Here is a 124,955-nt window from a genome sequence, read left to right on the forward strand (position 1 = left end):
TCCATCATCTGTGAAATAACTTATGTACCTGGGGATAGTAGTACCTGAGGTGACAGGTGGTAGTGTCCACCATGACAGTACCAGTGGTATCTAAGCAAGCTGTAGGAGTGATGTAACTTGTTCTGATTCCAAATTTCCCTGCCTGTTTGGTAAGCCTGATTCTCCAACTTCCCTGTCTCTTTGATATGCCACTTGATGGTCTTCAAATACATTTCTCTCCTGATTAAAGTAATCAAAAATCATTTTAGTGTTTGCCACCAAGAGCTTTGATACAACACTTCTGGGGGGTGATTCATTAACTGAGTCATTAATTGAGTCAATGAAAAGTGATCACAAGTATATTTATAAAACCTTTGTCTTAGAGAAGTTTAATATGTTTTGTAGTCTTACTTGATTTTTTTAAAGATTCAATCTCAATAATAACCAAAAAATACAAATTTTTTGCAGGATAGACTCCTTCCCCCTCATAGTTATAAATACATTGATTACTGGTTAAGGTGCAATGAATTGCACCTTATCCAGTGAATTACCCAGTGCAATTATCTAAAGGTGCCATTTTGATATATTGCTTGGAAAGGAATTTTTCAGTATGTAAAATATGTACACCCATCTCCACCAGTAATTCTACTTCTAAGAAGCAACTGGTTCAGAGAAAATCTGAAATGAGGAATAAGATTTTCTAATTGAAATATTCATCACCAACCTTGGGAATTCAAATGTTTAAGGTAAGTTTTTAAAGACACTGAAACTATTTATGATACAATATTAACCAAAAAGGACATAAAGTTAATATCCATATAATCTTATAAAAACAAAAGCAAAGCTCTGGAAGAATTTTTTAAAATTTCCTCTTAGAGATTCATTGGAGATTACACCTACCTCTTTTATTTATAATTTAAACCTTTTATAAAGAACATGCTTTCCTTTTATTTAGGAAGAAGAAATATTTAATAATTAAACAGAACCCAAGGTGGTAGCACACGCCTGTAATCCCAACGGCTTGGGGAGGCTGAGGCAGGAGGTTCACAAGTTCAAAGCCAACCTCAGCAAAAGTGAGGCACTAAGCAACTCAGTGAGACCCTGTCTCTAAATAAAATACAAAATAGGGCTGGGGATGTGGTTCAGTGGTCAAGTGCCCCTGAGTTCAATTCCTGGTACCCAAATAAATAAATAAACTGAATTGGCAATCAACTAAAGATGAAGTTGTGTCTATCAAAGTGCCTCACTTTTAATAGGGGCATTATAAATATTTGAGAGAAGCCCAGAGGTGGGAATAAAGAAAGGAGAAAGAGAAGGCACATAATTTCACAAAAGAATAGTGATGAATTAAAGAATTGTGATTTCCCTTCCATTTGCTTTTCGATGGCATTTGTAGAAATAGGGCATTGCGTTCTAAAGTGCTTCAATAAGTAATGCCATATTTAAATATGTCCCAACTGAAGATAAGTGAGAAAACATTAATGTCTTTCTCACAGGATGATGAGTAATCTGGAACCAGGACTCAGATTTCTTTCATGTCCCACAACATCAAAGATAGATCTATTCTAAAAAGTTGGAATACCCTCAGTGTGTTGGTATTCAAGACAAAAATTTTCCTTCTTGCCTCTGGTTGGTCATAACATGGAGGTTTACCACTCTCTTTGGGGCACTCCAAAGCCAAGAACTTGGGATAGTCTCTAATTTCTCATCTATGGACATCCTAGTTGGATCTTATTTCTCAGAAGTGATAGTACAAACAGAAAGTATGTAGGACTGAATTTGCATTCATCCAGAAGTTAAAACTATGTCCATGTACTCCTCTGAGTGTTTGGCGTATGTTCACAGAGTGGTGGACAGATAAAGCCCTGTCACTGGGCATTCTTGCTGACCGCAAGGGGCTGGAACCCTTGTTCTTTCAGATTTAGTATTTCCTGTTTCTGGATTGTTTCTAAAGTCAAAGTCTCTAGGAAAAGACAAATACAAAAATACCCAACCGATTCAATTTGAAGAAATATTTGTCTCATCAATTATTGTGTTCTTAAAAGTATATGCCTCAGAAATAGTCATATTCTTAAAACATATGTTCTTAAAACCCTTGTTTTGCTATGATTTTTACCAGTAGTTCTGGAAGTATAGTGTAAGGATTCTTGACATCCTTTCAGACAGTGTACAAGGTCAATATCACTTTCATAAAAACACGAGTGCATTATTTTACTTTTTCACTGCCATTCTCTCATGGATTTGCAATGGAGAGTCCCAGAGCTCTATATGTGATCTCCCTACAACTCAAAAGCAGGTGCAGATAGGAGAGTTCTGTCATCTACCACGCCAGACAGGAAAATTTTATAAAGAGAAAAAACAGGACTGGGGACGTAGTTCAGTGGTAAAGTATTTACCTAGTTTGCACCCTGGGTTTAATCCCCCAAGAGAAAAGAAAAGAAATGTAAATAAATTTGAGCTTAAAATTTTGAGAAGCACTGATCTATGCTGTTAAAGAGCTAATAAATTCCAGATAAGCTATTTTTCACTTAAAGAGTTAAATCATAACCATGGGAATTTAACCTGTGTCACTAAATTCAGGAAGACAGTAATTAAAAAATAGAAACTTCAGGCACACTTGTTTTTTTTTTTTTCCATTTCTGTACTTTATTTTGTGTTCTTTGCCTGTGACATTAGACTTAGACAATTTTATATCTGTTATGTCCTTCTATTCTGTAAGCTGCATGAGGATTGGGAACATCTGGAACCTTCTCCAAGGCTGCTATTTACAAACTGTCCCGGACCTCATGTACATTAGCTTAAGTGTTCCTATTGGAAACCTAAGAATGATGGCTTTAGATAGCTCTTAAGGTAGATATGAAGCTAACAAATATGCAAACATTCTGAAAACTATAATGTGCTTTGTAGATAGTAAGCTTCCTACTATTAAATGTTTCAATATGCAGGCAGATATTTAATGAAAAATGTAAATTCTCTGATACTATTTGATCCCTTGGATTTAATAAGACATTAACAAAAGACAAAATATCAATAGTGCTTGAGGTGTTAAAGTTTTAAGACATTTTTGCAGACTGATTTACAGATGCAAAGCAAGTATATGGAAGTACAGAAAGGTGGAGGGAGTCAGGAGTGTGTTGGGGATGGGACAGCATCTCTCCCTCACCTTCAAACATACCCTATAACAGTCACATCTCCTGCATAATAGGAATTCTTTCATTATAGGCTTTTGCTATTATTTAACAGCTATTCAGGTGGTTTGAACAGCTTCCTTTAAAAAGAAAACATGCTGGATACACAGATGGCATTGTACTGCTTATTTAAATTTAAACTTTGTCAGGGAGAAACAATATCTTCCCCTTATTAAAAACATGAGACCACTACAAATTTTACTGGAGTGAAAAGTACTACCTTAAAACACAACTCTTCAAGTTATCGATGGCTATAAAAGCAAAGACATGCTATTTTCCAAGAGAGATGCTAAAAATCACAGTTCTATAAATACATATGTAGGCATGTGCTTCTGGGTCTAATACTTATGCTCATAATGTTGATGATTCTTACATCTTAATCTTCTCAGGATGGCATAGAATAACACACACACGGTGTGTTTTGAACAACAGAAGTTAATCTTTCACCCTTCTGGAGACTGTGGAGTCCAAGGTCAGGGGGTCAGATAATTTAGCCCTGGTAAGGGTCTTCCTCCTAGCTTGCAGCCTACTGCCTTCTCAGTGTCCTTACATGGTGGGTGTGTGGGGGGGATGGGGAGGCATAAAACCAATCTCATTGGACCAGAACATAACCTGGATGACCTCATTTAACCTTGTTTTGTTTGTTTGTTTGTGCTGGGGAGTGAACCCAGGGCTTTGCACATGCTATGCCAGTGCTCTACTGTGAGATACATCTTCAGCCCTGACTCCATGTAATCTTAATAACTTCCTAAAAGTCATATCTCTAAATGTTATCCTGTTGGGATTAGAGACTCCACATATGAATTTTGAGAGGATATAATTCAGTACATAGCAACCTATTTGCCGTTTGAAACTTAAATACTGAATATACCTCGAATTAAACTGTATGATGTCTACCAGTCTCTTAGAAACTTTGTTCTCCAAGAGACAACAGCATCATGAATCTTTTTATACAGTGACTTGAATTCAGTTTCTCTGATGAAATGTCTAACTTTGCCATAATAATTTACTATGCCACAATGCTACTCATGTTTTCTGAGATTTCAGTAAACACAAAGAACATTATTCCCCCTCCAAACTAAAAAAGAAGGGGGAATTCTAAAAGGTTATTGAGATTGCCTTTCTTTTAATTAATATTTTTATCAGAAAAATCTTTACTTTTCCTTGAATTATAAAATGGGATGTTTTATTTTCATTTTTCCAGCAGTGTATATTTTATTCAATTTAATATACTGGTCTATTTTCTCATGGATGCCTGTAATTCTATAAATTTCACATTTTTTCATCGTTTGTACTATAGAAATACCTATGTGGTGAAAAAAGATTTAAGATTAAGGTTTTTTAAAAAAATTCCTAGTACTACCTATGTCTTCACTATCCCTTCTCAGCTTTCCAAAGTTATATTGACAAACAGTTTTTGCATTTATTAGGCATCTATTGTATACAAAGCATCATACTAGGTGCTGCAGGAATATGACACTATAGCAACAGATGTTAGTTGTTACCCTGTTCTCCCTGAAAAGCACAGTACAGTGTTGTGGTCACTGCAGTTCAACCTCTTTAGATTCTAGAAGCTTATTCACATGGATGATTTCCTTTAAATGAATGTCATTATATTCTTTGAACTAGTTTGAATTGGGAAGCACCAACAATTTACTTGCATGAAACCTAAATGCACCTAAATCCCTACTTTGACAGAAACTCATGCTTCCGTTTATAGTCTATTATCTATTTCTTATTCATCTCCTTGTGTTTATTGTGAACTGCAATTGTAAATAAACAATATTGAATATTATTGCCTTTTATTAAACACAAGGAAATGGATAAGAAATAGATAATAGGATGCTTTTTATTTTTTATTTATTTATTTGTTTATTTATTTTGCAGTGCTGGGGATCAAACTCAGAGCCTTGTACTTGCAAGGTAAGCACTCTACCAACTGAGCTATCTCCCCAGTCCAATAGGATGCTTTTTAAACCAACAGAATATTCAAGTTTTAGGATCAGAACTCATGGGAGATATCATCTACTAAAACTTCGTTACTCTAAGGAAACTGAGATCTTGAACATGGAGACAACTTGCCCAGGTCATTGAAAACAGCACTATAGTCTAGTCTTATGCCTGTTCCATTATGGTCAGAAAATTTAATTAGTTTGCCACTCACTAGTTTTATTTGATTTTACCTTTACTAATTGTACATAACTGCCCATGCATCATATTAATTGGCTCCCTTAGCTATTCTGTGAGATAGTAGGACATAAATTAGGTCAAAGGATAAAAGATTGTTTTTCTAGAAGTGGTTCACAGAAAAAAATGTGAGAAACCTGCAATCTGTAAAACAGGACACAATATTGGTCAGAATTAAAGTGGCACTCAAAGGCCAGGTAGAAGCAATTCCATATCTTCAAGAAATAAGGGAATCTGTGAAAGCTGGATATTAAATGGGCAGAGTACAAGAGGTGGATGCTTTTGTTTGGAAGGACTATACCTCAAGAGTAAATGGATTTATTTCTCTAAGTTTCAGTTTCTTGATAAGTAAATACAATAGAACTTTATGACAATTAAATGAAATCACATCTATAAAGCATCTAGCACTTTGTGTCTGAAATAGGACAGAGTCCACAGACAGGGCTTGAGCCTGGACTCCAAAAGGAGTGGTGTTATCATTGCTTGAAATGTAAAGAATAAAATAAAATCAAACAAAAGTATAGGCTTTAGTCAGACAGTGCTATACTTGGGAAAAATGCAGAAGAAACGCTGAAAGTCCTAAGATGTTAACTTCGTGATGTAGATTTAGGGAACATCTGCCATGTAGTGGCAGAAAACTCAGATAAGGGACAGAGACCTCAAGGAGAGTGAATGGAGTAGGCCTGTGCATCAGGGATTAAATCTTAACAAATGTCCACCTGTGCTGGGCAATGCAAGGAAGAGGGGCAGGAAAGGATGATGTTCATGATGACTCAGGCATTAGAGAGTGAGTAACATTACTGATAGCTGCTAATTTTAGTGACCTTTATCCATGCCAGGTGCTGCGCTAAGCGATTGACCTATGACATAGGTCATGTTAGCACCGTCCTCATTTTACAGGTAGAAACACAGATGGTGCAGCCATGATGGGAGTTGGTGCCCTGAGCCATGGGAAGAGTCTCAAGAGGGAGGAATGATGAGCAGGGCCATATACTGCAGAGGCTGTAAGAACAAGTTGAAATTTTAAGTCCCCAGGTGGTATCTTCAGAGACTTAAGGTTGAGTGAGTGACCTTTCTATAATATCTTTTACAGTCCAAAATATTTCTATTTGGATCCTTAGAATCAAGAACATGAACCATGTTGGTATAAAATGAGGCTATTTACTCCAATAATTAAGACAAGATGCTCCAAAGTCAGACAAACTTAGGTTTGAATCTTAGTGTTTCCACTTTGCAATGGTATGAAGTTTGGACAAGTAAATTAACCTTTCTGAATTTTCATTTCCTCATCTGTACAACAGGGACAATAGCACTATTTCAAAGGGAGTTTGTAAATACTCACTGAACTGGTGTACTGAAGTGCTTACTTAGCACAGTGATCAGCATCCTATGGGCTCCTGGTAAATAATTATCATCACTGTTCTGAGTAAAAGAATTCTCAATTAGCAAGTAATAGTCAAGGCTGAGACATAGGAGACATCCCTGAGCTCTCCTACAAATTCAATTGTTCATGTAGTAATAAGAATATGTGTGGAGGAAGGGAAGACACAGTCTAAGTATTTACAGTCCATTTAGCTTGCTTTCCTGGACAATGGTGCACTTTACTTGTAAGCATTTAATTACTTTTTTAGCCCCAGTATCAGAACCAAAAAGAGATGTTTGCAATGCAGGCTAGACAAAGGAGACATAATGCATCTATCAGCAGATATTTTGTTAAGCTATGGAAATACCTTGATTAAAATCTACATTGATCTAGCCAAAGGAAACTGTTGCAATAGAAATATCTTAATTCTATCATTGTCTTAGACCTTGGGGAATGATTTGAATTCCAGGAGCTCTTGGATCATGGGAGATAGTATTGTGTGATCTTTAGTTTCTTCTTTTTTCTCTATTTTTCTACTAACATTCTTTTTTCATTTTTTTAATCTTCCTGCAAAGAAGATATATTACTTGTATAATACTAATATTTTTAAATTGTGAAGGAAATACACCTTCTCTCTTACTAACAAAACAACGTGAAAAGCCATTATGCAAGGGGCATTAGGCCACTGTGTTCAAGATGATGTAGAGAGAGAGGGTCTGCACACTATTTCAGGTAAAGGAAAACATTTCCTTTGCCCTTTGGGAGTCTATAATATTGTGAAATAAACAGACAGAGGCACGTTAACAGGAAAAAAGATGTACAAATTTATTATGTGCATGGGAGCATCATATGGATGAAAAGTGAGTACCCCCAAATCCTGAGCTCTGGAAGTTTATATACCCTCTTCAATGGGGAAAGGGGCTTGACAATTGAGTTCCATTTGGAGGACATGTCCTTAAGCAGGTAAGAAAGTTGAGAAAAAGTCTCTGTTTCACCTTCTGTTCCACAAGTGCCCTCAGTTTGAAGTAAGCAGCAAACAAAACCACATACTTTGGGGTAGCATTTCCTGCTTTAAACTAATTTGCTTTCCCACAGTAGGTCTAAGCTGAGGCTCTGAAAAATAGTTGGTATCCATATCTGCTACTGCACACGATGCTCTTTTTTGATGAGACAAACATTTCTCTCCTTTTACCCTGGACTTTGTTGAATGCCATTTAAACAACTACCCAATCAAACTTTTGAGGCAAATAGCTGACTATTTCTTTCTTATATAAAGCTAGAATATTTCTTTCTTATTATTATTATTATTTTTATTGTAAACAAATGAGTTACATGTTGTTTCTCTGTACATGGAGTAAAGGCATACCATTTGTGTAATCATAAATTTACATAGGGTAATGTTGTTTGATTCATTCTGTTATTTTTCCCTTCCTCCCACCCCTCCCACCCCTCTTTTCCCTCTATACAGTCCTTCCTTCCTCCATTCTTGCCTCCCTCCCTAACCCTAACTCTAACCATAACCCTAACCCCTCCCACCCCCCATTATGTGTCATTATCCACTTATTAGCGATATCATTCGTCCTTTGGTTTTTTGAGATTGGCTTATCTCACTTAGCATGATATTCTCCAATTTCATCCATTTGGCTGCAAATGCCGTAATTTTATCATTCTTTATGGCTGAGTAATATTCCATTGTATATATATACCACGGTTTCTTTATCCATTCATCAATTGAAGGGCATCGAGGTTGGTTCCACAATCTGGCTATTGTGAATTGAGCAGTTATGAACATTGATGTGGCTGTATCTCTGTATTATGCTGATTTTAAGTCCTTTGGGTATAGGCCAAGGAGTGGGATAGCTGGGTCAAATGGTGGTTCCATTCCAAGTTTTCTAAGGAATCTCCACACTGCTTTCCAGAGTGGCTGCACTAATTTGCAGCCCCACCAGCAATGTATGAGTGTACCTTTCTCCCCACATCCTCGCCAACACCTGTTGTTGCTTGTATTCTTGATAATCACCATTCTAATTGGGGTGAGATGGAATCTTAGGGTGGTTTTGATTTGCATTTCTCTTATTACTAGAGATGTTGAACATTATTTCATATGTTTGTTGATTGCTTGTAGATCTTCTTCTGTGAAGTGTCTATTCATTTCCGCAGCCCATTTGTCGATTGGGTTATTTGCATTCTTGGTGTAGAGTTTTTTGAGTTCTTTATAGATTCTGGAGATTAGTGCTCTATCTGAAGTATGATTGGTAAAGATTTTCTCCCACTCTGTAGGCTCTTTCTTCGCATTTAAAGCTAGAATATTTCTAAAGAAGAGAACCAAGATATGAGCAAGTCTAGAGTTTAAATGTACAACATGAGATCTATTGGTGATAAAATTGAACTCTATGTAAGACTCATTCTAAATTAGTAGATTTTACATGTTTGTTTTGGTTTTTCTTGGTTTTGTTTGTTTTTTGTTTTTGTTTTTGTTTTTTTTGGTTTTGGTACCAATGAACCAGGAGGGGTTCATTGAGCTTAACCATTGAGCCACATCCCCAGCCCTTTTTATATTTTATTTTGAGGTACAGTCTCACTAATTTGCTTAGGACCTCACTAAACTGCTGAGGCTAGCTTTGAACTCAAGATCCTCCTGTCTCAGCCTCCCAAGTCACTGGGATTCTAGGTGTGCAGAACCATGCCTGGGTGCAAGTTCTTGCCTCATAAACAACAAAAGTGGGGCTAGGGGTGTAACTCAAAGGAAAAGTACTTGTCTACCATGTGTGAGGTCCAGTGTTCAATTACCGCACACACACACACACACACACTTAACTGTGTAATCGTGGATATAGTAATGTATCCCATAACAACATTTTGTATAATCTTAAGTACACACACAAAAATTGTTCATTTGTATATTTTTAATGTTAAGGATTGAACCTAGGGTCTCTCATATGCTAAGCATATGCTCTACCACTGAGCTATAACCCCAGTCCACAACATTTTTTTTAAAAGAATAAAAAATTCATCTGTGATCTTACTTGCCAAAAAGAAACAACACCTTGGCCTACTCATTCTTGGATACTTCTATACACACACACATACACATACACACACACTCCACATACCAGTCTATTTTTTGCAGTGCTGGGGATGGAACCCAGTATTTTGCACATGCCAAGCAAGTGCTCTACCACTGAGCTACATCCTCAGCCCCAATGCATATTTATTTTATCAAATTAGTATTAAAATGTATATGTTCTTTAATAACCTTTTTCTCTTAATGTAAGGTGAACATTTTCCTACATCTTTAAATATATTCTTAAAATATAATTTCTACATCCAATTACATCAGCTCAGCAAATTGTTGCTGGATGATTTCTAAACCCTCAGCATTGAGAGCAGTGCTACAAGAGTCCTGGTTCTTCTATTCCAAGTTCTTTACCCTTTAATAAGTTACTGAATTTCCAGACCTCTAAAATAATACTACTTCAATGCGTATGTGATAATTCAATAATACATTTAAAGTACTAATCAAGAAAGTTTCTAGCATATAGTAAATAATATTAGTAATAATACTATTAAGGTTGTCTTTACCATGCCTTTTGATGACATCTGTCATCTTGACCTAGCAAGACTATTCCATTTTCCAGTAGGAATCCCCATATTCTTTTTTCTTCTTCATGAGTTATATAGTTCCAGGGCACATTAGCAACTAACTATGTTGTCCTGGAAATAACCACCCAGTCTTCATGTCCCTCAATTAAGACACATAAAGTCCAATTTTACATTTTATCATAATCACATTCCCTCAGTGCCCTCCCATCCCAGCCAAATCCACAGAGGTCCTCCAATTCAAACTTACTTTTAGGAAGGGAAAATTTTAACTATAGGCTATGCATCAGAAAAATGAAACAATAAACTGGAAAACAATATCTTATAATTCCTTCATAAAACTGTTACCTTTCCCCACAGTTTTTAGAAGCAGTGACACTTAAAAAGAAAAGTGAATCTGAAGCTTTCTGGAAATATAATCAAGATATAGATGAAATATACATTTTATTTTATTTTATTTTATTTTATTTTATTTTATTTTTTGAAATATACATTTTAATCTAAAGCATTGGGAAATGTGCAGAGAGAAATGGAATGGAAAATCACATATAAATATTGATAATGAACCCTCTTTGTATGACTTTAAAAAATCATCTTTATTTTCTAGTTGTTAAAAAAAATAAGCAATTGTTGCTTGTGTGCTTTAAATAAAATTAAACAAATGGTATGTTTTTAAAAGAAACATTGAGTACTGTACTTTGTAGCATCTGGGTGTCCCTCTTGCTTTTTAAATTGAATACTAAGCCACAGATAAGATGAAAAACCCATTCTCCAACAGTTTGATTCTTCAAATTGAAAGCGCATTGTGATGTTTAACTTACATAAAATGCAGAAGTAGGAACATAATGCAAGAAGCTCATTTAAGAGAGAAGAGGATGCAATATATACAATTCACCATGGGAAATTATTGGAAAAAGTTTACAAACAAAACAAAATATTTTTAGATGAAAATCAATATTAAATTTTGACCTTAAGAGGCATCGCTGCAAGTTGATTTTTAAGATTCTCAGCATTAAAATGTGTGCTAACCAAGAAGTATTAAAATGGAGATTACTATCCAATTCATATACAAATTTTTAAACAAATCAATGAACACAAATTATGTCTTACAGGAACAGAAAAATACTATTCTAGGAGGCATTGTTGCAGAATGAGCAATCAACAAACGGTTAAATTCATCAATTGTCATCTGGAAGCTGAGTTTCTTTAGATAGATTTAGATAAAATCTCCAAGCTTTTAGAAACTTGCCGGTTGGGAATTCAGCATCTTCAGGAGCTGTATTATCTGAAGATAATACACCTCAGATAAAATGTCCTTGAAGTTTGTATATCTGATATTTGGAAAGTTAATACTGGATGATACAAGTACAGATGCAGGCTCTCTGGATGATATAGGTACCAACTTTCTTTTAAGATGAAACCCAGGGGAGAACTTACACACCTGACCTTTATTAATGGGAAGGCAATTGATTTATCCATCTAACCAAAATAAAAGGCAAGAAATGGGTATGTTTAGGAGTTTTTCATCAAGAAGTGGTTTCTTTAGTGTATGAATCAGGAGCCAAGCAGAAAATATTGGCTAGAGTTCGCAAACTCCACATGGGTTTAAGAATCAGGTTTGAAGATAATGCAGCTATAGCCAACACTGGAATTATGGAGCAGAACTGGTCCAATAGCAATACCCTGGCATCACTGACAGATTGAGTCACTGTATTAGTGCCTCCAATTTTACCAACACTGGTAAGCCTGTCTTAAGAAATAATTTTCCATTGGTGTCTTGCATTTCTGCACATCTTTCAAATAGAAGCACTATTGCCTTTGTTCCAGATTATCTGTTCAAGGATGTTTATATAGTAAAAGCCTTAGAAAGTGGAGGCAATGTTTTCCTACCTAACAGGGTAGGCATGTCTACTGCCCATTATAAAAGATCCAGGTTCCTGTCCTATAACACACCCACCACACATTTAGATATCTTCCAGATCTAGTCACATTACTCCCATGCAAACTGGGGTCAAGGGGAATAGGTGTATGCACTGAGGTCTGCCTAGTTTAATATACCATGAGCAATAGAGTCTTTCTGTCTTTGACCTAAGGGTCTTATGCCTTCTAACAGCATTTCTAACTGGCTACATCTTAGCTTCCTAGTAGCATAAAATCTCAAAACTTTCAGAATCCTTGCACCTTTCTGCTAAAACTATTGCCATTATTACTTTTAGAAACTGGAGGTAGACACCAGAATGGAATCACAGAGCCTCCACTTCTTTTCCTCTGGGTTTTCAATGTTGATCCCAAGTGTCAGGTGCTTCTAATTGTTATAAAATAACAGACAAAGTCCACTGCATTAGTAGTCACCCTCTGTTTCTTAAATTGACATAGTAGCAATTCTTAGGACTCTGTCAAAGATTAGCTCCAAAGAAAGGAATCTGTAATATACCACAGAGAAAGGCTTTAAGTTTCAGGCTCTTAGCAGAGTTGTTTATGGCATTTGGCAAACACACAGCAGATGGCACTCTTGGCATTAATTATACTTCTGCTTTCTTCTAACTGAATTGAATGAAGTATTTGTTTCTTTGTTTTTTCTTCGTGGCTTGTCCCTGGGAGGGAAAATCAGCACACATCAGAATCCCCCTAGGAAACAAGAAGGGATCTAGTCAGACTCCAGTTTTTACTATCATGCTTTTAAAATAAGATGGCTTCCTATGATGCTGGGGATGATTCAGAGCTGGGATGAGGTCCAGCTAAATGTGTCCGAGTCACCATAAGAAGGATCCAGTCATCACCACCTGGGAAAACAAGAGGAGGGCAAGATCTAGGATGGAAACTTTGAGACAGTGATGAGTTAGTGGGAATGGAGAAAGAACACTTAGGGGAGAAGGTCCTAGAGGTCACATTTGTTGGGAACTAATTGTGTGTTTAAGTCCACTTGCCCTATAGAAGACTTGACCTGTGTATGGGAACATGTACAGATCATAAATTCAATTATGTGTTCTCTAAAGTGAACACATCTGTGAAATCTAACCCAGATCAAGATATACAATTGATCAAAAATATATGAAAAAATGTTCATCATCTCTAGCAATTAGAGAAATGCAAATCAAAACTACTCTAAGATTTCATCTCACTCCAATCAGGATGGCAATTATCCATAATATAAGCAACAATGTTGGTGAGGATGTGGGGAAAAAGATACATTGCTCATACATTGCTGGTGGGACTGCAAACTGTTTGGACTGTTATGGAAAGCAGTATGGAGTTTCCTCAGAAAACTTGGAATGGAACCACCATTTGACCGTGTTATCCCATTCCTTGATTTATACCCAAAGGAATTAAAATCAACACACTACAGTGACACAGCCACATCAATGTTTATAGCAGCTCAATTCACAATAGCTAAACTATGGAACCAACCTCGATGCCCTTCAACAGATGAATGGATAAAGAAAATGTGGGATATATATATATATATATATATATATATATATGATGGAATATTATTCAACTTTAAAGAAGAATGAAATTCTGGCATTTGCTGGTAAATGGATGGAGTTAGAGAATATCATCCTAAGTGAAGTAAGCCAAACCTCCAAAATCAAAGACCAAATGTTTTCTCTGATGTGCAGAAGCTAATTCACAATAAGGGTCAAGGTGGTGGTGGTGGATAGGGAAGAATAGAGTTACTTTATATTAGGTAGAGGGGAGTGAAGGGAGGGGTAGGGGTATGGGGAAAGGAATGATAAGAGAATGAAACAGACATTATTACTTCATGTACATGTGATCCTACCATATGTATAATTAGAAAAATGAGAGATTGTACTCTATTTATGTATGATCTACCAAATGTATAAATGCATTCTACTGTCATGTACAACTAATTAGAACAAATTTAAAAAATAAAAAAAAAAAACAGAATATTTCCAGTACCCCAGAAATTTTTCTCCCAAGTGCTTCCTCTTTATTCCTCAAAGGTAACTTCTAGAGTCACCATTACAGTCGTTCTAGTATCATGTACTAGTTTGCCATTTCTTAAATTTATTCTTTAAGGGAGCTAAGAACTGGGCACAGGGAATGCACCTATAATCCCAACTACTCAGGAGGCTGAGGCAGGAAGACCTAGAGTTCAAGACCAGCCTGAGCAATATAGGGAGACTCCATCTCAAAGGAAAAAAAAAAAAAAAAAAAAACGGAGTGGCTAGGAATATAGCTCAGTGATAGAGTACTTGCCTAGGATGTGTGAAGCCCTGGGTTCCACTACCAGAAGGGAGAAAGCAAATAAAATCTTCCCTAAATCCCTTCTTGGGAGCTTTATGACCCTGAAGGAATTAGAAAGATCACTGATACTGTTAGAGACAAATATCTTCACATACATTATCTCTTGTTTGGTCTCCTGAAAACCCATTTATCTTTCCAAAATGTTGTTTCCTATGAATGCTTTTCTCTCTTCACCTATTAAAATGATATATAAACCCTGAATTCCAACTCTCTTGGAGTTACTATTACTGAGGTTTATCGTGTATGTGTTGTTGAACAGTAAAGAAACTTTTTTTTTTCTTCTGTTCATCTGTCTTTTGAAGTTTAATTCACAGGCCCTGGTGACAGAACATAAGAGGATAGAGGAATAGAAGAAATATTTTTTCTCTTCCCTTAATTACTGTATTTCTCTCTGTGCCTGCATTCATAAGGATGAAACTTTTCCCCCCTTAAGAACCAATTTCACTTCCTGAGGGAGCAATGTCACCCCCACTGAGAATGTCTGAGTTAAGTAAAATAAGAAAAAAAAAAATATTGATGGGTAAGGATTTAAATTGCAGAGTTTAGAAAATTTAGTAAGTCAAAATCCTAGAATCAACAACTCAGATATATGCCTGATTCTGCTCTTATTTCAAGGATTCCTTATCATAAGGGATCTTTTAGATTTCGTGCCCAGAATCCAAGTAAATAGATGACCCTGGCCCCAAACACATCCATCAGAAAATGAATGTAGCTGTTGAAAGAGTAGGAGTAAAAAGGTAAAGGATATTATTCCTTCTACAGCTTCATTCAATTTATGTGAAAATTTTTCAGAATCTCAAATTCAAACACATTTAAATATAAGTGCAAAACTGTATTTGAAGACAGATAAAATGTTAAATTTGTCATTGTGCTACTTCTTTTCCAGGCTTTTGTGTGGGAAAGATAAAAATATCACCTTTACACAAAGTGGCCCTGGACCCCCAGCTTTAGAATCATCTGGAAAGCTTAATACACAAAGATCCTCAGGTCCTCACCTAGAGACTCTAACTCACTGCCTCTAATGTGGATGTGGGAATTTACATTTAAGCAGGCTCCCAAGTTATTCTCAGTCACATTGCATAAAGATAAATGTGATACTAACAGCAATGAGAGAAAATGAGAGAAAGTGCCAGACACTAAGAGCTCATGCATATCCCAAGGAAGGGGAAATCAACCAATACAAATTTCTTCAAAGTCTTTTGTTTCTTAGTACTAGGAATTAAACCCAAGTGTACTTAACCACTGAGTCACATCCCCAGCCCTTTTAATTTTTTTTTTTTTTATTTAATTTTGAGGCAGGGTCTCACTAAGCTGCTTAGGACCTCACTAAGTTGCTAAGGCTGCTTTGAATTTGTGATCCTTCTACCTCACTCGGTTTCCCAAGCCACTGAGATTACATGTGTGCACCACCATGCCTGGCTTCAAAGTCTTGAAAAGTAAGGCTCAGATTACTTACAATTTGATTTAAAAACAATAGAGTGAGAGCGTGAATTTTTGTATATATTTTAAAACTTATGCAGAATTTCTATATTTCACAGCTTCATTCGCCTCTTTAAACAATGCATCATATATCTGGCTTGAGTCATAACTGTGCGAAATATATAATAGGGGAGGGAGAAAAGACTAAGAACATCGAAATCAACTTCTGCAAGTTAGTATGCGAGTGTCTTTGTAAAGTGGTAGGTAAAGGATGAAGGGTAGGTTTCTGGCATTTAAATCTTATATGCTGCAGTTCTTAGTGCTTTGAAAGCAATTTTAAAGTCAACATGATAGGATATATTATTTCAGGTTGGTGACTAGTTCTGTTCACTTGCTGTGATGGGCTTGTGATTGACAGAGGAAGGAAAGAGTGCTTTGATTTGATGGAGAGGTACACGATACGACTTCTTATTCACAGATAAATGCTTGACTGGAAAGACCTGGGCATTGCCAAGAACTTGTGAAGTAGGTCAGCTTCTAAGAGGAAGGACAGAAATTTGACCAACTAAAGGCTGACAGATGTGATCTTAACAACAATTTAATTGGAAAGAAAAAAAAAAAGAAAAAAGTATGTGCAAGGACTTGGGTTCAATCCCAGGACTATTAAAAAAAAAAAAAAAAAAAAAAACCAAAATAATAAAATGAAATTTAAAAAGCAAATGCCCTTCCCCATTCCCCAAACAATTCTTTATTATAATGTAGATCAAAACAAATGACAAAACTCTGTCAAAACTTGTCAATATAATACAATAAATGGTAAGGCTCTACTAGAGAATTGACATACATGATCTCTTTTTTCAGTCTTAAAAGGCACCAGGAGTAAAAGAACATTGTTGTGCAAAGTTTAAAGTAGACACCTCTCCATCCTAGGTCACACCCTGAACACCTTGGTTTGTCTCATACTGTGAAACTGGCTTTACTACAAAATAGGAAGAGGCTTGCAATTAAAGTCATCTAGCAGATTCCTGAGTCACGGGAAGAATAGTGGACAGTTTGCAGAAGTAGGTGACTATTTCCAGAAATAGTCACTCAACGCAACAGGAATTATCAGTAATAGAGTTACTTCCTAGTTTTCTTTCTTCCTTTTTTTTTAAACCAAGAAATATGAATAAATTCTCTAGTTTCTGGTATGTAAGAACATTTCAAAAATTAGGGAACATAAATCATAGAATTCCAATGACCAGGGAACCTTGAGTGTGACATGTACTATTTGTGTTTCCATTAAAGCACATGATGGTAACTAATGCTGTAAGTACATAGTAGATGATGACCCAGAAATAGAGCACACCAAGGAATTAAGTGTTGCATAAGTGCCTGAGCAATTAAATGACCTATTTTACATTTAAACTTATAACACTGATATTTTCATTTTAGGAGCTGGTTGACATCAGTTACTCCTGCGTTATCAAAAACTTCTTATTTACTGGGAAATTCAAAATTTATTTCAAATTCGACAAGATATTTTTCAAATCTTGGGAATGTTAACATAACACTACATTAAAGTGAGGAACAGGCCTGAAGACTCCCTGAACAGACACAGCCAGTCACCTCGTAAGTGACCTTAACCTTGCCTGATTTGCAAACACAAGCACAACTTAACTTGGCCTCTTTCTTGTACATTCTTATACTAAAGAAAAATGAAATTTAAGGCTAGCCCAATCAGAAACTAACAAACAACTAGAGAATTTTCAGCAGAAAAGACCAAATGAGGCAAAGGCATATAACCAATCAAGTATTTTCTTTGCTTTACTTCCATGTTCACCCCTAGAAAGCCTTCGTCTTGCATTCCCTTCCAGGACCTGCCCAATTTATGGATCACTGTTGGCTTTAATGAACTATTTAAACAATTTATTGAGACTCAGTTTACCTTTGAAAAAGAGTAAAGTTTCTGTATTAGTGTAAAGGAACAACTGTCATTGCAATCTGGTCTTTGAATTCTGTGTTTAATTTCAGTTAATGAAATAAAAAGCATTCACAAACAGGAGAATTATGGAAGAAGTGGCAGGGAATCCGAAGTATAAAAGTTCAGAAATATAAATATTCTAATTAGCAAGAGAACATATTAGATTAGATAATGACTGTCAACATTTAAAAGTATTAAAATGAAAAGAAAAAGTCCTTGTGCTATTTAAAGAAGAAATAACCTTATACAACCAAGGACTTCCTATCTGATATAGAGGAGGGAAAAAACAAAGACTGATCAGGTATGTAACTGCTCCATTTCTTACACTGAGGATTTTAATTTATAATTAATGCCTAAAAATTGTAATCTCAAGTGTAATTTCTCCTCTAAAATCCCAGAATCAAATAACAAGCTTCCTATTGGAATTTCCACTTACATAGGTCCTTTAAACAAAATTTGCAAACCTGAACTGGTCACCTCTTTCCAGGCCTTCCCTGAACTTGCTCTTTAGTATTTTTCATTTCTGTGAAACATATCAAAATCTATCGAATTTCCCAGTCAGAAATATGCAAACAATTCTTGTTCTTCTCCTTCCTGTCTTTTTTTTTTTGGAGGGGATTTGATGATCCAACACATGGTATTCAAGCACACTACCACTGAGATACATCCCCAGCCCTCTCATGTGTCCTATATTAGATGCATAATTCCTATTATTTTTAGTTTCCTAAACATCTCCAGTGTACTGGTCAGTTAGGGTTCAGCATAAAAAAGCATACTAATAATTGAAAAAGAATGAATTTAATATAAGGAATTGGTCAGTAGATATCAGAGGAGTGAAAAACACAGAGAGAGCCCCAGGGTAACACAGAGGTAGAATTGTAGTAGCAGCTACCACCCCTGGGGCCTGGGGATCAAAGAGCAGGGACTGGAGTTATCAGAACCAAGAAAAGGGCCCTGAAATTCTAGGACTCAAGCTTTGACATTCTGGCTGGCTGTTCAAACCTCAGAATCTTCCAGGGAGGAGTTGCATAAAGTCAGGTTGAGTGAGTGACAGCTAGCGATGCCCCCTCTGAAGGCTATGGGCAGGCTGGTTCTGGGTGGCAAAAAAATGGACCCATTCCTATTTCTAAGATGAAGGGTCACTGTCAGGATAATGCCGACAGGATAAGCAAACACGTAGGAATGAGCAGGTGTCTCTTTCTCCTTAGCCTTATAATTTCTAGGGGTAGGAATCAGAAGGCACTGGTGTTTTCAGAGCACCAAAGTCAGTACAACAAAAAGAAGATTACAGAAAAGTATATTTGATGGGAGAAGATAATAGCCCAATAACTCATTGTCAATGAAGTCTGTTATTTCTACCTTCCAAACTCTAGGGCTTATCCTGTTCTCTCAATCCTTGTGGTTGCTCTCCAGGTTTGGGTTACTAAGACCACTCAGTTGGCCTAACACATTCATCTTCTAATTGATCTGGGTGTTTCTTCTCTTGCCTACCTTAAATCCACCCTCCACACAACAGCCAGATTGATCTTTGTTCTATAAATAAAATTCCGATCATGACAATCCCTTAGTTAAATCCCTCCAAAGAGAGCCATTAAATCACATCGGAGGGTCGAGATTTCAGGGTAAAGCACTAAGTTTCTGTGTAGCCCACTCAGCTTCATAGGCTCTACTGAACTCTTCTTGGAGGAAGTTTTTGGGATAGACACTCCAGGAATCTCTCATTCTTCATTGGGAATTGGACACTGGTCAGTTGATGTTGGCTGCATCTATAGCCAAGATCAAATGAATGCTTCTAATTTTAAGACCTCAGTGCCTGACTCAGACATTACTTCTTGATGGAAGACATTCATGTGTGAAAGTATTTCCTAGAAGTTCTTTTTCTTCATCTGCTTTGTAATTACAGGCTCAAGTTGCTAGAGAGTGAATCCTGAATGCTTCTTTAAAAATGATTTGTTTAACCGGGCACAGTGGCACATGCCTGTAATCCCGGTGACTTGGGAGGCTGAGACAGGAGGACTGCCAGTTCAAAGCCAGACCCATCAACTTAGCAAGGCCTTAAATAACTCAGAGAGACCCTGTCTTTAGGTAAATATAAAAAAGTGCTGGGGATATGGCTCAGTGATTAAATGACCCTGGGTTCCAACTTCAGTACAAAAAAACCAAAACACAACACAACAAAAACTCCCAAAACTTATTTATCAGAATTTTTTTCTGAAATATTTCACTATACTCCATTCTAACATTCTATAATTGATCAAGCACTCTGCCTTCAGTTCTAATTCACCTGTTGGCTTAGACCAGGGTTTCTCTACCTTTATACTACTTTGCAATGGACAATTCTTTGCTGTGAGAAGTCATCCTATGTACTGTAGGATGTTGAACAGTATCCCTAAACCTTTACCACTGAGATGCCAGTAGGAAACATCCATGCCTAGGTGTGACCACCAAAAATGTCTCCAGACATTTCCAAAGTCTGGAGTTTCATTTAAAAAACACATACTTTTTTTTTTTTTTTTTTAAGTATAGCTATGTCCCATTCAGTATTTCAGAAATGTATCCAAAATTCCAGTATAACTGAACATTTTATATTTTTCTTTGCTACAGTCCAGCAGTCCACTTGGGGGCAAGATCACCCCTGGCTGAGACTCACTGGTTTAAAGTAGATGCAGTAGTTTTATCAATTGCAATGAGAAAATCACCCTTTTTTGGTTTGTTTTTAAAGTTAATCCTACATTGAAACCCTTGATCTTTTGTCATTATAATGAGTATTGTTCCCTTAGAACTAGATGACATTAAGGAAGGCTTGCTGAATCCAATCAGACTTGTGATCCTGATAGAAAACTAAAGAAATCTTCAGCTCAGTGTTCACACAGGAAGGAAGGAGCATGGAGAAGCAGCTGTCAGCAATCTTAGCAAAGAGGCTGTGAGAGTGAAGAATTCTGTCCACACAAGTTAGTTCAAAGAGGCCACAGGTGCTTCGTTTTATGCAAAAGGTTTGCATAAGAGAGTGAAGTACCCAGGAAGAACAAGGTTTTTCTAAGTCCACTGGGAGACACTTAAATGTGTTAGGAAATTAAGGAAATGCAGGAGCAAGCCAAGCCAAAGAGGAAATGGCTGCAATGTTGGTGGGTATTGCAGGCTTCCATTTCCTCCAACAGACAAATTGCTAATTCTTAAACTCCTGAGAGGTGGCCTCAATGGCAACTCCACAGCAGAGTGTACAATTCCTGTTTAACAATTATAAAAATAACTCACTGTGTCCATCAGCAGAATAGGAAGAATTTCTATGAACAGGTATAGGTACACACCTCAGATTTGACCCTAATCTCTCACCGCTAAGGAACCTTATTTGACTGGGAAAATCAAACAATTTGCTTGGGATGGTTGAACTCTTTCTTTCATGGGAACGTGCATGTGTGTGGGGTGTGTGTTTTATTTTCAGGAAAGTTCAAAGTAGTTTGATATGATTGTTTTAAGTAAAAAGAGAATGTATGAATAATTGGGATTATGTGTAGTATATAAAATATTTACAGAATTTAAGAAATTTGGCATATTAGCATGTTTAACCAAATAAATTGATGATTCAATTTAAATGTATGATAACTGACTTTAGTTGCAAGGAGAACAGCGATCCTTAGAAGCCAGGAAGGATGTGGGTGGGGCAGGATAAAGAAGGTTGAATAATGGTTCCTAAACAGTTAAATAGGAGGAATAAATTCTAGCATTCTACAACTAGAGATGAAGATGCTACTTACTCTTGGTTAGATGATTATGAATTGTATATGTGTATTGAATTATCACACCATAACCCATAAATGTGTATAATTATCATATATCAATTTAAAAATGTAAATGAAAAGTAAATTTAATTTATTATTTTATAAGACTGTTTAAATAGCTGGGGAAGTGATATTTGCAAGTAATAACTTTTGAGGAATTTAAGTATTATTTGTCAAACCCTTTACAGGCACGTATAACTTTCCTGAGTGAATTTGTTAGAGTATAGCTTTTCCCAATGACCACTGAAAACTAGATTCCAATAAGAAAATGTCCTACATACATACCTTATTTTGAACCCTGAGTCCTTTCTGCCAATTAAAAAACCCCGCCCCCACTTCACCCCAACTTTGCTTCCTTCTTTCCTGTACATTACCACTGGTAGAGTAAATATGACTCAGAAACCGGCTTCTCAGGTTCTAACATGAAATGATACACCGCTTATTTTATTACACGGTAAACCAATGCCTTTTTTTTTTGTTAGGCTGATCTCTCTAGGTGTGTTACCGCCTGCATTGCTGGGAAAAAAACCCTCACAGGTGTGGAAAGGGCAGGCTTGCCACAGGTTTTGGCTTCTAGGGACCTTTCTCTTCAGGAAGGATTTTAATATTAATCAGAAATATCTCCAGAAAACTCAAGAAGCTGTAGAGGTGAAGTAAGCCTGTGAAAGACCAGAATGGGAATCCTGTACTCGGAGGTATGTTATGTTTTTGCACATAAAATTTCAAAAGTGTTAAAAAAGGCTCATGTTTTTAAAATATAATTTCATATCCTTAGTAGTATGTCTTCCTGTTTTCTTTTTATCTTTCTGTGTGAATATTAAATTAAAAAAAAATCCTGTGTGATAATATTTTTGATATTTAAATATTTTAGCATAAGTTGTTCTGTAATACTAAAATGTTAGCTTGATCTAAGCTGAAAGCCATATGACACACATTTCATGATATCCCAATGTTTATTGGGATGATTTGGACCTTGCAAAGTTGAGTTTGAATGGGCTTTTCTCACGCTAAACATCACAATGGAAAGTAAAATTGTACTCAGCTGGATTTTATAAACATCAAAAACAAAAGATTGACTGATTCATCTATGGAACCACATGAATAGAGTAAAACCTTTCACCTTGATATTTGAAAGAATTATCTTTAGCAATTATTCATAAAGACTACCACTATATAGAACAGAGATGAAAAGCAGTATATTTTTGATGTTTTGAGTATCTTTTTCATATCTACTGGATACAAAATACTCTTTTCCTGTATTGAAAGTGACTTACTGGAATCAAATAAATCTCTAATGATGTTTCAAGGAGTACGGAGAGCCATGTTTAAACAAGAGTACAGGAGGCGTAATGACGTTACTATTCATGATTTACTTCCTCCCCTCTCTGACACACTTAACCAGTCAGTCTGCATTCCATTCCAAATGCTCTTGGCTTGATTTTGATCTTCCAGCATTAAAGGAAGTTTATTTGCACTTATTTCTAATGCCATTTGTGTGTGTGTGCGTGCATGTGGGTATGTGTGTGTATGTGATTGTGTTTATAGTAAATGTACAGTTCGATAGGTTTATCATTCTAGGTATATCTTGTTCAGTGATTTTCGTCTTATGAAGATATCACATATATGAAAATGACAAAACATATAATGTTCTAAAATGCTACTCTGGCAATTCTAAACTTTAGATGCCTAATTGTCAGGGAGAGGAGCTTGTTTGATATGTAGTTTTAAGGGCACCCACCTCGTAGAGTTATGCAGCCTGTGGAAGGGTCCAGAATACTACTCCTTAAGTGAACCTTGCAGGTGATTCTGATGTGGGTGATCAGCTTATCACCATCCTGAGAGAGATAAATACTCCTCTAGGCTAGTGCTTTTCAAGTTTTAATGCACATCTAAATAACCTGAAGGTTTTGCTCAAATGCAGATTCTTATTCTGTAGGTCTGGGTGAGACCTAAGATGTTGTATTTCAGTTTCCTGTTGCTTATGCTGCTGGTCTGTGGACCACACTGAGTGGCCAGGCTCTATCTAGCTTCAGCCTTAGGAACAACTGTATTTAAAAAAAAAAAAAAAAAGTCTCTACTACAAAAGCAGTGTGATTGTTACTTGCATGTTGATTTGGCAAGTGGGTGAGTCAAGGCAAGGCAAGGCAGGACATGCTCAATTACTTTTTAAGTATCAGTGAGAATATCCTCAGAAATGGCATAAATATTTTACTTTTCAGAAATATTGAGGGCAAAGAAAATTGGAATTTTCTAATAAATTGAAAAATAAATACAACACACCCACACCCACACACCTTAGAAAATACCATCTTATTCAAAGCTCATGGTTAATAATGAATCACTAATAGCGTAAGGTATTGTTGAAATAAATGCTACTGCCATGCAACTCAATACCATAAGTGGAAGCAGATTTCAGGCCCCATCTGTGTTATTCTGCTCACTTGGCCATTTGCTCTGGCTTTGGCAATATGAAATGCATGAATCACCTGGGAAGTCTTAGTCATTTAGAAAGAAGATGTTTTTCCTTTTGGCAAATAATTTCCTACTTTTCAGAATTTCACCTTGATGTCAAATTTGAATACCTAAACTGATACTGTGCTATGAAATGCCCAGGATCAGAACAGTCTGACTTGAGCTATGGATGAAGATATTGACAAGAAGTGGGTTCTCTTAGATTGCAAGGAAGATTTGGTTGCTTTTTGTGTTTGCATGTCTCATTCTCGGGTATTCTGATGCTGAAAGTCTGTGGTGGGACTCTTGCAATGTAGTTTTGAAAAGATTGAGAGACTCTGGAGTAATTTCTCAAATGCTTAAACATAATCTCCTCATTTTTTATGTACTGGTTACTCTGTTTCCCGGGTAAAAGCTGTGAGTCATCCATTAAGGAGAAGAGAAAAATCTGCTTTATCCCTAGACATATGCTGCTTTGAAGCAGCTATTTTTTAAAGCATTTTAAGTGAAATTCTATTTCTCACTTTGAGTGCAGGAAGCTCCTCTGGGTTGAGAACACAGACATCATTTTCCCTTAAAGCTTGCATTACTAATAATTTTGCAAAATATTTAATTAATTAATTAGTACTGAGAATTGAGCTCAGTGGTGCTCTACCACTTTATTACATCCCCAGTCCTTCATTGTTTAATTTGCAACTGGGTCCTGCTAAGTTGCTGAGGTTGGCCTCCAACTTGAAATCTTCCTGTCTTGGTCTCCTGAGTTCCTGAGATTACAGGCCTGGCTCATGCAAAATACATTTGTAAGAAAGAAGTAGAAAATGAGAGAGCAACTCAGAGTGGGTCCTAAAATCTGTATTGGAGGATGATACATTTAGAGTTCAGTGAAAGGAGTGAGCTTTGGAATAATTAACTAATTATTTAAGCTGGACTTTATTTTTAAAAATTATTTTTAATTGTTAATGGACCTTTATTTTATTTATTTATATGCAGTGCTGAGAATTGAACGCAGTGCCTCACACATACTAGGCAAGTGCTCTGAGTCACAACCCCAGCCATGTAAACTGGACTTTGAACAAGACTGATTCATTTAAACCCTTATCAAACATATTTACAAACATGATATTTACAATAATCACAAACATTAATTTAGAGCTTGCAACATATCAGGTTTTGTTCCCAAACACTTGGTACATATTAAATTATATTATACAAGAATGTTATGAGAGTCAATATTATTATCTTTATTTTTCAAATGAAGAAATGAAGCAAATGTAGTATCTTGTCCCCACATATGTAGCTAAAAAGGATCTATTAGCCAGAGGTCAGGGATTAGGGTATGAAACCTGTGTTTATCCATTCAGGAAAATAGTTCTTGTATCACTCTTCAACAATTAAATTCTTTTACTATTTTCTATCTCAATAGAGATGCCATGCTCCATAAGGTGTCAGTTTTTGTTTTTGTTTTTTGGTGCCAAGGATGGAAACCAGGGCCTTACACATGCTAGGCAGGCAACTCTACCCGTGAGTTACATCTGCAGTCCCGTGACGGTTGGTCTTAACCACTATACTGTCCTGCCAGGGCTCTTCCTCGTTAAGGTACTGCCCTTTTCCCTTAATGAAACTAAACCAAGGTTCTAGTTAGGTACAATCTATTCCCACCTTGCAGAAGACGGCTGTACTACAAAATATTACAAAAGTTGGAAAGAAGGAAGATGTTTGGGAACTTGGTGAGCTCAGGAGTGTGTGCTTAGCAGATCTACATATCTTTCATAGACTGTTGGCCTTGTAAGTTGTGGACATGGGCCCTAAAACTTGAATATTGTTACATACTGATATATCCCTTTAAATTTGGGGAAGGTTAGCTATGAGCAGAAAAATGCATGGCTGGGCAGGCGTATACACACACACACACACACACACCCTTAACATTAATTCTTTAGGAGTAGATCTATTTTTCCAAAGAAGCTCATATTACTACAGAAAAAAGAGAATACATTTCAAAGAAGAGAAGGATTGTTTTGACATGTCCCCTTTCCAGAGAGAACAATTCAGGCTGAGATGTGCTTATTAGCAAAGTTTATTGATGCAAATGAGGAGCAGAACCCAGGGGAGAAAAGAATAAGGACATAACTAAAGGGACTGTATGTCAATAACACCTAGTATTTAGTCTTGATTGTGCCAGGAATTCTGTAAGATGGGAAGGAAGTCATTTAAACTCTGGGGCACAGTTTTTATATTTATAAAAAAACTGAAAATTAAAAAAAAGAAGAAGCATGGGATTCAATTCTGCACTTAACATTATGCCATTCTGTGATATGGGGAAAGGCAAGATAAAGGCAATGGAAAAAAATTGCCTCCCTCTATCTTCAAGCACTCTCTATCTGCCTATTTATATATTGAGTCTGTAGCAAGTTTTTGGCATTCTATATACAAAGGGAGTGTAGGTTTTCCATCTCATTGGTTCTATAATTCTTTCCTTGTATACTATAAATAATTTTGCAAATTATAATATTGTGATAAATCACATTTCAGAAAGGAAATGAAGACTTTAATGTTTGAAGAGAAATCAGGATGGAAAATTTACACATTTATGCATTTTTTCACCCATCCATTTATTAAACTCTTGTTTATTAAGCACATACTATATTCCAGGCATATGCTAATTCCTGTTAGTGATAAGTAAAAGTGGTCCTTCACAATTTGGAGCCAATAATGTAAACAAACAAACAAACAAACAATTCCCCCCCAAAACGACGAGCCTACACTTGAAAAAAATAACTAAATAGTGAAAAAGAAGAAGCAAGGAAACAAGAAGGTAATGAGAGTATACAAGAGACTCAAGAAGAGGTGTCTATGTCTAATTAAATTTCACCTGAAAATTCCTTTTAGTGACATTTGAGCTGAGTTTTGAGAAGAATCTAGTCCTGGGAATTTTAGGGAAAGTGTCCCAGACTGAAGGAGCGTTTATGTGGAGACTCTAAAGCACGAATTAATCAGAACTGCTTGGAATAATCGAGAAGTGTGCAAAGGAAGTGCTGGGGGAGCAGTCCCTCTACATGAAGGCAATGAGGATGCATCCTTCATGTTGAATTTGAACCCTAATAAAATTGACTAAAAGTTGATTTACTTCTTACGATCACCATGCTCCAGTGATTCTAAACAATGCCAGTTTAGAACATCAGTTTAAACAGCACTATCCTTTCCTAGGGAACCCACTGTTTAGTTTCCAGAGGTCCTGTGAGTGCCAGAAACTGAAGTTAGAGAGGTCTTCAGGGCCAGATTATGCAGGTCTTGAGGCCCATGATGGATGATTTTGACTTTATTCTAAACAGAATGGAAAGCAATAAAAGGATTTTAAGAAGGGAAATAACATGATCCCATTAGTGTTTATAAAGCACCCTCTGGTGGCAGTGGGAGAATAAATTGAAAAGATGCAAGAGGAGGTATGGGAACCTGGAAGGAAGCTGTTGTGGTAGCTGGTGTGGGAGTGGTAGAGGTGGTGGTAAACATCAGTGTAGAAGACTGTGGACAAATTTTTGGCTTGTTTGGAGATGGGGAGTGAATGCAAGTTATTAATTAAAGTTGATACCCAGGATTCTGTCCAGACTAGCCAGGGGATGGTGGTTCTAATGAGAGGGACAGAGGGACAAATGAGTTTCAGAGGACATGCTGCATCCCCCCAAAATCTTGCTTATTAAGAAGGAGGAAAATCACTTTATTTGAAAATACATTCTACAAGATAAACTAATACTTCATTTCATAACTGTTTGCATATGTATATTAGAATAATAATTTTCAACTAAACAAATTCAAAATTTTCTTTTAATCAACTGAAGAAATTCCACTTGGCTCTTAAAATGACAATCAAGACTATTTGAGATGCATTAAGATGTTACAGAAGTTTTTTACTTTTAACAATAAAGATTCCATCGAGTCTGTCCAAATAATAATTATTTTAATTGAAAGTCTGTACTGTTTACTTACTTGTATAAATAGTTATTAGTGCATAGCTCCCCTCATCTTAAAGATATTAAGTTTAGAGACTCATTTTCTTGGAAAACCTCTGAAAAAGAGTTGAGTGGGGAGTGTTTACTATTTGGTAACTGAGAAAGTACTGTAACAAAATGATTTGAATGCTAACTAACTGGGAAGTCTCAAAACTAAATTTCTAAACTTAAAGTAACTCATGTCAAAACTTCACTACAAAAACATATTAAAAAGTGCACCACATTCAAGTGGGGTTCATCTCAGGGATGCAAGTTTGGTTCAACATACAGAAATCAATAAATGTAATTCATCACATCAATAGACTTAAAGATTAGTTTCCTATCTATCTCAATAGATGCAGAAAAAACACTTGAAAAAATATAGCACCCCTTCATGTTCAAAACACTAGAAAAACAAGGGATAGTGGGAACATACCTCTATGCTAAGCCCATGACCAACATCATTCTAAATGAAGAAAAATTGAAAGCATTCTTTCTAAATACTGGAACAAGACAAGGATGCCCTCTATCACCACTTCTATTCAACATCATCCTTGAAATCCTAGCAAGAGCAATTAGGAGGAAAAAATTAAATGGATACAAATAGGAAAAGAAGAACTCAAACTATCACTTGTTTGCTGACAACATGATTCTATATTTAGAAAATCCAAAAAATTCCACCAGAAAACTTCTAGAACTAATAAATGAATTCAGTAAAGTAGCAGGATATAAAATCCTGTATTCCTGTACATCAATGATGAATGTACTGCAAGAGAAATTAGAAAAACTACCCCATTCAGAACCTCAAAAAAAAAAAATCCTTAGGAATCAATCTAACAAAAGAAGTGAAAGATCTCTACAACAAAAACTACAGAACACTAAAGGAAGAAATTGAAGAAGTTCGCAAAAAATGGAAAGACCTCCTATGCTCCTTGATAGGTGGAATTTGTATTGTCAAAATGACCATACTACCAAAAGTGTAAAACAGATTTAGCACAATTGCTTTTAAAATCCCAATGACCCAATGGCATTCTTCATGGAAATAGAGAAAGCCATCATGAAATTCATTCAGAAAAATAAGAGACCCAAAATAGCCAAAGCAGACCTTAGCAAGAAGAGTGAAGCAGGAGGCATCACAATACCAGAACTTGAACTATACTACAGAGCCATAGTAACTAAAACGGCTTGGTATTGGCACTAAAACAGACATGTAGACTAGTAGTACAGAATAGAAGACACAGAGACAAACCCATATAAATACAGGTATCTCATAATAGACAAAGGCACCAGAAACACTCACTAGAGAAAAGATAACCTATTCAACAATAGTGCTGGGAAAATTAGAAATTCATATGAAACAAAATGAAATTAAACCCCTATCTCTCACCATGCATGGAACTCAGGTCAAAGTGGATGAAAGAACAGAGACCCTGAATCTTATAGAAGAAAAAGTAGGTCCAAATCTTCATTATGTCACCTTAGGATCTTAATTCCTTAATAAGACTCCTGAAGCACAAGAAGTAAAATCAAGAATCAATAAATGGGATGGATTCAAACTAAAAATCTTCTTCTCAGCAAAGAAAACAACAACATGGAAAACCTACAGAATGGGAGAAAATCTTTACCACATGCATCTCAGAGCATTAATCTCCAGGATATATAAAGAAATAAAAAAAGAATCAAATATCCCAATCAACAAATAGGCTAAGGAACTGAACAGACACTTCACAGAAGAAATACAATCGATCAACAAATATATGAAAACATGTTCAACAGCTCTTGCAATTAGAAAAAAAAAATTAAAACTATTCTAAGATTTCATTTTACTCCAGTCAGAATGACAATTATGAAGAATACTAGCAACAATAAATGTTATCAAGGATGTGGGGCAAAAGGTACACTCATATATTGCTGGTGGGATTATAAATTGGTGCAACCATTATGGAAAGTGGTATGGAGATTTCTCTTATGCTTTTCTTCATTGAATTATCAAGTATCCTAATTTTAATTTTTTCTGGTTTGTTAGGTAAACCTTGATTTATTTGGAGGTCATAGCTATTATGATTTTTATGATTTCTAGTTTGGTGGTTCTATTGATAAAGGGATATTGACAGCTTCACTGATTTATATATCAATTTAATAAACATGCCTCTACCTTGTAGAGAATATAAGTGGATTATGTAAAAGTTACAAGAATGTGAAAACTAAAATACTTGTTTCTTTCCAAAGAATTTACCTACCTCATAAAGCCATACACAAAATTCTTCCAATCAATCACCCTTAGGGGAAATTCTTGAATATAGGTAATTCCTAATTTACAACAACTCAGTTTTCATGCTTTTGTGGCCTAAATTATTCTAAATAGACTTCAAGATAATAACCAAAACTCATTGTGACACCAAAATAACCCAACTAATCCTAGTACCAAAGTCAATACCCTTTTCTGGTTCATTGATATCACTAAAACTAAAAATGTTTCATTGCCTCCATGCATGGTCAGACTATATGAATCTTCAGAGTCAAGCAAGCATTTCCTCAAGGGCAATGTTTGTTTCCAACATACTTAAGATCAGGTACAGGAAGGACCCTACAGGTGAGGGGGGGTAGCTGTATTTATGAATGGTTTTGTGGCTTTACCAATATTTAATTCTTGGCAGGCATCAATAACCTATTATGATCTAAAACAAGGTAGGAAGTAGTCTGTCTAGCAACCTCAGGACTTCCACTTCTATACAGGTTAATAAGAATTATGAAAAGTATTCAAAAAACAAGGAATTGAGGGAAGAATTGATTATAGGAAAAGGAGGTAAAGTGGCAAAGGAAAGTTTTACAGAGAAGCCTTCCTAGGACAGGTAAATGAATATGAGGGCAAAGGACAGAGGCTTCACAGAGGCTGATGGAAACCAAACTCTACCTGGGAAGGAGTGGTGATTTCTGGAACACAAAATCAGAAATTCATACATTTGGATGAAGGACCAGAAAGCAAGAAAAAATGTTACGCTATGTAATAATGCTGTGTAAAGTAAGAATTTACTAAGGAATTTATAAGTGGTAGTATGTGAAGAAGTCAGTCATTAGAAAGAAATGTTTGGGATTAATTGTACAAAACAAATAAAACCCAATAGGCATTCACTAGAAAATTTTTCTTTCCTTTTCTGAGAAGACATTTCATGAATGTACAAGGCTCTTGACCTGAATATTTTCACATCAAACCCCATAAATCCTCAAAAATTTTTCTTGAACATTTAAATGAGTGGAGCCTCCACATGGAATGGCTAATAAGCTATGGATCATTTCCTCTGAGCCTCTGGCAAAGTTTTTGGGAAAGCTTTGCTTTAAGAGACTTTCATAATGGTACAAGCAGTTTGCATATTTCTAGATTGTTAAAATAATATCAAGTATTTTTCCGGCTGTTATTTATTTCTATTATACGTGGAGCAAGTTAAAATATGATTATGTTAAATAATATATACAGTTAATTGTGAACATGCTATGTGGCTTTATGCTACCACAGACACTTCTTAAGTTTTCATGCCTGGAAAAGTGAGATGGGAAACATGGTTAGACTAAAGGGCACAAAAAGTTATTCCTAAAACTTCAAGCGTCCAGATTTTCTAATGCTCCTTAGTTAATATGAGTTTAAAAGTTATGTTATGGTTTTACTTCCATTGTGGGGCCTTGTTTCTTTTCCCTTTTCAGAGATTCTCAGCCCTCACTGTGCATTAGAATCACCCAAGGAACTTTCAAATACCACCGAAGCTTCACCTTATTCCTATGAATTCTGATTTAATTGGTTAGTAGTGAGGCCTAGGCAATGTTTTAAAATGCCCTACCCTTAGCCAAGGTTGATAATCAGAGAAAAAACACTGTCCCAGAAATATATCAAATGATTCATTACTGTAAAAGCTTCAACCCCTTCTCTAACCTTATTCTCAGCCAGGTCAGGTAGATCAGTATGTTAATCAATAAATAATTTTTATTCATGTTCTAGGTACTCACCCCTACAGAAGTCTAACTTCAAGATAGTTGTAATCTAGTTAGGTAGATTAAACATAATCTACTGGAAAAAGTCCAATGAGCTACTTTGTTATGGGATGCAACTTAAGAACAGACCGATCACCACTGAGAAGTCCAAATTTGAGAGTCTTTATTAAGCAGGCCAGCTGACTGTCTCACACAATGCCCAAAAAAAATGACTATTGGGAGAACAGCCTCGACCACAGAGTTGTAGGGGTTCTTATACCAAAAATCACATCAATCATAAGTGTCTGTTGCTATGATTCAAAATTACAAACTAGCATCATGAGATCATCAACAGAGGAGGAAGTGGGTCAAAATGACCCTTACCTAAGTACAAACTAAAGAATGGTTGCTAACATCCACACAATTACCGTTTACATGGTACATTGGTTAAGAGCAATAGGAATCAAAAGAGCAATTCTTTACTACATAGGAGTTGCCATTGTATATTATTCAACATGTCACACCAAGTAACTGATGATGGGCACAGAAGTGGGGTGTTCCCATGGGAGAAGCTTATTTCCTACATAACATGGAGTCTTAGAGCAAAATGAAGTCTGTTTAGTCATTTCCCTTAGAGTCTGGCCTATAACATTCTCATGGAGCCAGATCTGTCAGCCCATTACATACTTGAGGTTCCGTATACTGCTTTCTGTTGGTAGGTGACACTAAAGAGATATTTTAGAGATGAGCTGGGCCTTAAACAATAGATAGCATAGTTTGAAAGGCAGAATGGTTGCAAGCAAGTAGCCTAATAGTAGCAGTAAGGAAATTGGCTTTATCAGAGTTGTGAGATCATGTACAAGGACAATAGTTTACACACTGTTGGTCCACCAAGAGGGGCTTTGAAAACCAGGAAAATATCATGGACGCCTCCCCCTCTAGGAAATGAAGAATATGCCCAATTCCATTTATGATCAGTGCAATTTAACAAGATGATATGATAGGGAGTGCTTCGGACTGGGGATAGTCATTTTAGATTGAGTGGTCAGAGAAAACCTAAGGAGGTGACACGTGTGCTGATACTTAATCTGCCCTATTAGAAAGTCAGCAGTATAGCTCCCAAGCAAGTATAAGACCCAGAGACAAAATTGAAAGTGAAAGAGCTGGAATGCTGTGAGCCAGGGGGACAGTATAGATAAGATTGAAGAAAAAAATCAGGTTGTGAGTGGGCTGTTTTAATTCTGTGATGGTTTGCAGCTTTCATGGGTTAGCCCATGTAAACTCATGCACTCTTGGTGAACACTCCTATTCTTCAGTCTTCTCGTCACCCATTAGTCCATCTTTCTCAGTGTCTTCACTGATGGATGATCTTGGCCAAGTATCGTCATGCCTTCTCTCATTGTGGTCATTTCTGTGTACTATATGCCCACCATTGCCATTGTTTTGATTGTGGCTCAATTTCTCAATTCCTTCAACATCTTTTGCTGCTGACAATTTGTCTACCTTCCAGCTTCTGTCTACCACACTCCAGAACCCACTTCCACCTTTTTGAAGCACACTTTCCCCTTTCTTCCTGTCCCCTGGGGTCATCCTTTATGACCTTAATATTCACAAGCCTTCTCCTTTTTTGATGTCTATCTCCAAATAAACACCCATTCCCACTTCACACAGCTATATTCTTGACTTCTCATCCCTGACAATTTGATAACTTTCATCATAACTTCTTTTTTCAAGCAGAAAAAAATTTATTTCTCTAAAATTGAAAAGTATGTATCAATCTTCAAGCAAGATAACCAACATAATAATACAGTTAACAGGATATCAGTTATAAAACATACTACAGTATTAGGTCTTTTAAGCACATCCACCAAAATCAAGATGCTACCAATCAGCACGGGGTTTTTTTTTTCCCAATTCCAGATAGAAATGAAAAACCCAAGTGCAGCTATTTTTGATGTTACTGGTTTTAGTATTATCAGCTTCTAGCTCTTAGTGTTAGAGGCTCATTTTAGAGTTATTTTGCTTAATTCAAGCTAGAAATCATGAAGGGACAAGAGACATTATTTGAAGGAGGCTTTATTGGACTCAAGCAAGGGAGAACATGGGGCAGGGTCCCCAAACTGCTCGGAAAAGATGGGCTGGGCACACCTTATACTGCCAAAAAGAGGGCAGGCTCACACAGGTGCAGTCAGCTACTGCAAACAGCTCAGGAGAGCTGCACACATCTTGTCAGTTCTTTGCTCTCAGCACCAGGGTTTATGATCAACACCTCAAACTGTGCCAGCCCAGTAAGTTCATATATCAGTCAAGTTCAGGCCTATTGCTTGTGCAAGGTTAAGGGAAAACTTGGGGGAGGTCAACACCTCCTTGGTCATTGGTGTAAACATTTTTTGAAAGCAGCTTGCCTTAGGCAGGAAAACTTGATGCCCTCTCTGCTCTGTCCCAAAGATGGCCAACAAAAAAGCATTCTGACTCAAGGAAAACACACCCTTTAATTTCACAGGACAATCAATCAAAGAGACAGGTGGTCACTGGGTTAGAAAACAGACTTGAGAGGGATCACAGTGAAATGCCATTGCAACTCAATGATTTCCCCAGAGATCTGCTCATCCTTAAAAACAGAAATATGTAAAATTTTGTGGTGTAGATGACCATAGAAGTAGAAAAGCTCAATAAGCCTAAAATCCTTGGAGCTTGCATGAAGACAGAGTTTTTATTTTTCTTCCCTTTATTATTCTCTAAATTAAATACAAAGTATTTTGTTCCCCAGGGAGAATCTTCAGGGTGGGTTTTTCTTTGAAGTTTCAAACAGGAAATCTTTTATTTAACAAATGACTGTCCTAGAATAGACTAATTGTTACCAGAGGAAGGAATTCATAGGCAGGTCATGTAAGAAATTTTGTTCTTTTGGAAATGTTTTACCCTTTTTCTCTCATACAACTCCGCTACACACACATTTGATCAAATTGAGAAATACCTCTGAAGCATATAGACAATGACATTTATTCTGGCAAGAATTGTGCAAATTTCTATAAGATAAGTACGCCATTTATGAAAATTTTTAATTTTAATACATTTCCATGCAGGAGGCAGATTTTTTGTTCATAGTTGAAATATATCTCCATGGTTTCCCAACATGTAATCAGACTGGGTCAGTTAGATAGGGAAAGGAATGATAACATAGGACCAGACCACATTCTTATATTGAAGTCTCCATTACTGGGTCCTTCATCAAATAGACCAGAATGAAATTGCAGGAAGATAGAGAGGAAGCCACTCAGATTATGAACAGGACTCTACCTTCTTTATTTCCTGTCTGACAAATCATCTGTCGCAAGAAAAGACACTGCCTGTTATATGAAAGGTAGATAAATGAAATTCACTGGGTGTATATGAAGGCCTGCTGAGATCCTATAACCCAGCAGAGTATAGATGAGACACGTGCCCATTGTATACACAGTGTGCAGCTGCCACCATAATATGCTGATTGCCATTTCCAGTCTTATTACCAGAGCACCAAAGCAAAGATTCCAGGAGCAAATATGTTGTTTTACCTAGTCATGAGAATGGAGAGCACAAACCAGGGAGAGGTATTAAAAACATTCTTTGGAATATCTGGATGAATCCCTAGAGGTATATGAAAGCCTCTGTTTAAATAAATAGGAGTTTCAGCTTTAAAATATAAGAAGACCAGATAATTGAAATAATGTCTATTACGCTGGGTAATTCTTGAAGATTTGATTAGGCAATGTGTTTAATACAGTTAGCATAGAGGAACTACTTAGAGTGACTATACTTTAACACATTTGAAAATATGTGGTCTTTATGGTTTAAATAAAAATCCCCAGCAGGCTAAAACTATTCAGACAAATAACTAGAGTCAGGTTGTGATGAACTGAGTGTTATAAAAACCTTATTAATGGGCTTGCACAGGCATCTTTTTACCTAAAATTATCCTGACTCAACATTTTAAGTTGCAGGAAAACCCATAGAAATCCTCTAAGAATTCTCCCTCACCAAAGGCTAGTCATTTTTTCCCTTCCCTACCAAACAAAGGGATATGACCAGGGTGACACTCGAGCTCACTTGAGCTTGGTTGTTGGAAAGTGGCAGAGGAGTGATCCCTGGGGAAAGAAGACAACACAATTGCATGAAAAGCAGATGGTGGGAAAAAGTGGGAATCTGGCATTCAGAACCATGAAAATGTGTACTATGTATAGGACAACAGTACCATGGTCAAGGGTTGCCCTGTGTTGGGTGCTTGACTGCCATTTCTTCCCCTGCTATCACTTTCCCAAGGATTAGTTTGTCATCAAGACCTGCTTGAGCATGTGAGCCAGGAAATAATTCGCTTTGATCTCAAGGTAGAAAAGGGACTAGGGTCTGCATAGCTCCAAGAAACCCAGGCCTATGTGCAGGCAGTGTGGTTAGGGATGGCTCAATGAGATTGCCTCTTCTACTTGCCTGGGACAAGTCCAGCCTACTTCAAGGTCTTTTATTTATAGACAAGGACTGCAGGAGGAGGACCAAAAGCTCACACTTTTTTCCAGTAACTTCCTTTGCTTAAACAAAGGGTGGAAATAGGAACAGCTTCACAGTCACTTTAGTGAATTTTGATATTCTTCATATGAGGTCACAAGCAGAACTCAGAAGTGTCACTGCCCTGGGTTGTTTGGAGTATGACACAGAGAGCTGATATCCAGGAAAAAACTCAGGCTTCCCTGTGCAGAAAACCTGCACTTAAATCCTGTCTGCAGTGTTCATTGGCAGCGGGAGCACAGGCAAGATGCTTCACATCCTAGTCCCTTACCTTACTTGTTTATAAAAGAGGAACCTTGTCTATTTCATATGATGCTAGAAAGATTAATCAAAATGTTAGTAAATGTCCTAAAACTACATTTCACCTAGTAGGCCTTCAATAAATGGTATCTATCATAAGTCTGCCTCAGTGTTGGAGGATAAACACAGAAGCATTTTCAATGTGTAAGTAAGTGGAAAGCAAGTTCAATTAAGAACTGGGTAGAATCAGATCAGAATCTTAGAGATCATACAAACTATTTTCTTTGCTTTAATGTGAAGAAACTTGCATGTATGGCATTAGAAGGAAATCCAAGAAAAGATGTTCCTTTAATTTTACTTTCGTCAAAATATTTTCAAGATAACTAATTTTTACAAAATAATTTAAGGGAAAAGTAGCAAGTGTGTTGAAGAAATAGATTTTTAAGGGCAATGAGCACGAAACAAGTACCATATTTCAAGGACCTATGGAAAAGGTGTTTGTCTCTTATTGGTGTCACCTAGCAAGGGACACTCGACTACCAGGCAATCCCAGCTGTTGGGACCAAGTGACCAGATGCTGGCTTCAGTTGTGTATTTAGAGAGAGGAGGCTAGAGGAGTAGAGTGCATCCAGGGATCAGGCCATTCCCATCCCTCTCCCCCAAATTCAAAAGGCAACCATGACACTGGAACATCTGCTAAGCACAAAGGAAACTGAACAAAGAAGTTTGAAGATGTTTTCTGCTTTCAAAAAAGCACACACTTTCCTCTTTTGAATTATGCATTAATTAATACCTAAGATATAAGCTTCCAACATTTAGGTGAATATTAGGTTTCCCATTTTTTTTAAGGATTCCTCAAAAGTCTTGGGAATCTAATTTTTTTCACAATAAAAGTAGCAGTACAAACTCATGAGAGTTGGACCAACAGTTTAAAAACCCTCCGTATGGCTCAAATCCTAGTATAGTGAAGAGATTTAATACAGTCTCCCAGCTCTCAATGTATACAAAGAGGAATTCAATAGAAATAAATGCAATAACTATCTGTAGTATTTAATAGCCTAGGAAAATGAAAACAAATATAGGAAAATACAGTAAAAAAAGGAGAGGAGTTAAATTCTTTCATCTGAAGATGTCAAAAAGGAAAGATGCTATGGAGCATGGATGTCTGGAACACGGTGTTGACCCTACCAGAATAAATGAGTTGAGAACACTGTGATTGTCTACCATAGCAACAACATGGTCATTTAAAAAGAGACAGCTAGAGTTCAGATCTTACACTATTTGAAATCCAGAATGTATTTTTTTTCTTTATTGCACATATGCAGAGATACCTTAAACATTTCCGATAACCCTCATTTTGAAGGGCAGGGGAGGGCTTCCTTGTTGAACTGTGTCCCCACTTGTTTTCCTGTCAGTTTACCTTTTAAACTAGAAAAGATGCTGCAAACCATATCAGTTAGCTTCTAATCTGGACACAGCACCAGTATTACACACATACACACACATTTGAATGGATGACATTGTCTTCCTGATTCTTCCTTTGGACAGGCTTAGTGTGCTTCTTCAGACTGAATAGTTGTCTTCCTGTTTCCCCTATTCCCTCCCTCCCTTCTTTCCTTCCTTCTATGCTAAGAATTGAACTCAGGGCCTCCTAAATAATAGGCAAGCACTCTACCATTGAGCTATACCCCTAGTCCTGAATAGGTATGATCTTATGGGACAAAAGCTTGTAAACATAAGGCAGATTTTATTAGTTTCTATCCCAGAACCCTGATAGGGCATTCCTCTGGTCTTGTATAGTTCAGTGACTGGTTTTGCCATGTCCTTGTACAGTCTTAGACCACTGTCAATCACTTCAGATTTAATATCTTCCTAATAAATGATTCATCAATCCCATGCATAAGAGGTGGGCTGAAGCCCAGGTTATGTATACTTCCCCTAATAGGGATCCAATGATGGCTGAGATAATCTTTAAGTGTTTTAAATGGATCCAGGTTGAACATGCTATCCAGGGCTTCTGCCTGTACTAATATCCTCTGAAAATAATCTAGTAACCAGTGCTGACTGCTCCTGATATCTAGCCATGACATCATTCAGCATGTGATTACAAGATCTGGAATCAAAATATTTTTCTCTAGGTACTGCTTTGCCATATCACCAATTTCTGTGTTGGTCTTGAGGTTCTCCCACAATAAATGGCCCCTGGAGAGATGCTGGAGGCCAAAGTTCTGGGAGATCCTCTGGCACACAATACCCTTTCCTTAGCCAGTGACCCAAGGATGACTGTGTTCTGTGAAAGCCATGAACTTTAAGAGAAGAAAGATGACCAAATAGCACAGTGACTGGAAGCAGAATGGGAACTTAGTTTCTTGGCCTCTGCCTCTGGCACCTCTGCTTATGTGGGTCTTGGCTGTTGCCCCTCCAAGAGAAAGGAGGAACTTTACCCATCTTGGCTTTTTAACTGGCCACTTTTCCTATTAGATCACATATCTTAATCTGCTCTAATCCTATGTGTTTCTGTTTGCTTCTCTTTTTTTGTCAAGTCATTTCATCTCCATCTGGCCAATATGGTGCTCATTCAATCTGAATCCCATGGAAAATCACTGTCCTCTCACTTCCCTGACTGACAGAGGTGTTTCCTAGTCTTTGTCCTTTGCCCCTTTATGCCACCCTTCCTCAACCAAAGGTTTGGTGAAGCAAGTCACAGAAAAGCAGTATAGACTCAGCCAGCTGCAGCTTCTTACTGTGTTTCTACAACCTGATGCTTAAAGCCATTTCATATTTTTATGAAAGTAGACCCTTTTAATTATGACTGTCCCAGATCTTCCCCATTATGTTCAAGGGTCTCATCTTGTTCCAGTCACATCTTCTATGTCATTAACCATTCATCTAAGCATTAATGCTCTTTGTCTGGCTATATCTGCTAATTTATGATAAATACACATTAACAAATATCATGAAGATCAAATCTTTGACTTCCTGATCCAAAAAAAAAAAAAAAAAAAAGTTCAATCAGTAAAATTCTCTGTACTGTAAAAATCTGTCCCTTCTCCCTTGCTTTGCCCTTAGACCAGAATTGTCCTTCTAGTAATGATTGCATTTTTGCTCTCCATCACATTACTTCTTCTTTGAGTAGTTATCTACTGCTTCACAACCATCCCTGCCCATCTTCACTGGCTCCTTCTGCTTTAATAATTATAAGAGTTGTTAACTCTAATTGAGGGTTTAGGATGAATCAGACCTGAGCTAAGAGCTTCATCTACACAGTCACATTTAATTCTTTCTGTGACCTAATAAAGAAGGAATGATTATTAAATGGAGAAGGAGGTCCAGGACAAAGTGTTTAGGTAAGTGGTTCAAATAACACAGCTGTGAAGTTGTTGAGTTGAGATTGGGTCACAGAAAATTTAATTTCAGAACTTGTATTTGTAAATACACAGCAACAAACACAATTTTGACCCCAAAATGTGCAAAATGTTGACTGGACCCTATGTAATCACTAGCTTTCACTAGCAGTTTTCCTTGCCAAACTTACCACAGATTCCTTTCCAATCACAGCTTTTAATTCTTCATAGAGAAAATATATTAAGTCTCCTGTATTGTGCTTTCTTCCCTGTCACTGAATGAAAACTAGAAAACTGATCTCTGGATGGCCATTAATTTTCAAATCCAAACCTATGCTTTTCCTCGAAACTTCCCTTCTTTGCTTTTGGGTCATATCTTTTTCTGATTTCTCCTATAGCCACAACTTTTTACCTCTTGACAGATATTGCTAATTCAGATTAGTATCAAGAAAGGATCTGGATATGTAACTGAGCTCCAACAAATCAATGCTGAGGACTGATCAATATATGGAGAATGTAAGCTATAGCTTAATGTTGGGTGAGAGTCTCAAAAGCAAAGTCCTGCCACCAGAAGATAATTTTTTTCTGGTTGATTTTTAAAGCTGAAAAAATTATAGGCAAAATATATGCATTCTGCAGTCATTCCCCTTAGTTTAGTCCCTGATCCTGTGTTATTAAGGCTTAGATATTAGGTGTCCCTCAAAAGCTCATGTGTGAAACAATTCAAGAAGGTTTAGAGGAGAAATGATTAGATTATAAGAGCCTTAATCCAATCAGTGGATTAATCTGCTGATGAGGATTAACTGAGTAGTGCTGAAGAAAGGTAGGGTGTGGGTGGAGGAGGACATTGGGGCATGCCTTTGGGGAATGTATTTTGTATCTGGCAAGTACATTCTTTCTGCTTCCTTGATCATCATGTGAACTGCCTTCCTCCACCATACTCTTCTGCCATATTGTTTTGCCTCACCTTGAGCCCTGAGAAATGGAGCCAGCTGTCTATGGACTAAGACTTCTGAAACTGTGAGCTCCTAAATAAACTTTTCCTCCTCTAAGTTGTTCATGTCAGGTATTTTAGTCACAACAACAAAAAAAGATGACTGAAACACCCTGTCAGTTAGGAGTTGTGTGACTTTGGGCAAGGAAGACAATCTTAATTTAATCTGTGCAAATGGGTCTAATAATACTATTTAGGTTATTAAAAGGTTGTTGTGAGGGTTTAGTGAAATTACTGAGAACTGCAATAAATGTGTGTTTCCCTTATAATTTATGTATAATTTATGTATTCCCTATTAATTTATGTACTGTTTACTTGTCAAACACACATTAAATGCCTGCTAAATGTCAGACAGTATGCAGGATGCTGGGGAAATGATGATGAATAAGTACAGATACAATACCTGTCCTCATGTAAGCTGATAGTCTAATTGTAGAGATTGCTGTTATTAACACTGCCTTACTTAGTCCAACTGCTATGACAGAATATCACAGACTCTGTAATTTATAATGAATAGGAATACATCGGCTCTTTGTTCTGAGGCTGGGAAGTCCAAGATTGAGGCTGGCATCTGGTAAAGACTTTCTTGCTGCATCATTCCATGGTGGAAGGGCAAAAAAAAAAAGTGTAAGAGGGACACAAATGTATCCTTTTACAAGGAAGCCACTCCTGTGGTAACAAACCCATTCCTGAGATAACACATTAATCCATTCATGAGGGCAGTGTCCCCATGACTCAACACCTCCCTTTAGGTCCCACCACACAATACTACGACATTGTGGATAAAACCTCCAACATACAAACTTTGGGAGACATATTCAAACCATTGCAAACACAAATATCTTTACTTATTTGCATCAAGGATGTGGATAAGGGAGTGGTAGGTGATGCAGTTGGAAGGACATATGAGATTTTAAGCAATCGTGTGTGTCTACTTGAGAACAACATTTCCAGCCTTCAACACTTATCATTCTTTGTATTGGGAACCTTTGAACTCCTGTCTTGTAGTCTTTGTAAAATATATGACAGATTGTTGTAAACTATAATCATCCTCCTATGCTGTAGAACACTTGAATTTAATACTCCTAGGCCACCAGCACTTTTTTTTTCTGTTGGACTTCCTGTCTTCTATAAACGGTTTTCTAACATTGAGCTGCCCCCTGCTGGAAATTTAGAGTTCATAACAGCATAGAAACTTGATGTTGGTGCAACTGGAGTCAAATTATTTGCTTGTCTTAACTGAACCAGGAAGACACCTTATCTATCTATCTATCTATCTATCTATCTATCTATCTATCTATCTATCGGTGCTCGAGATTGAACACAGGGCCTTGAATATGCTAAGAAACTGCTCTATCACTAACCTAACCTCAGCCCCAATGTTGAACTTTTCAAAAACAGAAACTTTGTTATTAGAATATAGGAAGCCTAGGAAAGATTAAATATAAATTATGAATATTTTAAGTAATAGTACTTAAGTGGAATTAAAAAATCCTTCAAAGCACTTGGTGTCTCTCTCAGGATAGCTCTCCACCTTTCCCTCTTTCTCTTATTAGTTAACTCTCAGTAAAGATTTCAATGAGACCAAAGAGAGGAGTCTTGACCTTGGAGGTTGCAGGCCAGGTAGGCTACACAGATGACCGAAGTGGACAAGAAAACCCTTAAGAACTGGTTATTTAGTTCCCATGGAAATGTGAACCAAATGTTATCAAAACTATACATTTTTTTTTTTTAGCATGCAAAGGTTTTTATTTTTTATTTTTTTGGTTTATTTTGGGCTTTTATTTTTTTTTATTTTTTTTTAATTGTATACAAATGGGATACATGTTGTTTCTCTATTTGTACATAGAGTCAAGGCATACCATTTGTGTAATCATACGTTTACATAGGGCAATGATGTTTATTTTTTTTTCCCTTCCCCCCCACCCCTCCCACCCCTCTTTTCCCTCTGTACAGACCTTCTTTCCTTCATTCTTACCGCTCTCCTTATCCCTAACCCTAAACCTAACCCTAAACCTAATGCTAACCCCTCCCACCCCCCATTATATGTCCTCATCCGCTTATCAGCGAGATCATTCGTCCTTTAGTTTTTTGAGATTGGCTTATCTCACTTAGCATGATATTCTCCAATTTTGTCCATTTGACTACAAATGCCATAATTTTATCATTCTTCATTGTGGAGTAATATTCCATTGTATATATATACCACAGTTTCTTTATCCATTCATCAACTGAAGGGCATCTAGGTTGGCTCCACAATCTGGCTATGGTGAATTGAGCAGCTATGAACATTGATGTGGCTGTATCTCTGTAGTATGCTGATTTTATGTCCTTTGGGTATAGGCCAAGGAGTGGGATAGCTGGGTCAAATGGTGGTTCCATTCCAAGCTTTCTGAGGAATCTCCACACTGCTTTCCAGAGTGGCTGCACTGATTTGCAACCCCACCAGCAATGTATGAGTGTTCCTTTTTCACCACATCCTCGCCAACACCTATTGTTGCTTGTATTCTTGATAATCGCCATTCTAATTGGGGTGAGATGAAATCTTAGGGTAGTTTTGATTTGCATTTCCCTTATTACTAGGGATGTTGAACATTTTTTCATATATCTGTTGATTACTTGTACATCTTCTTCTGTGAAGTGTCTGTTCATTTCCTTAGACCATTTGTTGATTGGATTATTTGTATTCTTCGTGTAGAGTTTTTTGAGTTCTTTATAGATTCTGGAAATTAGCGCTCTATCTGAGGTATGGTTGGCAAAGATATTCTCCCACTCCGTAGGCTCTCTCTTCACATTTCTGATAGTTTCCTTTGCTGACAGAAAGCTTTTTAGTTTGAATCTATCCCAGTTGTTGATTCTTGCTTTTATTTCTTGTGCTATGGAAGTCCTGTTAAGGAAGTCTGATCCTAAGCCAGCAAGTTGAAGATTTGGACCTACTTTTTCTTCTATAAGATACAGGGTCTCTGGTCTGATTCCGAGGTCCTTGATCCATTTTGAGTTGAGTTTTGTGTAGGGTAAGAGATAGGGGTTTAATTTCATTCTATTGCATATGGTTTTCCAGTTTTGCCAGCACCATTTGTTGAAGAGGCTATTTTTCCTCCATTGCATATTTTTGGAACCTTTGTCTAGTATGAGAAAATTGTATTTATTTGGGTTTGTGTCCATGTCCTCTATTCTGTACCATTGATCTACCTGTCTATTTTGGTACCAATACCATGCCATTTTTGTTACTATCGCTTTGTAGTAGAGTTGAAGATCTGGTATTGCAATACCCCCTGCTTCGCTCTTGCTACTGAGGATTGCTTTAGCTATTCTAGGTTTTTTATTCTTCCAGATGAATTTCATAATTGCTTGCTCTATTTCTGCAAGGTACATCACTGGGATTTTAATTGGAATTGCATTGAATCTGTATAGCACTTTAGGTAGTATAGCCATTTTGACAATATTAATTCTGCCTATCCAGGAACATGGGAGATCTTTCCATCTTCTAAGGTTTTCTTTAATTTCTTTCTTTAGTGTTCTGTAGTTCTCATTGTAGAGGTCTTTCACCTCTTTTGTGAGGTTGATTCCCAAATACTTTATTTTTTTCGATGCTATTGTGAATGGGGTAGTTTTCCTAATTTCTCTTTCTGAAGATTCATCACTTATGTATAAAAATGCATTGGATTTATGATCATTGATCTTGTAACCTGCTACTTTACTGAATTCACTTATGAGTTCTAAAAGTTTTCTGGTGGAATTTCCAGGTTCCTCTAAATATATAATCATGTCATCAGCGAACAGGGATAGTTTGAGTTCTTCTTTTCCTATTCGTATTCCTTTAATTTCTTTGGTTTGTCTGATTGCTCTGGCTAGAGTCTCAAGGACGATGTTGAATAGAAGTGGTGAAAGAGGGCATCCCTGCCTTGTTCCAGTTTTTAGGGGGAACGCTTTCAGTTTTTCACCATTTAGAATGATATTAGCCATGGGCTTAGCGTAGATTGCCTTTATAATGTTAAGGAATGTTCCCACTACCCCAATTTTTTCTAGTGTTTTGAGCATGAAGGGATGCTGTATTTTATCGAATGCTTTTTCTGCATCTATTGAAATAATCATGTGATTCTTAACTTTAAGTCTGTTGATATGGTGAATGACATTTATTGATTTCCTGATGTTGAACCAACCTTTCATCCCTGGGATGAAACCCACTTGATCGTGGTGCACTATCTTTTTAATATGTTTTTGTATGCGATTTGCTAAAATTTTGTTGAGAATTTTTGCATCGATGTTCATTAAGGATATTGGTCTGAAATTTTCTTTCCTCGATGTGTCTCTGTCTGGTTTAGGTATCAGGGTGATATTGGCTTCATAGAACGAGTTTGGGAGGGTTCCCTCCTCTTCTATTTCATGGAATAGTTTGAGGAGTATTGGAATGAGCTCTTCTTTAAAGGTTTTGTAGAACTCGGCTGAGAACCCATCTGGTCCTGGACTTTTCTTTGTTGGTAGGCTTTTGATGACCTCTTCTATTTCATTGCTTGAAATTGGTTTATTTAAGTTGTGTATGTCCTCCTCGTTCAGTTTAGGTAGTTCATATGTCTCTAGAAATTTGTTGATGTCTTCAAGGTTTTCTGTTTTGTTGGAGTATAGATTTTTGAAATAGCTTCTAATTATGTTTTGTATTTCACTCGTGTCTGTTGTGATGTTTCCTTGTTCATTCCGAATTTTAGTAATTTGAGTTTTCTCCCTCTTTCTCTTTGTTAGTGTGGCTAAGGGTTTATCAATTTTATTTATTTTTTCAAAGAACCAACTATTTATTTTATTAATTTTTCCGATTGTTTCTTTTGTTTCGATTTCGTTGATTTCGGCTCTGATTTTAACTATTTCCTGTCTTCTACTACTTTTGGTATTGGTCTGCTCTTCTTTTTCTAGTGCTTTGAGCTGTAGTGTTAAGTCGTTTATTTGTTGATTTCTACTTCTTTTTTTGAATGCACCCCATGAAATAAATCTTCCTCTAAGTACTGCTTTCATAGTGTCCCAGAGATTTTGATATGATGTGTCTTTGTTCTCGTTTACTTCTAAGAATTTTTTTATTTCCCTCCTGATGTCTTCTGTTATCCATTCATCATATAATAGTGTATTATTTAATCTCCAGGTATTGGAGAAGTTTCTGTTTTTTATTCTGTCATTTATTTCTAATTTCAATCCATTATGATCTGATAGAGTACAAGGTAGTATCTCTATGTTCTTGTATTTGCTAACAGTAGTTTTGTGGCATAAAATATGGTCTATTTTAGAGAAGGATCCATGTGCTGCTGAGAAGAAAGTGTATTTGTTCTTTGTTGGATGGTATATTCTATATATGTCCATTAAGTCTAAATTGTTGATTGTGTTGTTGAGCTCTATAGTTTCTTTATTCAATTTTTGTTTGGACGATCTATCCAGTGGTGAGAGAGGTGTGTTAAAATCGCCTAGTATTATTGTGTTGTGGGTCTATTTGATTTCTGAAATTGAGAAGGATTTGTTTGACGTACGTGGATGAGCCAATGTTCGGGGCATAGATATTTATGATTGTTATGTCTTGCTGATTTATGCTTCCCTTAAGCAGCATGTAATGTCCTTCTTTATCCCTTCTGACTAGTTTTGGTTTGAAGTTCACATTATCTGAAATGAGAATGGATACTCCAGCTTTTTTGCTGTGTCCGTGTGCATGGTATGTTTTTCCCCATCCTTTCACCTTTAGTCTATGGGTGTCTCTTTCTATGAGATGAGTCTCTTGCAGGCAGCATATTGTTGGATTTTTCTTTTTAATCCAATCTGCCAGTCTGTGTCTTTTGATTGATGAATTCAGGCCATTAACATTCAGGGTTATTATTGTGATATGATTTGTATTCCCAGTCAATTGACTCATATTTGTTTTTGACATGATTTGGTTTCTCCTTTATTTGGCTATTCCTTTAGGCTAGCGCCTCCTGTTGCTGATTTGCATCGTTGTTTTTCATCTCTTCCTCATGGAATATTTTGCTGAGAATGTTCTGTAGTGCCAGCTTTCTTTTTGTCAATTCCTTTAGCTTTTGTTTATCGTGGAAGGATCTTATTTCATTGTCAAATCTGAAAGTAAATTTTGCTGGTATAAGACTGTTGGTTGGCATCCGTTTTCTTTCAGGGCTTGGTATATGTTGTTCCAGGCCCTTCTAGCTTTTAGGGTCTGGATTGAAAAATCTGCTGATATTCTTATTGGTTTCCCTCTGAATGTAATTTGATTCTTTTCTCTCGCGGCCTTTAGAATTCTGTCTTTGTTTTGTATGTTAGGTATTTTCATAATAATGTGCCTTGGTGTGGCTCTGTTGTAATTTTGTATGTTTGGAGTTCTATAAGCCTCTTGTACTTGGTTTTCCATTTCATTCTTCAGATTTGGGAAATTTTCTGTTATTATTTCATTGAATAGATTGTTCATTCCTTTGGTTTGTTTCTCTAAGCCTTCCTCAATCCCAATAATTCTTAAATTTGGCCTTTTCATGATATCCCATAATTCTTGTAGATTCTGTTCATGATTTCTTACCATCTTTTCTGTTTGGCCAACTTTGCTTTTAAGATTAAATAATTTGTCTTCAATGTCTGAGGTTCTGTCTTCCAGATGTTCTATCCTATTGGTTATGCTTTCTATGGAGTTTTTAACTTGGTTTATTGTTTCCTTCATTTCAAGTATTTCAGTTTGTTTTTTTTTCAGTATCTCTAACTCTTTATTGAAATGATCTCTTGCTTCCCGTATTTGGTCTTTTAACTGTTGATTGGTGCGATCATTTAATGCGTGCATTTGTTCTTTCATCTCCTCCTTCAATGCCTGCATTTGCTCTTTCATCTCCTCATTTGCTTCCCTGATCGTTTAATTACGTACATTCTGAACTCCCTTTCTGACATTTCTTCTGCTGTGCTGTCATTGGGTTTTATTGATGTAGTATCTAGGTTTGTTTGGGACATTTTCTTCCCTTGTTTTCTCATATTGGTCAGCTGTCAGTGGGACCCTGAGATATTGCAGTTTTCCGCTATTGGCTTATAGTGTCCCGGTAGATTTCCAGTGTATCACCTCCCAGCCTTCAGTAGCCTGATGTCTTGGAGGAATCTGATAAATCAGTGCATCCGAAGAAAACTGCCCCTAGCCCCCTACTGGTTCCACGGTTTGGAACTGGTTCTGTGTGGAAATGCTCTCACTGGGGGCCTGCACCGTGCAGCTGGCCGTGTGGGAGGAGCCCACTGCCAGATTGTGGAAGGCTACCTTGGGAAGACTCTGGCTGCCCTGCCCTGGTCTGATAAGCCACCTCTATCTGGGCCTGCCACCCGGGCCGAGCTTTACCCAGTGGGCAGACTCACCTGTGGCTCTATTTCAGTCCGAGTCTCTCAATGCCTCCCCTTCTTAACTCCTGGGTTCTGGAGCGACTGGGGGTGCAGTCACCCTCTAGGCCGCCATCTTGGATCGCCCCGTGAAGAGAGCCTGCAGCCGGAGTGGGCAGAGCCGCCTGAAGAGGTCTCTGGCTGCCCTGCCCTGATCCCAGAGGCTGCTTGGGGATCGAAGCTCTCCGTTGGTTCGGGGGCTTGTGGCTGGTTCTATGTAGAAAACCTCTCACTGGGCGGTCTGGTCTGAGAAGCTAGCCTTGAAGGGCACCTCCCAGTGCAGGGGTCCAGGCTACTTGGGGAGGTCTCTGGCTGCCCTATCCTGATCCCTGAAGCTGCTTGTGTGCCGGAGTACGCTGCGCTGCACTGGCTCCGGGACTCGGAGCTTGTTCTGGTCAGAAAGGCTCTCACTAGCGGGCCAGTTCCGTTCCGAGAACCTGGAGAAGCTGGCGGTGTGGGCGGGGCCCACCGCTGGAGTGTGCAGGGCTGCCTGTGGATGACTCTAGCTGCCCTGCCCGGCTCTGATAAGCCACCTCTATCTGGGCCTGCCACCCGGGCCGAGCTTTACCCAGTGGGCAGACTCACCTGTGGCTCTATTCAGTCCGAGTCTCTCAATGCCTCCCCTTCTTAACTCCTGGGTTCTGGAGCGACTGGGGGTGCAGTCACCCTCTAGGCCGCCATCTTGGATCGCCCCGTGAAGAGAGCCTGCGGCCGGAGTGGGCAGAGCTGCCTGAAGAGGTCTCTGGCTGCCCTGCCCTGATCCCAGAGGCTGCTTGCGGATCGAAGCTCTCCGTTGGTTCGGGGACTTGTGGCTGGTTCTATGTAGAAAACCTCTCCCTGGGCGGTCTGGTCTGAGAAGCTAGCCTTGAAAGGCACCTCCCACTGCAGGGGTCCAGGCTACTTGGGGAGGTCTCTGGCTGCCCTCAAAACTATACATTTTTAAAGAAAAACTGGAAAGACAAATTAGTAATGAAATGTTTACAAATTTGCAGAAATAAATAACTGCAAGGCCACCTGTTCTTCACTGTAGATCATTCGTTTCCTAATACCTAATTAGTAGTAATTACTACTATTACTTATAAAGCCATAATTAAATTTTTACTGGTTTATGATGAAAATTTAAAAAGGGACAGCTAGGTGTGTTGCTACATGGATGTAGTCCAAGCTTCTCAGGAGGCTGAGGTGGGAGGTTCACTTGAGCCCACGAGTTCAAGACCAGTCTTGGTAGCACAAGTGAGACACTGTCTCAGCGATAACAAAATGAAAATGAAGCGAATTTTTCTGTACAGATAAATGTATTCAATATAAAGGACTGACACCTCCCGTGATTATATCATCTCTGTATATTTTGTTGAAACATCCTTGTTCTATTTATTTATTTATTTTTCTACCATGCTGGACATTAAACCCAGGGCCTTGTGCCTGCGAGGCAAGCACTCTACCACTGAGTTATACACCCAGTTCTATTTTTATGTTTATTTTATACTGTCTTTTTTGAAATGATATTATTAGTTCTAAGGCATTTAATTGGCAAAATTAAGAGTTGTTAACTTTACATCATCTAATGTTGCATTTAGTTTTGTTTTATTTTTTATCGAAATCCAAATGACTAGACATTGTTACTGAGACCATAAAGATTTCACTGAAAGTTTTTAAGCCTATTTGTGTCAGGATAACCCTAGACTCCAGCAGTGATGTAAAAGATGTACGGATTGTGATTCAAATCCCAGAAGTCATAGAATGTGAAAACTCAAAAGAATTTTTGCCTTGTTGTTTTATTTCATATTCGCAGGCACCAAGATACACTGAAGGAAAAGAATTATCCATGGTCACCCAGGGGATTAGTAACAGAACCACAATTACATTCTATTTTCCCAATACCAAATACATGATCTTAAAATTGTTTCAGTCCTTTCTATGTCAGTCAGATAGTACTGAGACATTGACATGCCCACCTGATCACAAGCCTAGGAAAGGGAAGACTTTAGGGTAATGGAATAGGCGATTTGTATAATTGAGCACATCTGTTAAAAATGTTCAACTCATGTGTCATGCTTATTTCATTTTGGGGCACAGAAATTTGTCTCATAATTGTTATGAGTTTATTTTCCTTTAGTGTTTTTTTTCTTTTATGAGTAGGTCTTTGGGTTTAAAAGTTTATTACAGGACTGGAGGTGTCACTCAGCAGTAGTGTGCTTGCCTAGCATTTGTGAGGCTCTGGTTTCTACCCCACACACTGCAAAAAAAAAATGTATACACACACACAAACACACACACACACACACACACACACACACATATATATGTATGTATACATATGTATAAAGTAATGTTTTATAAAATATGTAAATATAATAATATATAAAGTATATATGTAAAGTAATATATGTATAATATAAATAATATTTGGCTACATTAGATACTGAGTTGATTAGCAAATACCATCCATTCAAGTTTGTCACTGATCTCTTCCAGTTTCTATACTCAACTATACTTCAAAATTATTTTCAGCAAAAGTCAAAACCCTCAAAACTGTGTTATTTATTGTGTGTGTCTGTATGTTTGTCTTATTTTCCTACTGAATGAATAGATTCCACATGGTTAACGCTTTTTATACTGTCTTTTCCCTAGCACCTTTAACTAGTACACAGCAGAGGTTTGACGTGGTTAGAAAAACAAAAAATGATTTGATAAGCAGTAATTACTTCCATAAATTGAACATTATCCCTGTGCCAGATACATAATATAGAAACAAAAAATTGATTTTCTCTTCTTTATTTTTTTTTAGTAGAAAAGAATTTCTCTGTTAAACCAGTCTAAAACTATTTTGTTTGCCTATTGCATGCCCTGTGCTATACTGAATACTGGGGATATGGTGGTGAATGGAATAATCGTAGCTCTTGTCCACCTGGGGTTTATAGCCTGAGCTTCAATGCCTTCCCTCTTTTAGTGCTGCCTCAAACCCCTCTGAGGCATGTTAGCCTAAAACACATGATTATAAATAATTAAGAGAAGACTTACAGTTATGCCAGAAGCTGTAAAGGATAAATAGCAGATTCTAGGAATCAGGAAAGACTTCTTGGATAAAGTGAAAATTAAGTTATGACACGAAGTTAGTTGAGTTAGGAGTTAGATGAAGACTGGGAGAGTGTTTGAGTCAGGGGGAGCAGGCAGGGAAGAGGCCCACAGGGAAGGAGTGAACATGGGTGATTTGAAGAACAGCAATCCAGGAAGGCTGGAGCAGAGGGGAAAGCAAGCAGGATGAGGCTAGCTTAGGACTTGCTGCCTGCAGTGTTGTGCAAAGCTCTTCATCATGTTTTTCATAAACAGCATCTAATCAATTGTAGCTAACTATATAAATTGGTATTCATATATTATTTGCCTAAAGACTGTCTTTTCCACTATGCTGTATTCCTTGAGTTCAGGTCAGGCAATTCTTGTTCTTTTTCCTAGTGTTCCCTCAACTCCTTCCTTGCCCTGTGCCTACAGGATTGTTTACTCACGATCACAATATACAATTTCCTTACTGAATTGAATTTGCAGTATTTCATTCATGTATTCAGTCCTTCATCTATTCCCTATTCGTCTAGTTCCATGTGCAAGCACTTTAGGAAAATGGAAGTGATTCCTTGTGGGCTTATGCTTATTCTAACTTAAGAACAGGCACAGCAGAGACGAAACAAAAACAAACTAATTTATTTGACAATATATTACAATTTGGAAACACTTCAAATTTAAGTGGTTGCATAATGATATTTTGTGTGTGGGGTTAATTACGCTAATATTTCAAGAACAGTTTCTGTGTTTTTCCACTCAGCCCATTTGCCAGGCAGCCTACCAGAATGACTTGGGTCAAGTGTGGCGGTGGGTAAAAGAAGATAACCATTATGTCAACATTCAAGATGGCTTCAATGGAGACACCCCCCTCATTTGTGCTTGCAGGCGAGGGCACGTGAAAATTGTCTCCTTCCTTTTAAGAAGGAATGCTAATGTCAACCTCAGAAACAAGGTGAGACTGTGACACATGGTGGGACGTACAATTGTCACCATTCTTGTCTCTTCCAGTTGATGTAAGTTGTGAATGTAGTTTTTTCATTGCTTATAGACTTTTATTAGCAATTTTTTTTTTTTTTTTTTTTGCCTTACTTTGGAGAGACCGACATATACCAAGGACATTTTATTAGGCTAAAAAAGCAAAATAAAATGTAGTTCAACCAGTAGGTATAATTCGTGATTTATTTTGTCATTGTACTTCTGAATAGAAACGGCATAGCTCACTCAGTTGTCTGGAGAGAGCTTCTTCCTTTCTTCTCTTCCTCCCCTTTCTCAATTTCCCCTCCCTGTCCTCTCTCTTCTCTCCTCTTGCTCACTCTTTTATAAAATATTTTTTCATCAATTGTTTTTTTAACTGTTTTATTTATTTATTTATTTAACGTGGTGCTGAAGATGGACCCCAGTAACTCCCACATGCTAGGCAAGCGCTTTACTGCTGAGTCACAAGCCCAGCCCCTCTTGCTCACTCTTATAGAAGCAATTGAAAAGTTTTCTGGAAAAGAAATATTTATTTTGTGATAATATTTTATTAGTTATATTTTTACCAACTATGTTAATGCACTATTCTCCAAAAGATACTTTAGTTTTCTTATAGAATGAAAGAATACTATTAATAAATTTGCTGACAACAAATAAGCTCATGAAGTGCTTTGAAGCTACTTGAAATCACACAGAAAGGCATAAAGAATGTGCTTAAAGCTGCAATGTTAGCTATCTTGGAGTCTTCAGGACCAAGGAAGAACAGCACATGTGTCTTACTGTCAGGATCCTTGCATTACTACTCCTGAACATCTAGCATCTGCATGGTAGTAAAAACAACATTTAAATTATACTGAATACATATCAACAGTCATTTTTTGCAATAATTATAAATGTCCTGTATCCTCATGTGCCTTCAATGAGAAAAGCAACTGTTAGGGACCCATTTGCCTCCTCCATATCAATTTAAAAGTCAGCCTATTGGGAGTAACAATGTGTTATCAGACTTTCTTGCTTATACTTAAGTATTTTTTTGTTTGGGTGGTTGGGTGGTTTCTCTCTCTCTCTCTCTCTCTCTCTTGATTTTGGGTACCAAATCCAGGGCCTTGGACATGGTAGGCAAGTGCTGTAGGAAAGAGTTACACTCCCAGTCCTGGGAAGGTTTAAAAGCAAGTTGTGGCTATGCTCTGTCTGATAAGCAACTGAGTTCAGTGGGACAGGATGTTCCTAGAACACAGTTGAAAGGCCAGGTACTGTGGTTAGCAGTTCCACCCAAAGTCAGATGTTTGTGAGTTTCTGTCCTCTTTCAAGAAGTGTGTGGACTGGGAAGCTGAGGAAGGGAGCTGACAGTTCTAGAATGGGCTGAGGGGGCACTCTTACCTCTGCTCTGCAAAGGAGAACCTCAGTCAGCTTGCTAGGGTCCTCTAGTATCATAAAAGTCAGGAAAAGGACTTCAGGGCATAGTTTAGACTAATAGACATTTTATCAGAAGAGTTTTGAGGTCTGTAATTTCTACTTTTTAAATGTTTCTAATGGTGTCTTAGTGTTTAATATTTTTATTTTTCCCAAATATTTTGTCTTTGTACATTAATAATTTAAACCAGTATTTTTACGTTTCTTAAATCTGTTCATAAATTATTTCCAGAAGTACTAAACAAAGATATTAGAGATTCCGAAGCAGATACCTATAGAAAACACTGATAATATGGAAAACGAATTGAATTAAATTAAAACATAATGATACTTTTTCTGCAAATTGATCAGGATTACAAAAGAAAATCAAGTATTGACCAGGAAGAAAGTTTAAATTATTATTCTTACTGGAGCACAATTTGGCAGTACACATGAAAGCAATAAATACCTTTCCTGCTAAGGATTTATTGAAAACTTATGCAAAAGACAGATTTAGTATTGTGAATGAGGATATGCAGGCAATGTTATTTATAAAATTGAGAGATTGAAATTTTGAAATATCCAATAGATAGAGGGCTTGCCTAAATCAAATAGAGTAACTCCATTCAGTAGAAAACTTTTAGCTCCTCTTCCAATAGGGGATGAATATGTAGGATACATAAAGAACTCAAATAGCTAACACCAAAAACCAAAAAGCAAAAACAACAACACTCTAATAAACCAATCAATAAATATTTAAATAGACATTGCTCAAAAGAAGAAATACAAGTGGTCAACAAATATATGAAAAAATGTTCAACGCCCTTAGTAATCAGGGAAATGCAAATCAAAACTACATTGATATTCCATCTTACACCAATGAGAATGGCTATCACCTAGAATAAAAATAACAATAATTGCTGGTGAGGCAATTATTGTAGTGGCAAGGTGCACTCATCCATTGCTGGTGGGACTGTAAATTAGTACAACCAATTTGGAAAACAGTATGGAGATCCCTCAAAAGACCGGAAATGGAACCACCACAGGACTCAGCTAGCCCATTCTTCAATATTTATCCAAAAGAAATAAATCATCATACTATAATGATACAGACACATCAATGTTTATAGCAGTGCAATTCACAATAGCCAAATTATGGAATCAGGTTAGGTGCCCATCAATAAATGAATGGATAAAGAAAATGTGATATGTATATATGTATATATAATGGAGTTCTACTCAGTCATAAATAAGAATGAACTTATATCATTTGCTGGTAAATGGATAGAACTGGAGAACATCATTTTAAGTGAAATAAGTCAGACTCAGAAACAAACCAGACTCAAGGGCTGAATGTTTTCTCTCATGTGGAAACTAAACCAAAAAAACAAAGGGATAAAAAATAAATAAATAAAAAGGGATCATGTGAAAATAGAAGGGAGATTGGTACAGAAGAGATCCAGGAGGAAGAAGAGAAGAAAGGGGGAAGAACTGGGGAATGAGATTGACCTAATTATGCTGTGTGCATGTATGTACATCCCAATGAATTCCACTTTTATCTATAAGACACCAATTAAAAAATAAATAAATAGAAGGAAGATCAATAGAGTAGAGGAAGGAGATCAGAGGGAGGAAGGACAAGGAAAGAGGAAGTACTGAGTATTGAAATGGTGCAAATAATGTTTTATGAATTTATGAATCTGTCAAAATGAGCCCCACTAATATGTCTAACCCCGATGTATCAATAAAAACATAAAAAGCCATGCAACAATTACAAACATGTACTTAAAAATATTAAAAGGCAGGAAAATGTACATATTTTAAATGTGCATCTCTAAATTGGAAAAATGCAAGATATGATTTTGAATACATAACGTGATCCTATGTTTTAAAATTCCACATATGGAATTGACAATGACCTGAAGTGAATATAGCATAATGTCAAGAATTTACTCTGGACTGTTTGATAATGGATAATTCTGAATTCTATCATTCTAATCTTCTCTACTCTCCAGATTGTTTACAGATAGCATATATACTTTGATAATTAGGAAAGCAGAGTTGTTATTTAAGAATAGTGCTTTGGCACATGCTCATAATCCCAGAGGCTCTGAAGGCTGAGACAGGAGGATCATGAGTTCAAAGTCAGCCTCAGCAAAATCAAGGCTCTAAGCAACTCTGTGAGACTCTGTCTCAAAATAAAATACAAAATAGGGCTGGGGATGTGGCTCAGAAGTTGAGTGCCCCTGAGTTCCATCCCCAGTACACCCCCCCCCCCAAAAAAAAAAACAGAATAGAAACAGAATAGTGCTTTCTCCAGGTGGAAACTCACTTCTCTTTTCTCTTTCACACTTCCTTTCCTTTTATTGATTTGAGTAGGGTTCCAATTACACCATAGCCTCTTTCACATTGTTTTTATTTGTGCATCTTTCTGGCCACCTTCGATTATGAGACCCTGAGAGTTCACGTTCCATATACCACCCCTCAAAGTTTCAGCCCACCACCTGAGGAACATTGGTATATTTGAAGAATTAAGTGCATTCTTGTAGCACTGCCTGTGTTCATGAGGGAACATGAAAAAATTGAAATGAGGTTAAGGTTTTCCTATGAACAAGCCATTAAATGAAAAATTGTCCAACATAGCTAATTAAAGGATAACTATGGCATTTCATACTAAGTTCAGTTCTATATTTGTATCTCAGTATATTTTTCCCCTCAAAAATTAAAATGAATATCAGAATCTAGCCTTCCATAATTTGAAAATGTATGTTCACCTCTGTTATTTGCCATTGATCTTTCCTTTGCTTTTCCTTTAGACTGGACTGTTCAATATTCTGGTCAATGGAAACTTGAGTTTATTAATCAGACAAGCCCCACAGAAAGAAGTGCCCTGGATACCAGAAAAATAAAAAGCATGAACTTTTTGATGTGGTAATGTGCAAATATGAAATGTGAAATGATGAGTTCTTCTCTTAATTGTAGAAAGAGAGAACCTGCTTGCATTATGCTGTGAAGAAAAGATTTACCTTCTTTGATTATCTACTCATTATCCTCTTGATGCCTGTCCTGCTTATTGGGTATTTCCTCATGGTGAGTATGCTTATTAGGGCACAGGGAAGAGGTGTAGGAGAACTATACATGACTCATCAGATTTTACTAGGCCTGTGAGATATTGTAAAGAAATAATAACAAAATGAGCTCTTGGTTTATACATGTGCTCCTTGACTTATGATAGTGTTACATCACAATAAACCTCTCAAAGATGAAAACATTGTAGGCAGAAAATACATCTAATATACCTCGCCTATCAAACATCACACTTTAACCACACAGTACTCTGTAGAGTATGGGTTGTTGGTCCCCTGGGATCATGTGGCTGAGTGGTAGCTGCATGCTGGCTGCTGTTTGCTGCCTCCGCTCAGCATTACCAGAAGGTATCGTACTGCATGTCACCAGCCCAGGAAAAGATCAAGACTCAAAATTCAAACTGTGGTTTCCTTTGAATGCCTATCACTTTCCCATAATCATAGAGTTAAAAAATCCTAAGTTGAACCCCTGTGAGTTTTGTAGAATTCATTTTCCATATACATGCAATGTTGACTATGTGAAGTGAGAAGAAAGGTAGCAAAAATAGTTGACCAATGGTAAAATAGTCTGTGCAAGGTCTATCTAGAAAAATAATTTAATCTTGACTTAGTTTAATGTTTTATCTGAAAGAAGCACAGAATTCTGAAAATATTTGGGAAAAATGTTTTCTCTCTCTCTCTCTCTCTCTCTCTCTCTCTCATTCTTTAAGTGGAGTTTATGTTTTTGTACATCTCTCTCTGAATTACTGATGTGTAAGGACCCATCCCGGTGGTGAGATAAAAGACAGATCCTAAGGAATTTGCACCAGGGAGTTGATAAACACAGAAGATATTTATGGGAAATTTTGAAACTCATCTTTCACCTTGATGAATTGAGTCATGCTTAAATGGAAATATATAGTTGGTATAGGAATGCAATCATCTTATGAGAAGAAGATGTAACTTGAGGGTGTTTTGCTTTGCCTTCCAATAGGGTAATAGGTCTGCACTGATTCCTCTGCCCCTCCACCTTTTTTTGACTTCTCTTGTAGCCAGTCCCATCTTTGAGAGATGACTCAGCAAATACATCATTTACTCCAATTAAATAACCACTCCCCCCCACCTTTCTGTAGTTAATAGACCTCAAACCTCAGTAATCCCTGTTAACAAAAGCTCCAATACAAATTCAGTCAGTTGAAATATTATTATCTCCTTAGGTACTTAAATGTTGCAGAATTTGAGGAACTGTAATTAAATATGAAAATGTTGGTTTTGATCTTTTAATTTATGGGAGAGAGAAAACTTTAATTCACTAATAAACACATTATCTGTTTATATCCTTAAAAATATTTTGAGAAATTTTCTATGTATTTAGTATACATCATTGGAATATTTGTATATGGGGGCAGGAGGAATTTGTTGTCAACTATACAACTATATGTAGCAAGGCCCATTTGGAATTTGTTGATATCAGTTCTGCTTTCTAAGAGAGTCCAATGTTTAGACACTGGAGGTCTAAGAAAAAATACAGATTTTAATGACTAACCTAGCTCCAATTGTACATATACACTATTTATTAATGGAGCCTGATTTTGTAAGTTCGTGATACATAAGGAATAAGTGATATGAAAGGCAACCGTAGGGGAAGAGACCAGAAAGAATTGAGTCCCTTCAGAGAAGGATAGGAGGAGAAAGGCTGGTGAACTGGTGACATAGGATAGAAGCACGAGGAAAGAAGACAACAGGATGACAAAGGACTGAACCCCAGGGCTATGCCTCATGAGTAGGGAGAACTTTGCTCCCTCTGTTGGGGGAAAGCTCTAACTGTTAGGTGGTCAGGACCTTAAGGGACCAGAAAGGAAAAGTGAGTTTCTGAGGAGTCTCCTTGATAGAATGCATTTGTCCTATCATTCACCCTGTATTTTCATGGATCTATTATGAGCCAGACACCATGCAAGGTTTAGTGATACCATGATGAACACAACAGGCATAGCTGTTGACCTCATGAGAGTTAGAGGATGGTGGGGAGTCATCAATCAAATGACCCAAATACACAAGAAATCACCATGAAGCAGATATTACACAGGTGATTGGTGTTGATTGCCTAGAAGAAAATGATATCTTCATCTGGTCAGATAAAGTATGGTAAGTTTGACACTGGGAAAAAGTAAAGGAAGATGGAGGCTCCAAATTCCTGGAGGAAGCTGAACTTGGGCTGAGATATGAAGGATGAATTTGCCAAGCAAAGAAGGTAGGTAGGAAGCTTCCAGGTAAAAGGAATATCTATGAAATGGTTCTCCAGAAGGAAGGAGTCTGATGGGAACGGAGGACTTAACAAAAAGCTAGTTAGTGTAGCTAAAGCAGAGTGAGCTAGGAGGTATCTCCTGAGAGAGAGGACTAGGGCCCTAAGCCCTAAGCCCTAAGTTCTAGAGGAATCATGCTGAGTAGTTTAGATTTGTCTCCAAAACAATGAGAAGTTATGAAGAGTTATGAACCAGGATGGGAAAGCTAGAAATCAGATCCCATCCTCAGCAGAAGGTCTGAGGTGAGGGCTGAGAATGTGCATTTCAAACAAGTTCCTGGGTGCTTTCAAGAGCACAACCTGATATGTCTTCAAGAATTTTAGGAAAGATAATAGATGCATAGGAGTGTTGAGATTCAAATGAAGCTAATTGATTACAGTAGTCTTAGACACAAGATGAAGGAAATGTTTGTAAAGCCACTTCTCTTCCACTTACAACAGGTATCCAAGACAAAGCAGAATGAGGTTCTTGTACGAATGCTCCTTGATGCTGGCGTCCAAATTAACGCTAGAGACTGTGTAAGTTCACATTTTTAGTCATTCCAAAATAATATTCAAAATGGCATTTGTAGAGAGTGTACTTGTTATCACTGAAGTTATTGGCTTTGTATTTCTTGACAGTTTTCCATTTAGTTTTCTTTTTTCTCACTGCCAGTCATGCAACTTTGAGGTTATTTATATTCTTCCACTGAACTTGTGAGTACAGAATCTTTATTGATTATAGAACACCTTTCAAAGAACTGGTTTTGACACTGATAAGAAGTGAAGGAAAAGGAAGACTGTGATAACAAAACACTGTCCTCAGTACTTAAGCTGGAGTCAAAATGCCAGCTTGTGAATAGGTCTGCCACATTATACTTAGGTGGGTGGCCAATTACAAATTTGTTGCCTAATAAGTGCTCACTGCATATTAAAAGCTGCTTCTTCATCCAAGAGCCCAGCCACTATTAATAGAGGCCCCTTTTATAAATGAAAGTTAGAGAAGGGCAAAGATCAAAGAAAATCCAAGTGATGTATGTTATGAACTGCAAAAACAATAGCTGCATCAGCTGGCTTCTTCCCATAAGGAAGTGTAAGGTTTTGACTTTTTACCCCTGTACCCCTGTACTCATCTTCCTCCCTTAAATGCTAATAATGGAACAGGCATTTATTTTTGTGGCATTTTATTTGCTTAAATTAATTGGATAAAATTTTAGGTTTCCAGTGTTACATTGAGAAAGGCAAGTTGAAATTTGATTACAGAAAAATAATGTCCATGTTACCATTGTTCTAGGAGAAAGAATATGTCTCTATCCCAGTTTCTATTAATGTTTGCATTGTTTTAGTTTTTGTTAAATTTGAAGAAGGCTTAAATGGAAACAATTTTTTTGTGTATGAGATGGTATAAACTTGCACTAGAAAGTACAAGACAATAAGCTGATGAGATCTGTCTTTTATTTTAAGTAGAATTTTTAAAAATTTGGATAAACTACTATTATGCATTCTGTTTCCCTAAAGAGCTTTGAAATTTATTAAAGAAAGAGATTACTAAAGGTTAAGTAAGAGATTTTTGAAACTTTTTGTCGATCTTTTCATTTGAAAGTAAAACATTTAAAATTTGTGTCTGTGGTCAAAACTTTTCTCAGATATTTTTCTAGTTATTTGTCTTTTTCTGTCTCTAGACAGAGATATTATATTCCTAAGCATACACATATCATGTACATGCACACAGACACCATCTTTTTCCACCAAACATTTTTTCAAAAACTGAATTCTTTTTTTTTTTTTTTTTTTTTGTGTGTGTGTGTGTGTGATGCTGAAGATTGAACCCAGGGCCTACTGCATGGTAGTAAGCACTCTGCTGCTGAAGCATATTCCTAGTCCTAAGACAGTGTTTTATATTTTTACTAATTAAACTCACTTTATTTCACATGGAAAATTCTAGTGTCCTCTTCCGTTCATCATGCCATCACTTAATAAAAATAAATGACTGTAACTTCATTTCCTATAATATTAGAAGAATTTCCAGGGAATAAGGTCTAGAATTAATTCTGTTGGTTTTGATAGTTCAGGATATTATGTCTTCTCTTACCAAAACTATGATTTCTTGGCAGATTTTTTTTCTCTTTTTTTTATTGTAAACAAATGGGATACATGTTGTTTCTCTGTTTGTACATGGAATAAAGGCATACCATTTGTGTAATTGTAAATTTACATAGGGTAATGTTGTTTGATTCATTCTGTTATTTTTTCCCTCCCCTCCACCCTCCCACCCCTCTTTTCCCTCTATACAGTCCTTCCTTCCTCCATTCTTACCACCCACCTTAATCCTAACCTTAAACCTAACACTAACCCCTCCCACCCCCCATTATGTGTCATCATCCACTTATCAGCGAGATCATTCATCCTTTGGTTTTTTGAGATTGCCTTATCTCACTTAGCATAATACTCTCCAATTTCATCCAGTTGCCTGCAAATGCCATAATTTTATCATTCTTTATGGTTGAGTAATATTCCATTGTATATATATACCACAGTTTCTTTATCCATTCATCAATTGAAGGGCATCGAGGTTGGTTCCACAATCTGGCTATTGTGAACTGAGCAGCTATGAACATTGATGTGGCTGTATCTCTGTAGTATGCTGATTTTAAGTCCTTTGAGTATAGGCCAAGGTGTGGAATAGCTGGGTCAAATGGTGTTTCCATTCCAAGTTTTCTGAGGAATCTCCACACTGCTTTCCAGAGTGGCTGCACTAATTTGCAACCCCACCAGCAATGTATGAGTGTACCTTTTCCCCCACATCCTCTCCAACACCTATTGTTGCTTGTATTCTTGATAATTGCCATTCTCATTGGGGTGAGATGGAATCTTAGGGTGGTTTTGATTTGCATTTCTCTTATTACTAGAGATGTTGAACATTTTTCCATATGTTTGTTGATTGTTTGTAGGTCTTCTTCTGTGAAGTGTCTGTTCATTTCCTTAGACCATTTGTCGATTGGGTTATTTGTAGTCTTGGTGTTGAGTTTTTTGAGTTCTTTATAGATTCTGGAGATTAGCGCTCTATCTGAAGTATGATTGGCAAAGATTTTCTCCCACTCTGTAGGCTCTTTCTTCACATTGCTGATAGTTTCCTTTGCTGAGAGAAAGCTTTTTAGTTTGAATCTATCCCAGTTGTTGATTCTTGCTATTATTTCTTGTGCTATGGGAGTCCTGTTGAGGAAGTCTGGTCCTAAGCCGACATGTTGAAGATCTGGACCTACTTTTTCTTCTATAAGATGCAGGGTCTCTGGTCTGATTCCGAGGTCCTTGATCCATTTTGAGTTGAGTTTTGTGCAGGGTGAGAGATAGGGGTTTAATTTCATTCTGTTGCATATGGATTTCCAGTTTTCCCAGCACCATTTGTTGAAGAGGCTATCTATTCTCCATTGCATATTTTTGACCCCTTTGTCTAATATGAGAAAATTGTATTTATTTGGGTTTGTGTCCACGTCCTCTATTCTGTACCATTGACCTACCTGTCTATTTTGGTACCAATACCATGATGTTTTTGTTACTATTGCTTTGTAGTAGAGTTGAAAAATCTGGTATTATGCTAAGGATTGCTTTAGCTATTCTGGTTTTCTTATTCTTCCAGATGAATTTCATAATTGCTTGCTCTATTTCTGTACGGTACATCATTGGAATTTTAATTGGAATTGCATTGAATCTGTATAGCACTTTTGGTAGTATGGCCATTTTGACAATATTAATTCTGCCTATCCAAGAACATGGGAGATCTTTCCATCTTCTCAGGTTTTCTTTAATTTCTTTCTTTAGTGTTCTGTAGTTCTCATTGTAGAGGTCTTTCACCTCTTTTGTGAGACTGATTCCCTAGTATTTTTTTTTTTTGAGGTTATTGTGAATGGGGTATTTTTCCTAACTTCTTTTTCTGAAGATTCATCACTTATGTATAAAAATGCATTGGACTTATGAGCATTGATCTTGTAACCTGCTACTTTACTGAATTAACTTATGAGTTCTAAAAGTTTTCTGGTGGAAATTCTGGGTTCCTTTAAATATATAATCATGTCATCAGTGAACAGGGATAGTTTGAGTTCTTCTTTCCTATTCATATCCCTTTAATTTCTTTGGTTTGTCTAATTGCTCTGGCTAGAGTTTCAAGGACGATGTTGAATAGAAGTGATGAAAGAGGGCATCCCTGCCTTGTTCCAGGTTTTAGGGGGAATGCCTTCAGATTTTCACCATTTAGAATGATATTGGTCATGGGCTTAGCGTAGATGGCCTTTACAATGTTTAGGAATGTTCCCACTATCCCAATTTTTTCTAGTGTTTTGAGCATGAAGGGATGCTGCATTTTATCGAATGCTTTTTCTGCATCTATCGAAATAAGCGATGAATCTTCAGAAAGAGAAATTAGGAAAACTACCCCATTCACAATAGCTTCGAAAAAAATAAAGTATTTGGGAATCAATCTCACAAAAGAGGTGAAAGACCTCTACAATGAGAACTACAGAACACTAAAGAAAGAAATTAAAGAAAACCTGAGAAGATGGAAAGATCTCCCATGTTCTTGGATAGGAAGAATTAATATTGTCAAAATGGCCATACTACCAAAAGTGCTATACAGATTCAATGCAATTCCAATTAAAATCCCAATGATGTACCTTACAGAAATAGAGCAAGCAATTATGAAATTCATCTGGAAGAATAAAAAACCCAGAATAGCTAAAGCAATCCTTGGCAGAAAGAGTGAAGCAGGGGGTATCGCAATATCAGATCTTCAACTCTACTACAAAGCAATAGTAACAAAAATGGCATGGTATTGGTACCAAAATAGAAAGGTGGATCAATGGTACAGAATAGAGGACACGGACACAAACCCAAATAAATACAATTTTCTCATACTAGACAAAGGGGCCAAAAATATGCAATGGAGAAAAGATAGCCTCTTCAACAAATGGTGCTGGGAGAATTGGAAATCCATATGGAACAGAATGAAACTAAACCCATATCTCTCACCATGCACGAAACTAAACTCAAAATGGATTAAGGATCTCTGAATCAGACCAGAGACCTTGCATCTTATAGAAGAAAAAAGTAGGTCCAGAGCTCCAACATGTCGGCTTAGGACCAGACTTCCTCAACAGGACTCCCATAGCACAAGAAATAAAAGCAAGAATTAATAACTGGGATAGATTCAAACTAAAAAGCTTTCTCTCAGCAAAGGAAATTATCAGCAATGTGAAGAAAGAGCCTACAGAGTGGGAGAAAATCTTTGCCAATCATACTTCAGATAGAGCGCTAATCTCCAGAATCTATAAAGAACTCAAAAAACTCTACACCAAGAATGTAAATAATCCAACTGACAAATGGGCTAAGGAAATGAATAGACACTTCACAGAAGAAGATATACAAGCAATCAACAAACATATGGAAAAATGTTCAACATCTCTAGTAATAAGAGAAATGCAAATCAAAACCACCCTAAGATTCCATCTCACCCCAATTAGAATGGCGATTATCAAGAATACAAGCAACAACAGGTGTTGGAGAGGATGTGGGGAGAAAGGTACACTCTTACATTGCTGGTGGGGCTGCAAATTAGTGCAGCCACTGTGGAAAGCAGTGTGGAGATTCCTTAGAAAACTTGGAATGGAAACACCATTTGACCCAGCTATCCCACTCCTTGGCCTATACCCAAAGGACTTAAAATCAGCATATTACAGAGATACAGCCACATCAATGTTCATAGCTGCTCAGTTCACAATAGCCAGATTGTGGAACCAACCTAGATGTCCTTCAATTGATGAATGGATAAAGAAAATGTGGTATATATATATACAATGGAATATTACACAGCCATAAAGAGTGATAAAATTATGGCATTTGCAGGCAAATGGAGGAAACTGGAGAATATCATGCTAAGTGAGATAAGCCAATCTCAAAAAAACAAAGGAAGAATGATATCGCTAATAAGTGGATGATGACACATAATGGGGGGTGGGATGGGTTAGTGTTGGGGTTGGAGTTGGGTTTAGGGAGGGGGGCAGGAATGGAGGAAGGAAGGACTGTATAGATGGAGGGGAAGGGTGGGAGGGGAGGGGGGGAAGGGAAAAAATGGCTAATGAATCAAACAACATTACCCTATGTAAATTTATGATTACACAAATGGTATGCCTTTACGCCATGTACAGACAGAGAAAAAACATGTATCCCATTTGTTTACAATAAAAAAAAATAATAATAATCATGTGATTCTTAACTTTAAGTCTGTTGATATGGTGAATGACATTTATTGATTTCCGGATGTTGAACCAACCTTGCATCCCTGGGATGAAACCCACTTGATCATGGTGCACTATCTTTTTAATATGTGTTTGTTATGCAATTTGCTAAAATTTTGTTGAGAATTTTTGCGTCGATGTTCATTAAGGATATTGGTCTGAAATTTTCTTTCCTCGATGTGTCTCTGTCTGGTTTAGATATCAGGGTGATATTGGCTTCATAGAACGAGTTTGGGAGGGTTCCCTCCTCTCCTATTTCATGGAATACTTTGAGAAGTATTGGAATGAGCTCTTCTTTAAAGGTTTTGTAGAACTGGACTGAGAACCCATCTGGTCCTAGACTTTTCTTTGTTGGTAGACTTTTGATGACCTCTTCTCTTTCATTGCTTGAAATTGATTTATTTAAATTGTGCATGTCCTCCTGGTTCAGTTTAGGTAATTCATATGTCTCTAGAAACTTGTTGATGTCTTTGAGGTTTTCTGTTTTGTTGGAGTATAGATTTTCAAAATAGCTTCTAATTATGCTTTGTATTTCACTCGTGTCTGTTGTGATATTTCCTTGTACATTCTGATTTTTAGTAATTTGAGTTTTCTCCCTCTTTCTCTTTGTTAGTGTGGCTAAGGGTTTCTCAATTTTGTTTATAATTACAAAGAACCAACTATTTATTTTGTTCATTTTTCCGATTGTTTCTTTTGTTTCAATTTCATTGATTTTGGCTCTGATTTTAACTATTTCCTGTCTTCTATTACTTTTGGTGTTTGTTCGCTCTTCTTTTTCTAGGGCTTTGAGCTGTAGTGTTAAGTTGTTTATTTGTTGATTTCTACTTCTTTTGTTGAATGAGTCCCGTGAAATAAATCTTCCTCTAAGTACTGCTTTCATAGTGTCCCAGAGATTTTGATATGATGTGTCTTTGTTCTCGTTTACTTCTAAGAATTTTTTCATTTCCCTCCTGATGTCTTCTGTTATCCATTCATCATATAATAACATATTATTTAATCTCCAGGTTTTGGAGATATTTCTGTTTTTTATTCTGTCATTTATTTCTAATTTCAATCCATTATGATCTGATAGAATGCAAGGTAGTATCTCTATCTTCTTGTATTTGTTAACAGTAGCTTTGTGGCATCAAATATGGTCTATTTTAGAGAAGGATCCATGTGCTGCTGAGAAGAAAGTGTATTCGTTCTTTGTTGGATGGTATATTCTATATATGTCTGTTAAGTCTAAATTGTTGATTGTGTTATTGAGATCTATGGTTTCTTTATTCAATTTTTGTTTTGTTGAGAGAGGTGTGTTATAAATTCGCCTAGTATTATTGTGTCGTGGTCTATTTGATTTCTGGAATTGAGAAGGATTTGTTTGACATACATGGATGAGCCAATGTTTAGGGCATAGATATTTACGATTGTTATGTCTTGCTGATTTATGCTTCCGTTAAGCAGTCCTTCTTTATCCCTTCTGATCAGTTTTGGCTTGAAGTCCACATTATCTGAAATAAGGATGGATACTCCAGCTTTTTTGCTGTGTCCATGTGCATGGTATGTTTTTTCCCATCCTTTCACTTTTAGTCTATGGGTATCTCTTTCTATGAGATGAGTCTCTTGCAGGCAGCATATTGTTCGATTTTTCTTTTTAATCCAATCTGCCAGTCTATGTCTTTTGATTGATGAGTTCAGGCCATTAACATTCAGGATTATTATTGTGATATGGTTTGTATTCCCAGTCATTTGACTCATTTTTGTTGTTTGACATCATTTGGTTTCTCCTTTATTTGGCTATTCCTTTAGGCTAGTTCCTCCCATTGCTGATTTGCATCATTGTTTTTCATCTCTTCCTCATGGAATATTTTGCTGAGAATGTTCTGTAATGCCGACTTTCTTTTTGTAAATTCTTTTAGCTTTTGTTTATCATGGAAGGATTTTGTTTCATCATCAAATCTGAAAGTAAGTTTGCTGGGTATAAGATTCTTGGTTGGCATGTGTTTTCTTTCAGGGCTTGGTAAATGTTGTTCCAGGCCCTTCTAGCTTTTATAGTCTGGATTGAAAAATCTGCTGATATTCTTATTGGTTTTCCCCGATTGTAATTTGATTCTTTCCTCTCGCAGCCTTCAAAATTCTGTCTTTATTTTGTATGTTAGGTATTTTCATAATAATGTGCCTTGGTGTGGGTCTGTTGCAATTTTGTATATTTGGAGTCCTAAAAGCCGCTTGTACCTGGTTTTCCATTTCATTCTTCAGATTTGGGAAATTTTCTGATATTATTTCATTGAATAGATTGTTCATTCCTTTGGTTTGTTTCTCTAAGCCTTCCTCAATCCCAATAATTCTTAAATTTGGCTTTATCGTGATATCCCATAATTCTTGTAGATTCTGTTCATGATTTCTTACCCTCTTCTCTGTTTCATCAATTTTGTTTTCAAGATTAAATGTTTTGTCTTCAGTGTCTGAGGTTCTGTCTTCCAGGTCTTCTATCCTATTGGTTATGCTTTTTATGGAGTTTTTAACTTGGTTTATTGTTTCCTTCATTTCAAGGATTTCTGTTTGTTTGTTTGTTTGTTTGTTTGTTTCAGTATCTCTAATTCTTTATTGAAATGATCTTTTGCTTCCGTATTTGCTCTTTTAACTGTTGATTGGTGGGATCATTTAATGCGTGCATTTGCTCTTTCATCTCCTCGTTTGCGTCCCTGATTGTTTTAATTATGTACATTCTGAACTCCCTTTCTGACATTTCTTCTTCTGTGCTGTCATTGGGTTTTATTGATATAGTATCTAGGTTTGTTTGGGACATTTTCTTCCCTTGTTTTCTCATATTGGTCAGATATCATTGGGACTCTGAGATATTGCAGATTTCCTCTTTGACTTATAGTGTCCCTGTAGATTTCCAGTGTATCACCTCCCAGCCTTCAGTAGCCTGATGTCTTGGAGGAACTTGATAATGCAGTGCTTCTGAATAAAGCTGCCCCTAGCCCACTACTGGGTCCGGGGCTCGGGCTGGTTCTGCGTGGAAATCCTCTCACTGGCGGTCCTGCTCCTAGAAGCTGGCTATAGACAGAGCCTGCCCCTGACTGAGGGAGCCAGGCTACTAGGGGAAAGCCTCTCCCTGTCCTGCCTTGGTCGCAGAAGCCGCCTGAGGGCATGGGCTCGCTGCTGGGTTCAGGGCTTGGGGTTGGCTCTGTGCAGAAAAGTTCTCACTGGGCGGGCCTGCTCCAAGAAGCTGATTGTGGACCCCGCCTGCCACCGGAGGGAGCAGGGCTGCTTGGGGAATTCTCTGGCTGCCCTGTCCTGGTCCTAGAAGCTGCCTGCTGGACAGGGCCTGCCACTGAGTCCCGGGCTTGGGGTTGGCTCTGTTGGAAAAGCTCTCACTGGGTGGTCTGCTCCAAAAAGCTGGCTGTGGATCGAGCCAGCTGCTGGAGGGAGCAGGGCTGCTTGGAGAAGTCTCTGGCTGCCCTGCCCTGGTCCCAGAAGCCAACTACGGGCTGGGGCCCACTGCTGGGTTCAGGGCTTGGTGTTGGTTCTATGCGGAAAAGCTCTCACTGGCGGGCCTCCTCCTAGTAGCTGGCTGTGGATCAAGCCTGCTGCCGGAGAAAGCAAGGCTGCTTGGGGAAGACTCTAGCTGCCCTGCCCTGCTCCAAGAAGCTGTCCCTGTCCAGGCCTGCCGCCCGGGCCAAGTTTCACCCAGTGGGAGAGACTCACCCCATGGCTCTATGTTGGTCCGAGTCTTTCAATGCCTCCCCTTGTTGAATCCTGGGTTCTGGAGCGACGGGGAGATGCAGTCACCTTCTAGTCCACCATCTTGGATCCCCCTCTTGGCAGATTTTTGAAAGGCAAAATTTTGAACACAAATTTCCCCATTATAAATTTTTTTGACCTGTAGTTAGTGTTTTAAATTAGTACCAACGGAGTATGACTGTTATATTATAGTACAAAATACAGTACAAAATATGGACTTTAGTAAACTAACTGTGGACTTCTACGTCAAACTGCTAGGATCTTGTAGGTGATCTAAATGATATGAACAGCCACCTTCTTCTGACAGAGGATTTTGATTGTAAAACATGGCAGATAGTATTTACAAAAAGGTTCATGGGGAAACTCTCTAAGGGAAAAGATAGTAAATGATCAGGGTGATGCTTGCCCAAGTATATAAAATTCCACAAAGAAATGTTGGTATAATTAAGCATAGTTAGTGTATTATTATAAATTTATCTTACATATTACCATAGTTACATTCTGTAATTTGGAATGGAAAACAAGAAGACATGGATGACTTATAGAATACTGACACATATATGGAGGCAGAGGAGAAAACTTTTCAGTACAAGATGGTTTGTAGACTGTTCTGCTTAGGCACACAATACAAATGTGAATAGTTGCTTAAGAAACTAGATGCTGAAGTCTGTAGAGAGCCTGGTTGATGAGCTGTAATGTTGGCCCTTTGTGTTTCAGTATGGCTGCACTGCATTACATTACGCCTGCAAAATGAAAAACCAGACTCTCATCCCTTTGCTCCTGGAAGCCCGTGCAGACCCCATGATAAAGGACAAGGTAAGGATTTGTGAACCAGGGTCTGAAGTTCCCCTCGCAGCATAATCTTCTAATCCAGGCCTAGCAGTGAAGGAAATCAATCTCCTTTCATGTGAATAATGGTAAAATTAACCATTCTAATGAAAGAATAAAGTTAGGCCACTACTTTCAGAACTGAATGACATTTAAAGGCCTTGCCAAGCCTTAGGGTCTGTTATATTTGCATTGACATTTGCTTCTATTGAAAATAAATAACTGAAGTTTCTTTTTCTCCTCAGAATGGTGAGAGCTCATTGGATATTGCACAGAGACTAAAATTTTCCCAGATTGAATTAATGCTAAGGAAAGCACTGTAATCCTGTAACCTCACAGATAGAGATAGCTACAAAGTTAAAGGACTGGATTCTATCTCCATCTTGGACTTCTGGTCTGAGCAGCTCCATCTGGGTGTCTCCACTTTATGCAGATAAAGATGCTGCCATAGTTAATGTTTTTGAAGAGCCTTTCATTTATAATATTTTTTACACAGCAGAACACATGATGGCCACCATTTGTCTAGGAAAACATTAAAGTTGTTGGCGTCTCCACTTCTGCCCAAAACTGATATTTCAAACTCAGTTTCTCCTGAAGAAGAGGATCTGTGTTATTTGAGATATTTTTCTCCTAGTTGTGTCAGGCTTGTAGCATCTGTTCTGTCTATCTCATGCACTAAGAGACAAATTGTTCCTCTCAGGCCCCTTTAACTACTAAGAGGAAGAATCAATGTACATTTGTATAGAACTGTGTAAATGTTTGTGTGTGGGTTCAGTGAGTCCAATGTAAACATTCCTTGGGTGAAAACAACTTCAATAAAAACACCTCTCAGTTGTCAGTGTTACGTGTTTATACCCCAGAAATTAGCCAATGCTACAAAGCAGAGTTTCCCCCAAACTGCCCCCCGCCCAGTACTGGTTTACCGGCACACCACTAGACATTTTGGTATCAGTTTACAAACAAAAACTATCTTGGTTTGAACAGTATATGGAACTGTCAAAATGTCTGTTCAAAAATATCTTCAGCGGGTGAGGGGAGGTCAGTGGAAGTGTATGCTAGCATGCATGAAGACCTGGTTTTGATCCCCACCAAAAAATAAACTAAAAATAAAATAAAATCCTCTTATAAACACAAGATGATTACTAATCTCATAAGTTTTATTTATTTTATATTTTCATGACGGTGGGGATTGAACCCAAGTCTAAACATGACCACTGCTGCACCCCCAGCTCCAGTTTTGTTCATTTTATTAATAAAATTTAAAATATTGTTGGAACTTATTTAGACAAAGAAATTTTTCACACAAAAATAGAAAAACATAATGAGGTGGTATCTGGATTGTATTTCTAAGTGAGAGACTATGAATACCAAAATATCTATTTTACTTTCTCTGTGAATGAGACAGAGTAGAAATAAATACACTTTTAAAGTATGTTTGAATTTTGAGAATCGAGACTGATTTAGGCATAGCTGTAGACTTGGACCAAACCATACTATATTTGGTAACAAGTATAGTCTAAGAATGAAAGATTTATTATCCTTGAACAGAACAAAGGTATAATAAAAAGTCAAATCCAAAAATATTTATTGAACTATGTACAAGCCCTGAGGGAAGTAATAGTGTAGACACAGATTCTGAAGAATTTAAGTGTGTTTACATAAAATATTCAAGATCCATTAGCATTGAACTGAGCTACCAGGTGACTTTGGAGACCAAAAAAAAAAAAAATTTGAATTTCACACAGTAGTACACTTTAAACAACATGCCTTCAACACACGCCAGTGTACTTCCAACAGTATACTATTGATGTACACAGTATATCTTTGATAGGTTTCAAAGGAGATTTTGCAAAATAGCACTTTTTGAAACTGTGTGAAAATTGAACAATTTTCTAAACAAACTACTCTACATTGGAATGAGTTGGGGAGACTGACAGTGACTTTGTCTTGATCAAATGATAAGATGCATAACAATTTATTTCATTATGCTTGTGACATTAAAAGATTTTCTTACTCTTTTAATTGCTGGAGGTAGAAGAATGGACCAGCAGGTCTCCTAGCAACAGACTATAAACTCTCAAATAGGCATAGACTAGAATCAAGGGGCTGATAAACACATATGTGCTATATGTGAGCATTACATTTACTGGAAAACTCATTAAATATCCTACGGAATTATCTTCTTTGAGATACAACTATAAAGCTTGGCCCTATTCTGAGGATGTTTAACATGTTTTATTCACACTATAACTTGAGGTTTTGTACTTGTTAAAGCAGCCTGACTTTCTTAGGTAGTATCCTGTTTATAGTAACAAAATGCAAATGTCATCTTATTTTTCAAAGTTAACAACAATCCAGAGATTTGTGACCTCGATGTCTGTCCAGATTTGTCATTTTACTTTACTACTTCAAAAATATGACTTACAGAAAAAATAAATATTGTAAGGAGCTTTCCCTGAATGATGTAGGGAATATAGAGATACTTTCAGGTTGTCAGGGAGAACCTACTCTTCAAGATGGTAGAAAATATAATAGCACAGAAACCTGAATTTACCAAGTTAGTTTAGTTTAGTTGGAAAAAATTAAGTATCAGTTTTAGTGCCAAATGCAAAAATATGAAGGAATGTACAATGTATCTCTGCCCTCCCTTCTATTATATAGTAAGTTACTTTTTCTAGGAATTCCCCTTAAAGTCCTCTACTCTTGGTCCTAACCCCAAGAGATTGTCCCCAAGACTTGTGAGCATCAGAAGCTTTACAATGTGGCCCTGCAGGTTCCCTGGGAAAGGTTGGTCTCCTCCTGCTTCATCAGGTGTATGATCTCATTGTACATGCGATGAGGAGCATCCAACCCCCAGATGAAATCCACATGAGCCCATTCAGGAATATTCTTATGGTAGATGAGGTTGGTCACTTCAGAGAGCAGTGTCTTCACGTCTTCTGGATTTGAAAGCCAGTCCTGACCTCCCGTCCACATGGCTGTCGGGACTGTCATATCTCGAACCTTGTATCTCATAGGTGTTGGCTAGAGAGGAAGAATAGTTTTAACTTGAAATAATATTTGAACTTCCAAACTCATAATTTTTATTTCAAATAAACACAATAAATATAGCATGTGTTGTGGTGAAAGGTACATGGGCTTTAGAGCCATGGGGAATTCCAGTAAGCATTCCTGGCTAGGGCTGTAGTTCAGTGGTAGAGCACTTGCCTAGCAGGCACAAGGGCCTGGGGTTCACTCCCCAGTACAAAAAAAAAAATTCCGTTCTAGCTTCTTACTTTAAGGTGAAATTACCTAACACATTGAACCTGTTTCTTCATCTGTGAAATGGGGATAATATCTGTAATAACTTACAAGATCAAGTGAGAGAATATTACCCTCTGTTTGTGTGTGTGTGTGGTGCTGAGAATGGAACCCAGGACCTGATGCATGCCAAGCACACACTCATTCTATCACTGAGCTACATCACCAGCCCCTATACCTTATACTTTAGACATTGAATAATGTTTATTGTTTTTTCCTAGTAAATATATTGCAAGTAAATTACCTTTAAAAATCATGTCCCTGGTAGTGTTTAAAGATAATTTTACAGATATTTAACAGGCAAGAATTAGGAATATTCTACATAGAAAGGCAAGAAATCCTAGTGGGAAGACCTCTGGATCCTCCCAGACACTAAATGATTACAGGCAGCCCTTGGCACAGAACCAGCTTGACTGCACCTCCAAACAATTGGGGAAATCACAGAATTGGCCTCTGGAACTCAGGTAATTTGATAAGGTAATGTTAAATGCTTGCTCGAACCCCCATTCCCTGATTCCGCTCAAATCATCTAAAGAAGGGTTGTAGTCTTCCTAATTCCTGGGAATTTCCCTTATTTGACCAGACTAGTAGATTTGCTTGGCAGTCTGGGTCCTTGACATTAATTGGCACCCAAAACTGAGGGAAGCCACCCATGGCCTATAAGCAAACCAAGCTTGCTTGAGCTATTAGGAAAATCTGTTCTCGGGGAACTCACAATTACGAAAAATTGTCCGAGATTACCTGAGTCACATGGTTTTTCTGCAAAGCCCTGGATGTGGGAATGACTCACTAGTGCCAAATGACTTGCTTAAGTCCACCCCCATTCTGTTTTTCACAGAAGAAGCTCGTACCAGTCCCCTTTTGATCTGTACCACTATAAATAGAGCAAGCACGGGCTCCTCCCTTGGTTAGAGCCAGGCACTTATGGATGACTCAATCAGTCATGTCTCTGCTTCTGAGATAATTCTATCTTCTATTGTTAATCCTGATAAATAAAGTTCATAGCCTTTTATTTCTCAGCCAGCCCATCCCTCCCATAGGAACCCTTTCCCTCACCCATTCAGGACATGCGGCAAGACAGAACTTTCCATAGAATTGGCTCATTTCTTTTCACAAAATTCACCATGGTATCCCAGTTCCAAACTTAGACACTCTTCTTTGTCTTTGTGGTTTCTTAAGAATTTGGAGTCATAGACTAATTTAAATATAAAATGTTGGAATATTCTATGGAGTCAGGAATGTTTTTCTCATCATGTATGTGAAAACATGGAACTGAATGTCCTGTCTAGGTCCATGTTGCCATGATTCTGACTCCGTTCTATATGGTGTATTTTCCCTTACCTTCTATTACCATTTTCTGGTGTCTACTCTGCATGAATCACTTTCTCTACAACTCAGTCCACTAAATGTTACTTAAAACTATCTCAAAACAGTAACTCTCTAAAGACGTATTTTAGGTAACAAGTGAAGAAGGATCTAAAAAGAAGTAGTTGATAGTTGTGATTGAGAGTTTGCTATCCAGGGATAACTCCATAGGATGTCCAGTTTCCTAGCATTTTATGTTTAGATGGATGTACAGCATGGATGTTAAGAATGATGTGAGCTTCTCAGAGGAAGATGAAGCTGCATCCACTCTCCTTCCTTGTTTTCTTTGTATGATCACTATTTATTTACATTCACATCTGCACTAACCAATAATCCTCAGTGAAAGTTTTATAATCAAAAGAGTCTACTTAAACAATTCTGATCCTCTGCACTCCTGTTTTTTATTTTATTCCATAACACTGGCTACATATTTGCAAGGTTAATAATATTTTTTTCATATTTTTAACTTGCAAGTCACAAATTCATTACAAATGTAATCAGAAATAATTCTTAAGGATTACTTAATCCAATAATTTTTAAAAAAATTTTTGTGGAGCCTCTGGGATCAGGGCAGGGCAGCCAGAGACCTCTTCAGGCGGCTCTGCCCACTCCAGCCGCAGGCTCTTTTCACGGGGCGATCCAAGATAGCGGCCTAGAGGGTGACTGCACCCCCAGTCGCTCCAGAACCCAGGAGTTAAGAAGGGGAGGCATTGAGAGACTCGGACTGAAATAGAGCCACAGGTGAGTCTGCCCACTGGGTAAAGCTCAGCCCAGTTGGCAGGCCCAGATAGAGGTGGCTTATCGGAGCCGGGCAGGGCAGCTAGAGTCTTCCACAGGCAGCCCTGCGCACTCCGGCGGTGGACCCCGCCCACACAGCCAGCTTCTCCAGGTTCTCGGAGCAGGCCCCCTAGTGAGAGCCTTTCTGACCAGAACAAGCTCCAAGTCCCGGAGCCAGCACAGCGCAACATACTCCGGCACGCAAGCAGCTTCAGGGACCAGGAGAGGGCAACCAGAGACTTCCCCAAGTAGCCTGGACCCCTGCGGTGGGAGGTGCCTTTCAAGGCTAGCTTCTCGGAACAGACCGCCCAGTGAGAGGCTTTCTACATAGAACCAGCCACAAGTCCCCGAACCAACGGAGAGCTTTGATCCCCAAGCAGCCTCTGGGATCAGGGCAGGGCAGCCAGAGACCACTTCAGGCGGCTCTGCCCACTCCGGCCACAGGCTCTTTTCACGGGGTGATCCAAGATGGCGGCCTAGAGGGTGACTGCACCCCCAGTTGCTCCAGAACCCAGACGTTAAGAAGGGGAGGCATTGAGAGACGCAGACTGAAATAGAGCCACAGGTGAGTCCATCCAATGGGTAAAGCTCGGCCCAGGTGGCAGGCACAGATAGGGGTGGCTTAACAGAGCAGGGCAGGGCAGCCAGAGTCTTCCCCAGGTAGCCTTCCACACTCCGGCAGTGGGCTCCTCCCACACGGCCAGCTGCACGGTGCAGGCCCCCAGTGAGAGCATTTCCGCACAGAGCCAGCTCCAAACCCTGGAACCAGTAGGGGGCTAGGGGCAGCTTTCTTTGGATGCACTGCATTATCAAATTCCTCCAAGACATCAGGTTACTGAAGGCTGGGAGGTGATACACTGGAAATCTACCGGGACACTATAAGCCAATAGCAGAAATCTGCAATATCTCAGGGTCCCACTGACAGTTGACCAATATGAGAAAACAAGGGAAGAAAATGTCCCAAACAAACCTAGATACTACATCAATAAAACCCAATGACAGCACAGCAGAAGAAATGTCAGAAAGGGAGTTCAGAATGTATGTAATTAAAACGATCAGGGAAGCTAATGAGGACATGAAAGAGCAAATGCAGGCATTGAAGGAGGAGATGAAAGAGCAAATGCAGGCATTAAATGATCGCACCAATCAACAGTTAAAAGACCAAATACGGGAAGCAAGAGATCATTTCAATAAAGAGTTAGAGATACTGAAAAAAAAAAGCAAACTGAAATACTTGAAATGAAGGAAACAATAAACCAAGTTAAAAACTCCATAGAAAGCATAACCAATAGGATAGAACACCTGGAAGACAGAACCTCAGACATTGAAGACAAATTATTTAATCTTGAAAACAAAGTTGGCAAAACAGAGAAGATGGTAAGAAATCATGAACAAAATCTACAAGAATTATGGGATATCATGAAAAGGTCAAATTTGAGAATTATTGGGATTGAGGAAGGCTTAGAGAAACAAACCAAAGGAATAAACAATCTATTCAATGAAATAATAACAGAAAATTTCCCAAATCTGAAGAATGAAATGGAAAACCAAGTACAAGAGGCTTATAGAACACCAAACATACAAAATTACAACAGACCCACACCAAGGCACATTATTATGAAAATACCTAACATATAACATAAAGACAGAATTTTAAAGGCCGCAAGAGAAAAGAATCAAATTACATTCAGAGGGAAACCAATAAGAATATCAGCAGATTTTTCAATCCAGACTATAAAAGCTAGAAGGGCCTGGAACAACATATACCAAGCCCTGAAAGAAAACGGATGCCAACCAAGAATCTTATACCCAGCAAAACTTACCTTCAAATTTGACGATGAAATAAGATCCTTCCATGATAAACAAAAGCTAAAGGAATTTACAAAAAGAAAGCCAGCATTACAGAACATTTTCAGCAAAATATTCCATGAGGAAGAGATGAAAAACAACGATGCAAATCAGCAACAGGAGGCGCTAGCCTAAAGGAATAGCCAAATAAAGGAGAAACCAAATCATGTCAAAAACAAATATGAGTCAATTGACTGGGAATACAAATCATATCACAATAATAACCCTGAATGTTAATGGCCTGAACTCATCAATCAAAAGACATAGACTGGCAGATTGGATTAAAAAGAAAAACCCAACAATATGCTGCCTGCAAGACACTCATCGCATAGAAAGAGACACCCATAGACTAAAGGTGAAAGGATGGGGAAAAACATACCATGCACATGGACACAGCAAAAAAGCTGGAGTATCCATCCTCATTTCAGATAATGTGGACTTCAAACCAAAACTAGTCAGAAGGAATAAAGAAGGACATTACATGCTGCTTAAGGGAAGCATAAATCAGCAAGACATAACAATCATAAATATCTATGCCCCAAACATTGGCTCATCCACGTATGTCAAACAAGTCCTTCTCAATTCCAGAAATCAAATAGATCACAACACAATAATACTAGGCGATTTTAACACACCTCTCTCACCACTGGATAGATCGTCCAAACAAAAATTGAATAAAGAAACTACAGATCTCAACAACACAATCAACAACTTAGACTTAACGGACATATATAGAATATACCATCCAACAAAGAATGAATATACTTTCTTCTCAGCAGCACATGGATCCTTCTCTAAAATAGACCATATTTTATGCCACAAAGCTACTGTTAGCAAATACAAGAATATAGAGATACTACCTTGTACTCTATCAGATCATAATGGATTGAAATTAGAAATAAATGACAGAATAAAAAAACAGAAACTTCTCCAATACCTGGAGATTAAATAATACACTATTATATGATGAATGGATAACAGAAGACATCAGGAGGGAAATAAAAAAATTCTTAGAAGTAAACGAGAGCAAAGATACATCATATCAAAATCTCTGGGACACTATGAAAGCAGTACTTAGAGGAAGATTTATTTCATGGGGTGCATTCAAAAAAAGAAGTAGAAATCAACAAATAAACGACTTAACACTACAGCTCAAAGCGCTAGAAAAAGAAGAGCAGACCAATACCAAAAGTAGTAGAAGACAGGAAATAGTTAAAATCTGAGCTGAAATCAATGAAATTGAAACAAAAGAAACAATCGGAAAAATTAACAAAATAAATAGTTGGTTCTTTGAAAAAATAAATAAAATTGATAAACCGGTAGCCACACTAACAAAGAGAAAGAGGGAGAAAACTCAAATTACTAAAATTCGGAATGAACAAGGAAACATCACAACAGACATGAGTGAAATACAAAACATAATTAGAAGCTATTTCGAAAATCTATACTCCAACAAAACAGAAAACCTCGAAGACTTCAACAAATTTCTAGAGACATATGAATTACCTAAACTGAACGAGGAGGACATACACAACTTAAATAAACCAATTTCAAGCAATGAAATAGAAGAGGTCATCAAAAGCCTACCAACAAAGAAAAGTCCAGGACCAGATGGGTTCTCAGCCGAGTTCTACAAAACCTTTAAAGAAGAGCTCATTCCAATGCTCCTCAAACTATTCCATGAAATAGAAGAGGAGGGAACCCTACCAAACTCGTTCTATGAAGCCAATATCACCCTGATACCTAAACCAGACAGAGACACATCAAGGAAAGAAAATTTCAGACCAATATCCTTAATGAACATCGATGCAAAAATTCTCAACAAAATTTTAGCAAATCGCATACAAATATATATTAAAAAGATAGTGCACCACGATCAAGTGGGTTTTATCCCAGGGATGCAAGGTTGGTTCAACATTCGGAAATCAATAAATGTCATTCACCATATCAACAGACTTAAAGTTAAGAATCACATGATTATCTCAATAGATGCAGAAAAAGCATTTGATAAAATACAGCATCCCTTCATGCTCAAAACACTAGAAAAAATTGGGGTAGTGGGAATATTCCTTAACATTATAAAGGCCATCTATGCTAAGCCCATGGCTAATATCATTCTAAATCGTGAAAAACTGAAAGTGTTCCCCCTAAAAACTGGAACAAGGCAGGGATGCCCTCTTTCACCACTTCTATTCAACATCATCCTTGAGACTCTAGCCAGAGCAATTAGACAAACCAAAGAAATTAAAGGAATACGAATAGGAAAGAAGAACTCAAACTATCCCTGTTCACTGACGACATGATTATATACTTAGAGGAACCAGGAAATTCCACCAGAAAACTTTTAGAACTCATAAGTTAATTCAGTAAAGTAGCAGGTTACAAGATCAATGCTCATAAATCCAATGCATTTTTATACATAAGTGATGAATCTTCAGAAAGAGAAATTAGGAAAACTACCCCATTCACAATAGCATCGAAAAAAATAAAATACTTGGGACTCAATCTCACAAAAGAGGTGAAAGACCTCTACAATGAGAACTACAGAACACTAAAGAAAGAAATTAAAGAAAACCTTAGAAGATGGAAAGATCTCCCATGTTCCTGGATAGGCAGAATTAATATTGTCAAAATGGCTATACTACCTAAAGTGCTATACAGATTCAATGCAATTCCAATTAAAATCCCAATGATGTACCTTGCAGAAATAGAGCAAGCAATTATGAAATTCATCTGGAAGAATAAAAAACCTAGAATAGCTAAAGCAATCCTCAGTAGCAAGAGCGAAGCAGGGGGTATTGCAGTACCAGATCTTCAACTCTACTACAAAGCAATAGTAACAAAAACGGCATGGTATTGGTACCAAAATAGACAGGTAGATCAATGGTACAGAATAGAGGACATGGACACAAACCCAAATAAATACAATTTTCTCATACTAGACAAAGGTTCCAAAAATATGCAATGGAGAAAAGATAGCCTCTTCAACAAATGGTGCTGGGAAAACTGGAAAACCATATGCAATAGAATGAAATTAAACCCCTATCTCTCACCCTACACAAAACTCAACTCAAAATGGATCAAGGACCTCGGAATCAGACCAGAGACCCTGCATCTTATAGAAGAAAAAGTAGGTACAAATCTTCAACTTGTTGGCTTAGGAGCAGACTTCCTTAACAGGACTTCCATAGCACAAGAAATAAAAGCAAGAATCAACAACTGGGATAGATTCAATCTAAAAAGCTTTCTCTCAGCAAAGGAAACTATCAGAAATGTGAAGAGAGAGCCTACAGAGTGGGAGAATATCTTTGCCAACCATACCTCAGATAGAGCGCTAATTTCCAGAACCTATAAAGAACTCAGAAAACTCTACACGAAGAATACAAATAATCCAATCAACAAATGGGCTAAGGAAATGAACAGACACTTCACAGAAGAAGATGTACAAGCAATCAACAGATATATGAAAAAATGTTCAACATCCCTAGTAATAAGGGAAATGCAAATCAAAACTACCCTAAGATTTCATCTCACCCCAATTAGAATGGCGATTATCAAGAATACAAGCAACAATAGGTGTTGGCGAGGATGTGGTGAAAAAGGGAACACTCATACATTGCTGGTGGGGTTGCAAATTAGTGCAGCCACTCTGGAAAGCAGTGTGGAGATTCCTCAGAAAGCTTGGAATGGAAACACCATTTGACCCAGCTATCCCACTCCTTGGCCTATACCCAAAGGACTTAAAATCAGCATACTACAGTGATACAGCCTCATCAATGTTCATTGCTGCTGAATTCACCATAGCCAGATTGTGGAACCAACCTAGATGCCCTTCAGTTGATGAATGGATAAAGAAACTGTGGTATATATATACAATGGAATATTACTCCACAATTAAGAATGATAAAATTATGGCATTTACAGGCAAATGGATGAAATTGGAGAATATCATGCTAAGTGAGATAAGCCAATCTCAAAAAACTAAAGGACGAATGATCTCGCTGATAAGCGGATGAGGACATATAATGGGGGGTGGGAGGGGTTAGCATTAGGTATAGGGTTAGGTTTAGGGTTTGGGATAAGGAGAGCGGTAAGAATGAAGGAAAGAAGGACTGTATAGAGGGGAAAGAGGGGTGGGAGGGGTGGGGGGGAAGGAAAAAAAAATAAACATCATTGCCCTATGTAAACGTATGATTACACAAATGGTATGCCTTGACTCTATGTACAAATAGAGAAACAACATGTATTCCATTTGTATACAATAATAAAAAAATAAATAAATAAAAAAAAACTAGCCATGATTTAAAAAATAAAAAAAAAAAAATTTTATGCCAGGGATTGAACCCAGGGGAATTTAACCACTGAGCTACATCCCAGCTCTTTTTATATTTTATTTAAAGACAGGGTCTTGCTAAGTTGCTTCGAGCCTCACTAAGTTGCTGAGATTGGCTTTGAACTTGTGATCCCTGTGTCAGCTTCCTGAGCCACTGGGATTACAGGTGTGTACCACCACACTCAGTTTAGGGCTTACTTTTTTTTATTTTAAAGATAAGTGAGTCCTAATGAATCAAAGCAGCTTACCCACTATCACACAAGTTTATGGAGCAGAGACAAGACTGATGCAGGAATCCTCACTTGCCATACACTGCATCATACAACAACTTCACAGCCACCATACCCATTTGTCTGCTTGTTTTGAAGAAAAGGATCCCTCTACTCTCCCTCCTAGACAATACTCATCCCTAGACTATCCTCATCCTCTTCTTGCTCCTGAGAAGGCCTGTGTCTTGCTCACAAGGCATCCTTAGAAGAAACTCTTCCTATTTCATTCTAGACTCATCAGAGAGATCTCTTGGCTAAGCTGTGAACTTTGCCATTTTCAAATGGAGTCAAATGTAAATTATCATTTTCTGCTTGAACTGTTGTATTTTATTCCCATCCCTGGACTTGCCTATCATTGTAATTTCTCTCTCATGCATTTCCAAAGGATATGTGTTCAGCAGATGCTATTTGTCTTTCTTACCTGATTGCCTTTCTCCAGATTTTTGGTCTCACTACCCCAGTCAAATGCCCGGAGTTCGCCAGAACTCACTGCCTAGAACGAGAGAAAAATTTACAAGATATGGTGGGAGAGTACAGGGAGACTTTTCCGATCAAAACAAGCAGGCAAATGGTGGTGGGGTGGTGGAAATGTGCTACCACATCGGAGATCGTGAGGGAGAGAACAAGACTCTCTGATCTGTTCTTCTTTTCTGGGATAATCTTTAGGAAAGTGCAAGGGCAAGAACCAGGCTCTCTCTGGGACAGAGAGGGACTGCAGAAACACCAGACCACCACATTAGCAACTCCAGGAAGTGCACCCCCACTGTAATCAATGTGGGTAGGTATTTGGCACAATACCAGAGTCTACAATGGGAAATTGCTACCCTGGAATTGTGTACTGTGGTAATTCTGGGAGATGATGACCAAAACCTAATTCAAGTTAGAATTTTTCTTTGATTTTGATCATACAATCTTTCTCTACACACACACACACACACCCCACATACATACAAAGAGTTTTCTCTTCTAAGATTGCAGGTGAAGTCTGCAATGCAGTGAACTCCTGTGAAAATCTCTCTAGGCCCCTAGGCCCACCTGAGTATTTTTGTTCCTACTTGACTTTGCTGCTGAAGAAGCCACAGGGAATGGGGAAACATAATTTCTTCCAGGCATGTCTTTGAAATGGCTAGAGACAAAGAAGGTTCTCACTTAGGCCATCTTACTTTTAAAAATCCTCTAGATGTCCTTAAACCACTCCTGTCTATTCCTCCCATCTCCTGATCTATATATCAAGTCCACAGTTGAAACATCAGTGACCAGAATATATCATCTTGGAATAAACACAAACCCCAGCACTGTCAAAAGGCATCCTTGGACATTCCAGACAAAATGTGCAAGGACCCTTAGAAAGACTACAAATTCAACATTCTCACCTGGCTCCAGTGTAAAATATTTTGCACCGATGTCCCAGCAGGAGTGTGGGCAACATACACATTTGCTCGACTCTGTAACAAAGTGTGTGAGATGATGTGTGAGACATGGTAAAACTGGTAAGAAATCAAGACCAAACATCCAGATTAGAAACACCATCAAATTATTATTGATTACCTATGAAACAGTAATGTACACGTGCACATAAATCAAATATCACTAAATGTATTCCCAGGCACCTACATTTTCTTCACTTGAGAATAGCTCCTCATTAGAGCTGACTTATTCATTAAAAAAAAAAATACTAGAAATTTGTAGAACAAGGACTCTGAAATTGGGTCTAATTCTGTTGCCTAATTTTTTTAGGTGAATTTGGGCAAGTAATTTAACTCACTAAATCTCAGTATACTAATCTGTAAAGTGGGGATATTGATAATATTTATTGCATAGGCTTGTTATAGGGAATAACAGCTGACACATAATGAATGTCTATCAATTGATAGCTATAAGTCAAATTATTGATTGAAAAAAATAAACTTCAGGAATTAAAGACCTGTCCTCCAGCTGCAGCAGTGCTGCTGGCTGGCAGTCTTCCACTGACAGCACTCATTGGAGTCAGCCTGGCTTCAGAGATATGCCTGTTCAATGTCTCCCTCGTTACTAGTGTGGTCTACATTAAATGAGAAATGGAGTATAAAGACCCAGTCCTTTCCTCCCAACTTGAGACAGGGCTGAAAGGTCACCTCATAATCACTAATCCCTGTAGAATCCACTGAGGCTTGTGCTGAGACTGCATCAATGTTTCACATTTTCACCCACCAAATTGTGTGTCCTTTCTTCTCTAGGTGTTATTTCAAGAGCAGATCTCAAAATCGTTCTGTACAATAATCTCCATCTCAAAGTATTTGTCCTGGGGAACCCACCCTGTGACACTCACCAATGGGTAGCTATGTCTGAGCCAAGTTGAAACTCCCAGACTTCTCATCAAAGAACTTAAACCAAAAGGACCCAACTGGAGAGAAGAGGTGGATGATGCATGGTGGTTCTCTCTGTTGACTTCCAGGTTCTATTCTTCCATCTGTAATCTAAGGTTAACCTTGCTTCAGCCCCTGCTGAAGCTTTCTAACATTTCCTAATAATTTGAAAACTGAAAATAACTGGGTGTAATCTTTTCTCTTCATTGTCTTCACTGGCAGTAGTTCACATTTCAGGAGTGAGACTAATAACTCCCAGTTTTGCTGAGGAGTCTGGGATTCTACAAGACTCCTACTTACCATGTTCATATTGTTCGTATTAAATCCTCCCAGAAGTAGTATGATATTGCTACAAATTTGGTCAAGAATCATCTGGCCACAAAGATAAATAACAAACTGTCTGAAAAATCTGGTCTGGTACAGAAATTCTTTTTTGCCAAACAATCCCTGTGAAAATATGAAGTAAAATAGGAATCATTAAACTATGGACAAGAAAAAAATTGACTATAATTTATAAGTTTATATTTTAGAAAACTAGGCTGAAAGACTCTCCTCTATACACAAGGCATTATCTGAGGTGTCACATACCCTGATCATCATATCTGGCAGCAACAAAAATTTGGTCCCAGGACTCTTTGCATATTTAACAGTGGCTATGGGTGCTAAAGCAAAATACATTTTGATTTTCTGAGCCAGCTCTGGCATCGTGGAAAATGCAATAAAGCCTGTAAGAGAGAAATATATGCCATCATGGATACAGAATATCCTAGAACCCTTAAAAAGTGTATTTTATCAAAATATTTTAGTGATTTTATGTGACTGTGTCTTAACTCTCCTTCTATAAAATTATAAGCTCCTGGTAGGGGCAACAGCAAAAGACTCATCTGTGTTCCCTATGATACCTACTATATTTGCTTTCAAGCAGTAAGTTCTCCATTAAATTGTGGAATACACAAAAATTTTGACTTTGAGAAAAAAAAATAAAATGAGAGGTAATTAAATGCTGGACACTTCACCAGGAACTTTTATGGTTTTTATTTAATTCCTAGAATTGAGTTTTATTTTTTAAAATATTTTTAGTTGTGGGTGGACACAATATCTTTATTAATTTATTTATCTTTTATATGGTGCTGAGGATCGAACCCAGTGCCTCACACATGCGAGGCAAGTGCTCTACCACTGAGCCCCAGCCTCAGCCCCTGAGTCTTATTTTTTCAAAAAGTAAAAATCCATTTTATAGTGAAAGAAACTGATAATTAGAGAAATTGCCTTGCTCTTTTATAGAGCTGTAACGATGTTCGATAACGACGAACACAGGGGTTGCAGGGTTTGGTTGGTTTTCCTTGATCCCTAACTTTCCTGGAACACAAACTGTAACATGGTCTGGTAGGCAGTTCATTGTCTAATGAACTGGATTCCAGTTCTTATTCATGCCATGAGATCTTGGTTAAACCAGTTTGTGACTCAGTTTCCATATCTGTAGAATAGAGACAAATTCCTCAAAATGCCACTGTTCAGGGAAGATCTCTACAGCGTCTAGGGGAAAAAGGAAAATCATATAAAGCCAGGACATGGTCATTATATTTGAAATATCATATATCTATTTTTAAAAAGCCTGCATATGCTCTGCCTAGGGTGGTATTTGCAGTTTGATGGATCAGGGAAGAAGGCTGGGCAGAGAATAACTAGAATCACATGACTTCAGACTAGTTTCTGGAAAGTGGGTGAGCATGAGGAAGACTGACTCTTTCTTTAATTTCCCTCCATCTGATCAAGTTTGGCAGCCACATGCAAGGAAAGGTAGGTACAGAAGTGTTGTGTTATAACCTTCTCTTCTCCCAGTCACACCATCAGCAGAAATGGGTTGAAATACACTAATTATGCCCTGGCTTAATCCTGACCAGGTTAGAAGTCCCCTCAATGACAACATCTGAGAACACTAGATAACCTCTCCTAGCAATACCCACTCTGTATGCAAAGCAAGTTCAAGTTCTCCATATTAACATCTCCATGGTTTACCACTTGAAAAACCTTATGCTTTCTTAACCCTTCTTTCCTCTCAAAATAGCAACTAGCCTCATCATCAATACCTTGTCTTCATATGAAACTGAATCCTGGTAGTGTAAAGCCTGGGTGAATTATATCATCCTCAATAGACACTGACAGCAGCATTATGATTTACACAAATAAGAGAGAATCAAATAAACGTAGTAAATTATTCTGCTATGCTTACCCTACTTTGGAATCAGATTAATCCTGTGTGCTAAACTACATGTGCTCTCTGCTTAATAAAAGTGACCAGAGGCTCTGGACATATGATTTTTAGTCTTTGCCAACCAGTTTTGCCATGAGTCTCAGCCTCCTTCCTTAGGATGTATTTGCTAGGGCAGAGCAACTTGCAAAAAAGATCCAAATAATTTGATACAGAACAGACTTTCTTAGAAAATGTTTGACTTACATGTATGTTGGATTTCCCCTTTAAATTGTGGTTCCTTTTCCCTTGAAATTTCTCAAAGCAAGTACATTAAGTCCTTTATTTTCCTTTCCTTTCCTTTCCCAAACCTGAGCAATTTCAGGGAGAGGTAAAAGGGTCACTATTGCTCAGAGACAAAGAGCCAACAGTGAACTCATGGCTTGATGATAATGCTTAATGATCATTGTGAAAGTCTGCAGAAACAAATTACCTGGCAAGTCAGCATCCACAGACAAAGTGACTGGAGAAGTCTCAGAAACATGGCTTAGGACTAATGGCATGGTATATTGTCACATCTAGGGAACAAGAAGCAGCCTTTGAGTTAACTAAAGGCTGGCTGAAATATCCTGATATTGGTTTGCATTCACAAAGCTTTCAGTATCATAATGATTTTAGAGGTCATCTATTTCTGGTTGTGGAAGAATTTGATGTAAGAATCCCCAATATCTCTGGAGGTGGCAGTAAAACTCTTACAGGAGTTAGTAATGTGTATATAATGCCCACTCAACTTATGAACCTCACTGTAAAGTGGTTATTTAGCATGAGTTTTGAGTACATGGGTATAGACCCTGACTTAGAGCTAACTGTGTAAGTACCTGTTCAAACTCTTTCAGTAAGCCATAAATTATTCATCTGTAAAATAGGGATACAAATCTTCCACATATTCTTGTGCAAGGATGTCCCAAAATGATGCATATATAATGGGTGGTAGTTAGTAAGTGCTCATAAAAGGCAATTATTATTATTATGAAGGCTGGCATGATATAAAGATGATATTAAACTACAGTAATCAAAGGGAGGCAAAAAGTTAAATTGTTTACAAAACTATATATTTTCATAATAATGAGTAAAAACCCTGTTCTGGTGACTAGACACAGTTGTCCTGGTTGAAGAATAAATATTACTTGCAGCAAGTAACTTCTCACTTTTCTCTTTAGGAATCTGTACGTTGGTCTCTATCTCAGGGTTTGGCCTCAGGAGAAAGGTAAAGAGATCGCTCTCCATGAAAGTCTTTTCCTCATGACACATGCTGTGCCTCTCAAAATCTTTCTGCCTCCTAATCTAAACCAAGCACATTTTTCCTATTGACTTTGGTCTGATATGGAGCTAAGATGACCACAATCTCCATGTCCCAAGGTAAGTGTTCTGTGGCTTTGGGTCACTTGTTAAGTCTCTCACAAATTCATCCAAAGCAAAATGATACCAGTCATAGACTCTATATACATCATCTCTTTGAGTAGTCCAACAGTTCTAACACCACTAAGAGGGAGTTATTATCCTCATTTTGTAGATAAGAAAACTGGGGCCAGAGGGGTTAGAGAATCTGCTGAAGGATACTTAGGTATAGGTTGGCAAAGACAATATTTGAATCACATCTCTGATTTCAGAGTCCTTGCTCCTCTTTTTACCATACTGAATCCCTACCTTAATTCAGTTTCTGTTTCTCTCAGTTCAGTTTTGAAAAAGAAAACATCCATTTGGGGAGAAGTATAAGGGACTGATTCCAGGCACAGCTTGTGCCAAAGGCTCATGTCTCTTCTGAGCATACAAACCTGATTGACTTTGAACCTACCCATGGTGGTGCCCTGTGAATAGCCGACATAATAGATCTTTTTCTGGCCCGTTTTCTGCAAAATAAAGTTTATCACTGCAGGAAGGTCAAACCTAGCCATCTCATCATAACTATAAGGGGAAAAGACAAAGTTATATGAAAAATTATGATCACATACAGACAGAATCACTCCCCGCTCCCAGAGTTTACAAACAAGCTCTTGACTCATCAGCCCTGATAGCTCATCACTATGCCCATCCCATGACTTGCTTCGAACTTGCCATGCTTGGGTGTCACTGGGATCACAGGCTGTCAGTGAACCTCTGCTTTTTCCAGATGTTATCATAGAACAATCATCATCAGTGAATATTTATTTGAGCACACAATCCACCTCCTAGTGGAGGGGTCCTCTTACACAGTTAGCAGAACAGCAGGAGGTCATACAGATTCCTTTTTAGGAAACATATTAAAGACATGGCAGGAACTCTTTGATGAAATGTATAAAGAGAAGGTTGAATATCAATACATAATTTAAGTATAAGCCTTTTGTTAGGCCACGAGAGATGTTAGTCAAATTGATGACCCCCAAGGTATAACGGTCTCCCCACTCCTTTAAATGCTGCCTGGTCTCATCTCCTTCTGGGGGCAGTAGCCTTTGTTATCATTCATGGAAGCGTCAGTCTCAGGATAGCCACCTACAAGAAAATGAATCTACACTTCTCTCATTCCAACCTTAATCATCTGACACCATTTTCACTCCATTAGCCAGACCCAAACTTCTCCATCTTCCCCCAAAGAACCACTTGTGAATTAAGAAAATTTGGGATTATCATGTTAGGATATTGATGGCACAACCAAAATGAAATTAGAAGCTATAATTTTTTTACTCATTTCTCCCAAAGACATCCATATCTACCTTCATCCATGTACCTGAAAGCCCAGAACTCATCTTGGTCTATGGAGAGGGTCTTGTGTTTCCGAGACCAGGTGTTTCCCCTGCTGTTCCCCATCCACACATCGAAACCAGCATCAGCCAGAATGAAGCCCAGGCTGTTGTTGGGTAGGTTGGAAATCCAGTTGCTGGCATCTCCAAGCAGGCCATGCTGCAGCAGCACCACTGGCCTAGAACCTGCAGTCAAGAGAAAATTTCAAATGTATAAAATATTCTCTGCCCTTCTTGTCATTCCCTAATGTGCAAGGACTTTTGGGTCAGACAAACCAGAAAATTGTGAAAGATTTTGATCAGATACAGACAGAATCCTGATTCAGCTGCTTGCTAGCTTGATTATCTCAGCCAATTACTTAATACTTTTGTGTCCTCATCACCAGTAAGATGTTTCTTTTCAAGATTAAATATGATAAAGCAAAAGTACAAGGAACAGATGCTATGATGCCTGGCTACACACACACACAAAAGAATCAATACAATTCAGCTTCCATTGTTGTTTTAATTTATTTACTATTACTGGAGTTGTCTATGCTCCTCGGAAAGTATTGGAAGTGCCCCAGTAGAGAGTATACTATATGTATATATCGATTAAGGGTCAAAAGGACCCTCAAGTCAGCTTGAAGGAAAATTTGAGCATCAAAATAAAGTTATAGTAAGGAATGATATTCATATAATAAATGTATAGTAAATTAAGAATAGCCTGAAGAGGCAAACGGGAGCTACAGGAACAACATCAGTCACTAGGGGAGTGCTCCACTGAGCCACATCCTCAGTCCTATTTTGTATTTTATTTAGAGACAGGGTCTCACTGAGTTGTTTAGTGCTTCACTTTTGCTAAGGCTGGCTTTGAACTCCCGATCCTCCTGTCTCAGCCTCCAGAGCCACTGGGATCACAGGTATGCAACACTGCGACCAGCTGAAGATGAATTTTTTAAAAGTCAATATTGGTTGAAAATCTCACAAATTAAAAAAAATGAAATGATACAAACTATACAGATGTATCAAAAATTAAAAATGTACACATAGAGCTTGGTTCTTAAAAAGTCCTTAGTAGAAAATGAAGCAATCAAAAAAGTAGGAATGGAACCACCATTTGACACAGATATCCCACTCCTCGTATATATCCAAAGGATTTTAAATCAGCATACTACAGTGATACAGCCACATCAGTGTTTATAGCAGCACAATTCATAATTGCTAAGCTATGGGGCCAACCTAGTTGTCCTTCAATAGATGAATGAATAAAGAAAATGTGGCAATACACACAATGGAATACTACTCAGTCATAAAGAAGTATGAAATTATGACATTTGCCAGTAATGGATGGATCTGAAGACTATCATACTAAGTGAAATAAGCCAATCCCCAAACAACAAAGGTCAAATGTTTTCTCTGATATGTAGATGCTAACTCACAATAAGTGGGGGGAAGGGAAGAACAGAAGTTCAGTGGATTAGACAAAAGAGAATGAAGGGAAGGGATGAGGGAATAGGAAAAGGAATGAATCTGACATAACTTTCCTATGTACATATATGAATACACCACAGTGAATCTCACAATTGTGTACACCCGCAAGACTGGAATCCTAATTAGAACAGGATATTCCATGCTTGTATTAAAATGGATTCTATTGCCATGTATAACTAAAAAGAACCAACAAAATTTTAAAAAGGAAGAAAAATGAGGAGACATTTTAAATATTTAAAATGCTCTTAGGATGGGGAATACAATGTATAAGTGTGTGTGGTAAGCACAGTAGTTTTTGTTCTTCACAAGCATGGGTTGGTGAGGTCTGTTCAAGGGATCATCACTGAATATTCTAGAACATTTTATATGGGAGGACTTTGGGAAATGAGCTGAGTGCGAAGAGGTCAAGAAATGAATTTTTATTGAAGGTGGGTTTTTTTTTTGGTTGGGGGGTGTTTGTTTTTTGGTGCTGGGGCATGGCCCACATATGCTAAGCACATGCTTTACCACTGAGTTAACCCCCCAACTCAGTCTAAATGTGTGTGTGTGTGTTCTTTTTAAAGCAAACACTATGTTTATTTGAAATGGATGTAGGGTCGGGTAGGGTGGTGGTGATGGAGATTCTGGGGAAACTGACACCATCTTTGACCTAACCAATGGATCCCAGTCTGCACTAAGAATCCAAACCGCTATACATTGAAATCACAAGGAAGTCGCAGCTACAAGGAAGGATGCTGTGTTGGGGTGACACTGGGCAAACTATACCTTTCTTCTTCAGTGATACTAGGCCTTGAGGAATTCTGTTAATGGAAAGGATATACCCATCTTCAGTTGCAACTTCATACTCCTCACAGGGATAGCCTTGATGATGGATGATTTCGCTCTATGGAGAAAGCATATTTTATTTCTGAATTCAGCTCTATATGGCTGAATTCTCAAGGATTCAAAAGTAAGAGTGGATTCTTGGATACTGTAAGACAAACACAAGAAAGTCCTTGCTTTTCGCTAAACATGTTACCTTAGAAAAACAACAGTCAACCCTCCCCACTCCTCTCTTTTTATGATGCTGGGGATTGACCCCAGCACCTCGCTCAAGCTAGGCAAGTGCTCTACCATGAGCTATATTTCACTTTCTTTGTTTTAAATCTGGAGCCTGAACTGAAGTGATGGTTCTCAAAGTGTGGGCCAAAAGCATCAGCATTATTTGGGTAGTTGTTAGAAATGCAGATTATCACATTTCAACCAAACATACTGAATTGGGAACTCTAAGATAAGGTCCAGCCCTATCCAGCTTATTAAGGAAGTCTAATGCACTCTAATGTTTGAGAAATACTGGATGATAACGCTGATTCCAAAACCTGAATATGCATCAGAATCATCCAGGGCATCTAAGTGTACAGACTCTTGGGTCTACTTCAAGTTAGAAAACAGGGACTTGTTCCAGGACAATGTATGAGAGTCCCTGGGCCATGCATTCTCTAAGTTTCTTTTCAGTTCTAAAACTACATATTCAAGAGCAGTGATGCTTAACATTTTTAGATTAAAGATCCTTTATGAATTTGAGGAGAACTATTAAAAAAATGGATATATACCCAGACATACAAAAACATATTTGCATATAATTTCAGGAATTTCAGATCTTTGTCGCCTATGTGTGGACCCCTGGTTAAAATTCCTACTCCATACAGTGGTTACGTGTAGCAATCTCTTTGTAAAAATAGGAGGCTGCAGAGATCCCCTAAGCATCCTCACTGTTCTTGCTCACCATCATCATGCAGAGAAGGAGGGAACTGTTTCTTAAAATGAGCAAGAGAAGAGAAAGCCAGGTGCCAAACGCCTGGTATAGAATAGAGCATGGTCATTAAAGGAAAGCCCTATGGTCCTACTGCTCGAGATTTAATCCTGACTCTAATATAAAAATAAAAATCGATGCTATGATCTTGGGAAATTTGATTAAATTGTTCTGATTTTTCATTTTATTCATCTGTTGGGTCATACTGCATAACAGTGCTATAAAAAGATAATATACATATAACACTACTTACTTGATAGTAGGTACTCAATTGATATTGGCTGCCACTGTAATTAAAACTCAAGTAACCAAGTCTTATTGAACATTGTGTGTTTGTATGTGTGTGTGTGTGTGTGTAACACCACTGCATATTTAACTTTAAAAAATTTCATCATCAGAATTACTTAGCTTATTAAATCATAAATTGCTCAAGTTCACTCTCAAAGTTTCCAATAGAGTCAGTAGTTCCAATGACATTTCTTTTTCTCTTTTTTTGGTACTGGGGATTGAACCTAGGAGCTCTTAACCACCAAGCTGCATCGCCAGCCCTTTTTATTTTTTATTGAGAGACAGGGTGTTGCTAAGTTACATAGGGTCTTGCTAAGTTGCTGAGGTTGGCTTTGAACTTTTGATCCTCCTGCTTCAGGATCTCAAGTAGCTGGTGTCCAGATGTGCACCACTGCCCCGACCACAATGACATAAGTTCCCAGGTGATGCTGATGCCGTTGGTCTGGGAATTAACATTCAAGGATCACTACTGGAGACTACTTAGGGAGATAAAATAAATATACTAAACATGAGAACAGAGGAACTCTGACAAGTGTTTATTTAGAGGTTATTTGCAATGTGTCAAATGATTGTGTTGAGAGAGGTGAGTGAAGGAGAGAGTAAAGGAATTATGAGCAGGGACAGCACCATGAGCAGGGCTAGTCTGGCAAGGTTCTGTGGAGGAAGGATTTGAGCTGGGCCTTAAGGATTGAAAAGAAGTCACCCAAGGGAAGTGAGAAGTAGGAATTGTGGGCATGGACATCAGTGAACATTGCCTACAGATGGTCAACAGAATGTTTATGCATGATAGTAGTAGAACATCCATTTGCAGACATAAAAATACAGGCCCATCATAGTCTGAAAGATAAAATATCACTTGTCAACTTACCAGTTTGCATAACCATTTTTGAGGGCAGTGCATCAATATATGTACATATTTGTAAACTCTGAATATTTAATTTTTAATTTAATTGTAAATTGACAAATTATAATTGTATTTGATAATTAACTTTGACTTCCATTGTCCATTCTTGAAAATTTAACTTAAGGAAAAAAAAATCAGAGATATGTATTAAAGCATAACTACAAGGATGTTTATGCCAGCATTATTTATGGAAATAAAAAATGATACTGGGACATTGATTAAACAAACATTGTGGTGGACTCTGAGAAGCTCTGCCCAGATCCCTCTTCATTGAAGCATTTGCCTATCTACTGTTGTCAGCAGAGAGCCTTGGCTGTCACCCCCTTGATAGATGGCCTCAACTGTAGAGAATCACTTTTTTCAAGGGCATGTCCCTTCCTGCCACATTCAAAGACTGATTTGTTTGGATATAAAGACTGGTCATCCCAGTCCAGATGCTTTTAGTTCTGGAGCTCCCCTTGGGGTTTGTTGAGGCTATTTTGAAGTCCAGATCATAATTCACACTCCCCCTTTATCCATTCCTGCTACTCCTTTCCACAGATGTTGATCCCAAGGCTGTGTGTGTGTGTGTGTGTGTGTGTATGTGTGTGTGTATGTGTATGTGTGTGTGTGTGTGTGTATGTTGGAGATAGGACAGGGTCTCTGTCTGTTTCTGAGGTTGGTTTTGAACCAGTGTACTCAAGTGATCTTCCTGCCCTAGCCTCCCCAATAGCTGGGACTATAGGTGTGCACCACTGCACACTTGTCCTCACAAAACAACTTGCACACCAATTCTACCTTACATTCTGCCTGCTCTCCAGAAAACTCGACCTGAGAAAAATACATACCATCCCCCCACAAATGGAATTTAATGTGAGAAGTTGAAATGATGTTCTTAGAAGGTTATTTAAACCCTGGGGAAATCCTCATGACATATATGAAGTAGAGAAAACGTCGGAGAACAGTACATTGCATGAAACTCTTCCTTCTTGCTTTAGAAAACAGAACAATTCATAGCTTTTGAAGAAAACAAGAGCATATATGTCAATTTTTAATGGGTAGTTCTGAGTCCAGGTTGTGTTAGTGATTATTGGTCTCCTTTGCATTTTTCGGATTTTCTATAATGAAACATGTTATTTTGTAATTACAAAAGATCTCAATGTTTACAAGCCAACTAACCAGAGCCTGCCTTCAACTCCTTGAAGATGACATGTTCCCAGATGCTCCAGCTCTCCCCTATGCTGACCTCTCTGCCACCACCCTCTCACCTAACTCCTCTTCATCCTTTAGACTTCAGGTGAGGAAAATTACTTTAGAAACTTTCCTAAGCTTCCTGATTTGTTTCTTCCTTTTATGTTCTCTTCCTTGACTTCATTACTCTCCTAATTAGTAACTGTTTGTCTTTCCTTCTGGGTTGTGAGCTCCACGAAGTCAGAGCTTTTCTTATTTTGAGCTCTCTCTGTGACCTCAGTGCATAGCACCATATCAGGGGTCCAGCAGGTGCTCAATAAACACTTGCTAAAAACATACATGTATGAAGCCAGGTATATCCTATACCAAAGTATAGGACAAACTACAATCCGTATTCATCAATATACACAGTTAAAATTAATTCAGACTCTTAACAATTTTTATTCTATTGTTGAATTCACACCAATTTATAATTACATAAATTTCCTGCTCAATTGTAGAGCCCAATTCAATAGGTTTTAGTCTTAAGAAATCCTTTCTGAAGCCCTAATAGTGTGGGTAGGGCTAGGATGATTGTCTTTGTTAGTAAAGAAATTCCCTTCACTCCCAAAGCACAGGAATTTGTACAGGACATGCTCAAGGCCAGAAAGATGACTCCCAAGGGTCTATACCAATGTACTTACTATTTAGACAAACCATCTGTCAGTTATTGGGATGGTCAGAAGGAACCTGATAGTTAGCAGATTCAGAATATTTTTATTGCCTATCAGTTTCAGAACTCACAAAAATAGACTTTTATTTAAAAAAAAAAAAAGGTCTTGAGCCTACAGAAACATGTTAAGTTACCTCTTTTTTTCTGTGAGGAATCAGATGAGCTCCTGTTGTGGACATTGTTGCAGTCATCTCACTCATCTGGAGGTGGCCTTTCCTCCTCCTCACCTGGGAGGGTTTATTGCATTGTGGTTGTAATTATAGGCTTTGTAAAGTTTAGGCTGGCCTGAATTTAAATTGTAGCTTTTCCACATGTGGGACCTTGTTTAACTTGCTTAACCTCTTTAATCTCAGTCTCTTGATTTGAAAAATGTGCATGATGGTATCTACTACATAGGGTAGTTAAGATGAAATAAATTAATATCTCTGTCACTTTTATCCCAATGTCTGCTATGGGATAAGTGTTACTTATGGTGGTCATTACTTCAAGCCAACTTGGAATTTGAAAGTAAGCTACAAAAAAAATTCTCCGGGAGGCATAGAGATGTATCATTATTCGTGCCTTTCACTCATAGGAGGCCTTCTCCAGAACTCACAGGATCCTTTTATTGTCATCAACAGAGTCAGCAGTCCAGAGCAGGGGGAAAAGCATAGATTAGAATTGTACCAGATGCTACTAGAAGTAGGTGGCCTGGTAGCAAGAAGTCAGGGCAGATACCTTACATTGTGGGAGAAAGTGGAAAAAGAATAAAAGCACAAACAAAATGGGTCAAGCAACCAAGGGTCTGAGGTTGGCTCCAAACACCTCAATTATTTATTTGCTCATAGGATGAAACTAAGAGTTAAAGGAAAAGATAAATTATATGTGAAGCCCAAAGGGATTAAGCCATTCACCCATTTACTGAATTGGTGGAGCCCCAGGTCTACTGACACCTAGTTTAGCATTCTTTCCAGCCTGATAACCTATTTTACCACTGTGCTCTTTTAGCATGAATTATCACCATATATAAATATAAAATACTCAATGCAGATATCATACAGATGAAACATTAACATATAGGTCACTCCATTTCCCCAAAATATTATGAAAAAAACCCCAACTTACAACATTCATGAATGCTTCTGGGTCCACAGCTTTAGTTGGCATATGTCCTGAATTCACATTTCTTTGGAACAAATACGCCACCAGAATCAGAAGCCACATCTCCACTCTGTGTGAAACAATCCACACTCTTGACAAGATTTCTGACATGGTCCAACATCTGCATTTATTTTGAACAACTACATCTGAAGTCACAAGAGGGATCTATAAATTCAAAAACCCTTTTATATATTTTCCAGCTGCAATTCCTTCTCCAAATGCCGAAGTGAATTAAACAACTTAGTTGACAGGAATGGACAGAGTAGGCTGGAAACAGCACCTAGGATGTCCCAATACCATCTGGCTCCTCCTGCTCCTCCCTCACACAACTTATAATCACCAATCCTTCAACTTCTAGGTGTGTAGAATTTGCTTTGATGCAAGCTGGAGTTTCATGCACATGATACAGCCCATAAAATCCCTGTTCTTCATCACTGGGTAATAAGGACTGTGAGGAGCACCTCTCCTCCCTCCTTGTTTATATTTTTCTTTGATATGTGGTAAGATCTGGAGCTTGCAGAGAGCATTGCAAGTTTCTGTAGTTACATTCTGCAGCTTCAATGATTACTGTCCTTTAGTTGAAGATCAAATGTAGTGATAATTACTTTTATTTAAAATGTCAAAAATTTCAAGGAACTTTTTAAATTTTAGTGATGAGTGAGAACATCGAGTGGAAGAAAACAAATCTATGTTTAACCCTTTCCTGTCTAGTTCAATTAAATAGATACAAAACTTTCAAATTGACTTGCAATCACTAGCTAATTGCCAAGAGATTGATACCTAGTAATTAAATCATTGGCAATAATTAAAATAGTGAGGTGCAGCCTAGTTATTTACATGAACTAAAAATCCCAGTGCAATTGACTGTGAGGCAATGTGAGCGATTCCTTGACCTATTTATTATTGAGCAGGCCAGGAAAGAAGATCTGTTTGTCAATTTAGGAAAAGAATGTGTTAGATGTTAGCAAAAAAGATTCAAGTGAAAGATTTCTCTACTTTTATATCAACTCTTCAGAACTGAACTACCAGCAGCCAGGCCAATTTGCAGACTTTGGGAATGTGGTGGGTGAAACCGAAGCTGAAACCGGAAAGATGAGTTTGTGAGAGTGTGTCTGCCCAGGTGACTCAGGCAGGACGCCCTGGGCCGGCTGGATAAGTGTGAAGATGCGAGCCTGCCATTCTTATCTGGACCCATCTGAACATCCCCACCATGGTTGTTCTGTTGCATGTTACAGAGAAACAATTTGACCTAGTTAGGAAAACAGAGAGAACAACTGTCCAGCTCCTCAGAGCCCCTGTCCTCAAAACTCCAGAGCTCTTCAGGCAATTATGCAAAAGGGATCTCAGAAAAGAACTTGACCTCCTCTGTTGACATTTCAAAGATTTTGCAAAGCTATGTAGCCAAAAAGAAAAAAAAAAACAAAACTCATTCAGTTTTCATTTTCAGAAATGTGAAGACCTTGAATGACTTGCTCAATATTGCCTAGATGATGGCAAAGCCCAAAGTAAAATTCAGGTATTATAACTCACTGTTTAGTATCATGACCATGTGGAATGTCATTTCAGTGTTCTCTTCCTCATTCAGGGATGAAACCTCATCTAGTATCAGAAAACAATGATGCCACTCTCTGTGAATTATTTCTTGAAGTTTTCTTCTGGATTTAAGTTCAGAGTAAGTCTTGATTTCATTTTAAATTTAGCAGGTACAATCTATGCACAACTGCTCCAGTATATTCAGGTAAAATCAACTCCTACATGAGATCAACACACTTGTGAATACTTTAGAGACTTATTCATGAGAGAGTTGATAGTGATAAATTGATTAGTTAAGGAAAAAATTTCTGTTTTATTGCAGTGAGATTACAAATTCCCCTCCAACTCCCTCTCCCTTCTGTTTGAGTTATAGGTGAGAGGGCTTTCAAGTTGGTGCTGCTTTATGTAAACTCTAGTGTTGAACCAAATTTTATTAAAGCAATTCTTTCAGGTTTTACCAACTGCAACCTTGAGGCCAGTGGAAACTGTGCCACAGAACCAATCTGAGAGTCAGAATCAAAGTTCTTGCCACAATCACTGTATGACGAAATGGTCAAAATATTTGGTTGGAGTCAAACTCACACTTTACTCCTTGCCCTTTTTAAAGATTTTATTTAGAGACAGGGTCTTGATGAGTTGCTTAGGACCTTGCTAAGTTGCTGAGGCTGGCTTTGAACTTATGATCCTCCTGCCTCAGTCCCCAGAGCTGCCAGGATTACAAGCGTGCGGCACCATTCCTTCCCTTAACATGAACTACCTCATAGGAGACTCTGAGGTCTCTAGAAAAATGGGTATGATTTATCTGCCTGCCCTCCCACATGCATGAGTCTCACTTCAACTACAATGGGTATGGGTGTCTTAGCTACATCAATCAACATGTGATGGTTCTTCACGTACTACACTCCAGTGCAAAAATACTACAAACCACTCCATATTAAAGGAAGCAAAGGACTTCACCATCAACTCCCAGTTTTGTCCTAGGAGTTGCTTAAACACCTAACATCTTGTAATTTCCAGTTCTTCCTCCTCTCTCTCTCTCTCTCTCTCTCTCTCTCTCTCTCTCTCTTTCTCTCTCACTCTGTCTTTCTCTTTCTCTTCTCTTTCTCTCTTTATTCCAGGGATTGAACCCAGAGGAGCTTAACCACTGAGCAACATCCCCAGTCCTTTTTATTCTTTTATTTGAGACAGGGTCTCACTAGGTTGTTTAGGCCTTGCTAAATTGCTGAGGCTGGCTTTGAACTTCCAGTCCTCCTGCCTCAGCCTCCCAAGTTGCTGGAATTACAGGCATGCACCACCACACCTGGTCATTTCTTTCTTCTCAAAGTCTAGCTAGCAGCAAAATTTACACTATTCAATGTATGTAGCCTTTAAGGAGATAAACCATAGAGTAAGATAAAAAGTTCCATTACTTTCTACATATGCAGCTTTGGGACATTTCCCTGTCTTCCCCGAGCCTCAGTGTTCTCATTTGGAAGATGTGAACAAGAATGGCACCTTCTCCCTAGGGCTGCTGAGAGGGTTAAATGAGATGGGAATGCAGTGCCTGGTGCAAAATGAGCACCCATCACATCTCAGCAATTTTATTTCATGCAGGTTATAAGGGCTATACTGCTGGGAAGCTGCTTTAGCACCATGGTCTCCTGTCTCCTGCCTCAAAGCTTATAAGATAAAGCAGAATCTATTAACTTGTGAAGCTAGAAAACATCTGATGTAGAGATCAGCAATCACATACCCCACTTGGTAATTCCACTGTGAATGTTGGCTCCTTCCTTTCCTAGGCCTTTGATCTTGGTCAGACCACTCAACCTCTCAGAGCCTTATGTAATCTACCATTGAATAATGCCTTTCTCCTTTTCTTTTCCTTTTGTTCTTATTTTTATTTGTTTATTATTTATTTATTTATTTTGGTACTGGGAATTGAACACAGGGGTGCTTAATCACTGAGTCACATTCCCAGCCCTTTTATATGTATGTGTATATATATATATATATATATATATATATATATATATATATATATATTTTTTTTTTTTTTTTTTTTTTTTGAGACACAGTCTCAATAAATTGCTTAGGGCCTCACTAAATTGCTGATGCTGGCCTGGAACTTCCCCTCTTCCTGCCTCAGCCTCCTGAGTCATGAGATTATAGGTGTGTGCCACTGCACCTGGCTTCTTTTCCTTTTTAAAGAAACCTATGATATGGACACAAATTTGTTGATTTAAATTTTCCAATGTATTTCTAAACTGGACTTAATTAAGTCATAGTGTTTTAGAACTAAACTCATAGATTGCAGAAACAGTTTAGTTCAACATTCTCACTTTTTTATTTTTTAAAATTAGATAATATAAAATTACATCATTTAAAAATGATAGGATATATATTTGTGGTAAAACATCAAACACTGTGTGCACAGAATAGGATGCACATTCTATTTTTGTCCTTGAATTAAATTCCATTAACAGTTTGATGTGTACCTTTGTTTTTCAAAATTTTTTATTTGTTCTTTTTAGATATACATGACAGGAGAATGTATTTTGACATATCATACATACATGGAGTATAACTTCCTGCTATTGTGGTTCTACATGATGTGGAGTTACACTCATCATATATTCACATGTGAACATAGGAAAGTTACGTCTGATTCATTCTACTGTCTTTCCTATTCCTACCCCCTTCCTTCCCTTCATTCCCCTTTGACTACTCAATTAACTTCCAACTTTTATTCTCCCTCTCTTATTGTATGTTAGCATCTTTCAAGAGATTTATTAATTATCTGTTTACATATTCACATAATTATGCAACTCAAACATATCCAAATTTACTGATATAGATTATAAAATATATGTAATTTATATCCTTGCATATAGCTCCCAAACTTTCTGTAACAAAGTCTTTCCATTTCAATAGTTTAAATTTGTCTAATTTTATTTAATGATTGCATAAATCCACCTTATTTGCATGATGATCAAAGCAATATTGAGAACCAACCAGGGCCTTTTGCTTGTAAGGTTTATCTACTAAAAACGATAGCATAGCAAGTGGCCTTGTATATACATATTGTATGCACATAAGAGAATGTGTTTATAGGAAAGATTTATAGATGTGAACATTGAATGAAAGGTTATGTGCAGTCTACATTTTGACAGTTGCTGCTGAATTTTCCATTAAAAGATTGAACCAACCTGGCTTCTTGTAATAGGGCATGAATGTAGATGTTACTCCATATCTTCCTTCACCAATTTCACATTTAAAAAAGCATTTTAATTTTGCTAGTTTGATGGGATCAAAATGATATCTCATTGTAGTTTTCATTTGTATTTTCCTGAATTATAGTGAGATTATGATTTTTTTAAAAAATGAATTTAGAGCATTTATTAGCCTGTTTCTGTTTTCTTTTTAATTTGATAATTTGCTTAGACTTTTTCTTTATGATAGGTATTGGTCTCTAGTTTGTTATACATGTTCATATACTTTCTCTTTTAAAATTTGGCTTTTGGTGACTTTTATTGTTATTTCATCATAGAGAAGTGTCCAAATGTTATGAAATTAAGACTTGAAATTTTCACTTTTAGCTTCTAAGTTTTCATTTTATTTAGTCAAGTCTTCTTAACCACAAGGTTAAAAATTATGTTGGGCACTGTGGCACATGCCTGTAATCCCAATGGCCCTGAAGGCTGAGGCAGGAGGACTGTAAATTCAAAGCCAGCCTCAGCAACTTACCAAGGCAGTAAGCAACTCAGTGTGATTCTGTCTCTAAATAAAATACAAAAAAGGGCTGGGGATGTGGCTCAGTGGTTGAGTACCCCTGAGTTCAATCCCAGGTTCAAAAATAAATAAATAAATTATATTTGTATTTTTTTCAAAATTTCCACAATTCTTTTCATTGGATTCTAGTCCATTTGAAATTTACTTTTCAGCATGAGATGGTATCAAATATAAATTGTATTTCTCTAGTGAATTTTATAATCTGATTTAAAATTAAATTTAATTATCATTTTATCAGTGTCACTTATTATAAGTCTTTACTGAATCCCCTGAGATGAATGCCACCTTCAGTTTCTCATTTTCTGTGACAGAAATCTGAAGCCCCAGGGAGGGTACATGACTTTCCTGCAGTAATATATCACAATTTCAGGAGTGATTTTGTCTTCCAGGGAGCACTGGGTAATGTCTTGGGCGTTGGGGGGGGGGGGGGGTCGTTTCATTTGTAGTTATCAGGAGAGTGTGGGCTGGCACCTAGTGGTAGAAGCTGGGATGCTGCTAAACATCTTGAAATGCACAGGACAGCACCTCTCAGGAAAGAAGTATCTGCCCCCAAATGTCAAGAATGCTGAGACTGAGAAAACCTGGAATCATCACAGTATATCAATATATACCTGATAAAAAACAACATTTCACTTTAAAAAGAATATATGACTATGTTTTAAAAAATGTATTTAAAGTTACTGGCTTTTGGAATCTGCTGATAGATCTTCCAAAAGTTGTTCGCATATCAACTTGCCATCATGATTTTGTAATTGTTTGTTTTCCATGTGAGGGGGGGAAAAAAGGAATTCTCTCATTGTCTATCCTGGGAGCAATATTAGTTTATTTCTATGAATGGCTCCGTACTCTCCACAACACTGAAATACTTTAATCACACCAGCACTAGAACAGATTGTTTAATCCTCTGGAAAACAGATACATATACTAGCTGTTTTTTGCAGAGAACTATCTTTTATCAGCTTGCATCAGACCAAAGTTTTTAAACCTGACTTTATCTCCTATAATCAAAAAAAAATTAAATTCACAATCATCAGAATCACCTAATTGTTGATAATGAAGCAGAATCTAAAGCAGAATCTCTAAGCCTAAGAACTTAGATTTTAATCAAGTGAACCAAAAGATTCTGTGGGTAAGCTGGGTTTGGGAGCCATGGCTATACTCACAGACATCCTGTTTGAAGGAGATGTTCTAATCCCTGTAGAGCAAATCCTTCAAGTTTGGCTCCTTTTGCAGAGAATTTAGTCCCAGAAAGTGAAATAAGACTTTTTCTTTCCAGGGTTAAAGATGTCCCTGTATTCATTAGCATTATAAATGCAATAAAATAATGATTCATTATAATCATAACCTCTTTGAGATTTTAAAATTTATAAGGAAAAACTACAGGGGTTTAAGGGAATACAAGAAGGTCACTAATTTCTCTGATGACTAATGATAGTTTATGTTGGTTCAATTTTCTTTCATCTCAAAGCAAATTTAAATATTAATAAAGCATCATAAAACAAGATGCACTTAACAAGCAAATATAGCAAAGCCTAGAGAAGAAAATCACATAGATTGGTCTGCAGGATGCCAACTGGAAGATGCTGTCTATGGCCCAATGTCACCTGCTCATGTAGGGCTTTTGCTTCACATGTCTTCTTTATTTTATATATCAAATTTATATGTCAAATTGCAAAACATATTCATTAACTTCCGCTAGAACTTTAGCAAAACTTCCTCTGTTATCTTGTACACTTGAAATTGTCTAAAATGCTTAATTGTTTAAAAACCATTATTAATTCAACTACTTATTCTGTACAGATTTTATCATACTACATAGCCAAACAAAATGGAACATGAAAGTTGTTATCAGAGTGCTGTCATTTGCAACCCCATTTCTAATTCTGGGGATCACCAAAGCAAATTCATCTTTATCACTATATGTGAATACTATATGTTTAAAGTTAAATATTTAATTTTATATTATAAATTTATAGTAGTCATCTACTATTCATTTATTTTACATATGTTGGGACCTGTGTGATTTTTTGTTATTATTGTTATTGGAAGACATTTTTCGTTTCTGAAAACTTTTCAAAACCACCCAAAGAAATGGTTTCTATAATCTCTGACATTATATCTAGATACTTAAAAAAAATAGAAAGTATCTATTTATATTGTGCTCCTTTGTGAGTCTGGAAATTTTGGTGTAGGCAGTAGAGAAATGACTGGGGGTCATTTTAGTCCTGGAGTATTTGGAGGACTGTGTGGCTTCCAAAATCTGGGTCATCCTGAGAACAGGACCAACCCTGATAAAGGGAACTAAGCAATGGGAGGGGTTACCTGAAGACATGGAAATGGTGGGTGTGCCGATTTTCCCGGCAGAAGGCATGGCTGTCTGCTTTCAGCCTGCCCTGATTTTTAAAGTGCTCACATTATAGAACTGTAACATGTTGAGGCCGGCAAAGACCTGGCAGAGCACCTCATTTATTTTCCAAATGAGGAAACTCAGGCCCAGAAGACGGAAGCCACTTGCCTAAATGTTTAAGGTCACCTTCAGCACCATGGAGACTGAATTGAGCAGGGGCAGGTGGGAATGAAAAGAGGAAGAATGGTGTAAGTGGGGTGGAGAGAGGCCCTCCTTATCATTTCACTAGGTAGGTTTCAGGGACAGCCTAGCAACAGCCTAGTAACATCCACTCTCTCACAACAATTTAATGACAAGTGTGTCTCTTCAGAGATTACCTCTTCTTTCTATACATTCTGGCTTTTGGATTTATGGCCTGGAATTCCCCTCTACATTCCCAGCACATCTCAGCAGGTTGCCTGCCTCACCCTGTCACTTATGCTGACGCATCTCATTTCCAGAGCTTCTCCCCAAAGGCTCCTGTCCTGGGTATTTCTTTTATTGTCTGTGAAATGCCTAGCATATCTTCCCAACAGGAAAAATGCAGCCTGTTTTTAACACATTGAAACACTCCAGACAAAATAAATAGAAATAACCATAAAAAAAATTCAAATTCAGAAAATTTTGTGAACAATTCTAAAACAATGCCCTTAAAGATAGAAGACAAGTTGTTTCCCCTCCTGCTCTCTACTGCTCTTTCAAATATGTAATGAAGGATGGAACTATTGGGGATCAGACAAGACTCTGGTAATTCTTAAGTTTCTTTACTTTTTCCCCCAGGGCCATTAGAAGAATAAGCATGGGGATAAGCATACTTTTGGTTATGGAATTTTGAAATACTAACAGAAAGCTGAAGCCACAGGGTCACCTAGCAGGGAGACCCGCATGCAAGAGACAGTAGAGAAATGAAATCCAACCCATCTGAGTTCAAAATCCAGTTCTGCCTCTCACCAGCTTGGTCAGTCAGTTTTCTGATTTTCAGTGTGTTTATCCACAAATTGATAATAATAATGTTTTCCATGCAGCTCTATTGTAAAGCCAAAGTAAAATATGTGTGTGAGGTATATGCACACATGTGTCAGCATAGTGTAGCATAGAACCTGGCACACAGAAGCCATTTAATATGTTGTTACAGTTCGTTGTTGTTGCTATTACTATTATTATTAGGATAAGCATCAGTTCATGGGCTTGAGGTGGAAAAAAATTGAAAATAGAACTGATTATTTGAAAATCTTTCTTATTTTTCCATTAAAATTTATAAACAGCTTGCTTGGAACAAGTGATCCCAACAATGGAACCCAGGGTCTGTAAGCTACATGCCGGGCAAGGTTAAGCTAAAGCTGCCTGGCCTAGTGCTCAGCTGTTGGGGCCATCCTGGTTTTTGCCATGACAATACTTAGCAAATTGAGTAATTCAGAGATTCTCCATGTGACCATCTATGTAGACAGCCAAAGCAGGCTTCACAGAGTGATTGTTCAAATTGATTATTTCACCAATCTATTGTTGGCTGATTGTGTTCCAGGAATATGCAGACACTTTGAAAAGACTCTACATTTTGCAGTAATGAGGATTGTTCATTCACTACCTATCTCTGAAACCTGAAAAATCTTACACAAGAAGATTTTTAAAAATTCATCTAAATGTCTTTAGGAAAAAAATTTCCTCATTTAATTTCTACTCCCTTAAAAAGTAGCTCCATTCCTGAGCCTCTCATTCTTCCCTCCTCTTTCTCCAATCCTGTCAGATTAACAGGAAGGCAATCAATTTTCTTGCTTATCACATGAAATATTAAATAAAAGATTCTTCTCTCTTTCTCTTAGAAAAGGTCACCATTTATTTCCCTCTTTTTTATTCACTCAAATTTGTTATTATTTCCCTTTTAAAATATTCATTTTCAACATAAATTTTCATGTCTCTGAAGGAAAATTTGGCAAAATGTATAAAAAAATTCTTAGTTCAGAAATTTATTCCTGGAAGCCATTCATGATGAATAAAAATATGGGGAAAATAGTGAAAAATTAGAAGTAGCAAAATTGTCATGTGAGTGAAATGTTTACATAAATTTTAGTTTATCTTTATAACAGAATTCTATTCAGTCATTACAGAAATATTGTAGATATATACTATAAGTAATGTAAAAGAGTATATTATAGATTTTTAACAGGAAAACTGAATAAAAGAGTATTTATTGAATAGTTTTAAGTTATAAACAAACAATAGAAATGTGATTAGAAAGAAATCTATCAAAATATTAAGCAAGTAGGCTTCTCTGGATGTTAAAGATAATGGTTATTTTGGTTTTTGTTAGCTTACATTTTCTAAATGTTTATAATAAATATTTTATTTTTACAATTAGACACAAGAACAATAAATCATTTTTTCTAAACTTAAAGAAAGTATTCCCAAATCTATTTTAATCTGTGAGATAGTAGAGCTTAGGAGCAGAAAGAACCATAGATATGACCTACCTCAACACAGAGTCCATCTGCTGAAGGAGGGCTCCTTCAGGAATGGCATCCTGTCAGGTTGGATGCTATAGTATAAAAGAAGGCAGAGGTAATGGAGGAAACAGGACACTGAGCATGCAGAGCTTCCCTTTAATTATCCATCACCGTAGCAACCAGCTTGACTGCCTCAAGTCAAAACTCTCTGCAGTTGCTTTAATCTATGGATACCATTTTCCCTTTCTGCCTAGTGGAGTTAAACTAGGCAGTGTTCACCCATTTGTAGTGTGTTTACCATGAGGCGCTGAATGTTTTTAGATGATACATGAGGGTGTTAGTCAAGTTTCCATTACTATAACAAGTACCTGAGATAATCATATTTAAAAAAATCAGGGTATATTTTGGTTTATAGTTTTGGAGTTTTCAGCGTATGGTCAGTTGGTCCTATTGCTTTTGAGCTGCTTACAAGGCATTACACCATGATAGAAGCACATGGCAGAGGAAGCCCTCACCTCATGGCAGCTGGGAATCAAACAAAGAGAAAGGAAGAGGCTGGGTTCCAAAATCCCTTTTAAGGGCACAGCCCCAGTGACCTAACTTCCTCTACCAGGCCCCACCTCTTAAAGGTTCTATCACCTCCCAACAGTGCCACGGGTTAGCAACCAATACTTTAACACATGGGCCTGTGGGCCACATTCAAGATTCAAACTACAGCAGTGGGCATGGTATTATACAACCTTGAATCATGTGGTATAATTCTGAGATCAAAGTGCCAGTAGGGTGGTATTCCTTTGGAGATTTTAGGACGGTATCCATTTCCTCACCTTTTCCAGCTTCTGGAGACTATGTGCATTTCTTGTTTCCTAGCTGCTTACTCCAAGTCCTGGCTTCATTACAACATTCCTTTTTTTACTTTAACCTTCTTGCCATCATCTTGTAATGTCCTTTGTGATTACTTTGGGCCCACCAGATAATACAGAATAAACTCACCATTTCAAGATCCCTAACTCAATCAGGAAAGTGTCTTTCATACATAATGTTTTATACACACACATGTACAATGCACACAGGCATACATTCAAATATATGATAGATCTGCAAATATAAAATTAAATATATATGTTCACAGGTAAATAGACATATAAATTTAGAGGAAATAACAAATATCCTGGAAAAATGAAATTGGTACTAAGAAAGAAACTCCATATGTAATGTTTTCTTTTTAAACCTGTGTGGTAAGTGTAGGTATTGTATTTTTTTGTTGTTGGTCTGATTTTGTGGTCTGATTTTTTGTGATAAAAATACAATAGCATGGAGGATAAAATAAATGGATAAGATAAAGAGGTAAAACTACAAGGAAACTAAAAGTAATAGTTAAAATCACTGGAGACTGTAAAGCACAGAATGGCATAAAGCATATTAGTTATCCTGAGAAATAATTTGATTACCATGCCCATAAGTCAGAGGACCAACCAAAGAGATAAAACTAGTGAAAGAGAAGATGACAAACATTGAGGAAAACATATCTAGTGATGAAGCTTCTTTGACTAAACTAAAAACAAGAAAAAAACGAAGAAATAGATATACCAAGAGTCAAAAGCAAAATAGAGGAAAACTCGATTTTAAAAAATACCATAAATGTAGATTAAAAGAACTCACTGAAAAATTAAAATCAAGGGAGGTGCCCTTATGAACATATTACTGAATTTTTTAAATTATAGGGATGGAACATAACAAAACCAAAATTATATAAAATAAGCATATAAGCAAAGAAGTAACAATTTTTAAAAATCACAGTAGGTTACTGACAAATATATAAACTGAATTTGATTTCAGTTCATGATCCCACTTTTCCCTGTCATCCTGCCTCCCCTCCCCTGTTCTCCTTCCTTTACTCTTCTAGACTTCTTTTTGTTCATCTATTTATTTAGTTTTGATTGGTTCTCTTTACTTACACATAAATGTGAAATTCTCTGTGGTATATTTATATATGCACATAACATGATTTTTTGAGAATTTATTCCCCATTGTCTCCTCTTTCCACTCTGCCTTTCAATCTCCTTCTTTTCACACTATTGATCTTCCCTATATCTTTATAATATCCTATCCTTCCCTCCTCTTTTCCTGTATTTTACTATAGTTTCTACATATGAGAGAAGACATTCAACCTTTGAATTTCTGAACCTGGCTTATTTCACTAAGCCCAATGTTCTCCTTTCTATTAATTTACCAGCAAATGTCATAATTTCATTCATCTATATGACTGAGTAGAACTCCTTTGTGTATATTTACCATGAGTTCTTAATGCATTCATCATTAAGGGGCATCGGAATTGATTCCACTGTTCACAATTGTGAATTGGTCTGTTGTTAACATTGAGGTGACTGTATGCTGATTTTAGTTCTTTTGGAAAAATACCAAGGAGTGGGATAGCAGAGTCATATGGTAGTTCCATTCTTGGTTTTTTGAGGTATCTCCATACTGCTTTCCAGAGCAGTTGTACTAGTCTGCAGTTCCACCAGAAATGTACAAGTGTTCTTTCCCTCCGCATTCTTGCCAGCATTCATTGCTGTTTTTTATTCTTGATCATTGCAATTCTAACTGGAGTGAGATGAAATCTTAGTGAAGTTGTGATTTGATTTGTATTTTTGATGATTGCCATTCTAATTCGATGAGATGCAATCTCAATGAAATTTTGATGTTAATTTCCCTGATTGCTAAGAATATTGAACATTTTTAAATGTATTTATTGGTAATTTGCATTTCTTTTTAAATTGATTTTTATTTTTTAATGTTTTATTTGTTCTGTTTAATTATACTGATAAATTATTTTTTTATTGTAAACAAATGGGATAAATGTTGTTTCTCTGTACATGGTGTAAAAGCATACCATTTGTGTAATCATACATTTACATAGGGTAATGTTGGTTGAATCTTTCTGTTATTTTTTCCCTTCCCCCCACCCCTCCCACCCCTCTTTTCCCTCTATACAGTCCTTCCTTCCTCCATTCTTGCCCCCCTCCCTAACCCTAACACTAACCCTAAAACTAACCCCTCCCAACCCCCATTATGTGTCATCATCCAACTATCAGCAAGATCATTCTTCCTTTGGTTTTTTGAGATTGGCTTATCTCACTTAGCATGATGTTCTCCAATTTCATCCATTTGCCTGCAAATGCCATAATTTTATCATTCTTTATGGCTGAGTAATATTCCATTGTATATATATACCACAGTTTCTTCATCCATTCATCAATTGAAGGGCATCTAGGTTGGTTCAGCAACCTGGCTATTGTGATTTGAGCAGTTATGAACATTGATGTGATTGTAGTATGCTGATTGTAAGTCCTTTGGGTATAGGCCAAGGAGTGGGATAGCTGGGTCAAATGGTGGTTCCATTCCAAGTTTTCTAAGGAATCTCCATACTACTTTCAAGAGTGGCAGCACTTATTTGCAACCCCACCAGCAATGTATGAGTGTACCTTTTTCCCCACATCCTCGCCAACACCTGTTGTTGCTTGTATTCTTGATAATCGCCAGTCTAATTGGGGTGAGATGGAATCTTAGGGTGGTTTTGATTTGCATTTCTCTTATTACTAGAGATGTTGAACATTTTTCCATATGTTTGTTGATTGCTGTAGGTCTTCTGTGAAGTGTCTGTTCATTTCCTTAGCCCATTTGTCGATTGGGTTATTTGTATTCTTGAAGTAGAGTTTTTTGAGTTCTTTATAGATTCTGGAGATTAGTGCTCCATCTGAAGTATGATTGGCAAAGATTTTACCCACTCTGTAGGCTCTTTCCTCGCATTGCTGATAGTTTCCTGTGCTGAGAGAAAGCTTTTTAGTTTGAATCTATTCCAGTTGTTGATTCTTGCTTTTATTTCTTGTGATATGGGAGTCCTGTTGAGGAAGTCTGGTCCTAAGCCGACATGTTGAAGCTCTGGACCTACTTTTTCTTCTATAAGATGCAGGGTCTCTGGTCTGATTCTGAGGTCCTTAATCAATTTTGAGTTTAGTTTCATGCACGGTGAGAGATATGGGTTTAGTTTCATTCTGTTGCATATGGATTTCCAATTTTCCCAGCACCATTTGTTGAAGAGGCTATCTTTTCTCCATTGCATATTTTTGGAACCTTTGTCTAGTATGAGAAAATTGTATTTATTTGGGTTTGTGTCCATGTCCTCTATTCTGTACCATTGATCTACCTGTCTATTTTGGTACCAATACCATGCCGTTTTTGTTACTATTGCTTTGTAGTATAGTTGAAGTTCTGGTATTGCAATACCCCCAGCTTCATTTTCCCTGCGAAGGATTGCTTTAGCTATCCTGGATTTCTTATTCTTCCACATGAATTTCATGATTGCTTGTTCTATTTCTGTAAGGTACATCATTGGAATTTTAATTGGAATTGCATTGAATCTGTATAGCACTTTTGGTTGTATGGCCATTTTGACCATATGAATTCTGCCTATCCAAGAACATGGGAGATCGTTCCATCTTCTAAGGTTTTCTTTAATTTCTTTCTTTAGTGTTCTGTGGTTCTCATTGTACAGGTCTTTCACCTCTTTTGTTAGATTGATTCCCAAGTACTTAATTTTTTTCGAAGCTATTGTGAATGGGGTAGTTTTCCTAACTTCTCTTTCTGAAGATTCATCACTTATGTATAAAAATGCATTAGATTTATGAGCATTGATCTTATATCCCGCTACTTTACTGAATTCACTTATGAGTTCTAAAAGTTTTCTGGTGGAATTTCCTGGTTCCTCTAAGTATATAATCATATCATCAGCAAATAGGGATAGTTTGAGTTCTTCTTTTCCTATTCGTATCCCTTTAATTTCTTTGGTCTGTCTAATTGCTCTGGCTAGAGTTTCAAGGATGATATTGAAAAGGAGTGGTGAAAGAGGGCATCCCTGCCTTGTTCCAGATTTTAGGGAAAATGCTTTCAGGTTTTCACCATTTAGAATGATATTAGCCATGGGCTTAGCGTAGATGGCCTTTACAATGTTAAGGAATGTTCCCACTATCCCTATTTTTTCTAGTGTTTTGAGCATGAAGGGATGCTGTATTTTATCAAATGCTTTTTCTGCATCTATCGAAATAATCATGTGATTCTTGACTTTAAGTCTGTTGATATGGTGAATGACATTTATTGATTTCCTGATGTTGAACCAACCTTGCATCCCTGGGATGAAATCCACTTGATTGTGGTGCACTATCTTTTTAATATGTTTCTGTATGCGATTTGCTAAAATTTTGTTGAGAATTTTTGCGTCGATGTTCATTAAGGATATTGGTCTAAAATTATCTTTCCTCGATGTGTCTCTGTCTAGTTTAGGTATCAGGGTGATATTGGCTTCATAGAATGAGTTTGGGAGAGTTCCCTCCTCTTCTATTTCATGTAATACTTTGAAAAGTATTGGAATGAGCTCTTCTTTAAAGGTTTTGTAGAACTTGGCTGAGAACCCATCAGGTCTTGGACTTTTCTTTGTTGGTAGGTTTTTGATGACTTCTTCTATTTCATTACTTGAGGTTGGTGTATTTAAATTGTGTATGTCCTCCTCGTTTAGTTTAGGCAATTCATATGTCTCTAGAAACTTGTTGATATCTTCGAAATTTTCTATTTGGTTGGAGTATAGATTTTCAAAATAGCTTCTAATTATGTTTTGTATTTCAATCGTGTCTGTTGTGATATTTCCTTGTTCATTCCGAATTTTGGTGATTTGGGTTTTCTCTCATCTTCTCTTTGTTAGTGTGGCCAAGGGTTTATCAATTTTGTTTATTTTTTCAAAAAACCAACTATTTATTTTGTCAATTTTTTGTATTGTTTCTTTTGTTTCAATTTCGTTGATTTCAGCTCTGAGTTTAGCTATTTCCTGTCTTCTACACTTTTGGTGTTTGTCTGTTCTTCCTTTTCTAGGGCTTTGAGCTGTAGTGTTAGGTCGTTTATTTGTTGAGTTTTACTTCTTTTATTGAATGCACTCCATGAAATAAATTTTCCTCTAAGTACTGCTTTCATAGTGTCCCAGAGATTTTGATATGATGTTTCTTTGTTCTCATTTACCTCTAAGAATTTTTTAATTTCCTTCCTAATATCTTCTGTTATCCATTCATCATATAATAGCATATTGTTTAATCTCCAGGTGTTGGAGTAGTTTCTGTTTTTTACTCTTTCATTTATTTCTAACTTCAATCCATTATGATCTGATAGAATACAAGGTAGTGTCTCTATCTTCTTGTATTTGCTAACATTAGCTTTGTGGCATAATATATGGTCTATTTTAGAGAAGGATCCATGTGCTGCTGAGAAGAAAGTGTATTCACTCTTGGTTGGATGGTATATTCTATAAATGTCTGTTAAGTCTAAATTATTGATTGTGTTATTGAGTTCTATGGTTTCTTTGTTCAATTTTTGTTTGGAAGATCTGTCCAGTGGTGAGAGAGGCATGTTAAAATCACCTAGTATTATTGTATTATGTTCTATTTGGTTTCTGAGATTGAGAAGGATTTATTTGACATACATGGATGTACCACTGTTTGGGGCATAGATATTTATGATTGTTATGTCTTGCTGATTTATGGTTCCTTTAAGCAGTATGAAATGTCCTTCTTTATCCCTTCTGACTAACTTGGCTTGAAGTCCACATTATCTGAAATGAGGATGGATACCCCAGCTTTTTTGCTAAGTCCATGTGCATGGTATGTTTTTTCCCATCTTTTCACCTTCAGTCTATGGGTATCTCTTTCTATGAGATGAGTCTTTTGAAGGCAACATATATTTGGATCTTTCTTTTTAATCCAATCTGCCAGTCTATGTCTTTTGATTGATGAATTCAGGCCATTAATATTCAGGGTTATTATTGAGATATGATTTGTATTCCTGGTCATTTGACTCATTTTATTTATTTATTTATTTATTTATTTTTTGACACAACTTGGTTCCTCTTTATTTGAGAGTTCCTCTGGATAATTCCTTTCTTTCCTGATTTGCTTCTTTGTTTTTCATCTCTTCCTCATGGAATATTTTGCTGAGAATGTTCTGTAATGCTGGCTTTCTTTTTGTAAGTTTTTTTAGCTTTTGTGTATCATGGAAGGATTTTATTTCATCGTCAAATCTGAAGGTAAGTTTTGCTGGGTATAGGATTCTTGGTTGGCATCCATTTTCTTTCAGAGCTTGAAAAATGTTGTTCCAGGCCCTTCTAGCTTTTAGGGTCTGGATTGAAAAATCTGCTGATATCCGTATTGGTTTCCCCCTGAATGTAATTTGGTTCTTTTCTCTCACAGCCTTTAAAATTCTGTCTTTATTTTGTATGTTAGGTATTTTCATTATAATGTGCCTTGGTGTGGGTCTGTTGTAATTTTGTGTATTTGGAGTTCTATAAGCCTCTTGAACTTGATTTTCCATTTCATTCTTCAGATTTGGGAAATTTTCTGAAATTATTTCATTGAATAGATTGTTCATTCCTTTGGTTTGTTTCTCTAAGCCTTCCTCAATCCCAATAATTCTTAAATTTGGCCTTTTCATGATATCCCATAGTTCTTGGAGATTCTGTTCATGATTTCTTACCATCTTCTCTGTTTGTTCAACTTTGTATTCAAGGTTAAATATTTTGTCTTCAATATCTGAGGTTCTGTCTTCCAGGTGTTCTATCCTATTTGTTGTGCTTTCTATGGAGTTCTTAATTTGGTTTATTGTTTCCTTCAGTTCAAGGATTTCTGTTTGTTTTTTTTTCAATATCTCTAACTCTTTATTGAAATGATCTTTTGTTTCCTGTATTTGCTCTTTTAACTGTTGATTGGTGCTATCATTCAGTGCCTGCATTTGCTCTTTCATTTCATTGTTTGCTTCCCTTATCATGTTAATTATGTACATTCTGAACTCCCTTTCTGACATTTCTTCTGCCATGCTGTCATTGGATTTTATTGATGTAACATCTAGATTTGTTTGAGGCATTTTCTTCCCTTTTTTTCTCATATTGTTCAGGTATCAGTGGACTGCTGAGCTGTTGCAGATTTCCTCTATTGACTTATAATGTCCCTGAAGATTTCTAGTATATCCCCTCTTAGCCTTCAGTAGTCTGAAGTCTTGGAGGAAGTTGATAATGCGGTGTGCCACAAGGAAGTTTCCTCTCTAGGGGTGGTGGCCTTCAGGTGGGGTATATTCCCTGATAGTGGGCAGAAATGCCTCCACTTGTTGACCAATGGTCAACCAAAGGGGAACTAGACTGCAGGCTGAGGCAAGGCCTGTTTGTGCCTGTGTCTCTGGTTTTATCTTCCTTGTGGGAAAACCTCACCCGGCAGGGAAGACTCACCCGGTGGGGAGGTCTCGCTTGTCAGTTCCCCTCTTGGAGGTTCCCTTCAATCCACAACTACCGCCTGGGCAAGGCAGCCTTCCCAGGCAAAGTTCCCAGGGGCCCAGACCTACCTCCTGGGCCTGGGAGCCTTGCCCTTCGCAGAGGAGTCTCCTTAGGCTGCCCCTCCTCAGAGAAGCTGCCTGCATTCCTGGAACCTTCTCTCTGTCCCTCAGCTTGTCTCTGTGCAGCTCTTCCACCGAGAAGCCACCTAGGTCCCCAGACCGTGCTTTGCACCTAATCGCCTGGCTATGTGGCCCCTCCTCTGAGCAGCCACCTGGAGCCTCGTACAGATGCTCCGAGCCCCAGCGACCCGCCACACGCCTCTTCCTCCAGGCAGCCACCCGGTGTTCTGTGTGGTCACTTGGAGACCAAGCAACTCACTGCGCATCTCCTCCTCCTCAGGGCAGCCCCCCACCCCATTGTTCAGGAGGTTGCTCTGAGTCCAAACAGCTCACCGCCCAGTTCTTCCTCCGGGCAGCCACCAGAGCCCCGGCGGGTTGCTCCAAAACCAAGCATTTAGCTGAGCGGCCTCCTATACAAAGCTCCTACTTGTCCGAGTTCACTGCTTCAGCGGGGGGGTGGGGGGGTATCTTGCCTCCTGGGCTGGGCTGTCTTCCTCTGCAATGTTCCCAGGAGCCCGGACCTACCTCCTTGGCCTGGGAGCCTCACCCTTGGCAGACAAGTCTCCTTAGGCTGCCTCTTCTCAGAGGAGCTGCCTGCAGTCCTGGAACCTTCGCTCTGCCCCTCAGCTTTTCTCTGCAGCTCTTCCACCGAGAAGCCACCTAGGTCCTGGGACCCTGCTCTGCACCTAATCGCCTGCCTATGCGGCTCCTCCTCTGGGCAGCCACCAAAGCCTGGCGGGTTGCTCTGAAACCAAGCACTGTGCTGAGCGGCTTCCTCTGCAAAGCTCCCAGTTGTCCTTGTTTACTGCTCCAGCAGGGGGAGGGGTGTCTCACCGGGCAACTCTACTTCACAAAGTTCCCTGCGTTCCGGGACTACCGCCCCATCCGGGACGCCTCCCCAACGGGAGAGACTCACCCGGCGGCTTTAAGTTGGTCCCAAGTCTCTCACTATCTCCTCTTTTGAATCCTGAGTCCTGGAGAAACATGAAATGCAGCCACCCTCTAGTCCGCCATCTTGAAACCTCTTGCATTTCTTCTTTTGTGAAATGTCTGTTTTGTTCATTGATCCACTTATTGATTGAGTTATTTGGATTTTTGGAGTTAAACTTTTTGAGTTCTTTGTATATCCTAGTTATTAATCTCCTTTCAGAGAAGTAGCTGGTGAAGATTTTCTCCTATTCTGTTGACTGTCTCTTCATTCCCTTAATTTTTTACTTTGTTGTGCAAATTCTTTTTAGTTTGATATCATCCCACTTTGCTTCTTAGTTTTATTCCTTGAGTTTTAGGAGTCTTATTAAGAAAGTCAGTGCCTGCATCAATATATTGGAGTGTTGACCCTATGTTTACTTCTAGCAGTTGCAGTGTTTCTTGTCTACTTCCTAGGTGTTTGACCAACTTTGACTGATCTTGTGCAGAGTGAGAGATAGGGATCTATTTTTCTATATATGGACATTCAGTTTTCCTAGCATCATTTGTTAAAGATGCTCTTTTTTCTCCAATGTATGTTTTTGGGAATTTTTTAAAGGATCAGATGATGGTATCTATGTGGATTTATGTCTGTTTTCTATTCTATTTCATTTTTCTTCATGTCTATTTTTATGCCAACCTTGTTGCTTATTGTAACTATAACTCAGTACTATAATTTGAGATCAAAAATTATGATTCCCCCAGAATCACTTATTGTTCAGAATTGCTTTGGCTATTCTAGGTCTTTTATTCTTCCATGTGAATTTTAGGATTTTTTTTTCTACTTCTGTGAAGAATGTCATTGGTATCTTTATAGGGTTACAATAAATTTATATATTGCTTTTTTATGACCATTTCAACATTTCTGCCTATTCAAAAGCATGGTAGGTATTTCCATCTTCTAAGGTCTTTTTCAATTTCTTTCTTTGGTGTTCTGTAATTTTTACTGTAGAAATCTTTCATCTCCTGAATTATATTTATTCCCAAGTATTTTTTAAGGCTATTGTGAATTGAATGATATTGGAGTATAAGTTTTCAAAAGGAGTATAAGTTTTCAAAATAGTTTCTAATGGTCTTCTAAATTTCAGCAATGTCTGTAGTTACAGCTCCCTTTTCAACTGTATTTTTTTTTTAATTTGGGTCTTATGTCTTTCTTTTGGTTAGTTTGGCCAAGGGTTTATCAATATTATCTTTACAAAGAACTCCTTGCTGTATGATTCTTTATAGTTTTTAAATTACTTAATGTTAATTATTTTCTATCTTATAGTAGTTTTGGAATTAGTTTGTTCTTGCTTTTCTAGGGTCCTGAGATGTAACCTTAGATTGTTTGTTTGAGTTCCTTTTTATTTTCTTTTTTTAATGTAGGAACTCAATGCTATAAACTTTCCACTTAGGACTATCTTCATAGTGTCCCAGAGATTTTATACATGGAATCTCTATTCTTGTTTCTAAACTTTTTAAAAATTTCTTTCCTGATTTCTTCTCTAACCTATTCTTCATTCAAAAGTTTATTATTCAATCTCCATGCATTAACATGGTTTTTGTTCTTTATTTTGCTGTTGGTTTCTAATTTCATTCCATTAGGAACTAATAAGATGCAAGAAATTATTTTGATTTTTTGGTATTTGCAGGACTTGTTCTATGCCTGAAAATATGGTATATTTTGTAGAAGATTCCACATGCAGGTGAAAATAGAGTGAATTCAATAGATGATGGATGAAATGTTCTATAGATACCTTTTAGTTCCACTAAAAGCCCTTACTTAGTTTATATCTGGATAACATATATATTGTAAGAGAGGTGTGTTGAAATCACCCAATATTATTGTGTTTAAGTTTATCTGGGACTTAATGTGTAGGAGTGTTTGTTCTATGTAAGTAGGTGCTCTGATATTTGGGGCATAAATATGTACAATCGTTATATCTTCTTTTTGGATAGACTGACTTACCAACATTACCTTCCTTGTCTCTTTTGATTAATTTTGACTTGAAGTCTGCTTTCTTAGATATAAGATTGGCTATTACTGTTTGCTTTTGGTCTCCATTTGATAGTATATCTTTTCCCAACCTTTTACCTTCAGCTTATGTATGTCTTTGTAAGGTGAATCTCTTGTAAACAACATATGGTTGGGTCCTGATTTTTAATCCACTCTGCCAGTTTGTGTCTTTTATTTGGAAAGTTGAGACCATTTATATTCAGTGTTATTATAGAGAGGTGATTTTTTTTCTGTCATTTTGATTTATTTCTAATGTTTTATTCAGACTTGGCTTTTCCTTTAATAAGCTACTCTTCTTGTAGGATTCATTCATTTGTTTTCTTTGAAGTTTGATTTGAATTTCCTCTGCATGAATTACATTTTTTAAGTATTTCCTGAAGTGCCAATTTATTTATTTATTTATTTTTATTGTAAACAAATGGGATACATGTTGTTTCTCTGTACATGGAGTAAAGGCATACCATTTGTGTAATCATAAATTTACATAGGGTAATGTTGTTTGATTCATTCTGTTATTTTTTCCCTTCCCCCCACCCCTCCCACCCCTCTTTTCCCTCTATACAGTCCTTCCTTCCTCCATTCTTGCCCCCCTCCCTAACCCTAACTCTAACCCTAACACTATCCCCTCCCACTCCCCATTATGTGTCATCATCCACTTATTAGCAATATCATTCATCCTTTGGTTTTTTGAGATTGGCTTATCTCACTTAGCATGATATTCTCCAGTTGGCCAAGTAATGTGGGGATGCAGCCCTTTGAGACAAGGGCAGGTTAATTACATTGGCCCTTTACCACAGTCAGAAGGGACCATGTTTGCCTCAACAGCGATCAATGCCTTTAAAAAAGAGATGTGCCATGTGTCATTTTAATAGTTGGCCCTTTTTCATCTTGGGCCAAGAAAGAAGTTTTAAAGTAAAAATACCCTATCATACTGTTTTAAACATAGGTACTATGTGGGAGTGTCAGGAGATAAAGGAATAAGTATTATCATATTCATATAACATAGATTTTCTCCAACTAAATTTATCCAGAAAGTTACTCTCAAGATATAAAATATAACTGTGAGAATTTTAGTTTTAATTGCAATTTTGATAACGATTTGGGATGGAAGCATTTTAAGTAACCCCAAGTTGTATATTTCCTTTTTTAAAAAGTTCAGTCTATAATAACATGGCTCCATTAACAAATTTTTGTCCATATCCAAATGTTTCCAAGGATCTCCTGAATGATTCGTAAGAAGGCAGCCCTATCAAGGACCATGTGCTATTTCAGTTGAAAATGTTGTTTGCTTATCAAGTCCAAGGTCACAGCAGTGGTAATTAAAGCGTAAAAGAGGTAAAAGGGTTTGTTTGTTGAGAATTCCTTGTTAACACTGAAGACTCTGGAAACTGGGCTGTTGGAGTTACAATTTCTGCTTGAACTGCCCTGTGCCTCCTTTTCACATATGTGAAATGTGGGCAGTAGTAGGTCCTTCCAACAGGACTAAAGCCTCAACTTCAGTTATAAGTTGAACGTTGCTGAGACCCACGCTTGCCATTATCCACACATGCCATGTCCATGCATATAGAATTTTAATGCATAGAGATGATTACACCATTTTCAAAGTAAGGCCTGGTTTCAGGAAAGTGTTGAATTGAACTAAGGTTATCTTTATGTTATGTGATATGAAATTTCCTTCCTGATCTGTCACTAGTCCTAATAATATAGTCAGTTTTTATCTGATCAGAATCAGTAGAGAGTTAAGAAGATGTGAAATATTTTAATCACCAATGGGAGTTCTCTAAAGCAATTGGTGGAATGAATTGAAAGTCAACAATGTACTCATTTCAGATGTCAGGTTGGGTAATTCAATTACAGATTCAATGGAAGTTGCATGCCTCATATCCCTCATGCTGTATGCATGGTAGAGAGGTATAATGACCTGTTTAAGCAAGGATTTTGAATTGGAGTAAACCAACCTTCTATGAAGGGGTGGGCACAGTATCTGTGAGCAGTTGTGAGAGCTCTGAATGTCCCTAATGAGGGAAATCAGCTCCTATGGTAGCTTTACTGCAGTGCACAGTAAAGTCAATACATGTTGGGGTGATAACAGAGGATATTATACTTAACCCTGGGTTCCAGAAGCAAGGGAATATTCTTTTACCTGCTAGAACTGTATTGAAAAGGGGAAAAACTGTGGTTTGGACATGGCCCTGGCCAATAAATGCCCCCCACCATTTTGGGTAGCTCAGTTAGCCCCACGGGTAAAAGGTTTGGAGTGTGATCTCCTTGCGATGCTATTTATAACTAGTAAATGCCTCCTCTCCTCTTCCCTCCAAGTACATGTGATTTGGGTAAGTCTTGCAGATGGAACACAGATTTTAAAGGGCGTGTTTATTATTTTCCTTTGTCTAACTAAGAGTTCCCTGGCTATAGTGCACACTAAGTCTGCTGATATTCAGGATCAGACTGTATGAGTATCCTATCACTGCCCAGGGAAGCTACCACAGGCAGCCACTGTATTTTCCTGGTACTCAAAGTTGGCATGTATTCTCCCAGATGGATGTGATTTACCTGTAGTAGCGCCTGTAACTGCTTTGTCCTTTCATCCATAGGTGTGTCCTTGCCAACACCATTGTGAACTGGGTACACTCCTACACCAGAATAGCAAACACTTCTACCTGCTGAGTATGCACCAAAGTGCCTGTGAGTTCTACTGCCAGACTACCCTGGTGAATCCAGACTATGTCCTGGGACAATTGAATATGGCTGGGAAAGAATTATATTGTATTATTGCCACCTCAATATGGAATGAAACTGGCAATGTTTTTTTTTTAATTTATTTTTTATTGTAAACAAATGGGATACATGTTGTTTCTCTGTTTGAACATGTAAAGGCATACCATTTGTGTAATCATATATTTACATAGGGTAATGTTGTTTGATTCATTCTGTTATTTTTCCCTTCCCCCCACCCCTCCCACCCCTCTTTTCCCTCTATACAGTCCCTCCTTCCTCCATTCTTGCCCCCCTCCCACCCCCCATTATGTGTCATCATCCACTTATCAGCGAGATCATTCATCCTTTGGTTTTTTGAGATTGCCTTATCTCACTTAGCATAATACTCTCCAATTTCATCCAGTTGCCTGCAAATGCCATAATTTTTTTTATGGCTGAGTAATATTCCATTGTACATATATACCTCAGTTTCTTTATCCATTCTTCAATTGAAGGACATCTAGGTTGGTTCCACAATCTGGCTATTGTGAATTGAGCAGCTATGAACATTGATGTGGCTGCATCTCTGTAGTATGCTGATTTTAAGTCCTTTGGGTATAGGCCTAGGAGTGGGATAGCTGGGTCAAATAGTGGTTTTATTCCAAGCTTTCTGAGGAATCTCCACACTGTTTTCCAGAGTGGCTGCACTTATTTGCAACCCCACCAGCAACGTATGAGTGTACCTTTTTCCCCACATCCTCGCCAACACCTATTGTTGCTAGTGTTCTTGATAATCGCCATTCTAATTGGGGTGAGATGGAATCTTAGGGTGTTTTGATTTGCATTTCTCTTATTACTAGAGATGTTGAACATTTTTTCATATATCTGTTGATTGCTTGTAGATCTTCTGTGAAGTATCTGTTCATTTCCTTAGCCCATTTGTTGATTGGATTATTGGTATTCTTGGTGTAGAGTTTTTTGAGTTCTTTATAGATTCTGGAAATTAGTGCTTTATCTGAAGTATGAATGGCAAAGATTTTCTCCCACTCTGTAGGTTCTCTCTTCACATTGCTTATAGTTTCCTTTGCTGAGAGAAAGCTTTTTAGTTTAAATCTACCCCAGTTATTGATTCTTGCTTTTATTTCTTGTGCTATGGGAGTCCTATTAAGGAAGGAACTGGGAAATTCCACCAGTAAACTTTTAGAACTCATAAGTGAATTCAGTAAAGTAGCAGGATATAAGATCAATGCTCATAAATCCAATGCATTTTTATACATAAGTTATGAATCTTCAGAAAGAGAAGTTAAGAAAACTACCCCATTCACAATAACCTCGAAAAAAATAAAGTACTTGGGAATCAATCTAACAAAAGAGGTGAAAGACCTCTACAATGAGAACTACAGAATACTAAAGAAAGAAATTAAAGAAAACCTTAGAAGATGGAAAGATCCCCCATGTTCTTGGATAGGCAGAATTCATATTGTCAAAATGGCCATACTACCAAAAGTGCTATACAGATTTAATGCAATTCCAATTAAAATACAAATGACGTACCTTACAGAGCAAGCAATCATGAAATTCATCTGGAAGAATAAGAAACCCAGAATAGCTAAAGTAATACTTAACAGGAAGAGTGAAGCAGGGGGTATCACAATACCAGAACTTCAACTATACTACAAAGCAATAGTAACAAAAACAGCATGGTATTGGTACCAAAATAGACAGGTAGATCAATGGTACAGAATAGAGGACATGGACACAAACCCAAATAAATACAATTTTCTCATACTAGACAAAGGTGCCAAAATATGCAATGGAGAAAAGATAGCCTCTTCAGCAAATGGTGCTAGGAAAACTGGAAATCCATATGCAGCAGAATGAAATTAAACCCCTATCTCTCACCCTCCACAAAACTCAACTCAAAATGGATCAAGGACCTTGGAATCAGACCAGAGACCCTTCATCATATAGAAGAAAAAGTAGGTCCAAATCTCCAACATGTCTGCAATGGTTTTTAGTAATCCTAGGTGCTGGAACTTATCTTTTGGTTATATGTTATTGCAGCTTGTATTGTTGTTGTGGCCTGTGGATGCAGTACTCTGCCCATCTCACTAAGGGATCATTTCAGAAGACTTCACATGCATAGATTGAATGAAGCAAGGAATCCTAAAAGGTTGGATTGTTGGGGCAAGCCCAAAATGGTTATAATTAGGCTCCATTGCTGGGGCTTTCAGTGGGATATGTTTTTAGTGTGTAGTCAAGGTCATAACTTTCTGATTCAGTGTATGTACTTGAGGTCATAAACATTTACTTGTGAGCATAGGAGAGGGAGCCTAGAGATGGATCTGAAGAATCCCCCTCAAGCACTTCTTTTTTTAATTTTCAAATATGTTCTAATTAGTTATACAGTATTACAGTTGAATGCATTTTGACACATAATACATAAATGGAGTATAACTTTAAATTTTTCTGATTGTACATGATGTAGAATCACACAGGTCATGTAGTCATATATGCACATAGGGTAATAGTGCCCAATTCATTCTACTGTCCTTTTATCCCATGCCCTCCCCTCCCTTCATCCAAGAACTTCTTAAATCACATTAAAACTCCAAAGTGTAAAGAGAATCACATCCATGTTTTGCTGTCATTAGAGAGGAGTGAGGAGACTGTAGTCAAGTTGATGTAAATTTTGACTTGAGAAACTGACATTTTCCCTTGGGGGAGAAGGGTCAGCATTGAAAATTCAGTGAGAGTAGCAGTTAATTTGCATTAATTAATCTGAATTGTTTTCTATTTTCAAATCACCTTGCTCACTATTGAAAAATAAAAAGATGAAGCCCAAACTTGGAAACAACTTAGATCTCTTTCTGTAGGTAGATGATTAAATGAAGTACCTATACAGAAAGATACTTTTAGCAATAAAGAGGGACAAATTTGATAGGCACAACAACTTACAAGAATCTCAAGAACATTAAGTTGAGTAAAATAGCCAGTATCAAAATGTCACATACTGCATGAATCCGTTTATTCAACTTTAAAAGAATGGAGAACACGTTAGTGGTTTTCTAGAGTAAGTTCAAGGAGAATTGGGAAAGGAGAGAGAGAGAGAGAAAGAGAGAGAGAGAGATTGAGAGAGAGAGAGAGGCCCTACCTCAACAAGTTTCTACTACCTCCCAATAGTACCACCACCTGGGGACAAAACACTCAATACGTGAGGTTTTGGGGGGCATTCCATGTCCAAACTATAATTTTGTGTGTACAAAGGCATCTTCCAAGGAGAAAAGAAAGGAGAGGGGATCAGACTCATCAACATACTGTTGTGGAAACACCTGCATCACTCTTTCGTTAATGGACCTCAGAAAGGCCATTGCTTAGCTAAACTTCAACTTTCTGAAACTGATTATCCTGCCGGAAAGAAATCCACCAAACCCAAAGAGTCAGAGTTTAAATTTCACATGAATTTATATTGATTGAAATGTATATTGTTAGTTACCTTGTCCTAGAGCAAGGCATGACAAACTATAGGCACCTGGTGAACCTGTGACAGTGTTGCGACCATGAGTTCCTTGCTTTGTATGATATAGGGGGAAGAAAACTAAGGAGAAATATTGCCAGCTTATCCATAAATTAATATTATTTATCTGTAGCCAGTTTGAGCCATTGCTCATTGATGAAAGATTACTAGACTATGCCCAATATAGACTAAGCAATATTGATATTTCAGGCAAAATAATTACATATGGTATAATTGATGTCA

General features: G+C 37.5%; 2 protein-coding genes and 1 pseudogene across 3 annotated transcripts; 1 reads left to right on the forward strand and 2 right to left on the reverse strand.

Moving 5' to 3' along the window:
- The first annotated feature begins 22,240 nt into the window (after positions 1-22,240).
- On the forward strand, positions 22,241-71,115 carry Ankrd22 (ankyrin repeat domain 22). Its single transcript, XM_047554079.1, has 6 exons — positions 22,241-22,442; positions 52,450-52,641; positions 57,039-57,146; positions 59,865-59,942; positions 70,136-70,234; positions 70,492-71,115. The coding sequence occupies exons 1-6, from the start codon at positions 22,422-22,424 to the stop codon at positions 70,567-70,569; spliced, it is 576 nt and encodes a 191-aa protein (XP_047410035.1). The 5' UTR covers positions 22,241-22,421; the 3' UTR covers positions 70,570-71,115.
- On the reverse strand, positions 38,617-39,187 carry LOC124984783 (adenylate kinase 4, mitochondrial-like; annotated as a pseudogene).
- A 699-nt stretch (positions 71,116-71,814) lies between the features above and the next one.
- On the reverse strand, positions 71,815-97,213 carry Lipm (lipase family member M). 2 transcript variants are annotated; one of them, XM_047554077.1, is made up of 9 exons: positions 96,895-97,213; positions 91,690-91,807; positions 89,439-89,637; positions 88,530-88,639; positions 85,072-85,208; positions 84,784-84,930; positions 83,512-83,583; positions 82,560-82,631; positions 71,815-73,270 (listed from the first exon to the last, which is right to left on the reverse strand). In XM_047554077.1, the coding sequence occupies exons 1-9, from the start codon at positions 97,039-97,041 to the stop codon at positions 73,001-73,003; spliced, it is 1,272 nt and encodes a 423-aa protein (XP_047410033.1). In that variant the 5' UTR covers positions 97,042-97,213; the 3' UTR covers positions 71,815-73,000. The 2 variants fall into 2 exon arrangements, with proteins under 2 accessions (XP_047410033.1, XP_047410034.1); XM_047554078.1 differs by lacking the exon at positions 96,895-97,213 and adding an exon at positions 95,925-96,035.
- Positions 97,214-124,955: the final 27,742 nt, after the last annotated feature.

Source organism: Sciurus carolinensis, chromosome 5 (assembly GCF_902686445.1).
Source record: "Sciurus carolinensis chromosome 5, mSciCar1.2, whole genome shotgun sequence".
Taxonomy (NCBI): Eukaryota; Metazoa; Chordata; class Mammalia; order Rodentia; family Sciuridae; genus Sciurus; species Sciurus carolinensis.

Excerpts from the sequence above, each read along its gene's own strand:
- Ankrd22 (XM_047554079.1), top strand. The coding sequence starts at position 22,422 with ATGGGAATCCTGTACTCGGAG. Across the intron at positions 22,443-52,449 it reads TGGGAATCCTGTACTCGGAG|CCCATTTGCCAGGCAGCCTA; the intron begins GTATGTTATGTT and ends TTTTCCACTCAG. Across the intron at positions 59,943-70,135 it reads AAATTAACGCTAGAGACTGT|TATGGCTGCACTGCATTACA; the intron begins GTAAGTTCACAT and ends TTTGTGTTTCAG.
- Lipm (XM_047554077.1), bottom strand. The coding sequence starts at position 97,041 with ATGTCAGAAATCTTGTCAAGAGTGTGGATTGTTTCACACAGAGTGGAG. Across the intron at positions 91,808-96,894 it reads CAGAAGCATTCATGAATGTT|AGCGAAATCATCCATCATCA; the intron begins GTAAGTTGGGGT and ends CTTTCTCCATAG. Across the intron at positions 84,931-85,071 it reads TGCCAGATATGATGATCAGG|GGATTGTTTGGCAAAAAAGA; the intron begins GTATGTGACACC and ends ATATTTTCACAG.